Here is a 144179-nt window from a genome sequence, read left to right as displayed (position 1 = left end):
AAATTTCATTTACTTATTTGACAGAGATCACAAGTAGGCAGAGAGGCAGGCAGAGAGAGAGGAGGGGAAGCAGTCTCCCTGCTGAGGAGAGAGCATGCCTGATGCGGGGCTCTATCTCGGGACCCCGGGATCATGACCTGAGCTGAAGGCAGAGGCTTTAACCCACTGAGCCACCTGGGCGCCCCTCCACCAGTATTCTTATGGCTCTCTGCACTTCTCTGTCTGCCTTCCCCACGTTAATTTAAGCATAGCTCAGGATATCCCAGTTTCAGCACTACTGACATATTGGGCTGATTAAATTTTTGTCACAGGGTGTGGTCCTGTGCGTTGCAAGATGTTTAGAAGCAGCTCTGGCCTTTACTACTTGATACCAGTAGTTCTCTGCTTCCCACCTCCCCATTACAGTTGTGACAAGCAAAAGTGTCTTCAGATATCGCTAAAGTCCCCTGAGGGACAGAGTATTCCTGGTTGAGAACCACTGGCATGGCCATATGATGTTGGCCAATCAAATGTGAGCAGAAGCAAGACTTTAAGAGACAGTGCACGAGTTATCCTGTCTTTTCCCCAGCCATTTGAGGACATACGTAGTGATGGAGCCTTAGCCTAATTCTTGAAAGATGATAGTGAGCAGTGATCTGTTTATCTGTGACGGACTGATAGTTTAGCTTATGCAGGAAATCTTTGTTTTAAGCTACTGATATTTTTGTGTTTGGTTGTTGCTGCAGTGTAGCATAGCATAGCCTTCTTGCTAAACCATGGTAAGACCTATCTTACCTCTGGACTTCCCATCCTTTCTCATTTATAGTCCCAAATCAATTTAATGGCCACCTCTATTCTCATCTCTTTCTTAGTATAGTAGTAGGTTTGGATCTTCTAGATTGGTGGTTCTCAATGGAGTAAGTACTTTACTGTAAGAGATGTTGTGGAAATTAGAGAAGCATTGGTAGATGGGGGACAAGGGATGCCATCCTATGATGTGAGGGACTGTGAAGAATTACCATGCATCCCATAACACTTTCACATGCCCCAGAAATTCATGTAGAAGGTTAATATGTGATTAATTATCCAACTCCATCCTTTTTTTAAAAAAAAAAAGATTTTATCTATTTATTTGAGAGAGACCACAAGCAGGGGCAAGGGCAGAGGGAGAGGGAGAAGCAGACTCCCCGCTAAGCAGGGAGCCTCATGTGGGGCTCTGTCTCAAGACCCAAGGATTATGACCTGAGCTGAAGGCAAACACCCAACCAACTGAGCCACACAGGTGCCCCTAACTCCCATCTTAATATATACTCATTTTTTCAGGAATTTTCTCTTAATTCTTTTTCTTAAATTGAAGTTTTTTGGAATTTTGTTAAGAATTCAGTGTTTGGGGAAATCCACATGTCACCATCTGCAGTGCCATTGTGCTATTTGAGTTGCCAGAACAACATACCTGTCTTGGAAGGTCTGAATTTGTCATAATTAAGCTGTCATAATTACGATGATTCTACAGTAAGTGCAGATATCATGCCTGAACAATTTTTTTTTAAGTATGCTCCAATGTAGGGCTTGAACTCATGACCCTGAGATTAAGACACGAGCTGAGATCAAGAGTTGGACACTTAACTTACTGAGCCACCCAGGTGCCCCATGCCTGGGCATTTTTATTGAAATGTACACTTTATTATATATTAATCTTTTTCTCCTTTATGTTACAATTAAGGCATTGTTAAATTTAAAAAATGTATGTACGTATGTTAGAACTTTGTTTCTGGATGGCTAAGGGGGTAGTATAAATTATTTTTTACAAAAATGGGATATTTATCTGATAGAGTTGAGAACCACTTTCTGATTATGTGCTACTTGTTTTTTGTCTCTGGAGTGCTTTGCACATACTAGTAGATTCAGTATTTGTTGAATTGGTCAATTATGGTTCCCAGATTACTTTTCGTACAGTGTTGCAATTTGTTTACCAGAGAGAATCTGTAAAGTTGGCTAGGCAAGAGTTTGTTTCCATTTTACAGAGAGAATTGAAAGACTTACTAACTTGCCCTATCATACTGCTAGAGTTTTAATCAGACCTCACAAATTTATTTATACCATTCTAGTACTTTTGTGTATCATTGCATACCACTCTTTTTTTTTTTTTAGATTTTATTTGAGAGAGAGAGAGAGCACAATTGGGGAATGGGAAGGGCAGAGGAGAGGGAGAAGCAGACTCTCCACTGAGTGGGGATCCTTAAGAGCCTGATTCTGAGTTGGATCCCAGGACCCCGAGATCATGACCTGAGCTGAAGTCTGAGCCACCGAGGCAACTCTGTCATTGCATACCACTCTTAAAAAATTATTATCTAGAGCTGTTTAGTGTAGGAAAACATCTTTATGCTCCTGTTGGCATTATTTTTTATGCGGGGAACTTTATGTTTTAGGCACTTGTCATGGGAGTAGAACAGGCATAAAATCAAGAAAGAATGTGGTGTTTGAGGAAGTGAGGTTTTTTTTTTTTTTTTAAAGATTTTATTTATTTATTTGACACAGAAAGAGTGAGCACAAGAGGGGGCAGTGGCAGACAGAGAGAGACGGAGAAGCAGGTTCCCTGCAGAGCAGGGGATATGGGACCTGATTCCAGGACCCTGGGATCATGACCTGAGCTGTAGGCAGTCGCTCAACCAACTGAGCCATTCAGGTGCCAAGTGAAGACAGTTTTATCAGTTTTCAAAGAAATGTGCAATTAAAGCTTTAGGCCCCCATATAGCTTAAGTTTTAGGGATGGTAACATCTGAGTGTGGTGAAATAGTTACACTCAAACACTGTAATTACATTTTAAATTAACATAAATCTTTTGGAAAGTAGTATAAGAAATGAATTCAACAACAAAAGTATTTATAGTCTTTAAAATTTGTTGCAAGGAAATGCCACAGAATAAAAAAGCTAGTCAGTCTGTGTTTGCCTCGTATATATCAGGATCTGTGCATGGTGCTGGGAATTTCTAAGGTGAAAAAGTTTTGCTGTTTTCTTGAACTTCTAGATTTGTGGCAACAGAGTATGAGACAAATACCTAATCAAATAACTATAATGTGTTGAGTTGTAATTGGGTGTGTTTTAAATTTGAGGGAGGGCATAATTAACATACCAGGGAATACAAAGTAAACACACCAGGAAAGTCATTCTCCAGGATTAGGGGAGAGACATTTAAGCTGCATTTTGAAGGGTAACTAGGACTTACTCAGATAAAATGAGACTGGATGTTTTAGGCAAAAGGAATAGCATGGACATACATCTGAAAGCACATACAGAAACATATGCATTTGACAATAAGAAGCACTTACATGTCCTAGGAGTTGGGCATATATGATGAATAAGACAAGTATAATCTCTGTACGATAGATCTTTCAGTCTAGATATTAAAATTGTTATGAGGATGGCACTCAGAGATTTCAAACTGGTGGTTCTCTTGGGCCAGATTTAAGTTGAAGGTGTGTTTTGTTTGGCATGCCCAGTGGCTTTTCTCTCTCTTTATTCCGTCCTCCCCTTTGTCCACAAATAAGTTGCTGATACTTAAAAATGAGATTTCATGCACGAATGAGCATTGAAGATCTGGCAGCAGTGGGCTAGTATTTTCATATGCCACTTCCACTGGAAGTAAATAGTGGCTTCCTACTTTAGATGGGTGTGCACTTGTGGTCCTCAGTACTTTTCTTTAAATCTGACACATTTTATTCATTTATATAATTTGCCAGGCTCCTGTATGCCTTTGGGTTGTGAGCCTTGGATGAGTCATTTACTTCTGTCCTTGCCCTTCTAAATTTTCTTTGACATATTTTAGTAGGAGAAATACAGAAAAATGCACATTGTGTTTTAGAAAAACAACTGTTCAACTGAAAGAGGAATCAACATAAAGAATATGGAATTCAAATAGTCAACAGATTTAGACTCTATTTTTTATCTATCTAATTCCTGTTTCCTTAATCATGTGCTTTGAGTTTGGTAATAATACGTGTGACATTACACTAAGAAAACTTCTAGGCTTTCAGAGTGCTTTGTTTTATCTGTAAGAACTATATAAAAGAATCTGGAATAAACACTGAAAGAATGTGTAAAAAAAGCTCCTTTTAAGGTAATCATTTTGGTATTCAAACTATAAACACTAAACATTTTAGTACTCAGACTATAGCTTCCTTTTTGTTTTCTTTTCTTTTATTTTTTTTAAAGAATTTATTTATTTATTTGACAGAGCGAGCACAGGTAGGCAGAGTGGCAGGCAGAGGGAGAGGGAGAAGCAGGCTCTCCACCGAGTAGGGAGCCCAATTTGGGGCTTGATCCCAGGACTGTGGGATCATGACCTGAGCCAAAGGCAGATGCTTAATGGACTGAGCCACCCAGGTGCCCCTCCTTTTTATTTTTTAAAGTAGGCTCCATGCCCAGCCTGGGGCTTGAACTCATGACCCTGAGATCAAAGAGTTATATGTTCTGTCAGCTGAGCCAGCCAGGTGCCCTTTTAGTTGCTTTTTACTGAACCTTATGTGCTAGGCACTTCATGTAGATTGTCTTCTTTGAGCTCTGTATATACTTTTTAATCCAGATTCAGAGAGTTTAACTTAATTTGTCCAACTACTTAGTGTGAGAGCTAGGATTCTAATCCAGATCTCTGACTCCCAACTCCCCCCTCCCCCCCAGGCAGGTGATCTTGGGTAATTCCTTCAACATGGATTTACTGAATGTGGGCAAATGCTTACCATTCAAAGGTATAAGAAAACCTCTTCTTTGCATTGGGCTTATAATTAGTTGAAGAGAGACATTTATGTAAAATAGGTAACAGTAGAGGGGAGCATGAATTACATACCAAGTGATTGATAGAAATGCCAGGGTGGCTCAAAAGTACAACAGCATCAGGGAGAATAGGAAGGAGGAGACTGCTCGAAATGACTAAGGTAGAAAATCATGTAACTTTGTGAGAGAATGTGAGGATAATGAATGAGAGAGGTAGGTCAGAGATGATTTACCAAGCTGTCCAGTGCTGGGTAATTCAGTAGAATTAGTGCTTCATGAGCAGAGGTTATCAGAAGAGGAACAGGCTTTGGTAGAGACTGTTGAGTTAGTTTTTGTTTGGTTGGTTGGTTTTGTGTTTTTGTAAGCTCAGCGGCCATTGTGGGACTTGAACTCACAACCCTGAAATCAAGAGTGGCTTGCTGTAGCAAATGAGCCAGCCAGGCCTTGGTGGAGGATAGATTTTTAATGATTCAAGTAAATAGCAAAAGAAAATAAAAGAATAAGCATGGAATACAATATCATCACCAAACTAATAAAAAACAGTTCAGCATAAGGTATAGTCTCCACTCCAGGTTAATCGCATTTATTCTTAGGCTGATGGCCTTTTCTTATTCCATGTGAGATCCTAAGGTTAGAAAAGTTACTTTAGTTTTGTGCATATTGAATGGATTCTTCATTAATACAATTTTCTGTATTTTGATTTCTTTTGAAAATAATTTACCTCACTGCTTTTACAAGTAAAATCTTTTGAGGAATTCAGTGGTCTCTTATTTTAATGATAACTTTATTAAGATATAATTCATGTACTCTAAAATTCACTCTTTTAAAATGTATAATTCAGTGGTTTTCACTATAGTGGCAGAGTTGTGCAGCCATCACCACTATCTATTTTAGAACATTTCATTATCCCGAAAAGAACCTCCATACCCATTAGCAGTCATTTCTTGTTTCCCTTTCCCCTAGCCTCTGGCAGCCACTGATCTATTTTTTTCTGTATGCATTTGCCTATAGTGATAATTCATATAAATAGGATTATACAACATGTGGCCTTTTGTGACTGGCTTTCCCCCCCCCCCCATAAGATTTTATTTATTTATTAGAGAGAGACAAAGATGGAGCATGGTCATGGGGGAGGAGGCAGAGGGAGAGGGAGAAGCAGACTTCCCCCTGAGCAGGGAGTCTGACACAGGGCTCAATCCCAGGACCCTGAGATCATGACCTGAGCCATAGGCAGATGCTGAACTGATTGAGCCACCCAGGCACCCCATTGTGATGTATTGGCTTTATTCACTTAGCATGTTTTCCAGGTTCATTCATGTTATACCATGTATCAGTATTTCATTCTTTTTTATGACTGAATAATACTACATTGTATGGATATACTCATTTATGTAGTCATCAGTAAATGGACATTTGTATTGTACTTTTGGGCTATTATGAATGATACTGCCATGTACATTTACATATACTTTTTTGTGTGGACATAGGATTTCGGTAATCCTGGGTAGAATTGCCAAGAGTGGAATTCCTGGGTTATATAGTAACTCTGTTTAACATTTTGAGGAATTTTCAGACTACTTTTCAAAGTGACAATATTATTTTGGAGTCCCACGAGCAGTGGATGTCTCCACTTCCTCACCAGTGCTTATTATTGTCTACTCTTTTGATTTATTTAATGTAGTGAATGTAAAGTAGTGTCTCCTTGTGGTTTTGATTTCCCTAATGAGTAATGATGTTTAAGTGTCTTTCATAGCTTATTGGCTATTCTTTGGAGAAATGGGTATTAAGTCCTTGTCCATTTAAAAATTTGTATTTATCTTTTTATTGTTGTCAGTGGTCTTTAAAAAGATGGGTGTTTTTTAACTTAAAAAGAGCATTTGTAACAGGTGATGGTAAATTTTTCATGTGAATTAGTGGTAGACTTTTAGGTTTAAGTAGTTGTTAAGTGCTGGTCTTCATTAGCAGTCATTTTAAAAAGTCTTGTTAAGATTTAACTTTAGGATGACTGGTTCAGTCCACAAGACCTGATTGAGCATGCTTATATAATAAGAAGAAGATTTAGATTTAATATTTTTTGGAATGTCAAAAACATCACCATTTTAATTTATTTAAAACTGTAAGCACCAAATTTAAATTATGTGCATTGAATCTTTGACTTAACTGGAGCATTTCCATCTTTTCCCAAGTAATTGAATCTACTTTGTGAAATGTGTTTTAATGTCTATGTCTCATTTTTTTTAGGTTTTCCCGAATACCACATGCCTAATAATTTTCCTTGCGACATTAGCCATTGTTTTTCACTGCCTCCAAAAGATCAAAATTTCTCCGGAAATTGGAGACCTATTTGATTTAAAAGAAATAACTTTAACAAATGGACAATATGTCTATTACAAATACACCGACAAGTAACGATGCCTGTCTGAGCATTGTCCATAGTTTGATGTGCCATAGACAAGGCGGAGAGAGTGAAACATTTGCAAAAAGAGCAATTGAAAGTTTGGTAAAGAAGCTGAAAGAGAAAAAAGATGAATTGGATTCTTTAATAACAGCTATAACAACAAATGGAGCTCATCCTAGCAAATGTGTTACCATACAGAGAACATTGGATGGGAGGCTTCAGGTTAGTCTCGTATGAGAGTTTTTCTGTGTCTTTGGTAGTGGCAGATTAAAAAATTCTTGCTTCCTCTTAAGTTGCTATTAGATAATTTAATGTTTGCACCATCTCTTCAGATACTATACATCCTGCAGCAGTATGTGTTATGGGAATCTATGAAGAATATATTCTTCATATAACAAAGATACATCATAAAAGTTTTTTTAATGTTCTAAGAAAAAAATTCAGTGTAGAAAATTTGGAAAATAAAAATAAAAAGCAGAAGAAACCCCATACCTTTAGCACTTTGGTATTCATCTTTGTAGCTTTTTTCCTTCTTTTTTTGAAATTTTATGTACATTTAAAAAACTGAGTTATAATTGGCCCTTTTATAATTTGGAAGTCTGATATTGTATGCTTGGTACTTGTGTATGAAAAAGACTCAATTCAAGCACATCTTGAAAACTCAAGGAGTTAAAAGCTTGTATTTTATAAATTTTTTAATCTTTCATTTTTATGGATTACATTTTTTCTTATAGAATTACATCATGTGTGTCCTGTGCTGAATATTTTTTAAGAAACATATAGAAATATTATGTCATTAGATTTAAAAATTTTATTTTTAGATTTTAGGAATGATTATTCAACAAACTCATACTTTTTTTGCATTTTAAAAGCCTGAGCATGGGTCTTAAAAAAATACCTTAGTTCATTAATGTTTCTCACTTATGAAATGGAGATTATAATACTGAGTTTGTAGGGTTGTAAGAATTAAATTGAGAACATATATAAAGTGCCTTATTTAATGTGTAATGTGTAACTGATGATCAATAAGTTGTCGTCTATCTTTCCTAGGTGGCAGGTCGGAAGGGATTTCCTCATGTGATCTATGCCCGTCTCTGGAGGTGGCCTGATCTTCACAAAAATGAACTCAAACATGTTAAATATTGTCAATATGCATTTGACTTAAAATGTGATAGTGTCTGTGTGAATCCATATCACTACGAACGAGTTGTATCACCTGGAATTGGTGAGTAGGCTTTGCTTTTATCCTCAGATGCACAAAAGGAAAAGATCTCAGTAGTGTTTTAATTTTTCTGCATTAAATTATAAATTTGGGTATAGCTCAGGACTTCAACTAAGGTTAAAGAATCAGATATTTTTAATGACATATAAATATTTAAATTTGAACTTTAAAATAGTCTTGTATTTTTCTTTATTACTACATATACATTATAGTTCATATTCTTCCCATTTAGAACCATGTTTTTGAAAAATAAGATGGAAGACTTTATTGAATTGTTTATATACTATCAGATAGCATTTATACTAATCTTCTTGAATTGAAATGGCTCATGAAGTTTTGAATCTCTGAATTAAATTTACATTTTATAATTTTAAATACAATGGAAATATTTTCATGGTAATGATTAATATTTCATTTTCTTTTCCCCTTTAAAAAAATTAAGATCTCTCAGGATTAACACTGCAGAGTAATGGTAGGTAATCCGTTTCTTGTAACTTTCTGTTTTCTTTTATTCTGTCCCCTCTGTTTTTTATTGACCTAAAATTAGTTTGTGTGGGTGCTGGTAACATAAAATTTATAAGAAAAATACTTATTTGTTTGGAAATGTAAATTTTGGGGGAGCATGCATCAGTACTTAAAACTGGATTTCAATAGGCTGGTGGTTCTTTGGATTTGAACTACCGTTTATGCACTCAAGTGTTCTAAAAAATATGATACGGGAATATAAAACTATAAAGGAAAAGTTTTTTTTGAATTGGTAAAAACTGGCTGTTTTGGAAGAAAATCTCAGAGAGCCAATTTAAATGGGTATAAATACCTGTAATGTTTGGTAATTTGGGGTCATGTATAGCATGTCCTTTAGAAATATTAATATCCTAATTTTTCTTTGTTTCTCCCAAATTTATTTTTGTAAATGATAATTTTAAGTATGATTTAAAACTACATACATTAATTTTTTTTCAGTCTTGTTACATTTTGAGTAAATAAAACAAGGCTACTTTCACTTTCATCGATGATCCAATTCTGTTTTAAAAAGGAGTGTGTTTTGAGTTAGGGAAATGAACTCAGTAGCGGGAGGGGTTTGTTTTTTAGTGTAATATTTGAGAACAGAGATCTCTTAAAACTTTAGTTTTGTTACTTAGAACATGTTAATGAACTAAAAGGTTTATAAGAAGTAATTAATTTGCAGAACAACTCTGATAAAGAACCACCATTACCTTAGAAAGGTGTGCACTTGTTCTGGAGGGAAATTAGTGTATTGGCACTTCTTGTTGCAGAATCTTAGAGGTGAGTCAGAAATACCATCTGGCCTTAAACAAAATTTAGGAAGAGCATGAAAGTCTACTTGTTTTTATTGTCCACTTTTCTTCCATGTCACTGTATAAGAGAAAGACTATGTCTTTTGGTACTTGCTAAGGGTTAGATTTCTGAGAATAGTGGGTTGGTAATGTGGTAGTGGTCTGGGAAGGGTAGCTCTAAGATTGGTTAAATTCCTGCCTCTTTGCTACACAGATATTGATATTATGTCATTTATTTTCTTTGAAAGTAAATACCTTTTAGATCTTCACCATTCTCCATCCATGATTTTGGAAAATTATTCCTCAGTAGGAAGTAAGGATTGGGGGCCGGTAGTGATATCTGTATCAGAATCTCCTTAGTGGGAGTGGTTGTGAGGAGCCAATTTTGAAGACTCATTACACCCCCCCCCCCCATCCTAACATGCTGCTGTTATGAGTAGGTGTCTTTGGTTGGATCGTGATAGGCTCTTTTTATTGACTCTAAGGTTGCTTTAGCCTTGCAGATCCCCCTAGTGGTGGTTTTTTTAAAGACCGGCTTCAGTGGCTTATTTCCTCAGAAAACAATAGGTGTTTTTCACAGCCCCTTCTAGATTTGGACAGAGAAATAATACAAAGCCAGGTTAAAAAAAAAAAAAAGTTAAGAAAATGGGATAATTCCTTCGCTTTTGAGTTGGAATCTTACGGTAATCATTTCCAGCCTATCACATATCTTTTGTGAAACTTTCCATGACCCCATCAGTCTGCATATTCATTTTAAGAAATATTTAATGAGCATATATTGTTTGGTAGTGTGTTAGGATCTAGGGACAATAGGGTAAAAGTAAGATGTGTTTTCTCCACTCAAGGTAGCTCATAGTTTAGTGGAGGAAAGATAGTAAATAAGACAGCAGTGGTAGCATCAGATAGTGCAGTGCTCTGTCTGCTGGTGGTGATGAAGAGCACTGACTTAGGGTGGGTCCAGTGGCTTCAGCTTTTGTGTCCCGTATACATTCCTTTACCCTTCATAGAACATTTTACAATTACATGTATGATTGCTCTAAAAGTATGGTTAAAGCATAACAGCTAACACTTGCTAAGTATACACTTTGTGTCTCATACTGAGCTGTATGAGTTACAAGTATGTTTCATCATTCTCATTATACCCCCACATGAAAGGTGGAATTTTACACACTTGATTAGATGAAGATCAAGATAGACAGCTAGGAGGAGCTGGATTAATATGTGCTCAATATTTGATATTTAAACAATAGAAAAATATTGTAGAAAAGTCTAAGTTCCATGAAGGCAGAGATTTTTCTTTTGCTTATTAATGTATTCTGGGTGCTAGAACAGTACCTGGAACATAGATGCTCAATAAATATTTATTCAGTGAATGAATTTGTTGAATGCTAGTCCATAAAGAAAAATACTTAATAGTTTGGTATCTGTTATTCTGGACTTAAAAAATATATACTATATGTTTTTTAATTTTATTTTTTTGAATAGGCAATACATGGTCCATAAATCAAAATACTATAAAAAGGTATACAGTGAAAAGAAGTGCTCCCACCCCTGCCCCCATTCCCCCCTACCTCAGGTAATCACTTTTATTAGTTTCTGGTGTTTCCTTCCAGGGTTTCTTTATGCAAAAATACATGTGTTATTTCCCTCCTTTCTTACATAAAAAGCATATTGTGCCCTTGTTCTGGACCTTGCTTTTTTAATTAGAGTTTGTGATTTTTTTTTTAAACATGCATGTGATCATAGTGTACAATAGTGTTTTGTAACCTACTTTTTTTCCCTTGGCAAAAGTATACTGCAGACATCTATCCTTGATCCTACAGTTTTACCTAAGGGACATGTTTTAAGTTATTTGACTGACGAGACTTATAGTCAGGTAGAAGTCTCACACTTACCTTTGGGGAAGGTTTAGTCAATATATTAGGCAAGAAAATATTATGAGGCATAGCTCTTTAAAAGTAGAGTTTAGTCATTACGATTGCACATTAAGCTGAGAAGAGTCACCTGAAAAGCAAAAGTGATGAGTATCAAGTTGACCCACTATTTCCTCTTATCAATAGCTTTCTCCTTATGTACTAGCAATACCAATATCTTGGTAAAAAGATCCTTGTCACAGTAATAACAGAAAACCCTAAAATGTCCAGGAATTACATAGGGATGTCAGTATCTATATGAAGAAAATTATAGAACTTTGTTGACGAGTGTAATTAAAAAAAAAAAAAGATTGGATAAATACAGTAATATCCACTTTGTGTCCCAAACAATTTTTTCTTTTATTTTTATAATTTGGCTAAGATTAGTGATAAGTGTTTGGGTCCAATTTTCTTACTGATGTATAGTGATATGTTAAGCATCCTTTTAGTTATCTTTTTGTTTCCCTAGGATTTTTTAAAGAAAAACTTTTTGCAAAATCTTCATGACTTTTTTTTTAAAATTTATTTATTTGAGGGAGAGAGAGTGCATGTGCATGCATGCGTGGGTGGAGGATGGGGAGAAGGAGAGAGAATCTTAAGCAGATTCCGTGCTGAGTGTGGAGCTGCACACAGGGTTCTTATCTCACAACCCTAAGATCTCAACCTGAGCTGAAACCAAGAGTCGGACGCTCAACCAACTGTACCATCCAGGTGCCCCTTCATGACTTTTGATGTATGAAGAAGCCCCTAAGAGATTGTACATAGAAATTTGAACAGTGGGTTATTCTTAGTGCTTTGAAATAGTCTCATTAAAAAAAAAAAAAAAAAAAAGGCCATGTTGGGCACTTGGTTGGCTTAGTCGGTAGATCATGTGACTTTTAATCTCAGGGTTGCAAGTTCAAGCCCCACGTTGGGCATGGCGCCTACTTTTAAAAAAGGGGGCCATGTAACAAATTGGTATTTATGTGTAATCAGTTTTTTCAAAAATTGACATAGGGAAAGACAAAGGGCTCCATATGTTGATTCTTTTTTTTTTTTTTTAAGATTTTATTTATTTATTTGACAGACAGACATCACAAGTAGGCAGAGAGGCAGGCAGAGAGAGAGAGGGGAGGAAGCAGGCTCTCTGCGAAGCAGACAGCCTAATGCGGGGCTCGATCCCAGGACCCTGGGATCATGACCTGAGCCAAAGGCAGAGGCTTTAACCCACTGAGCCACCCAGGCGCCCCATATGTTGATTCTTAATAGAAAAGAGAATGTCTTATTGTGGACTGTTTATTGACTGTTATAAGAAGAGAATGTAGTATTGGAATTCAGTGGTTTATAAAATTCTGGGAGAGTCTGTTTAGAAGCAATGAAGAGTTGTTTGCTAAAGATAAAAAGCATACCCCAAAGCAGTAGCCTAAAGCAAATAGGGAGGTTCTGGGCAGAGAATAGTTGACATCAATGCAGTTTGTTTTCTTTTCTTTCTTAAAACAAAGGCAACCATTCCCCGGTTTATTAAAGGAAAAGTGTTATGTTTTATCAGAGTTTAGGTTTGCTTATTAAGGTATAACCACATAGGTGAAAGATTTTGATTGAACTTTTTCACAACATGTATTTGTCAAAGATCATTATTTGATTTGGGTTTTCAGAAGGAAATTTCAGTTTGACTTACCATTTAGAATTTTTCTTTATGGTTCTAACCCTATAGGGGACATTCAGTATTTTTCACTTTCAAAGCATGTCGCTTAACAGTATGTCTAAATCCTGGAACTGGATAGCTATCAGATCCCATTCATATTTCTACACTGTGAAATTAGCAAAAAGATATAGCCAAGTACCTGATCTCAGTTTTGTCTTCTCACGGGTAAACATTTTCCCCAGCTGTTTACTTTTTACCTAACTCATGTATTTAAGATGGTTATTACTTCTAGGTTAGTCCAGAAACTAAGGAATACCTTTTGAGGACCATTGCTGGAAGTTGTTGAAATATAGTCTGTAGTCTATAGTTTCAAATTTCAGGGGGTCAGTCAGGTTGATTGATAGAATATATCTGAGATACCTACTTCTAAATAAATATTTTTGCATATAAAGTATTCTTTTCAAATATGAAAGAAATTTGAGTTAGAGTTATTTACACTATAGTTGATTTTAGGTGTTGTCATATTATAAGTTTTTTTTTTTTCTGGTAACTGAAGCTTATAAGGTTTTAAAATGTGTTTAATTTTTTATATAGCTCCACCAAGTATGTTGGTGAAGGACGAATATGTTCATGACTTTGAGGGGCAGCCATCATTATCAACTGAAGGGCATTCAATTCAAACCATCCAGCATCCACCAAGTAATCGTGCCTCAACGGAGACGTACAGCACCCCAGCTCTGTTAGCTCCATCTGAGTCTAATGCTACCAGCACCACCAACTTTCCCAACATTCCTGTGGCTTCCACAAGTGAGTAGTAGAATCAGATGTAGTCCACAAGTTGATCTTACCCTATTTAATATTTATATGTCATCATTATATCTACTTGGAGGAAAACTCCAAGTAAGTAAAAATTAAAAGCACTGTGGTATCTTTTATAGGGAAAAAGTATTAAATTGGTTTTTCAGTTGGTCCTGGAAAAAATGGTATTTATAATTTACTTAAATTTTTTTATGTTGATGTACAGTCACTTGGAATATAAGTAATGACTTTGATTATAATACTGATTTAAGTTAGTGGTCTAATTTGTAATTTCTCTACTATTACATGCAGAAGTAAGAATTGTCTTGCACTTTCAGATGTATTTTAGAGAAGCATTTAAGTAGTTAACAAGTAGTTTTGGACCAAGATGTTATAAAAATAATCTCTGTCAATTGAACTGTACACTTTGCTTTAATCCGGGTTTCTGTTGTGCTGTATCTGGCAGAATATTACTTTGTAATAGTCATTTTCAGTTTTCCTTTGTACAAACTTAGAAAAACGGATCTTGATCATGTTTGTAATATATAATATACAATAATATGTATATTATAATATGTATAATATATAATATATATATCCTTCAAAATAGACATTAAGTATTTTAGTCTGTTTTGAAATAAAGCTAAATTCTAGGTATCTATGTATTATTATTTTTAACCAAGAAATCTTTTTCAAAAAGATTCTTCCCATGACAGAGATGCCATTGTCTTTGCCACATTGTAGAGGCAGAGGGCTATTAGGTTTATCTTTTCTTGGGGCCCGATCACGCAATAATGACTCTGTTCTGTTAATATTGCTATAATTTTCACAGTACCGAAGTTTGCACAGTTTGCTCTTTGGCAATGGAGTTTTTTGTTTTGTTTTGTTTTTTTTTAAACTAATTACAGAGCAGGGTCTTGGCCTATATATGGTGTTATTTGTACCTGGTTACTAAGGAGATTGTATCTAAGCCCACATCAGCAGTGGATTGTTGCTAGATCTGGACTAGGACTTTATTAGCAGCTACCAAAGGGAGCGGTATTCTATTTACTTTAATATCTGATCAGATTCAAAATAGAAATTTGATCTTTGGAATAAATAGAGGACTGATTTCTCTAATTAAGTTTATAAGTATGGTGTACCAAATATCCCCCCTCTAATTCATTTTACCTCTTCAAAGCAATATATTTTGGATTTGCTTTGTAAGATGACAGTCTCACCATAGACAACATATTCTAAGTGGAGTTTAGAGGTTAAGCACCTACTTTAGAACCTGGACCCTCTTAACTACTTAGCGCTTCTGTTATCTGTCTACTCTTTATTAACCAATTTGGAAGTATAGTTGACAGAGCAGTCAGCGATGGAGAGTAAGAGAAAGCAAGCACATTCTAGCCACCCAAGCATGGATTAGTGAGAGTGCAGCCACTTACTTACTTACTTCTGTTGAGATTATCTGGAGATTGAATTTGCATGCCTTTTTTGATGCTTGCTAAAATGGTTTTAATTGTTCTATGCCCTGGAATCAGGTCCTATTAAATACTAGAAAAAGTGGTATTTGTGAAATTCTGATGATTTTTCTTGGTTATTTTTTGGATATATTTTTCTAATTGAATAGATGATTATTTTTAGAATCTGTCACAAAATGTTCTTCTAGATCTCAAAACGTGTATTGATAGAATTAAAAGGAAAAAAACTGGACTAAAACAGGAATTGGAAGACTATTTCAAATGAGCTAGTATAATTTAGTTCTACTATTTAATTTCATCTTATATACTTGGAATTGTATAATGGAAATATTCAGTAGAGATAGCCACAGTGGGCTATAGTCTGTGTTCATTTGGCACTTGAATATTTTCAGGTTTTCTTTCTAAATATCTGTAAATTATTAATCTCATTTCATCTGCATAGTGACACTTTTGGTAAGTTAGCTAAGAGTCTCTGGCGTGCATAGTTGTTAAAAGCAAGAGTAAATGTAATTAACATTTAAAGATAACTTGGAAAAAATTGGGCGGATGTGTAGGGAGGGGGTTCCTAAAAACATCTTTAAAAGTAAATAATTTGGGGTTATTGCAGTAATCTCTTTAACTTTTAATTTTATAATGTGAAGAAATGTGATTTGCAGAGAGGAGAAAAGTGTTCCTTTTCCTTGGTACTTTGAGTAATGGTGTCATTTCCTTTCTTCTATCTATATTCCCATTTGGATGAGAAAGTGATTCCAGTGATAGATAACAATTTTGAAATTTCAGTGCTTTCCAAATGCAATAAACAATTGACTTAATTAATGCTTGCTTTAAGAAATCAAACTTTTTCCACTAAAAAAAAAAAAAACAAGCCTTAAAAATGTAGGTTGTTGGGTATACCTGGCTGGTTTGGTCTGTGGTGCATGGAACTCTTCATTCATCTCAGGGTGGTGGGTTTGAGCCCCACTTTGGGGGCAGAAATTACTTTAAAAAATAAAAAATAAAATCTTAAAAAAAATAGTAGGTCAGTAAGCAATACCGTAGAATGGTTTTGAATAGAACAGAAACCAGACAAATCTTTCTCCTCTTGGTATATTACGTATAGAATAGGTAGCTAATTTCCTGTCAATCCAGGAAGATGATAGTGTTCTTGGAAGGAGGTGATTTTTGATTTTTTAAAGTACATGAAAAAATTTCAAAGTAGACTTAGAGTTTGTTGTTGTGGTTTTTGTTTTTTTGTTTTTGTTTTTCTTTTCTTTTTTCTTTTTTTTACTAGCAGTGCTCTGTTGATTGAACAGTGGAGCTTGACCTTTTCTAAACTTCACCTTACCCATCACATTCCATTTAAAATATTTGCCTGCTCTGCTTTTCTTTTATCAAACTCTGCATTTTGCCATTACCAGTACCAGTGCTGATAATAATGAATTTCCAGTTTTCAACAAACTTTCTTGAGTTTGGACTTTCGGAGTCCTAATCAGAAAGGTCCAGAGCTACATGGCATGGCCAGGGATGAGCTGATGTACTTCTGAAGTTATTATGATAGGCTAGACATATAGTGGGATTTTGCTGGCATTTGAAAAATATTTATAAAGGAAAAATGCTCTGAAATTAGCTAGACATTACTTAAGGTAGAACAGTTTTGGACATTTTCAAGTTAAGGTTTGCCTTCATAGATAACTTTAGGGTTTGTTATTTGATAGACCATGGACGAGTTCCATTTTTTGCCCATCTTTATAGTTGTGATTCTCAGATATAATTTGTCCTTCATTTACTGTATAAAAACATAGGATTGCATCGATCAATGTACCGTATTAATGTCTTCTTGTTCCTCTAGGTCAGCCTGCCAGTATACTGGCGGGCAGCCATAGTGAAGGATTGTTGCAGATAGCTTCAGGGCCTCAGCCAGGACAGCAGCAGAATGGATTTACTGGTCAGCCAGCTACTTACCATCATAGTATGTACATGCTTTTTAAAATCTTTTAAGTAGTTGAGAAAAAATAGGCAGACTTTCTAAAAGCAAATTAATCCATGTGGGCCTTAATTTTTAGACAGCACTACCACCTGGACTGGAAGTAGGAGCGCACCATACACACCTAATTTGCCTCACCACCAAAACGGCCATCTTCAGCACCACCCGCCTATGCCGCCCCATCCCGGACATTACTGTAAGCTCTCGTTTTTGTTGTAAGGGCCTTTTCTTTTTTGAGAATTGGTTTCCTTTCTATTTTTTTTTTTAATGGTTTTGCATCTTTTATTCATCTTACAATTTAGTTTCATTAAATGACTACTGCTTTTTCAGCATTTTTGGTAAACAGTATTTACTTTTTATAGTTTTGTTATCATACCTTTGTTTTAGAGGAGTGATGTTTACTTAATACATTTATTTCTCTGTTGCTGATGTTTCATTAACACCACATTGATTTCCATTCATTTGTTTGTTTGCTTTTTATATGTTCTTAGATCTCATGTATACCTGTATATCCACCCTAAGTGGATTGAAACTCCTTGAGTGTCAAGATCTCAAGGTACTCATCATCATACTATTCAGCATACTGTAGACACTTAGATGTTGAATCTGTCATTACTCTGTGCAGTCTTGTTTGGGAAGGAGACTCTACTGATAATCATAGCTTGTAGTTTCAGGCAGAAGAGGAACATTGTTCATCTGGCTTAGTGAAGTCAAGAGCATACATTTTTCTTATGTATTAAATTCCTTTTCCTCCGTTATAAGAGTAATATTACCAAAGAAAACTTGAAGTTACAGAAAAGTGTAAATAAGAAAATAAAAATTACCCAGAGTGCTCCTATCTAGAGATACCTACTTCTAAAATTTTGTCATATTTTTTTCTTCCAGTCATATAAATGGGTCTCTATACACTTGGGAGGGAAAATATCATACCGTGTATATATTGTTGTATCCTTCTTATTTTCAATTATGTTACTGTTTTTCCATATCTTAGAGAGTATACTTTTTTATGGCTGCCTGGCTCAGCATAGTGGTTAAGGTGCTGAGCTTGGACCCCTTAACTGACTGTGTGACCATTGGCAGGTTATATAATCCTCACTAACTAAGCCTTAAGGGTAACAATAGTATCCATCTCAAGGAATGTTGTAAGAAGTAAATGTAATACTTGTGAAGTGTTTAGCAGGATGTTTTAACACTTAATGATCTCTTAAATATCGTAGCTACTGTTCCATTATGTAAATATCCTTAATTTAATAAACCTTAAACACTTGTTTTCAGAATGGACCTACAATTTGAATTATTATTATATATTATGTTGTAAATTATAGTCTATCATGTTACATGAATAATTCATTTATAATTTACATTAAGTTTTCCATGTACAATTATCATAAATTGCTAATAGCACTTGGCACATAGCATTAAAGTGTTAGCTCTTAACTATCCACAAAAGTAACTCGAGTATTTGCTTATTATAAAGTAATCTAAACAAAGCTTTTAAATTTTTAGATATTGCATAAGCTTGATTTAAACAACTCCTGAGGTACAGTAGTTATATTTAAGCAAGGTTTATTAAAAGTTTTAGCATTGGAAAACTTTTAATAAATAAAAATGGGATTTTTGTCTTTTCTTTAGGGCCAGTTCACAATGAGCTTGCATTCCAGCCTCCCATTTCCAATCATCCTGGTAAGTGCATTTCAACATTGATTCCCTATATTTAGATTTTCTTTATAGTAATTAAAACACACACACACACAAACATACACACGTTTTAGTATAATTACAGAGTAATCTAACTTTTTAGATAAGTATAATACTCCTTATATCACATTAACTAATCAACAGTTCATGAGTAGCTGATATAGTCACACATAGGGTGTCCATATTTGATTCTTTTTAACTGTCTGAAAGAAAAGACAAGAACTGTTTTTTTTTTTTTCAGCTAAAATATGAAGTAACAAAATGCTGGTTTTAGCATTGAATACATAAATATGCAGCAGAAGAAAACTAGGTTTCAAAATAGAACAGCTGTAAAACTGTAGCTTAAAAAGCCAGGGAAGAATCTGAAGTAGATGCTGAAAATAAAAATAATTCACTGTGTCTGTTTCAGAAGATAGATTCAGGAATTTTTGGTTAATTGGAGTTTTTAGAAACTTTTTGATTAAATAATCTTCAAAAGAGTAAATAACTAAATTGATTTCCTCAGTTCAGAGTTTGAATATATCTTTTTAAACTATAGCAGTATAACAGAAAACTTAAATAAAATACTGGGGGCTTCTTAGCATAAATACAGGATTTTGATTTGTTTTCCTCTATCCTTTCGTACATTTTTCCCTTAGCTTAAAAAGTTGGAAATATGTAATTTCCACTCATCACTTAATTTTCCCCCCTAATTAAAAATGATTGGTTTTATTTTGAAGAATTTCAAACATACATCAAATATCAGATGCCCCCTCCCTCTAATATACTCATTCCTCAGTTTCAGCTGTTATCAGCTGTGTTTCATTCATACCCTCACCTATTATTTTGAAGGAAATCCTATAAAATTTTTTTGTGTATGAATATATGAACGTGTATTTCTAATAAAAATTTTTTAAAAGCATAGCTCCAGTAGGGATAATGATCAATTTAAAGGATAGCTTACAGTTCTTCAAATAGGTCTACATAATTTTCTTAAACAGTGTTCTGTTTGGTTTTTTTTATGTTCTAATTTTTCTTCTAGATGTTAGAAAAACCCTAAACCATTGAGGGTAAGATTTTCAAGCTTGTGACTCTTCTCATATTTCAGTTTAAGAGATTTAAAGAGTTTCTGAATCAAAAGGCTAAATTGCTTTACAGCGACCGTATCAGAATGTGAGAACCAGTTTTACCATGCTCACCAGTATAGTTGTGATAGTTTGGTATACTTTTTGTTGATTTAGGAGGCAAATAATAATTTGTTTTGATTAGAACAAAAATGCTATGGTTGGGGCAGAAATACTTTTACCATACATGATTAGTAGTTAATTCTCTTTAGTAGATTTTCTTCATGTTATTTGCATATTTATTGTAACTTTAAACATTTTGGGCGATTAAGGAGCCTTGCCTTTTTATAAACATTTTTACTGAGAAATACCATATACAGAAAAGTATATAAAACAACTGTTATGAATAGTCTCATGAATAACATTGAGCCAACACCTAGGTAACCACCATCCAGATTGAGAATTAAAATTTGCCACACCCCTAGAAAAGTTCCTATCCCATTTTCAGTCAAAAACTTTCCTGCTCCCGGGGCGCCTGGGTGGCTCAGTGGGTTAAGCCGCTGCCTTTGACTCAGGTCATGATCTCGGGGTCCTGAGATCGAGTCCCACATCGGGCTCTCTGCTCAGCAGGGAGCCTGCTTCCCTCTCTCTCTCTGCCTGCCTCTCTGCCTACTTGTGATCTCTCTGTCAAATAAACAAATAAATAAATAAATAAATAAATAAAAATTAAAAAAAAAAAAACTTTCCTGCTCCCTACCAGAGATAAGCACTATTCTGCTTTTTGTGGATACTATTTTTTTTTTTTTTTTTGCTCTTTGAAAGTGGTGAATGCATCACCCGTCTAGTTTAGTAGATCAGTTTTACTTGTTTTTGAAATCATAAAAATAAAATCGTTGTATCAAAATTTTAATTTGTTGTGAATAGACATTGTGGTAAGGGGAAAATCTAGAGTCATAAGAATAAGAATTTTTTCTGGCTTCAAGACAGCATCATTGGGTGTCGTGGTTCCTGGGACTTTGGGGGGCCTCAGTGTCCATATAGATTAGTGGAACGTGGTCCACAGGAGGGACGATAACCAGAGCTCAGGAGAAAGACCCGCCCTGAATGAGATGGTGAGGTGAGGTTGGAAATGGTGGCATTTAGCTGGTTATTTGGACTCAATTTAGATTCAGCAGTTGCTTTTGGCTTCTTGATAGATTTTTTTATTCTTCTCATGGTAGAACTGATGTTGAGATCTGACAGCTCCTAGTGGTTAGGGAATAGCATTAACTAGTTATGAGGATACACATTTGGAACACCCCACATTGGCATTAAAGCTTTTGTCTGTGAGTAGAATAGGAAGTGACTTAATGGTGGGAATGATCCTGAAGGGTCTCTGAGTGGTTTTGCGAAGGGATTAGCTCCGTGCATACATCTTTAGTGCAGTCAGCTGATTGGAACTCAGTTGCCTGTGAACTCTTTGGCTATGAATATTTACAAGTCCCAGAGGAGTTTTACCTCACAACTGTTTTCTTCATTTCTTCTCTTGTACTGTTAAGAGGATATTTAACTGGTCTCCTTATTGCGAGAGCTTCTAGTCATAGTTTAATCTCTATTCTTACTCAGTATTTCTTTCCAAATTTGAATCTAATTACTTCTCTGCTAAAGAATTTGCATCATTTCCCCTACTTATTGCTTGGCCAAAAGGTCTAAATTCCTTAACTGGGCATATATACTTACAGTCTCTGATATATAATCCTGATCCTGGTATCTGTGTGCTTTCCTAGCCTTGTCTCTTTATGCTTTAACCATCCTGAAGCACTTACTCAAGCTTGCTCAGCTTTATCATTCCTCTATGCAAAAAAAATCTGTCTGATGGTCTTTTACTCTGTATTAGTTACTTGTTCTGAAATAGAGTACTCCCCAAACTTAGCTGATTAAACCAGTAATAACAGTCCCTTATCTTAGTTCCTGTGGGTCAGGGATTTGGGAATGGCTTGGTTGGTTTGCTCTGGACTTAGAGTTGCATGAGGTTGCAGTCAAGATGTCGGCTTGGGCTGTTGTCACCTGATAGATTTTCTGGGACTAGAGGATTCACTTTTGTGGTGGTTTACCCACATAGCTGGTAATTCAGTGTTGTTGTCTGCAGGAAACTCCATTTCTCTCTGTGTGGACCTCTCTGTAGAACTTCTTGAGTGTCTTCACTCAAGATAGCTAACTTCCCCCAGAGTCAGTGATGAAGAGAAGGCAAGACAGAGCAGAGCCTTTGGGTCTTTTAAGACTTAGCCTCAAAAGTCACATCATAATTTCTGTAAGATCTTATTTTGTGGGCAGGGGATGGCACAAAGATGTGAATATCAGGAAATGAGAATCATTAAGGGGCATCTTGATGCCCACCCATGTACTCCTAAAGTCCTACATGTGGCAAACTATTTAAGATCTAGCTGGAATATACCACTGTTGGGAAACCTTTCTTAATCCCTGGGTCCCCTTCTATCTAGTACTTTTAATTCTTTTTTTTTTTTTTTTTAAGATTTTATTTATTTATTTGACAGAGAAAGTGAGAGAACACAAGCAGGGGGAGCAGCAGAGGGAGAGGGAGAAGCAGGCTCCCTGCTGAGCAGAGAACCCCATGCGGGGCTCTATCCCAGGACCCTGGGATTATGACCTGAGCGAAACCAACTGAACCAGGCACCCCTCTAGTATTTTTGATTCTATTAAATTATTGTTAGTTTAAAACTCTGCAATCGTTTAAAACTCTGCAATCCTGTTTCATAAAGGAATAGAAAACAAAGTTAATATTTGTTTAGGTGTCTGGTTAATACAGCCCCTTAAGGTCTGATTAAGAAATGCTAAAATAGTCTACCACAGACTTAAGGCCATTTAGATGGGAAATAACCATATACCCTGTATGTAACTATATTACATACAGTTGAAATATTGAAATGCCATCAATATATAGTGAATCTATTTTGAGAAATGATTTTTGAATATAGTTACATAGATGATTTCAGAAATGAGGTAATATAAATTGTAAAAAAGGAAAATAATTATTATTGGTCATTACCTTGGTGTTAAGGATTTCAGTTAGGCCATATACTTGGTGATATTTATATTTTGATAACTAAGTTGAAAAAAATTTTTGGAAAAGGTTAATCATTTTATTTCCTTTTTATGAACTAACTCTGTTTTTGCTTTTTCGTAAAGCTGAGATGTATTCATTGAATTAAATATTGATTACAAATTAAAGTGAAGAGTTTCCTCAGTGTCTTTGAGGTTGTTTTGGTAATTCACAAATGAGTTCAAATCCGCAGATTTCTACATTCAGGTTATATTCTAGTACTTAGGAACTCTCTACTACTATTCAAGAGACGTGTTAAAAGATTTTCATAGGGTATCTTACTCAGATCTAAATAATAAAAGAAATAATTCTTAATGAATCTCTTGGGTACTGTAAATCAAGTTTTTAACTTCTTGAATGATTTTATTTCAGAAATTGAAGACAATGCCTTGGAGACTGTATTTTTCAGTGTAATTGTGTTTATAATACATTTCCCCATTATAAAAAATTTTTAAGCTAAGTTCTTATATTGCCAAAAAAAAAAAAAGAAAATCATGTTGTTAACTCAGGTTTTTAAAAACCTTTTCTCTGGCCAGTGATGAGCAAGCAGTGCATAGGCTTCATGAGACCAGCTCAACTTCACTAATTCAGCAACAAGAAGCTAAAAATATCAGCAAGCACATTAACAGTCCCATTCTCTTTCATATGACTTCGGACATTAAGAAAGCCCTCTCTGAACTGAGTAATTTCATCCTGCTATTAATACTGGTTTTGAGAAGCTGCAGGCTTGTCACTTAATATGGCATTTGGTCCTTGGAGCAAAAGAACAAAGATCTAGAAAGTCTTAATGAGTGTTTCCTATTACCTTCTCCTGTTTAAAAAAAAGTTTCTTCCTGACTGTTTAGCAAATTGAGAGTGGAGTAGAGGTTTTTCACATGGTATATTGTATCACAGCACTGTCAAGTTTTCTGGAACCCACTTAGAGAGTACTTCTAGTTCTCTGTCTTCTCAGACAGTAACTCCCTTCCTCTTGCCTTTTTAGGGCTTAATCTCTTAAAAGATGGTTGTTTTTTCATCCCTGGTCTAGGGTGTGCAATTCTGATGCCACTTTCTGTTAACTTCAAGTTTCTTAAAACTCTTCATCTCAGTACTAACAGGTCAGCTCATTCAGAGATGCAACTTTATGTAACCGTTTAGGCAAGCACACAGAAACCCCTTTGGTGACTGGAAAATAATAAAATAAGGTTTAAGTGGAGTTGCAGATGTTACAATTCATGATGATTAAAGTATATTTCTTCATATTTAAACAGAGAGATAGTCTAACTCTGTTTTTCTCTCTTGAGACTCTCATGGAAAAAGATTGTTCACCATGGCACTTTACTTCTGGATAATGTTCTTGAGTATGAACTAGGAAATGCATGTACCTTGGACCTTATTTTTTATCCAGCATTATGAACATTCATGACTTCAGGGCATTGTTTTTAACAGAATTTACTGTTTGGATTGTCTAAAGACCCCTTTAAATGCTCTTACTGTTTTTTGCTTCTAGAATATTGGGTAATTGTTATCTTGTCTTAGACAATCTCTTTAGTTTTGGCTTAAACTAATATAAATATATCTGCCAGTCACGTTTGCTGAAGCTTTTTGTTCATAGCATAATGGATGTCTTTAATTCACAATAACTTCATAAAAATTTCAGAGCTAGTTTTTTTTAAGAAGGGACTTCAGTATATCACAACTTTTTCATGTTTTAATGATAACCAAACATATTTAAAATAAATGTTAAGTATTTGTGATTAGTTGATTTCATCTCTGTAGCAGAACATTTGAATTGCTGTTTTTGAATCACCATTTTCATGTGGTTGGTTTTATTAATTCTTCATTGAAAACCCTTTCTTACTTGACAGCATTTTGAAAAGCAGTTAAATACATAGCTTTTACAAGATTTTTAAAAAAGATTTTATTTATTTATCAGAGAGAGAACACAAGTGGGAGGAGGGGCAGAAGGAGAGGGACAACAGACTCCTTACTGAGCAAGGAGCCAGAAGGACTTGGCAGGACTCCATGCCGGGACCCTAAGGTCATGACTGGAGAGTCAGACACTTAACTGACTGAACCATGTAGGCACCCCAGATTTTACAAGATTTTTTTTTTTTTAAGTTCTTATTTATTTATTTTTGTCACAGAGAGAACACAAACAGGGGGAGTGGTAGGCAGAGGGAGAAGCAGGTCCCTGCTGAGCAAGGAGCCTGCTATGGGACTTGATTCCAGGACCCTCGGATCATGACCTGAGCTGAAGGCAGATGCTCAACTGACAGAGCCACACAGGCGCCCCTACAGGATTTTTAAAATATATTTTAAGTATCAGTCATACTTAATTTTAAGATATTTTAGAAGTTTGAAAGATCTACTTGTCATTTTAAGTATCTACAGATTGTTGAAAGTTTTATTGCTGCAAATTCTAGTTTAGTCAAAGTTCATAAAGGGCACATTGAGATGCAGATAAATAATTGGTTTGTCAGTAGAAAACTTTATTCTCTAACAAGTGGCACTGGCCTTTTCTCCCCTTAAATATGTCAAATTCATTTTTACTCCAGGGCCTTTGCATTTATTTTCTTTTTGAAGTGTTCTGTTCACAGTCTTTATATAAATACAAGGTCTTTCAAATTTCACCTTTTCAGATAGGATGTACCTCTGCCATCTAGTCTAAAGGATTCTTTCCAATCCTTTTCTATCCCATACCCCATTTTATTTTCTTCACAGTGTTTATCATTATTGGAGTCATCTTATTCATTTATTTCCTTATTTGTCTGCCTTTGTGTCATCATGAGAATAGGGACAGTAGCTGTCTTATTTACTGCTGTGTATGTTGTGCCTAGAATAATTCCTATGTACTTCTGTGTATCTGTTAAATTAGTTAAAAAAGGAAAACCAAATAATTTCCATGTATGTTATCTCTATGTAATAATATTTGTATTCAAATGAGAATTAGAAATACTTGGTTGACTCTATTTGCAAACCATACCAGATAGTAGTGCCTTTCCCCGTCCAGTCATTCCAAGTTATTTGTCATTTATTGTTGTTCAAATGAATACACTAAATACATCTGCAAAGTTAAAATTGTAGTAGTTAACATGAATTGACTTCACTGAAAATACAGATAGGAAAAATGACCTTTCACCCAAGAGACAGTTGAGAATCCTGCTCACAGCAACTGTATAGTGGAGTGTAATTAATCTTGACTCTAGTCTGGGATGGTTGACTTGCTTATGCCCTTTCTCTGAATTAGGGATCTATAAAAGTATGTCATCAATTGATGTTGCTCAAAAACACTTACCTGGAATATGTATTAGAGTCAGTTTGTTTAAAAAAAAAAAAGTTCAGACTATATAGAGAAAACATGTACAGTCAAATGAAACATGGTGATAAAATATTTTAGAATCTGATTACTTCTGTTCTTTAAGTTCCTAGTTGGCTGAGTCCTTTGAGGTAAGAACCATTAAAAAATGACTAGAGTTTCAAGAATGCTCAGGTACTGAGCTGAAAAATGGAAGACATGGAAGTGTCTACTTTTTAATGGATTATCATTTTGATCAAATTCTTTTGGATGCTTTTCATGTGCCTTTCCCCTTCCTTCATGCTTTCTTTTAGGAAAAGCTTTGTCTTAGGGAATGAACATGAATGCCTTATATCTATCTTACATGGGTAGGTGTTCTCTCCTGTTTACCTCTTGTAGCTCCTGAGTATTGGTGTTCCATCGCTTACTTTGAAATGGATGTTCAAGTAGGAGAGACATTTAAGGTTCCTTCAAGCTGCCCTATTGTTACTGTTGATGGATATGTGGACCCTTCTGGAGGAGATCGCTTTTGCTTGGGTCAACTCTCCAATGTTCACAGGACAGAAGCCATTGAGAGAGCAAGGTATTGTTGAGTGTTTAGTTAGTTATTTTAAAACTTGAACATGGTACCTTGTTATTTATTCAAAGTTACATTTTTCTGTGTACATTTATAAGATTTTTGAATGTAGATAAAGTCATCTTGAAAATTCAGAATTCATAAGCATTGCATTGTAATTACAGATGTTATTTAAAATATGATTAAAATGGCCTTTTAAGTTAGTGATGTTTTTATATTTTGAATAGTAATAGACCTTTTGGTATCCAGTTTGAAACCAATTTGTTTATTTTCTCTTATCATATTATTTCTAAGTCTTTTGAGAGGAAATGTAAAATGAGGACATGTTTCTGCAAGTATTGTCTATAATGTTGGAAAAATAAAAATAGGGAAATGGTTAAGTAAATTTTGATGAACTTTCATTTTTTTATGTATTAAAGTGTTAATTGAAAGTTTATATAGCAAATGTAAAGGCTTAAGATGAAATATTACAGGAAAATATGCATAGTTTTCAGTATTATAAGATCTCAGATCTTTAAGGACGTTTGTGTGTGCTTAAGTACATAATCACAGCTCTATCACTAGCTATGTGACTTTGGCAAATTACTTACTCTCTAAGCCAGTACTGTCTGATAGAATTTTCTGTGATGAAGGAAACAGTTTATAGCTGTGCTGTTCACTGCAGTAGCCACTCCCAACATAAAATATGGCTGTTGAGCACTTAAAATATGACCCATGTGATTAACTGAATTCTGTAATTTAAATGAGCACTTGTAGCTAGTAGCTGTTGATTTGGGCAGTGTAGCTATAAGCTTTTATATGTCTTAGTTTCATCATTTATAAAATGGGAATAATAGTATTTACCTTACTAAATTGTGAAGGTTAAGTGAGAATTTATATTAAATATTTGGTACATAGTAAGCATTATATATATGTTCATCATTATTTTTTATGAGTGAGATATTAAAAAAGGAAGTACACAAAAATGTTAACAATGGGTATCTTCAGTAATGGTGTTATATAATATCTTTTATTTAAAAAAATATATTTGGTATGCTGTATAATCTGAACTAAAACTTACCTTTAAATACTTCCAAAACAAAATGTAATTTCCTTTTTCTTTCTAAGGTTGCACATAGGCAAAGGTGTGCAGCTGGAATGTAAAGGTGAAGGTGATGTTTGGGTCAGGTGCCTTAGCGACCATGCAGTCTTTGTGCAGAGTTACTACTTAGACAGAGAAGCTGGGCGTGCACCTGGAGATGCTGTTCATAAGATCTACCCAAGTGCATACATAAAGGTTAGTTGCAGTTTTACTCAAACATTTTAGACTTAGAAAGCTATTTGTTGTTTAAAAAATTGAGATGGAGGTGGGAGGAGAAGAAAAATATCTTTTTAATGTGTTAAATAATCAGAAATTATGTTTGTGTATAAAACATTTCCTGGGGCATATATTGACGTGATTGGCTATATCTAGTTTTATGGTTCTATTCATGCCCTAATGTTTTATTAATAAATTTGTTAAATGTTTTAGAGTAATACACAGGCTCTTGAAAATTTTGAGTGAAATCTTCAAGTTTGTATTCCTTTGATACATAATAGGTAAAAATCAGACTCTAGAAATTTATCTTAGCCAGTCTTCAGGATTGTACGGAGGAGAATTCTAAAATTAATAACTTTTCAGAGTAAGAACGCGAGAAATGAAAAATTCTTCAATACCAATTTTTAAATGTTATTTTGTACACTAAGTGAGTTTTATTTGTTATCATTTTGTATATTAAATCTCATGTGTTTATCATTCAGCTCATTTCAATTTTAATTTATAACATACACTGCTTTTGAAAGAAAGGTAGTTGGATTTAGAAAGCCTAAATGTATTTTTAATTTCAGATTTTTTACAGTTATTCTAAGCATCTTCATTTTGGCCCTTGTAAAATAGTGAAATTAACTGCAACTCATCACTTATTCCCAGGAAATTACTTAGTGTACAAATAATATAGTCGCTTGATGGCCTCACAACAACAAACTCTCATTTTTAGTTACTGCCATTCAGTTAAAGAATACAGGGATCTCTTTTTAACAACTTTGAAATATATCAAGTATGAAAAAAATAACAAACCCTCATGTACTCACCATCCAGCTTCAGTAGTCATCAGCATTGTATCAGTCTGTTTTATGTTTATCACTGTACCTTTTTCTTCCAGTGATTTAAAGCCAATTCCAAATATTATATTAGTTCATTCATAAAATATTCTCGTGTGAGTGACTAATTGGTAAATATTTCTAAAAGACATAATCACAATGCTGTTTATCACACTTAACAAAATTAATAGTAATTCCCTGTTGAAAGTCTTGACAATAGAGAATCTTTATAGTATTGATCTGTTAGAACAGTGGAATAGACTAGAACAATAAAATATTAAAATACATTTATTGATAGGATATTTATGATGTGGAAATGTTGATTATTAATATATAGAATGTGATTTTATTTTTATGAAAGAAATAATATCAAGGATATTTGTATTCATTTATATATATACCTGCAAGTCTTGAATCATGTACATGATGTCTTACCAGGAATTGTCTCTGGGAGGTGGAATTATCTTCATTTGCATTTTCCAGTTTTTCCACAAGGAATTTTAGTTATTTGTGCTTTATTGTTATTTTTAAGTGGTGTTAGATTTCCTTGTACGCTTTGCAGTCTATTTTATGTTGGTTGGCAAATTTGCCTTGAGAGAATTCATTTTATTTTTAATTTTTTCCTCCCTGTTATTGCTTCTCCCTATAGGGCAGTTTTGTCTTAGTCTGGCACCCTGGGATCCACATCTCAGAACCAGTTCTCATATTTAGGAGGTAGAGGAATTTTGTCCCATGAGGAAATTGAGTTCCAATCTCCAGGTATACACAGGGCCTAATTCCTATTACATAGGTTTCTGATGCTTAGCTCTGCCATGGGCAAGAATTTTATTCTTAGGTACATTTTCCAAATTAGCTGTCAAAGTGTTTTACTAGCACTTAATTCATGGGCAGGTACGCAGTTGTAGCCCTCAAAGAGCCTGGTTCTTGTCGTTTTCCAGATTACTATAAGAAGTTGAATTACTAACCTCTACATCATTTTTTGGTCTTGGTACCCCAAGTACCTCCTATCTTTAGTTCCTGCTCTCCACTGTAGATTTTGTTTATCCATCATCAGTAGGTGGACACATGGATTATTTCCACTTTTTGTCTCTTACGAATAATGCTGCTCTGAACATTCATATATAGGATTTTAGGTAGATGTTTGTTTTCCTTTTCTTGGATATATATGTAGGAGTGGATTTGCTGGATCATAGGGTTGATTCTGTGTTGAACATTCTGATGGGCTGGTAGACTGTTTTCCCAAGTGGCTATATGCCATCTTACATTTCCACCTGCAATGTATATATGATAGTTTCAGTTTCTCTGTACTCTCATCAACACTTGTTATCTTTTTTATTTTAGCTGACTTAGTGGATGTGAAGCAGCATCTCATTGTGGTTTTAATGTGCCCTAATGGCTAATAATATTGAACATCTTTTCATGTGTTTATTGACCGTTTGTATATCTTTTCTGGAGAAATATCTGTTCAGATCTTTTGCCCATTTTTAAATTGGGTTGTCATTTTATTATTGAGTTGTGTGAGTTCTTTATATATTTTGGATATTAGTCTCTTATCAGATTCATGATTTGTGCATATTTTCTGCCATTCTTTGGCTTATCCTTCATTTCACTTTCTTGATGGTATGGTTTGCAGCATGAAAATTTTTAATTTTGGTGTAGTCCAACTTAGCTATTTTTTGGTCACTTTTGCTTTTGGTATCTTTTCTAAGAAACCATTGCCTAATCTAAGGTCATGAAGATTTACTCTTATGTTTTCTTCTAAGCATTTTATAGCTGTAGCTCTTTAATTTAGATCTGTGCTCCATTTTGAGTTAATTTGTGTGTTCGGTGTAAGGAAGGGATCCAGCTTTATTCATTTGAATGAGAATAGCCAGTTGTTCTGGCAACCATTTGTTGAAAACTATTCTTTCCCTTGTGAGTTATCTTGGCACCGTTGTTGAAATTCAGTTGACCTTGAATGACCTTGTGCTATCAATTCTGTTTCATTGCTCATATATATATATATATTTATATCTATATCTGTCTATCTATTTGTATGTGTATCTTCTTATGACAGTACTGCTCTACTGTAGCTTTGTGGTAAGCTTAGAAATTGGGAAGTGTGAGTTTTCCAACTTTGTCCTTCCTCAGGATTCTTTTGGCTATTGACTACTCTTTCCATGTGAAAATTCCATGTGAATTTTACTATTGGCTTGAAGAATATATACTTGTAATAGTTTTTCTATCCTTTGTCCTCTTAGCAGAGAAAGAAGCTGTTCGTGCATACCTACTCATCCATCTTGACTTGGAAATCTCTGGATTCTCTAATTTACAGTGAATGTATAAAGAACTAGAGTGTTGATTATATACTATGTGTCAGATGGTAGTTAAAAATTTATTTGATGTAGGGTCATATTTATAACATTTGGTTTAAAAATGTGGAATTTTGTGTAAGTAAAGTGATTTCAAGGATTTTCAAATAAATGTAACCTCTCTATTTTGGTACAGATGGCTCTTGAAAAGCTCCTGAGGTATGAGACATAAAATCATGTGATAAAACACTGTCATGGGTAGATTTTTATAGTAGTCTCAGGCTTTTGCCATGAACAATAATGTCTTGTGGGACACTTTAGTGGAGTAAAAAACAGCATACCATTTTTGTTATAATAACTCTTTAAGGTTTAAAAAGACTTATATGTTTACCAAGCATGTTATTATTGTTCAGAAGAATCTTACTAGCCAGAAAGAAAGAGATGCAGATATATGCTAAGTCTTAACCATTGACATTTTCTTCATTTGTGAATTTTTTAGGCAGTAGTAACTAAAGGATCTGTATAGTGCTGTTTAAATTGTCATATTACCACCAGAGATGATAATACTGAGATGAATTACATTCAGATAACATGAACTTCTGGAAGGAGTAGTACCCACACGTTGGGAATATACCTCCCCCTAACCCCCTAAATATGCACATACAAACATATTTTTCTCTTTTTAGTTAAAATGAAGAAAATAAAGCTTTGAAGAACCATTCTTTTATTTTATGAACCAAGAAGCTAGAACTAAATTGGGGGGGGGGTGCATTCTACTAAGATGTTAATTTTTTTCCCTTCATCTTTCATGATATCATAGTCCCCTTACATTCATGAAAATCTGATGTAATGAAATGGCATTTTACAAGCTTTACGTGAAGCAGATGTTTGAATTCTGAGTGGCCTTGCTGTTTTGCTTTCAAAAGTAAGATCTGTTTTGTTTTATGGTGTTTACTACTGGGTAGTCAGGTTTTTTAATAGCTTTATTGAGATATTGAGATACAATTCACATACCATGTAATTCATCCATTTAAATTTTACAATTCAGTGATTTTTAAAAATATATTCAGAGTTATGCAACCCTCATCACAATCAGTTTTCAAACATTTTACCACTCTGGAAAGGAACTGCGTACCCTTTAGCTGTCATTCCTCAACCGCTCCCCGCCCCCTTTCCCTCAGCGCTAGGCAACCACTCATCTACATTTCTCTCTACAGATTTGCCTATTCAGAACCTTTTTTATAAATGAATTCCTACAGTGTGGTCCTACGTGACTTCTTTCACTAGGCATAATGTTTTCAGGCTTCATCCACATAGCATGTATCTGTACTTCATTTTCTAAATGGCTGAATAATATTCCATATACCACATCTTGTTATCCATTCATCACTTGATAAAGAGTTTCCACTTTTTGGCTATATTATGAATAATACTACTATGAACTTTAGTGTGTACAAGTTTTTATGTGAATGTATGTTTTCATTTCTCTTGGATATGTACCTAGGAGTGGAATTGCTAGATTATGAGGTAACTTGAGCATTTTGAGGGACTGCCAAACTGTTCTCCAAAGTGGTTTAACCATTTTACATTCTGATCAGTGTGGGAAGGTTTCAGTTTGCAGTCTCATCAACACTTGTTATTATCTGTCTTTTTGATGTTAGTCATCCTAGTGGGTGTGAGTCATTGTGCTGGCTTTTGATTTACATTTCTCTGATGCTGAGTCAGGTTTATTTTTGAACACATACATGTTAGGGGATGCTTCTAAACCACGGGTAGGCTAGGTTGAAGGTTATTATAATCCTAATAACCTTCGGATTGATTAAATTGATTCTCAATTGCCATATATTGTGATTCTTACCTCTAGGTCCAGTAACTTCATAAATTCTTAATGAAGTCTTATGTTCAAATGCCCAATATAACAACACCAGTTACCCATTTCTCTTTCTGGGTTTCTAGTTTTTGGTGTTGATTTAAACTGAGAGTATTATAATTAAGCCTTATATATGTAAAATGCTAAAATTTTGAGTGGTTGAAAGACAGTATCCTGAAGGTGTTCACATTGAGCTTTATAAGACACTAACGTGGGTTAAGTAATAGGTTTGTAATAAACTTACATGAGAGTAACCATAGGAAACACGCTTAAATAAATTAAAGTGATTAAGTCAGGAATGGCGATCAGAAATATCTTATGGAAGTGCCTGCGTGGCTTAGTTAAGTTGTCTGCCTTCAGCTCAGGTCATGTGTTCCACGGGTTTGACTTTGTGCTCAGTGAGGGATCTACTTGTCACTCTCCCTCTGCTCCTCCCTCCCACTCATGTTCTCTCTCTCTCTCAAATAAATAAAATCTTCAACAACAACAAGAAAAACCAAACAAGAAAGAAAGAAAGGAAGAAATATCTTTTGAATCTGAGTGCAAAAGAATATTTAAACCTTTGGTTCCTTTGAATTGTCTTTACCAACAACTAAGTCAGATTCTGAAAGGAAGATGATTGCATTTCAGTGATAGCCTTCATTTTGCCATCCGGTATAACAGAGAAAACCTGTTATGGTTTAATGGATCAGATATATATAGAGAGGCGACCCAGGTTTCTCTTAGCAGTATAGCCAGTAATTATAAATTTTCTGGTTCGAGTGCTTTAATTACATAAATAATCCACTGTGGAAGGATTTGCGGAGGTGCTTAACAAATAATTTCTACGTCTGCAGATAAAAGTGATAATATTTTAAAATTTCATTTTTGTGGCTACTATAATTGTAGCTGGCGTTAGCCTGGATTTAGGCTAAGACATTCATAATTGTGATTGTTTACAACATATGGTAAGGAATTGATGTGTGAAGATCTGTTGGTTATTCATGGTGGAGAGTGGGGGAATTTGTAAGTTAGTTATATTCCCTGTTCCCAGAGAGTAAGATTATATAGGTACCATACTTGGTTAGTGATGATTAAAACAATTTCTTTTTAAGATTTTATTTATTTATTTGACAGAGACCCAGCAAAAGAGGTAACACAAGCAAGGGGAGTGGGAGAGGGAGAAGCAGGCCTCCTGCCGAGCAGGGAGCCAAATGTGGGGCCTGACCCCAGGATCCTGGGATCATGACCCGAGCCAAAGGCAGACACACTTGATGACTGAGCCATGCAGGCGCCCCGGTTAAAACAATTTTTTAAAAGTGGTTATAAAGACCTAAATGTAAAACACAACTATATGATATCTTGGAAAAGCAAAACTATGAAGACAGTAAGATCAGTAGTTTCATAGGGATAAGAAAGGAGGGATGGATAAATAGGCAGAGCACAGAGGATTTTTTAGGGCATTGACACTACTCTTTATGGTACTACAATATTGAAGATATATATATATATATATATATATATATGTATACACACACACACACACACACACACACATATGTAAAATCAAGAGTGAAACTTAATGTAAACTATGACCTTGGGTGATGATGTGTTTGTGTGGGTTCATCAATTAGGACAAATGAACAAATGTATCACTGTGCCAGGGGACATTGTTCTTGAGTGGGGACAGAACTTTCTTTACTTTCTGCTCAGTTTTAGCATGAACCTAAAACTGCTCTAAAATAGAAAGTTTATTAATTTCCTTCTTTAATAAAAAAGTAGTTGTAGAACTGTTTGGCTTTTCAAATATTTGAGTTCCTGCTTTGTACTGTCTGGGTGTAATGCCTTCTGAGAGGTCAGAGCCCAGTGGAAACGTTCAGAGTCTGATGGACTCTTGGGAAATCTTGAAAAAATAATGCTTCCTGTTCTGGGCATTGTGAGATTTCTCATTTTTGGACCCGATTCTCATGCTTTCTGTCCTGCAGTCCTTTTGAACTACAGTTTGGCAGGGTAATACCTATATATTTGACAAATTCATACCTCTTCAGAGAATGAGATAGTATAAGTTTTGTCCTTCATTGATGCTAGAAGATCAATGTTGAATAGAGAAATAAGTAAAGAAGAATATGAATTGCAATTTAGAGAGGATAGTTCTGTGTTCTTCTTAATACCAAATACCATGATTAAAGACAATCAGAATTTATTTTTAAGGCATCTGAAAATTAGTGGTTTGGGTTCCAAACTTGTTGATCTGATAAAGCTGCATGTTATGCATTCTTTGATGGTGGTGATGATGATGATGATGATTCTTGTTTTTTGGTTAAAGATAATTGTGCTTGCTCATACTGGGTTTTGTGCATACTAAAAGGATTTTTGTTTGTTTTTTCCTTCACTTTTTAAAAAATTTTCTTTAATTTTTTAAATAAACATATAATGTATTATTAGCCCTAGGGGTACAGGTCTGTGAATCACCAGGTTTACACACTTCACAGCACTCACCATAGCACATACCCTCCCCAATGTCTGTAACCCAGTCACCCTCTCCCTGCCCCCCTCCCCCTGGCAACCCTCAGTTTGTTTTGTGAGATTAAGAGTCTCTTAGGGTTTGTCTCCCTCCTGATCTCATCTTACTTCATTTATTCTTTTCTTACCTCCCCAACCCCCCCACGTTGCATCTCTACTTCCTCATATCAGGGAGATCATATGATAGTTGTCTTTCTCTGATTGACTTATTTTGCGCAGCATAATACCCTCTAGTTCCATCCACGTCATTGCAAATGGCAAGATTTCATTTACTAAGAGGATTTTTAAAATAATTTAATGTACTCTCTGAATAAGGAATATAGTCACATGGTTCAGAAATTAAAATAATATAAAAAGTTTGGTTGAGCAGCCTGTTCCACTCTGTCTTGTTTCCTGTGGCTTCTGTAGATGACCACTCTGCTTGTTAATATTTCAGTGCTTTTTTTAAAAGAAGTGTTTTTTTTTTTTTTTTTTTAGAGCTAGATCATGAGTGGGAAAGGCAGAGGGAGAGGGAGAGAGAGAATCTCAAGGAGACTCCCCACTGAGCTCAGAGCCTGACCCAGGGCTCACGACCCCAAGATAGCAATCTGAGCCCAAAGCAAGAGTTGGACACTTAACCGACTGTGCCACCCAGTGGTGCTTTTCAGTGCTTTTTGAAAAAGCAAATATAAGCAAATACATTATTTTGGGAAGTTGTTTTTTTCCTAGAAAAAAGATGATAGGATTTGTCATTCATAACTTATTGCTTACTTAAAGAGCATGTCAGTACTTTCATGAGGATAAGGATAAAAGTTTCAGTCCCTTCCTCAGTATACCAGCCCTTGGTGCTCTTGGTGTGGCTGGTAAATAACCCTGAAATTACTTACGAACTCCTTCTGTTGTCCTGAAAGGTAAATAATTCAGGGGAGGCTGAAACCAAAATACTAGGTAGCATTTATTGACAGCTTACTGTATATTATGCTAAGTTTACCACAACTCTGTGAAAAAGCATGTACACTTAGCACTCCCATTTTATACATAAGAAAATTGAGGCTCCAGAGAGATTAAGAATCTTAGCCCATGTAATTAGCAGATAATAGTGATATGATTCAAAGCTAAACTTTTTTTTAATTATGAGCACTTTTCAACACACAGAAAAGTGGAGAAACTAGTTTAGTGACATCCTGTATATCCATCACTGAGATTCAGTAGTTGTTACAATTTTACATTTGTTTAATCCATCCTTTTTTTCGTTATTTCTTAAGTATTAAAAAAAATTTTTATTAATGAGTGGGAGAGAAGAAAGAGTTGGGGTAGGGATGCGGGGAGGAGCCAAGGAAGAGGGCCGGGCAGTCTCCACACTGAGCACAGAACCCAATGCGGGGCTTGATCTTAGAACCCTGAGATACAACCTGAGCAGAAACCAAGAGTTGGATGTTTAACCGACTGAGCCACCTAGGTGCCCTTATTTCTTAAGTATTTCAAAACAAGTCCTAGATATCTTGTTACCTTGCTCCTGCGTACTAAAGTATACATCTCTAAAAAGTCTAGTTGCTTTCTTAAATAGTGACAGTGCCATTTATTACACTTTTCCAAATAGCTAGAATGATAAAGAAGTTGGCACATGACCAAGACCATCAATTCAGCCTAAAGAGCACTCTCAACAATTTGGTTATGAATAAAGAATAAAGGGTGGGGTTTTTTCATAGGGACAATGACTGACCCACATTGAATTAGATGAAGGCCAGAGAGGCCTGCGGCAGCCAGAACTCTCCTGATAGTGAACTGTGCCTCGTGCTGAGCTCCAGTCCCCTTTTCTAACCACTAGTTAGACTTACATGAAAACTTAGATTTTTTAATTAATTTTTTCCTTAGGGCTGCGTGGAGCTATGAATTTTAAATAAATCGTGCATTGGTTTTTGATGTGTGGTGGCAGCATTTCTGATGGACTCCTAGCATTGAACTTAATGCTCTTTGTTTCAAGGTCTTTGACTTGCGTCAGTGTCACCGTCAGATGCAGCAGCAGGCGGCCACCGCACAGGCTGCAGCCGCCGCCCAGGCAGCAGCTGTGGCGGGAAACATCCCTGGCCCCGGATCAGTAGGTGGAATAGCGCCAGCTATCAGTAAGTATGCTTTCAGTTTTTTGTCTTAAAGTGTAATAGCTGGTATTTTATCTTGATTCACTCAGTTGCTTAGTTACTTTAGGCAATAATAGAAAACTAAACTACTTTTTTTATTGGGATAATAACATTTTTGAACTAAAAAACTGTTCTGTAATAGTTGCCCTTTGTCTAGGACCCTACTTTCATTTTTTCTGTATCAAAAAGGGAATATGGGATAAAGGACAAAGGGGGTTATTGTTAGATTATATTGCTCAATCTCCTGTTATTTTGTTGTTGTTGTTGTTGATGCTTTTAATTCTTACCTCACCAGCAAGGGTGGGTTGTAATCACTGACGTGCTTGGCTTTATTCTAGAAGGAAAGCATATATTCAATTTCAGAATTAGGTACTTCTCCAAGTTTTTTTTTAAGTATGCTAAGCATGGAGAGAAAACTAAGTGAGGGTGGTATTTTGATAACTTGTAGACTTTTTTTTAATTTTAGGGTAAAATTGAACTGTGTGCCAGGTTTCACACTGATGGGGAATTTTTTACTGCAGAGTTAAACTCCTGACTATAGACTTTTATGATGGAAACACGTGGCACCCATCTTCCACGTCTGAAGGCATAACTAGTGATTCATTCAACCCCTGTTCTTAACCTCTTCAGTGTGGTAAGCAAATCACACTGGCTAAGAAAACTGCAGTGGCCCTGCAGGTTTCTCTACAGCACATGCAGACGCCTCCCATTAGATTCACTGTGATACTGATGAGTGGAGATTGACTATATGACTGTATGTTCTGACTGGAAAATTAGCTGCAGAATCTCCTTTGTGACTTATGTTCAGGAGTTTACAGTGTAGAGGTAGATAAGACATATCCAGTTAGAGAATTGGCTTTTTAAATAATTGGAGCATCCAAACCATTAATTTGCTAGTTTTGATGTTATAAACATGCTTTTACTAAAGAGTCCAGAGCTATTATTAAATTTCTCATTCTTAACTACTGCCCCCATTGAGTAATGGCATGGGATCTCTGGGACACTGTGAACTTAAGAGACAGACATCCTCTGGGTCACCCAAGAAATCCTTAGCGGAACCAGGACTGTTAACTGTCTCACGGTTAGTCAGGTCTTACTTTGAATGAGGCTGTTCAAACAGACAGTAAGGTTCTTAGAACCAATCTGTGGACATGTGCTGCCTCTTAAAAACAAGTTGTTTTTTTTTTTTTTTTTTTTTTAACCCTTCACCTCTCCTTCTAAAGAGAAAAATAGATGGGGTGTTGGTGGATTGTGGTAACTTATTTTATAATTGCTGGTAGCTAGAAGACTCGTGTGGAATGTGCATTGTCTTAACCGAAAGCTTTCAGTCCCTGTTGATAAAGTGTAGATCTACACGTACTTCTTGGCACTTTGACAGAGAAGTTATATGCTGGGGAGCATGAAGTAAAGCTGGTTGGTCACTTTATTAATAAGGTGTAGGGAGGATGGAAGATACCAGCCTGTCCCTCTGACGTCTTCCAAATCTTCTCCGTTAGGTTTGTCAGCGGCTGCCGGCATTGGCGTTGATGACCTTCGTCGCTTGTGCATACTCAGGATGAGTTTTGTGAAAGGCTGGGGACCGGATTACCCAAGACAAAGCATCAAAGAAACGCCTTGCTGGATTGAGATTCACTTACACCGGGCCCTCCAGCTCTTAGATGAAGTGCTTCACACCATGCCTATTGCCGACCCACAGCCTTTAGACTGAGGTCTTTCACTGTCAGGGCCCTTAACGTTGTCAGGATGATGGACTATAAGATACAATCCTGTTTATAATCCGAAGATATATTTCACTTTTGTTCTGCTTTATCTTTTCATAAAGGGTTGAAAAGTGTGTTTGCTGCCTTGCTCCTAGCAGACAGAAACTGGATTAAAACAATTTTTTTTTCTATTTAGAACTTTTCAGGCATGGCTCAGAGCTTGAAGATCAGGAAAAACACATTCTTATTAAATCCTCACCAGTTATGTATGAAGGAATCATTCCAGTGCTGGAAAATTTAGCCCTTTAAAATGTCTTAGAGTCTTTTATATGCAGAACATTGATACATGTGTTATTCTACAGAATAAATTCAATATTGCTGATTTTAAAGGAGAGAAGTTCTCAAAGTTAATTCACCTATGTTATTTTGTGTGCGAGTTGTTGTTGTTGAACATACTTTACTCCAAATATTGTGCCATGTGGGTGAGTTAATTTTACCAAGAGCAACTTCACTCTGTGTTTAAAAAATAAGATAGTAATGTATTATAACCTTTTATCCAGAATATTTTTTTGCAAGTTAAACTAGTGAAGATGATTTCAATTCAGATGGTCTTGCAACTTCAGTTTTATTTTTGCCAAGGCAAAACACTAATCTGTGTGTATATTGAGAATTCCTTCAATTACCCCACAAAGAAATACCATTTAAAATTAACACTTGTTATCCCTGTTGGATAACTATTTATCAAGAAATACTCTTGCCCTGTTATACAGTAGATGTATTCTTCTCTATTTCTAGGCATAAGGTTGGTCACTAAGTAGCCTAGAAGAGGAATTTCTTTCCTTCATGAATTCATAAGGAAAGGTTTTGTATTTTTAAAAACACTAAAAGCAGTGTCACTCCACCTAATATCTCACTGTTCTGCAAAGGTGGCAATGCTTAAACTAAAAGTGAGTATTTTGGAAACTGCTAAATTCTATGTTAAATACTGTGCAGAATAATGGAAACATTGCAGTTCATAATAGGTAGTTTGGATATTTTTGTACTTGATTTGATGTGTGACTTTTTTTTCGTATACTGTTTAAATCATGTATGTTATGACATTGTTTAAAATTCAGTTTTTGTATCTTGGGGCAAGACTGCAAACTTTTTATACCTTTTGGTTATTCTAAGCCCTTTGCCATCAATGATCATATCAGTTGGCAGTGACTTTGTATAGAGAATTTACGTAGAAAAGTTGCAAATGTATTGACTGTACCACAGACACAATATGTATGCTTTTTACTTAGCTAGTAGCATAAATAAAACCGAATCTCAACATACAAAGTTGAATTCTAGGTTTGATTTTTAAAGTTTTGTTTTCTTTTGCACTTTTGAGTTCAACCTCAGAAGCAGAACACCTTCTAAATGACAGGCAGCAGCCAGTGCTGGCCAGCGGCTTTGGTCTCCCTCACACTCTGCCAGGACTTCCCCATGGACATTATGTATCAAGTGTAGGTTGGTTGGGTTTTTTTTTTTTTAAAGCTTTTATTTTACTGTAGCAAAATAAGCCTGATTGTCTACAAGATAAATAGGTTGTCTACAGGATAAACAGTGTGAAATAAAACCAAGGGTTATCTTTGAGATCCTTTTACTTATTGCTTGGTGGGCCTTCTTAAATGTAATGATTCTTAAGGTGTGTGACAAGTTTGAGATTTGATAAGCACTATGCATAATAGTCATCCATCTGTCGACTTGAGTGGGTAAGTCGTCTATGTCCTTGCTCAGAAAGTCTTCTTTGTAAGACCATTCTGGAAACCACTGAGTTTGCTTATTACTGTGATGTAAACATAGATCTTGTTCCGAGCTACGTGTCTTTTGTTTTAAAATAATTTCTCTGCTGGCTTATTTGAGCTCTTCAGTACTTACAGAAAACTTTTGTTAAAGACCTAATTTTAATCTATAAATGTTTGGTGATTCAAGTTTTATTGGCAGATTTTTAAAAAAAAGATATCTTCATTCTCTAGAAATTGCTGACTTTAGGTCTGTTTTACTGTGAATGAAGAATAGGAGTGAAGGGAGAGATTTTTAAAATTCAGATTATTTGATTAGGATCATTAGCGTGCTGTGATATCATCCATCACCTCCTTTTCTCCTTTAGGGAAGGTTTTCATGTTTAGTCATCTGGGGAAAGTATGTGGAAAATATTCTCTTAGAAGTCTATCTTTGAAGCCAAGCCACCTGTCTTGGTTTCTTTCTGCTAAGAGCCATAATGTTACTGCCAGTATGTAGGAGTACTTCTAGTTATTAATTGCTTTATATTTGTACCTAGATTCAGTCACCTGCTTTTGAGAACACAACTAGTATGTTAATGATCAGTTATTTCTGAGAACTTAGTTGTCAGACAGTATTTCCATTTCTTAGAGGTAGTCATCTTTGATGAGTTAGACTCAAGATTCACTAAGTTTAAAATTTTACAGCTACTTTAGGGTAGGATAGTTTCCTCAGTTTTCAGAATCTGATTATTATAAGGATATGGTTCTGGGTAGGTTTTCTCTAGCTGTTTCGTATCTCAATATGTTGAATTTCATTGAAAGCTGAGTGAGAGTTGAATCAAGTACCTTTATAATCCAGTATGAGGCCATTTCATTTTGGTCCAGTGCCTTTCAGTACATTATCAAAGGGAATCCTTAATGGTGTTGCCTTTTTTTTCCAGGGAGTAGATTGTTTTATGGGATATAAGCTGTCTCATTTTTTATAGTATGCTACCCCTGGTATACAAAGATAATGATAGTAAATCACTGCCATATAACCTTGTTTTTCTAGAAGCACGGCTCATTTGTGTCGACCTACTCACGAAATAATAGGTCTCTTATCACAATTCTTCCTGTAATCATCATAGATCTACAGGCTGGGTGGTTAGCTTAAGGATTACCGTACTCTAATTATCCAGGTAAACTGAAGACATATTAGCTGTGTTGTATTTCAAAGTTAAAAATGCATTTTTGTGGGGAAGGGCATGGTGTTAAGGGGGATATTTGTAATGGAAATTTTGAAGGCAAAATAAAATGCTCTTCCAGATGATAGACATTTTACTTTAAAAGTTTATTGCAGTTATCTTTTTGACTCTGCCCATCTGGAGAGGGAAATTTTACATTTTCCCTTGGTGCTCCTTATGCATCTGTGGAGGTGAAATATTTGTATTTCTGGTTTGATGGTAACTGGTTAATAGTTATTAGCTGTTATGCAAAATAAGATTAATTCAGATCTTTTTTAGAGTTGTTTGGAAGAAGCAGTTTTATTCTGAGTAGGGCAGAATCCTTTTTGTTGATAGTTTTCTATGGTTGGCTCCTTTCATTATTAACTCATTTTACTGGCATTTTATTTAACGATAACACATTGGGCTGATGAATTTTAGTTACTGAGGTAACTGAGTACATGAAAGCAATTACCTGTAAAATCACCTACCAACTTTTTAGTAGATGGAGCTAAGACTAGCAGATAATAACAACATGAGGAAATGCTTTCTTTTTTATTTTTATTTTTTTTTTCAGTTTTCAAAACTTTTTCTTATACTATTTCCCTTGATCTTTACAGTAACTCTGAGAAGGAGTTAGAGGGAAGGAAATGCCTTTTTTTTTTCTTTCTAAAGGCAGACCTCATCTTGTCGCAGATAGCTATCTGTAAATAGTAGCCTAAATTCTTCTTTGGAAAGTTTATAGAAGATAGGCTCTGAGAATCTTTTGTGTAAACCTTTCCTTTTCTTTTTTTTCTGACAACTAGGTAATTTCTCCTAAGAGCTTTCAGGAAGGATGTATAAGGTTAGTGGGCACATTCATAGAAGCAACCTCAGCTTGGTCTTGTCCCTAGCGTCTGTCCCAATGCTACTGGGTTGTTTATCTTGTTTATCTGCTGTTACTATGGAATGGCATTTTCTGCATTATCCAAACTTGCCTTATTTAAGCAGTAAACCTTTTTTATTTTAGCCATTTTGAGGGGGGGTGGAGTTATTTAATATGTATATCAAAGAACATACTAGGCATGTTTCTTTTGTGCCTACCTGTCTTTGTAGATGTCCAAGGCTGCTGAGGTTTTGCCTTGATAAACTAAATGGTCATAGACTGCTCTGGTTTTTGAATGTTTACTTTTTTTTTTATACACATACCCTCCAACATTCTCTTCCGACCACTTCATGTGTTAAGAGTTTCTTCTTTCCTTTCGGATTCGTTTTACCAGCTGCTTGGGCAAGAAAAGGAAATAACTAGACCTACTAGAACCACCTTTAAAACACTAGGAAAACTGGGATGGGTCCTAAGAAACTTTCCTGTAAAGTACTGAAAAGGCCTTTTTCAGTGCTTCGGTGTCTCATTGGTTTGACTGCTTAGAATGTTTCCTTATTCTTTGCTGAGTTCCAGGTAGCTGCGGTAGGGAGAAATGGGTCATATTCATATTTCCCCCCTTTGAAAGATTTTGAAAGGTTTTGTTGCTTCCACTTCAATCCTGCTCATACAAAAACTGGAGTCACAAGACTCACTACATTAGCATTCAGTAGTCAGAGCAGTACCATTGCCTAGAGAATACCAGCAAAAAAAACAGACAACAAAAAATAAACTTGGGAAATGAGAGGGTTGTTTCTGTTTGTTTGGGTGTCCCCTTTTGAGCCCTATCTTCTGGCTTTCCTCCTCTCCAGATATTTTTGACCTATAGGTGCCTTTATGAAAATTGAGGGTCTGATATCCTGTCCTAAGGAATAGCTAAAAGTAATCGCTGATGTTTTCAGGGATTTTAACATCAGACTTGAATGAATGAATGAACCATACTCCTTCCTTCCTTGTTTCTTTCCTTCCTTTCTTCCTCTCTCCTTCTTCCCTCCCCCGACCCCCTTGTAGGAAGAACTGAGGTGAAGACAATCATTTCTCTCTATTGATGTGGATAGTTTTCACAGTAGATCTCAGAGCCCGCGTTCTTGTTCAAGCTAAAACTAGTGGCTCTGGGCTGGCACCAGGTACACTCTGGCTTGCACTCTGCCACTAATCTGATGTGTGACCTTGGGCAGGTCATTTACCTTCTCTGGGCCTCAGTTGCCTCATCTGTAAAATGAGGGAGTTGGATTAGATGTGTTCTTCCAGCTCTGAAATTTAAGTGACCTTGCCTACCTTGCAGCAGGCTTTGATTTCTTCCTTCCTTTTGCTCTGCTGTTTGAGGGGGCTTTTTCCTTATTTCCACATTATTCAAATGAGATTAGGCTTACTATTTTATTATTATTCTCCAGTGGACAAGAAGTTACATAATATGTTCTTGAGACTTAAATTTAACCAAAGGCCTAGCACCACCTTGGGGGGCTGCAATAAAAACTTAAAAAAAAAAAAAAAAAAAAGCTGAGAGAAGGGGAAAAACCTTCATTTTATTTTCCCGTCATCTCTATTAAAGGTTTCTTAAGGCTTTTTTTTTTTGAGTCATGGCATTCCACTTTTTGGGTTGGTATGTGTGTGACACCATCCTTTTAAGTGCTATGTGCTGGTAACTTTTTTTTTTTTCCGACTAAAATGAATTGAAAACTTATTATAAATGCCTGATGATACTAGAGGTCATTGGTTTCTTATCTCTGGTCTTTGATTCCTTATCTCTTTTAAGTTCAAAACAGGGAAATTCCTCTGGATAGCATCAGTTAAGATGGTTCATATGATAGAAGAAAATAATACCAGTGGATGATCATTTACTTTATTCTTGGCTCTTTTTAGGTGCATTTTGTTTAGAAGACTTTTGGATGGAGTGTTCCTTTCAGAGTACTTTTTCACCTTATTCTTCGATAAGTATAATTAATGAACTTGGCTTTTCAAGGACCTTGAGAGCCTTCCTTGGGAGTGGGTCAAGGGTGGGGGGTTGGGGAGTCCTGGTAGAGGCCAGCTCTGTGCTAGCTGGAGAGGAAGGAATGAAACCAACTGCTATTGCCATGGCTGCTTGTCATTCATAGAAGGACTCATGGGCTTGGATTGGTTAAAAGGCTAAACAGGTAGCTGAGAAACTTCTCCAAGTATGGGGTTCTTCTGGCCAATGCCTTGGACATGTGACTTAAGGGAACAGCATGAATGCTTGTAGATGATGCAAACTGGTGGGCTGCAGAACCATTTGGATGAAGTGACTGGAGGTTGGGGACTGATTTGGTGGTGGTATTTCCCAACTCTGTCTCCTCTCCTGAAATCAGAGTAATGCAGCTATGCCAAAACCCAGAGAAGAGCCACACTTAGCTTCTGCTTTTGGGAAAACTGGTCAGCTAAAGCTCCGGTAGTTCCTTTGTGGCTTTCTGTATACTTTTGTCTGGTTGAAGTCTGTGGCTAAAAAATAGTTGAACCTTACTTGAGAACTCTGTAACAAAGTATGTTTTTGATTAAAAAAGAAAGCCAATTAAATCATTATGGGCTCATTCTTTTTCTTAAGCTTGTGGATGTCTTAAATATGGAAAGAGTTTCTAATCACTTAGAGAATTCTCAAACTTGAGGACAACAGTTTCCTTCACTGCTTTGTGACCACTGAAATGGAAAATGGAAAATACATCATGTCAGATATGACCATGGAAGAACAGTACCCTTTCTTTACTCATTTCTAAAAGGACAGGGTGGAGAAATAGTAGTTGGAGAAGAGGTAGATGCTAAGGGATTATGAGGCCCAAGATGCTTAAGGAGAGACAGACATCGAAAATTAGAGACCCTGCCTTGCCCATCTAAGAATTAAGGAAAGCTATTAGCTTACTAGCTCCCTGTTCTCTGAATTGGGAGTCAAGATAGGTGGGGATGAGTTCAAGTAAGGTGACTCTATGGCAATGGCCTATCAATTGCATGATGAAATCAGTATTTTCTTTCTGATCTTGCTGACATGAGTTCTAGAGATGTTTGTTAGTTTATTATTATGTTCCCACCTGACAAGAAGTTTTACAGTATTTTATTTTAGGTTAGAACTTGAAAGCGGTGGTAGCTTGGCATTCTTTGGGGAAATAAAAACATTTCTTTATGAAGCACTTAAGAATAAAGGGCAGTTGTATGTATTCATCTCTGCCCTTTGCTCTTGACCCCTAATTCTTTATGCTTTATTCCATGTCCTGCCTCATCAAAGCCCCTTCAGTCCTTCCTACCCCCATCATCTCACTGTGATAAATTGCAGTGCTCTTTCCCCTCACCCTTTTCTATTCTAAAAGAGTAATTATTTTCGGTTCTGGCCATACTTTGGGATGGCACCCACTTCTGTATTTTGATGTAGTTCTGTTGAGCCACCACTTTGGTCTCAGACAGATGGACAGAATGGGTTTAGAAGACCAGAGAATTTATCTCCAGTAGAGGTACCCTAAAAGAATGGCTAAAGGAAGTTTTCTAAACAGAAAGAAAATGACAAAAGAAGAGAACATTGAAGAGAGAAAAAACATGGTAAGCATAAATACAAATATAGTAGTAGGCTTTCCTTTTCATCATGAGTTTTCTAAATTCATGTTTGATTGCTAAAGCCAAAATTATAACACTGCCAAGGGTAATTCTAAATGTATATAGAGGGAATATTTGAAACTACTGAAAAGCAATATAAAGAGAGACACTCAAATACTATAGATAAAAATGTAAATATAAAAAAAAAAAACCTCAAAGGGCGCCTGGGTGGCTCAGTGGGTTAATCCTCTGCCTTCGGCTCAGGTTATGATCTCAGGATCCTGGGATCGAGCCCTGCATTGGGCTCTCTGTTCAGCAGGGAGCCTGGTTCCTCCCTCGCCCTCGCCTCTCTGCCTACTTGTGATCTCTCTCTGTGTGTTAAATAAATAAAGTCTTAAAAAAAAAAAAGCTCAAGTAACTTACAATGAGGCAGGAAAGAAAACAAGCAGAAAATAAAATGGCAGGCATAAGCGTTAACATATCAATTACATTAAATACAAATGGTCTAAATATAGCAATTAAAAGACACTTACTGGCAAGTTGAATTAAGAAACATCCAACTGTAACTGTCCGCAGGGAACACACCTCAATAATCTAGTAATATAGGCAAGCTGAAAGGAAAAGTAGGGAAGATACATATCAGGTAAAAATTAAAAGCAGTAGTGGCTATGTTCATACTAGATTTCAGAGCAAAAACAATAACAAAAAATAGAGAGGGACATTATTTAATGATAAAAAGGACAATCCATTAAGAAGATAGAGTGATCCTTACTGTGTGTACACCAAATCATAGAGCTGTAAAATGTGTGACGCAAAAAGTGATAGAACTAGAGAAATGAACATCCTCAGTTGTAGTTGGCAACTTCAACATCTTAAATGATTAATAGAACAATTAGATGTAAAATCATCAAAGATACAGAAACCATCCAACAGCAACACCAAAATGCATATGCTTTTCAAGTGTAAACATACTATATTCCAAGATAAATTATATCCTGGATAGACCCAAAGCTCAACAAATTTTAAAAATTGAAGTCCTAACAGATATTCTCTGACCACAATGCAATCAAACTGGGCATGAATAATAGAGAACAAGAAAATCCCCAAACACATAGAAACAACAAACAACATCTAAAAAAAATAATAATAATAAAAATCCATGGGTCAAAAAGCATCAAGGGAAATTAAAAGAACAAAAACAACAACAAAAAAACCCACAAAACACGGAACTGAAAGAAAAGTGAAAATAAAACATACTGATAATTGTGAGATACAGCTAATGAAAGAGTGAAAGGGAAATTTATGACACTAACTGCAAATACTAGAGAAGAGGAAAAATCTCAAATCCAAGCTTCAACCTCAGACACCTAGAAAAAACCCAAATAAGCAAGTAAGCAGAAGGAAGGAAAGAAAGAGCAGAAACCCATATAATTGAAACAAAAACAATAAAGAATATCAATGAAACAAAGAGCTGGTTCTTTGGAAAGTTAAGTAAAATCAACAAACCACCAGCAAGACTGACCTAAGAGAAGATACAGATTACCAGTGTGAGGTACAGGATATCACTTCCAGACTCTTGAGACATTAAAAGGATAATAAGGAAATGATGAAACAACGTTATGCACATTTGTCAACTTCCATGATTTTAACATCTAATTTTCAACAATTTGTTGAAAAACAAACTTTAGCAGTTCACCCATTATGAAATAAATCATTTGAATAGCTCTATAGCTTTTAAGGAAATTGAATTCATAATTATAAAATTCCCAAAAAGAGGGGCACCTGGCTGGCTCAGTTGGAAGAGCATGACTCTTGATCTCAGGATTTTAAGTTCAAACCCAATGGTGGGTGTAGCTATTACTTAAAAAAATAATAAATTTAAAAAAATCCCAAAAATGAAATTTCCAGTCTCAGATGGTTTCTCTGGAGATTCTGACAAACAAAGAATTATAATAATATACAATTATAATAATTACACTAACTACACATTCTTTTCCAGAAAAGAGAAGTGAAGGGAACACTTCCTAATTCACTGTATGAAGCTAGCATTCTCCTGATAAAAAGCCAAAGACAATGCAAAAAATATCTCACTTGAATATACCTGCAAAGAAGTCCTTGACAAAATTTTAGCAAATAGAATTCAGCAACATATAAAACATACAGTGTTTGCCAGGGGCTGAGGAGGGGATAGGCTGGGAGGTCAGTGGGTGTGAAGGTAAGAGGGTAACAGAGGGATCTTGGTAGTGATGGAGATGTGTATCCTGACCGTCAATGTGAATGTCCCGGTGTGGTACTGGGCTACATGGCTTAGCAAGGTATTCGTGTGGGGGATTTCTCTGTATCTCTCTGCGAATGACTATAATTGTTTCAAAATTAAAAGTTTAACTTAAGAAAGTCATTACTGACTGTCCAACTCCAGGGTTTGGGGCTTTGAGCCCTCAAGAGCTCTGTGGTGAGTGTGCCCCCAGCAGCCGCTGCCTGCGGTTACTCCTGAGCAAAGTCAAGAGTGGTCCTGCGTGGTGAGTCATTTTCTGGAATCTGCAAAGCTCCCACAAGCAGCACACGGTCTGCAGAACCCACTGCTCCATCTCCCTTTCCACTTCCTAGATACCCTTTTAACTGCCCCTCATCTGATGCTTAATACTATGTTGTCCACTTAAAACGTTTGTTCAGAAGGTAGATCTCAATGTCCAGTGTTCTTATGACGGTAAAATTAAAAAAAAAAGACAAACGACAAAAAACTTTGGTGTCTCTTGGGTGGCTCAGGTCGTGATCTCAGGCTCGAGCCCCATGTGGGTCCCAGTGTGGAGTCTGATGGAAAAACTCTCCGTCTCTCTCTGCCCCTCCCCCTGCTCATGCTATAAACAAACAAACAAATACAATTTTAAGTCCTTACTGTAACAAAAAAATGGAAAAAATGTCATTACTGTAGCATTTTTAATGAAACCATCAGTTATCTTTTCAGAAATTTAAAAAGCGAAAAGAAAATCCTTCATTTTAATCTACGCTTACAATTTCTGGTGACTTTCGTTCTTTTGTGTAGATCTGCGTTTCCAGTTGGCATATTTTTTTTATGCTTCAAGAATTTCCTTAACATTTCTTACAGTGCTGGTCTGCTGGCAGTACATGTTCTCAGTTTTTGTTTGAGAAAGTTTTGGCATCATTTTTGAAAATTCCACTGGATAAAGAATTCTAGACCTACAGGTTTTTTATTTTATTTTTTTTTTTTAGCACTTTAAAAATTTTATTACATTGTGGGTGAAGATGAATGTGTGTGAACTGAAAGGACATGTCAGGAAGAGAAGTAACAAGTGGAGTTTAGGTCTGTGAGCAGCGATCTCCTCGACAAAAACAACCAAAAAATCTAGGGCTGGGCAAGATTTCCATTTCAACTCCTGTACTCCTGGCTGGAGCAGGAAACTCAGTCTTCATTGCTAAACTCAGAACATCCCTTCCCAAAACAGCTTTTTACCCAAGCAGGGCTGCCTCCCTCCAGATCACAGGACCCAGCCCAAGAAGCCAAATCCCATGCTCTGGGCTAGGAACCCAGGAGTCCTGGGGGCTTCATAGGAGGACAGAGGCCAAAAGGGGGAGAGGACGGGAATCTCGGCCTGACTAGCACCTCCTGGCTTTGTCATACTCTGCGAGTCTTACTGCAGCAGGACCTTGGCACCTAAGCCAATAAGTGGGGTCACACTTCCATGTTCCCACCTACTTGGAACTATTTCTGGGTTTTCTAGTCAGTTTCATTGGTTTGCCTATTCCTGTATTATTACTATACTATTTAAATTCCTATAGATTTGTAATTTAATACATGTGATTTAATATATAGTCATATTAGTATATTAATACACAATGACATGTTTTCAATCTCTGAATACGTAATCATATATTTTATTTTATTGTTTAAAGATTTTAGTTCTTTAATTGATGGACAGAGACACAGCGAGAGAGGGACCATAAGCAGGGGGAGTGGGAGAGGGAGAGGCAGCCTTCCCACCAACCAGGCAGCCTCATATGGGGCTTGATCCCAGGACCTTGGGATCATGGCCTGAGCCAAAGGCAGATGCTTAATGACTGAGCCACCCAGGTGCCCCATAATAATATATTTACTTCTTGTAGGGCTAGTGCTCTATTTTATTGTAAAAATTCCCAACACACATAGAGCATAGTAACAGAAATTTCTTTACTGTTCACCTCCTACTTCATTTCTCCCCCTAAAGCTAACAAACCCTTTACCAATGTTTTATAGCCTTCTATCTTCTAATGTTTTCCCACTGTATATTTATACACACATATAGTTTATTTTCTGCTCACACCAGCAGATCTATATTACAGCATTTTATTAGCTCCAAGATGCCATCAGTAATAACTTACACACATACTACCAAGAAGAGACTATAATGCCAGGTAAACTATGACATATGCTTTCTTTTCACTTATAATTTTTATTTGACATTTATTGGAAGAGTTTAGACTGACTTACACAAAGTGGTTCTTTTTTGTATTATTTCTCAAGTCCGTACATTAAACAGAAACACAAGTTGGTTCAGGTGTTTGCTACAATTTCTGAATGTTCAGAATCTGGCTTTTTTGCATCTCTTCGGACCCCTTTTCACACGCTGTGTCCAGAGCCTTGTGGCAGCCTTTCTTAAAAGATGACTTTGCTACTGTCTCAGGGAGTTTCTCCCGGGTTGCAGTTGTCGATTCTAACACTTTCTTGATTTCCCAGGAATTAACAGAAAGCTGTTAGGTGGTAGGACTCACGTTCCTTCATCAGATGGTCCTTAAATGGTTTTGTTAACTAAAATCTTCGGGGTTGGGGCATCTGGGTGGCTCAGTGGGTTAGGGCTCTGCCTTCAGCTCAGGTCATGATCTCAGGGTCCTGGGATCGAGCCCCACATTTGGCTCTCTGCTCACCAGGGAGTCTACTTCCTCCCCGCCCCCGCCTGCCTCTCTGCCTGCTTGTGATCTCTCTCTGTCAAATAAATAAATAAAATCTTAAAAAAAAAACAGAATCTTTAGGGTTCACCCATGCTCAGGCAACATAGCTATATCCTGACTGGCACCAAGCCAATGGCATTTAAAAGAAGCCATTCATTGTAATGTACTTCTGATTTTCAGAGGTGTTGAAATGTGTTAAGATGTGTGTCTTGGAGTCAATTGATAAAACATGTCAGTATTTTTTCTGTAACTTCCTTTTCTCACCTAATGATATGTGCAGGAGATCTTCTCACGTTCATTCATAGAGGCTTGCCTGAGATTTTACAGGGAAAACCTGCAGCATTCCACAATGTGAATATTCCACAATTTATCTAGCCACTGTTCTATTATGGATAACTGCCTTGTTTCCAAATATTATGAAAATGCTACAATAATTACTGTTCACACTATTCACTGACAATGGACATTATTAACTTAGAAATTGTGCCAATAACATTGGATTAAGAGTGATGTCTTGCTGTGGTTTTACTTTGCATTTCCCTGATTACTGGTAAGAAAAGAAGCTTTTTTGTGTTTATGGTCCGCTTTATTTTTGGTGAATGGCTTGTTTCTAATCTAGTTGTTCGGAATTTTAAAATTTATCAGTACAGACTTTTATGTATTCCAGATCTGGATATTTATCCTTTGCCGGTTATATATGTAAATGATTTCTTCCAGGCAGATCCTTCCTTTTAGTTTTGTTTTTGGCCGCAGTGTTCAATAGAAATTTTGAATTGATGGAGCCAGATCTCTCAGGAATTTCCTTTAGAAGCTTTTGTGTTCTACGTTTTGCTTAGGAAGGCTCCCCAACTCAAAGATTATACAAATATTCTTTCTTCTGTCTTGTAACATCACAGTATTTTGCAGGTTGTGTGGTTATCTCAGTCATTTAATTCAGTCCTGATTTTATATATAATGTGAGGTTTAGAGACCAAACTTTCATTTTTTCCAAAGGGATACCTAATCAATTCAACACTGTTTATTAAACCACTTGGTCGCTGATTTATTTCTTGATATGCCTCCTTTATGATGAACAAAACTTTCATATATGCATGTTTCGTTCTGGGCCCATTATTGCATTCCATTGATCTGATCTATCTGTATCCTTGAGCCAAGACCAGGAAAGTTCTCCTGCCTTTGAAATGTGTTTGAGTGCCTCCTGAGACAAATCACCCCTCACTGCTTTTCTTTTTCCATTTGCAGGGAAAGGTGTATGCAGTCATTAGAGGGTTGACCACCTGGATTAGTTGTCTCCTGCTGTGTGACAAATCACCACATACAGAGCAGATGTTAACAATTAAGCCCCATCTGTATACTCCCAGTTTCCAGGGTTAGGGAGTCTGGCACATTTTCACTGGTTTTCATGAGGCTGACATCAGTGTGTCGTCCTCACCAGAGGCTCCGAAAGGTCTGCATCAAAGCTTCCTCAAGCTGTTTTTGCAGAATTCATTTCCCTAGGGTTGGAGGACCGAGGTCCCCGTGGTCTTGCTAGGGGTTGGTTGGGGACTGCTCCTAGGGGACCTAGGGGCGGCGCTCAGGTCTGCCAGGTGGCCACATCAGCCATGGAGGGCCTCCCCCGGGTCAAACCTCTCACACATGGCGCTCTTGGATTTCCTCTTCCATGACCAGCTGAAGAAAATCGCTTTTAAAGTGCTTATATGCTTCGGACAGGCCCACCCAGATAATCGCCCTATTTTAAGGTCAACTGTGCCGTATAATGTCACCTACTCACAGGCGTGAATGGATTATTCAATGCAGGGAAGGTGCACCTGGAGTGCAGGAAATCTTGGGGTCCATCGTACAATTCTGCTTATCACATCACCCAAAAGCAGTACAAAAGAGAGGTCTTTTCCTTTGGGTAGGAGGTTATTTCTGAGCACTGTTCTGTGCGAGGCACGGGTGGCGTGTGTGTGTGTGTGTGTGTGTGTGTGTGTGTGAGTGTGTGTGTGTAGAGGACCTCCAAAGAAGCCCAAGTGTATGTAGCTTCTACCAGGAGCTCATAGTCTGATAGGGTTATCCATTAAAGGAAGCCGGGGCACATGACTTCCCAGATGTCTTCTCTTTCCCACGTGAGTATCTCCAGCAACCTCAGTCGCTGCCATCCAGAGATGGAAATGGCCACTAGATGTCTCTCCATTACTTCTCTCCTGCTGAGTAGGAGTAGGGGGAGTGGGGCAAAGACAGAAATTTGCTTCAGGCCTCATCAGTGTAGTCCCTGCCTTAAGTGGAGGTCAGCCAGGGTCACCAGTCTCCTGTGAAGGAAGCTGGAGGATCTGGGAAAGCTTCCTGGAGGAGGTCAGCTTTGAACTTGGCCTTGAAGATTGGGAAGAATTTCAACAGGAAGAGCTGGGCACAGGAAAGGTGATCATCCAGGAATGACACGGCAGAGGCACGGATGTGGCAGCCTGTGGGCTTTTCCTGGAAGGGCGAACAGCAGGGTGCAGGGGGACCCCCCTGAGAGTGTGTGCACGGACGAGCAGGAGCAGGAACGCCGTCGGGTCTGGACTAGACAAGGCAGAGGAGGTCAAACTTCGGTGAGGTTGCCTGCTCAGCTGGACTCAGGGTGACGCTAGAATGATTTTTGCCACTGCCCAGGGGGAGAGGCTTTATTCCAAGTTAATATTCCACATTAACACCTAACATTGAAAGAGAAAGAGAAACTGGCATCGCCAAGACCACAAAGTATCCCTCATGAGCTAATAAGAGGGGACAGGACTCACAGTGGAAACAAGTACATCTTTGCAGTGTGCAAGTTAGGTTCCCCCTCACCCCCCCATAAGTGCTGCCGGCCTTTAGCGGCTGGGACAGACCACGCCTCTGGAGCTGCAGTTTTAACTCAGCCAAGTGCCACTTGTTATGGGTTATGGGTTGAATTGTGACCCTCCCGCAAACAAACAAACAAACAAAAAAACAAAAACAAAAACAACATGTTGAAGTCCTGACTCCTGGTATCTGGGATTGTGACCTTACTCTGGAAATAGGGTCTTTGCAGATGTAATCGAGTTAAGACAAGGTCACGGGGGCGGGCCCTAACCCGACAGGACTGGTATCCTTATTGATAGAACAGAGACAAACTGACATGTGGGGAGAGGGCCACAGGAGGACGGAGACCCAGCCCCGAGACTCATCTGGAGCCAAGGAATGCCATCATCAGCCACCACCAACCACACCACCACTCCTTCTGGGTTTCAGAAGGAGTGTGGCTGTGCCCATACCTTGATTCTGCAGTTCTGTGAAAGAGTAAGTTTCTGGTGCTCACTTCTGGTCTAGAACTGTGAGAAAGTAAGTTTATGTTGCTTTAAGCCGCTTGCTTGTGGTGCTTTGTTATGGCTGCTGTAGGAAATTAGTACTGCATTCATTGTTCATTCTTTAAACACATCACCTTTGCTCCCTGAGCCAGGCTCTGTGCTGGGGGCTTCAGGCCATGTATGTCTCTGCGGGGTGAGATGCTGGCAGCCCTGTCACAGGGTACCGAAGGGAACCCACTGAGAACCGGAGCCTCAGTCTGCAAAGACGTGGGGCACGTGGAGCGGGATGCTAATGGCTCTGTGAAGTCACCCAGGACAAGGTTCGAGCAGCGGGACTTGACTGATCACTTCCTGGGGTCCCAGAGGAGCCCTTCCACGGTACCCAGAGGTCCCACAGAAAGGGGTGCTCAGGAAGGACGGGGCGGGGAGTGATGTGCACAGTGTCCTGAGAGTGAAAACAGTGCAGGAATCTCTGCGTGGCTTCCATAAAACAGTAGCTGGCAGCCACCTGGAGCCCGTCTGTCCTAGCGCAGGGTCTTGGCATGGGTCAGACCTGAGGTTACTCATTATTACACCTTCAGCAGCTTCTGGAACTTTTTAAAGTTTCACTTTCTTTACCTGGACAACACTGACAGACATAGTTAACATCTGAGGCTTGACGTGAGGATAAAATGAGAAAAATGTATGTAAACATAGGTAACAATGTGCGGGTGCATAGGAAGGGGCCAGTACAATTCAGCCACCACGGCTACCAGAAGACTCTTTTTTTTTTTTTTTTAAAGATTTTATTTATTTACTTGACAGAGATCACAAGTAGGCAGAGAGGCAGGCAGAGAGAGAGGAGGAAGCAGGCTCCCCGCTGAGCAGAGAGCCCGATGCGCAGAAGGCAGAGGCCTTAACCCACTGAGCCACCCAGGCACCCCTCACCAGAAGACTCTTAATGGAAAACCAGTATGTTTGGGGGATGACCTTTTTGATGTACAGGCCTGACTAGCATATCAGTGTGTCCACTGCAGGGGGGCTGCTTTGAGCTCCCCATCTGGGCACTAGCGCCCTCCTCCCCTGCCCTCTGCAGCCCCTGCCATGTGGGGCATGTCCTGGGTCCCCCTGATGCTCCGAGATTTGGACACCGGCAGCCGGATTTCAGGCGACAGCATGAAGCAAAGGACCCCTCGGTCCCCTGGTTGGGGGGCTCTTCTTCAGCGCCGGCTCTGAATTCCCCAGATTTGCCAGGCGAAGGGGCCGGCAGGAGCGGTGTTCGCGGTGGAGACCAACAGGTAGTCCGGGGACAGGTATCCTGGCTGGGGGGAGACTGGAGTCAGAGGTGTGGCCGGTGGGACCCTGGCGCCGGCTTGTCCCCAGGAGGGGCGGAGGAACCGGGGAGAGCGGCCGGGGGCGAACTGGCAGGGGATGGAGGAGCGCGGCCAGAGCCGGCTGCGGCGGGGAGCGGAGGGAAGGAGCTCGGGGCCCACCAGGCAACAGGCAGGGGCGGCGGGAGGCGCCTCTCGAGCTTTCCGCTTCCCGCGCGGACCAGCAGGTGCCGCTCTTGCCCCGCGAAGGCCGCGGGAGCGTCGGCCCTTCGAGGCTCCGCCTTCCCTCCTTCCCCAGCACCTCCCGAGTTAGACCTGGTCCTGCGAAGATGACCCTCGGCTCATCTTGAGTCGCTCGCCGTGGCCCCAAAGCCCGATGGCGGAGGCCTGCGCAGAGTGAACGGGGCCGCCGCCTGCGGACACACGTGCCGGGCCCACCTGCTGCCCCTGCGGCCGGGGAACCCCACTGACTCCGAGGTTCCCGACGCCTAGATTTCTGCAGATCAAGGATGTTCAGTCCGATGCTGCAAGGACTCCTGGGAAACACTGTGTGACAGCGGTCGTTTGTGTCCCCAAGAGCCGGGGTCCTGCAGAAGAAGTAGGCCAGGTCCTTACTTGCCAACGACCTGGTGCTGGCGGAGTGAGCTCTGCTCAGGACAGACGCCCGCTCGCTGGGACCGTCCAGCTTGGAGGCCTGCAGGCTTCCCGGGCCCCTTCTCTTCCCGGGGCCCCGCGGGGCTCCCCAGGGCTCAGAAGCCTCCCGTCCAAGCTAGTGGCTTGGGTTCAGAGCCCCCGAAGGGCCGTCATTACCCCCACGGGCATCAGCTCTCCGAGGAGCCCCTGTGGCTGACGGGGCAGCCGCCCTGAGCATGGGGAGCTGAAGGCCGGCGAGGAAATTGCACAGCCAGGCCCGGGCGGCAGAACAACGGCTGACGTTTAGTAAGCACTTACTGCATGCCACGCACTGTTGCACGCACATTACCTGTAATGACTCAGTCCTCCTAAAGACTTTGTAAGGGAATATGATCGCCGTTGTACAGAGGAGGGGGAGCGAGGTACAGAGATCTTAAGCCTCTCTGTGACTCAGTTTCCTGAAAGTCCAACAGTTTTGAAGGAAAGTCCTCTAAAGACCCCACGGGCAGGGAGTTCACTGACCTGTGGATCCGGAGGGAAGAGCCCCATCCCCCACTGCGTTAGCCAGAAGTTATTTTACTGAACTAGAAGGCAGTTTCATGGTGAGTAAGTGGCAAGGTGTAAGGGTGAGACTAGGAAAATGCTGTGTGTTTTTTGTTTGTTTGTTTGTTTTGTATACACTGAGCTGAAAGAAGAGCTTTAGAAAAAATTGCCCTAGAGCTTGGGGGAAGCTTCTCGGAACAGCCGGAGAATTTTTCTCCTTAATCGCCCCCTGGTGGACAGGGCGCGCAGTGCCGCCGCCTTGGCAAAGTCCCAGAAGGTCCGCCCTGGACGGGATTTCTCACCCTGGTGATGGAAAGCCTCCGGGTGTGGGCAAGAGGCAGCTTGACCCGTAGACACGATGCTGGAAGGGATCCTACTCGAGTGACGGTCCGTTTGGAGGCCCCCGATAGGCGGGCATTTGTGGTGTGTGCGCCGTGGGGCGGCGGCGATGCTGGGCAGAGATGGACCAGAAGGAGCTGATGCGCGGTGGTCGGAAGCCGCAAACGGGTGAGAAATTCTATCACCAGAGAGAAGAGGGCATGGCACAAGCCCGGGTCTCAAGTCTGCCCCGCCCAGGCCAGGGCGGCCCTGCAGTCACTTCCTTCCAGGCGGGGAGGCCTGGATTCCCCCAGGACCGCCCTCAGAGGCCCCAGGAGGAATGAGCTCATCAGAAGTCTTCCAGCGCACCGAGGGTGGGGGGCGAGAAGGGAGGGGGCGGGCAGGGGTGAGGAGCGGCCCCCGGTGCCCCGGGGGGTTGCCTGTGTCCGTGCCTACTGCCTCCACGGGCGGCCCCAGGTCCCTGAGCCCTCCCACGGCCCATTCGGGTAGGCAAATAGCTTTAGGGTGCAAGCCTCCTTCAGAATGATGTACTCGGCTTCAGCCAGCGTGCAGGTACCTTCAAGGTCATTACAGAAGAGCCCACCGATTGCCCAGACCCCACCGATTGCCAGCTCCAAGGCAAAGAGGCTTGGAGGCTTCCTAGCGGGAGGACCCTCTCCCACAGTGCTGGGTGGAGTGGCTGGGGCTCCCCGTCAGCCAGGGGTCACGGGTTCAACGACCAACACACTGACCACCATCTGCACCCACAGGCCATTCTGTTCTTCACCTTCACTGCATGAGATAACCAATTCTTTATAAAATAGGCTTTGGGGGCGCCTGGGTGGCTCAGTGGGTTAAAGCCTCTGCCTTCAGCTCAGGTCATGATTCCAGGGTCCTGCGATTGAACCCCGCGTGGGCTTTCTGCTCTGCAGGGAGCCTGCTTCCTTCTCTCTCTCTGCCTGCCTCTCTGACTACTTGTGATCTCTGTTTGTCAAATAAATAAATAAAATCTTAAAAAAAAATAAATAGGCTTTGTGTGAGACCCTTTTGCCCAAGTGCAGGCTCACCTACGTGTTCTGAGCAAGTTTCCAGAAGGCTAATCTATGGTGTTCCATAGGTTTGCTACAGGAAAAACATTTTCAACTCACAGGATTTTCAATGCACAGGGGATTTATCAGGATGTGACCCCCTTGGAAGCTGAGGATCATTTGCAGGTGATTAGGTCTGGGAGAGAAACGACGGAGAAAAAGGATGCCGCAGGTTGAGGTCAGAGGGAGGAGCGTTTCCTTTGGAAGGAGCCTCAGAGAGCGAGGCCCAGGGCTCCGCGGTGGTCACCAGCAATAACTTCCAAGTCCCCTGCTCGGGGCTGATCCTAGCTCTTCCACTAACTGTCCTGGCCTTCATTCTTCTGAGCCTCGGTTCCTCATCTGTAGAATGGGGATAATCACACCCCTCACAGGGCTGTGAAAGGATTCAATGAATTCACGTATCTGACTCACTCAGCTTGGTGACTGGCTTGCAGTGAGCGCTCGGTAAGGGGCGGCTGGTACAGGTGATCCTTGAACAATCAGGGGTGGGGGTGGGGCTGATGGGGGCGTGGACCTATGCCCCCTCAACCCCTGCACCACTGAAAATCTGAGTGTGACTTCTGACTCCCCCCAAACTTAACTACTAATAGCCTGCTGTTGAGCTGAAGCCTTAACGATCACATAAACTCTCAAGGAACACGTGGTTTGTATGTTCTATGGACTATATACTGTATTCTGACGAGAAACACAGCTAGAGAAAAGAAAATGTTATTAAGAAAATCATAAGAGAGGGGCGCCTGGGTGGCTGGGTCCTTTAAGCATCTGCCTTCGGCTCAGGTCATGATCCCAGGGTCCTGGGACCCAGCCCCGAATCGGGCTCCCTGCTTCTTCGGTGACCCTGCTTCTCCCTCTTCCTCTGCCTGCTGCTCTGCCTGCTTGTGCTCTCTACCTCTCTGTCAAATAAACTAAAAAAAAAAAAATCTTTAAAAAATCATAAGAGAAAAATACATTTACACTACTGTATTTATTAAAAACACAGCAACAACAACACTACCACCCTGTGCACACGTGGGCCCGCACAGTTCAAACTTGTGTTCCTCAAGGGTCAACAGTATTATTTTTCCTTCGAAGTGAAAACTTAGAGAACTAGCGACCACGAGCAGGGAGGACCGACCCATGGGGACCTCCAGCCTAGTCGTTTCTCCTACAGGTGAGGGAACAACAGCCCAGAAAGCTGCTCTCCCCGCGAGCTCCTGGGCCTTGAGCCCAGCCCCTACCAGCTCCTTTCTCCGCCAGATCGCCGCCAAGTCAGGACCACGCTCCCGGGAATCGGGGTCTTGCCATAATGCAGCACCTGGGGGAGGGGTGGGGAAGCAGCATGGTCTGTCTGTGCCTTGGTCAGGGTGCCAGGCACAGACCACCCAACCCCGAAGTGTTGAAGCCAGCGGCCACACAAAGGCGACTTACACATGTCACTAGCAAGTCTGGGGTGCTTTTCAGGGGCAGGTGGACCTGGAACCAGAAACGACACGCTCCTTTGTGCTTCCTCAGGTGGGCTTGGTCCCCAGGTAGGCTCTCTTCGTCGGGGGTAAGGGCAGCCTCTAGCAACTACAAGCCTATGTTGTCTTCCTGTTTTAAAATGTGGGTTTATTATTCAGATAAGGTGAGGCCCACCAATCTGGAGACAATTGCCACTGAAAAGATCGTTGGCTACTCGCTTCCCTAGAGAAGGGATCTCCCTGGAGGTCGTTTCCCTAGAGATGGCTCACCATGTCAAGCAGGGCCATGCAGGTCAGGAAGCCGAGAGGGGCAGGAAGAAAACCAGGGCAGGAGACTTATGGTTTTCGTGGGAATGGATGAGTCAGGTAAGCAGGCTGAGCAGGTTTCGGGTTGGCTATTTTGAATAATTTCAGAGGGCCCTGGGGTAATTAAGGCAGAGAGCAAGCTCAGCAATGAGGGGTTTGAGGGTGTGGGCTGTGGATGGTTAGTCTGCATATGGAAGGCTTGCTCGCTGGAGAATCATTTGCTGTTTCTAGGAACCAGCTAGCCCCGTGAGGGGCAGTCTTGCCAGGGTCAGTGCGGCCCCAGATTATAAAACATCAGAAATACAGAAAAAACAAAACAGAATACACACGGTGAAGAATGAGGTTGTCCGCACTGCCAGCTAATGTCCTGGAGAGGCTCTGGCTGGCCCACTTGTGTGATACATTTAACACTAAATGCTGGAGAGGGTGCCGGGAAACTGGGCCTCTCGTGTATTGTGGACGTGAAATGGTGAAGACACTCTGAAAATGGCCCAGCGGTTTCTTAAAAAACTAAGCCGATGTATGACCTAGCAATGATACATTTATGCCAGAGAAATGGAAGCTTCTGTCCACCTGAAAATCTGTACATGAATATTCATAACAGTTTATTTTGTAGTAGCCCCCCAAAAGCCAATCTCAGATGGTCACATACTATATGATTCATTTATACATTCTTTTTAAAAAAAGATTGTATTTATTTGAGCGAGAGAGAGAGAGAGAGAAAGAGAGCAAGAGCACAGAAGCAGGGGCAGAGGGAGAAGGAGAAGCAGGCTACCCACTGAGCAGGGAGCCCGATGCGGGTCTTGATTCCAGGACCCTGGAATTGTGATCTGAACTGAAGGCAGACGCTTAACCAACAGAGCCATCCAGGCGTCCTTCATTTATACATTCTTGAAATGACAAAATCAGAGAGATTGAGAAGAGGTCCCTGGTTGCCAGGGATTAGGGACGGCTTGGGCAGAAGAGGCCGCACGAGGGAAACCTTTCTCGTTCTGGAATAGTTCCATATCTTGCCTGGGGTGCTGCTTATGGGAATCTGCAGCGATAATGGCTCAGCACAACACACATTGTATCAAAGTCATTTTCTTGTCCTTGATACTGTGCTGTACTTATCTAAGATGTAACCACTGGGGGGAGCTGGGTGAAGAGTACCGGGCTCTCTCTGTCCTATTTTTGCAACTTCCTGTGAGTCTATAATCACTTTCAAGTTTATTTTATTTTATTTTATTTATTTATTTGACACAGAGAGAGAGATCACAAGTAGACAGAGCAGCAGGCAGAGAGATGGGGGAAGCAGGCTCCTCACTGAGCAGAGTGCCTGATGCGGGGCTCGATTCCAGGACCCTGGGATCATGACCTGAGCCGAAGGCAAAGGCTTTAACCCACTGAGCCCCCCAGGCGCCCCGAGTCTATAACCATTTTAGAACGAAAAGTAAACAGATCTGAGAGTATCTTAGCTCTGAAGGGTATGAAAACCCTTGGGAACTCCGGCTGTGTAAGGTCACAATCCCAGTGGCCTGGAGGAAAGGTGTGGGTCCCTGCCGGGTTCTTCTGCTTGTGTCCTAGGAGGAGACAGACTCTCGTTTTGTTCTTCCATCCACCTGGCTACGATTCTGCTGAGTGATGAGCTTCAAAGCGAATCAACCCCGTTAGCTTCAGAAAGGAAGAAATAAAGACCAAGGGCCTTTAGAAACAAGAAGGCTGATGGAATTTTATGTATCCAGCCAAAATGAATTCTTACTGGCAACCTGCGAAACGCTTCCAATATTCAGCGAAGTGATCAGGGGACACTTTTCTGTGCGCCGTGGTTGTAGGCACACATAAAATATAAAAGCATGGGGCGCCTGGGTGGCTCAGTAGGTTAAGCAACTGCCTTCGGCTCAGGTCATGATCCTGGAGTCCTGGGATCGAGTCCCGCATGGGGCTCCCTGCTCGGCAGGGAGTCTGCTTCTCCCTCTGACCCTCCCCCTTCTCATGCTCTCTCTCCCTCTCTCATTCTCTCTCCCTCTCTCATTCTCTCTCTCTCTCACACACACACAAAAAATAAATAAAAATCTTAAAAAAAATATAAAAGCATATGGGTGAGAACAGAAAGAGAATAACCAAAATGAGTATGATTTTACAGGAGTAGGATTAAGGGTGGGAGTTCCTGCTCTGCTTTTTAAACTATTTGTGAGTTGTTTGTGGTATTTTTATTTAGTTGACATTTTATTTTATTTTTAAACGTAAACTCCAAGATATATTCCTCTCCCTTGTCCGCCAGCAACTATTTCAGCCGGCTTCTTCTGTATCCTTCCGTATGTTCTTGATGTAAATCCAAGCAAGCCTGAATGAGATTCTTCCCCTGCCTCATTCTACCATAAAAGTAGCCTTCTAAACCATGGTTTCTGCTTGTTTCCCCCCCCCCCCACCACTCAATCCTATCATGCATGGTACTTTCCCCCTAAACAAACAAAAGGGAAAAACAAAGGAGCAAATGGAAGTGTGAATGTTGTGATTAGCAGCAGGGGCAGGCGCTCCAGGATTCTGCATTGAGAGCTCACCTGGTCGGTCAAAGTTTGTGCCACCTCCTTCGACTCCAGAGCTTTGTCTCCGCTTATTTTCTAGTGACATGAAGGACATAACATCCTTTGCCATCTACCCAGCAAGCACGGCTCCCCATTCCAGGCAATTGCACAAGTGTCCGCTTCCACACTGATTCGTCAGTTTTGAGGACTGGATGGGAATAAGCAGAGGCAGAGAGCGTGACCCTGCTGGACGCATGTCACCGCGACAGTGAGGCCGCTGCGAGGGGCCCTGGCTCCGGAGGCTGCCTGGTGCCGGTCAGGCTGCTGACCTCCCATGGCAGGCCTTGTCAGGGACCCTGCTTCCTCTCTTCTGGAAGCTGCAGGTGTCTGGGTGTGGCCGGCCCCGCATCCTGGAGACAGGGCTGGGCTCCAGGGCGGTGAGGGTGGGGTGCCACCAGGGACAGAGGATGGCCAGATGGTCGGGAAAGTAGCAGAAGCGCCAAGCTGAGCATCTCACCAGTGGTGACTGCCCTCAGCCTGGCTGAATTCCTGTCCTCCTCCCTGTGCCTGGATGTGGCTCTTGGGAAAAGCCAAGAGGGGGCCGTGGAGGAGACTGACTGTATCGAATTTTGCTCCCACTCTGAGATACATTATCTGTCCCTGGGGCAGAAGAACCAACAAACGGCTGACCAATGCTGGTGACCCGGCCCTGGAGCGTTAGAGAGAAGCCCCAGATCTCAGACACCCTGGCCCTCGGGGCCCCCACTCCCCAGCCAGCTCCCAGCATCCAGTGGACGGCCACCTCAAGGGGCCTCAGTTTTCTTAGGACAAACGACTAAACGGCCACCTTCCCTTTCATCCTGGGATGCAGCAGAAAGAAGTTAGCCGGGGGTGGCACACTCGGGTGTCCACGGTGAGGAGGGAGCTAAGTGGGGGCGCAGCCAGGGAGTAAAGATCTTTTTGCTGGAACACGAAGCCCTCTTGGCTTAGATTTGATTTTTTTGCCTCGATGGCGCGAGGTATGGAACCCATTTCCCCTTCCTCCTACCCCTGCTCCAAGAAGAACCGTGGGTCAAGTTGAGTGCCTGCTGCCCGAGGCCCCGCAGGGAGAGGGTGGGCGGCGGCGGCAGGGCTGCGGGGAGAGGGGTTCTGTGGGTTCGGGGCCACATCCCCACATCCGAGGGGCAGCTGCTGGGAGCGCCGGCAGGCAGCTGCCAGGCAGGAAAGCAAGCCTCGTGTTGCCAGGGCTCATTCTTCAGAAGTGGAAGCCATATTTTTATTGATGTTTCCTAATGTTGAAACGTTGGCAAACGATTCAAAAAACTGTAAAACGTGGCGAGCCAGTCCAAACAGGTCTGAGGGCCAGATTCCGGCCTCCGGCTGCCGGTTTGCTGACCTCAGGCCCAGGCCTCCCAGGGCCCTGCGCGGTCTGCGGGGCGCACACCCAGCCGGCAACAGGTGCAAGGGGGCCCCCCTGGCCCCAGACCGGCCTCGCCCCCCAACCCGCAGTCCACTGCGGGACACTGGCAGACTTGTTCTGAGGCATTGATGCAGGAGGGGTTTCTGGAAGTTTGGCCTCTCTCTTGCCTACTGTTTCGCAGAAGCAGTTGGAAGTCGCGAGTGCGCTCCTCAGTGACACTCAGGGGCCCCCGCCAAACCAGTCCCTTCTCTCAGGGCCTCCCTTTATCATGAGTAACACGGAAGAGGGTCAACAGGGCACGCATCCAGATCAAACCTTTGTTGGCTCCAGGACCAGTTTTTATTTTATTTATTTATTTTTATTTGAAGATTTTATTTATTTATTGGACAGACAGAGATCACAAGTAGGCAGAGAGGCAGGCAGAGAGAGAGGGGGAAGCAGGCTCCCTGCTGAGCAGAGAGCCTGATGCGGGGCTCGATCCCAGGACCCTGGGAACATGACCTGAGCCAAGGCAGAGGCTTAACCCACTGAGCCACCCAGGCGCCCCTCCAGGACCCGTTTTGTGTTTTTTGGGTTTGTTGTTGTTGTTGTTATTTTTGTGGAGGAAGAGTGTTCCTAACATGATATTAAAATGCAACAATTTCCCCTCACAGTTTTTGGTGAGTCTCAAAGGCCACGCTGTCCGCAGAAGGATGATGGGAGCTTCCGATAGAACATTTTTCGATTGTACATTTAAGATTTTCTAGTAGCCACATGAAAGAAACAGGTGAGATTAGTTTCAACCATACATTTGACTTAATGCAGTGTAAAAGTATTATCAGTTTAGCACGTAATCAATTTTAAAACTAGTAGTAAGCCATGGTCTTACTGTTGGAAGCCCAGTGCGTGGCTTGCACTTACGGCACATCTCCAGGGCTCCACAGCCACACGTGGCTTGTGACCTCCACACTGCATAGCAGAACTCCAAGGCCAAGAAGTGACAGCTATTTCCACATTCCCAAGTGAGATGTCAGGTCCGCCAAGCGGGAATGAGAACTCTGCACTTGACCTGGTGCGCACAAGCAGGGCGCGTCTTCCTTTCCTCCCACCGAAATTCTCTTTCCACTGGAAACATGTCATCATAGTGAGGGCTGGCCGTGCTGTGTCCGGTTTACCTGGCATGCATTGCTCTCCAACCCGGGCAACCTGACACCTGCCTGTCTCCACCCCTTGCCCATCCGACCTGGGCACGGTCTGAGGAGACAAGACCTGCATGGGAGACAGATATGAGGAGGCCACACGGGGTTCCTAGCTGACCTGGGCCTGTATCCTTTGAGAGGCAGCGGGAACATCTCCTCTCTCCCTTACCCCACCCTGAGGGAGCCGGAGGCAGCTGTGAGCGGGAGGAGAAGGCGAACCTCGGAGACAGGCTCCCAGCCTGCAGCAGCCTCAGGTGGGAGAGGGAACTTCCACTTGACATGGGGTCTGGGAGTTTGGGATCCTAGATTATGTCACCAGACTGAGTTCAACTAAGACAATTTTGTTCGTAAACAAATAACCAGAGGATTTGTTTTAAAAGGTTCCAGCACAGGGACGCCTGGGTGACCCAGTGAGTTGAGAGTCCCAGTCTTGACTCCGGCTCAGGTCAGGATCTTGGGGTCGCGGGATCGAGCGCTGCGTCGGTGGGGGGCGGGGGGAGTATCCCTGCTCAGTGGGGAGTCTGCTTGGGATTTTTTCTCTACCTCTGCCCCTCCCACTCGTGCTCTCTCTCTAAAAAAAAATTAATAAACCTTATAAAAAAAGTATTCCATTGTGTGTTCTGGGCGAAATGCAAACCGATGAGACAAGACGGTTCATAACTAGCAAAGCAGTGTGACTCACTATATGGGGTTCATTATAGCATTTTAAAAAATTTTGGTTATATATGAAAATTTCCATAATAAATGTTGCTAAATAGTGGCCAGAGGATTTTTTTAAAAAGGAGAGCCACAGAACCTGTCAGAGATTCACGTATGGGTAAAATCAGAGCTAGCCCCACAGAGCAGGTTTCAATGGGTAAGTTATGAGCAAAAACGGTAAAGTAATAAAATTGTTTCTGGAACACATGAGACCCAGTTGCCCAATGCACCGTTTATTTTTTTCTCGGTGGGTGAATGTGTATGCCCCCATTCTCCAGCTCTTGCCTCTTTTATTCTTTGGGGTGTGCTTTGTTGCTGAGACACCCCCAGTCCTCACTTCAGCAGGGGCTGGGCTCCCTGGCTTTTTTGGGTGATTTGATGACACAATAGCTCCTTGCAACAGACACCCAGATGGATGTTCCCGGAGCATGGAATCCCTCAGAGCACGGAAGGACGACCTCTGTGAAGATATTGGGTGCAGCAGGGACCATTAGTCACCAAGGATCGTTTGACATTTTGAAATGAACTCACGGGCTCTCATAAATAAGCCCAGACCCTGAATCACGCCTGGGGCAGCGTGGCCGTGGCTGGGGGTTGGGAGGTCCCCATGTTTCTGCGTCAAGTGCCGTAGGATGCAGTGTATAATGTCTAAATGCGTGTCAAGTGAGCAGCGCGAGAGAAGGGGTCCTCGCTTGTCCCCCCGAGGCCTACTGTTCGGAGCCACAGTTCCTGCTGGGCGGGTGGATGGTTTCAGTTACTGTCCACACTGGTGACAAGCCTCTCCTCTCTGCTGTGCATGAACTTACTCTCAAGCCTTGGGCCTGGGCCACTTGGGGCCCATTTGGTTGCCCTTTCTTGACCCGGAAGGTGCGCCGGCCAGAAAAGCTTTTCCTTCATGTTGAGACCCTACTGCACAACAGAGCCTCCTCGAGCCTCTCTGCCTCTCTGAGAAATAAGCATTTCATACAGCTTTAACTCTTCCCTGTGAGTAATTAGCTAACACATTCCGGGGGGTGAGGCATCGTTCAGTACTTGTGTGAATTACTGTATCCTCACTTAACCCTGTGAAGGGGGCAGTTATGGTTTCCTTGTTGCATACACAGATGAGAAACCAGAGGGACACTCCCAAAGGTTGCTGCTGAGTGTGACCTGCCCAGGGACATACAATGAGCCAGTATGACCAGATCCAGCACGGCAACCTCTGCATGATCCCGCCTCCCAGGGAGTGCAAGGGAACCAGGCTCGTTGTGGGTACAAATCGAAAAAAGGAAAGAAATCCAAAAGTACCTGACTCCTGGAAAGCTCTGGGGTGGGTTTCCCCCGAGGGCCTGGAAAAGTCCAGCAGCAGCGCATTTCTGGGCCATGCGGCTATGGAACATTCCAGTACATCCATGGTGACCTGGGGCCTTTGCCAAGCAGGGGTTCTTGGGTGACTTAGAAGAAGAATTGTTGATGAAGAATTTATCATGAGGTCACATGTTCTTTCTGACATTCAGGAGCGTCCTCTCTGGGAGAAAGCTGCCCTGTGCCCAGCTGGCCGTGCCCAGCACGTGTTTGGTGACCCTGCAGAAGCTGTCTGAAGAAGTGAACAGACAATGCTCAACACTCAGAGTTCACACAGTGCTTTCTTTCACAATTCGTGTCTCTCTCTGTAACATGGCAGCAGTGCCATAGACCCATTATAGAGATCAGAAAGCAGCAGGCTAGGGCGGCCAGATCTACTGCTTGGTGGCTCGGCTGGGACTCAGATCACACATTCAAAATCGGATTTATCAACTAAAAAAAAATAGAAAAGGAAGAGAGACGTCAGTGGGATTTTAGGATGACCACCCCCGTGTGTCTCAAGGATTTCTCTCCAGCCCGGGTCCTGTGGACTTCCTGGTTATATACAACCCGCTCCCCTCCCTCCTCCCAGCCCTTGGTGCTGATGAATCAACAGGGTAATTTATAGTCATTCGCCTTGGACAATGAGGGCAGCGTGATGGCTGGACTCATCAGCAGGCCTAGGTGAGAGTGGGTTTCTGGGTTCCCATTTCAAGGAACGTAGATCCTTCCAGGTTGGATGATGATTTAGGATGAATTTTCTTTGCAGTACTTAGATCATGACAGGGATATAGAACTCACTGAACCTCCTTACTAAAGGTTGAGGAAAGTGGGGAGCAGGTGAGGTGGGGAGGAGAGGTGACCTGCCAGACACGGGATCATCTTGGTCCCATTCAGCCCAGGGGAGCCCAGGGCAGTGAGAAGCCTCCTTCAGAGAGGCAGCCACCCCTGCCTGCCCTTGTTAAGAATCTTAGAGTTCTTCTGTGGGTTATTTTGCCGCCCTCCCCCAACAATGGCTGTATCTCCTTGGCCTCTACCCTTTCTCTAGCACCCACTAGCCTGGACAGAAAGTTGGTCCTAACCAAGCGGCCTATAAGACATTCCTTGGACAAAGAGCTTCAGGGCAAACCTTTGAGGCTTCCTTTGCTGACTTGCCGATGAGGATGAAGAAAGGTGGAGTGGGCTTCTCCGAGGTCACACAGAGCCAAGCTGGAAACCCAGATTTTCCATTATGAGCCCAAAGTCTTTCCGCCCCAGCCCTGAGAAGTCAGTCTCCTGCCTTAACTTCTACAGCCCGTGGTGTCTTTGAGATTCATGTCCCTGAGAGCACATTCATTTGCCAGGAATTCTTACCTTTTTTCAAACTCATAAATACATGTCTCCCCAACAGAACTCTATGCCCTTTGAACCAACTCAATAGGTTATAAAGCAAGCAAGCAAGCAAACAAAAACAATGCAAGCAGGGAAAGAAAAAAGGTGCATCTTGGCCTGGGTAGGACATTATCCTTAAACCTCTGGATGCCTCCTGTCTACCCAGTTACCCCCCAACTCCAACAGGTAGTGGCAGCTCCATGGTAGGGTTTCTGTTTCCAGAAATTAAAATTTTTATTAAGAAGATCACAAGGAAGAAAAAGTATGTGGACAGGACAGCACTGTATTTATTGGACAAAATTTGTACGTAAGTGGACTGCACAGCCCAAGCCTGTGCGGTTCAGTGTCAACGAGGGTCATGCACAGAGAAGGGAAACTGTTGTGGGTGTGTTTCATGTTTCACCCAGTTCAGTAACTGTCCTCGATACTCAAATTGTCCCATATTTGGCCAAGTCTACTTGGCTCCTGTGTCTTTGATAGTTTCTTTCCCATCGCCCAGAACAAGATATTCTAGGCTCATCTTGTACAATTCGTGCAGACATTTCTCCTTGAGACACTGGTTTCTTTTGGTGGGAAGTGATACACTGCTCTCAAAATTTGGTTACAGAAAACAGCTGAAAAGGTTACTTTGTGTGTGTGTGCTCATTCCACGCCACCCCTCTCTCCTCTTCCTTTAGGAGCATTAATACATTCGATACTCTCTTTTATACCCATCATGCAGCCTTCCTTTAACGAGTGCGGCGGGCACACACACACACACACAGACCACATACTGTCATTTTGGTTGTCTAAACTTCATTCTCTAGTAGTTTCCTAAGCAAGGGCTATGGAACTCCCATTCCCTCAATTTTGCATGTTGCTGTTGTAATTTTTTTTTTTTTTTAAGATTTTATTTATTTGACAGACAGAGGTCACATGTAGGCAGAGAGGCAGGCAGAGAGAGAGAGAGAGGAGGAAGCAGGCTCCCCACTGAGCAGAGAGCCCGATGTGTGGCTCGATCCCAGGACCCTGGGATCATGACCTGAGCCCAAGGCAGAGGCTTTAACCCACTGAGCCACCCAGGCGCCCCCATTTACTCATTTCTGATGTGTATGTTACTGCGGTCACGTGGGCCTGCCCAGCAGCCTGGGAAGCTTTCCAAAGAAAGGCTCAGTCTCCACCTGCCGTCCTCTGCATATCAGCAAATGCGCCCAGGCTCTGAACGCCCACTTTGCCTACCTGAGTGTCTGCTCTGCGTGGGATCTCGGTTCACTAAGTGTTCAGTCTCGTGTTAGCTCTCAGATGCCTTTCATAACTTTTACAACTAATTCAGCTTTTCTAGTTGGCCTTGGTGAAGGAGTTGGTCTGATTTACCTGGTTTGTCACTAATGGCAGTGGAAATCGCATGCCAGTCACTACATGTTGATGAAGACCAGTGAGCGGGTCAGGTATTGCTGCTAACGGAGTTGTCGGAATCCCCAAGCTCTTGTGAACCAGCGGCGTCTGGGAAGGTGACTCATAGACCCAGCATGTGGCATGCCGAGGGCCATGTGTGTGACAGCCAGCCCTGTGAGCTGGACAGATTGCCGAGCTGTCTGAGTAAACAGAATCCAGAAGGGCACCTGAGGTGGCCTGTGCCATGCTGAGCAGATTTGGGATCAGTGCCCAGGGCCCGGGGCCATTGGGGCCTACCTAGCTTCTACAGGTCAACACAAAAATAGGCTCTTTGTCCCACTTCCACAAAGATGGACACAACAAGTACTCAGTGCTGGTTCAACAGCCTGTGGTTCAAAAACTGGAGTCTGAGCCAAAGGTCAGCGTCGGCACATCCTTGCCAGGGGCTGAGGAAAGGCGAGACAAGGCATTCCTGGAACTAGTGCGTAGTCTTCTTATGGATCTGAACCAAACTGGCGTGGGGGGGGGGGTTGGGTGGGCCCAGTGGGGCTCTGCACAACCTTCACTGGCAAGGGCACAGTGTGGGGCCAGAGTTTCCACATTGCCCAATGCCATCTTCTCGGTGTTGTGGGCTGAAATACATCCTCCTGAATTCACACGTTGGAAGTCCTAATCCCCAGTACCTCGGACTGTAACTGTATTTGGGGAGAGGGCTTTTAAAGATATCCTTATGTTAAATGAGGTTGTGCATGTGGTCCGTGATCCAGCAGGACCTGGTGACCTTACTCGAGGAGGGAGAGACAGCAGAGGCGAGCACGCACAGAGAGAAGGCCGCGTGAGGACGCAGCTAGGAGGTGGCCATGCGCACGCCCAGGAGAGAGGCCTCAGGAGAGTTGAACCGGCCAACACCTTGATCTCTGACTTGCCGCTTCTCAGACTGTAAGCAGATCTATTCCTGGGGTGTTACCCACCATCCTTGCCGTCTGTGGTGCTTTGTTTTTGGCAGCCCGGGCACATGAATACACTAGGGTGCCGTCAGACACTCTCAGGCGACAGAGGTGATGGTTCGAACCCCTGTCCTCCCAGGGCACGCCCCCAGCCCCACCTGGTCCTGCGGTGTCCAGTTTTTGAAAAATCCCTTCCCGGGGCTTCCTTCGCTCCAGCAGAGTCTGTTCTGTTGGCCAGCTTACTCCATTCTCCTTCACCGACCACCCACTTCCAAAGGAGAACATGCTGGCAGGTTTCTTCTCCGAAGGCAGGGAGTCCACATCTCTGGGGTTTCTGTCCTGAGGGTTGCTGCCACCTGAGTTTCTGGCTCTGCTGGAAGCACCAGCAGGACTTGGGATTGGATTTGCTCCCTGGTGGGGTTCCCACATCACGGGGGGCCGGGACACCTTGCCACGTCATGGGTTGCTGGTGACGTGCAGGAACTTATCATTCCTAAACCTCTTGCCCTGCTGTTTCTAGTTCTGTTCCTGGGAGCCAGGCGGGGCTCTCAGGGTCTGAAATGACCCCAACCAAGTTGTGGTTCTTGCCCTCATGGCATGACAGCTGGGGCCCTAAGCTAGATGACCTGCAACCCACAGGTGAGCGAGGCCAGGAAGGACTTGGGAAGGTGGAGTGGGCGATGAGGCACTAGTTCACTCCTGGGTGATGAACTTGCCCGCCTGCCACTGCTCCGGGGTGGGGGTGGGGGTGGGAGGACAGCCTGTGCCTGTGCCCACGTGTGTATGTTCAAATCACATTTCCTTTTGTCCTGCAGGCAATGGCACATGCATGAAATTCACTTTTTACTTATTGACCACAAAGCACTAGAAACCAAGATTTCAGGCAGAAGGAAGGGCACCGGTAACGAACAGGTTCTGCTTAAACTCAGCTCCTAGTAAACATACAAGTGATAGGATACCTCCCACGCGTTCCCTCCCTTTGCTAGTCCTAAAACCTGAAAGACTGCTCCAGCAACAACCTTCATTCTAGATAATTCTGTATATCTAATTTGAACACCAAAGTGATAATTTTAAAATCTGAGTCATGTATAAACCTCTTTTTAAAAAGAGGAAACCTGGGTGGCTGAGTCAGTTAAGCGTCCGAGTTCGGCTCAGGTCATGATCTTGGGGTCCTGGGATCCAGCCTCATGGTGGGCTCCCCACTCAGCAGGCAGTCTGCTTCCCCCTCTGCTTCTCCCCAGCGGCCCCCCCCCTTTGCTCATGCTCTCTCTCAAATAAATAAAATCTTTAAAAATAAATAAAAAAAGGAAACCAAAAGTCTAATGATCCTCTCAGGGATAACAAATTATTTCACCTATATTACTTAAATAACTATGAACACAACATTATTTAAGCTCTGTATGCTTAATAGCCCTTACCCAACGCTAACCAAGACCAGTATACAAATGAAAGGCACAAAGTCTCCACACCAGTGAAACTCACGGTAGCACGTTTTCTTGAACAGGATCCGCCATGTTATTTTCCTGAACCCAACACTGAATATCGTGTTTAGTAACACCACCTGTGTGGTGCGATGAAGCAGTTACTCCGTGTGTCTCCCCCACTGGAAAACCTGCAAACACCCCACTTGCACTTCTAGAACACTGTGATGTTGTTCATGAATAAGGTCCTCCTTTCCATTCTTTTAAACAATATTTTGTGGCTCTAAAATCTCTAGAAACTGGTATGAGATGATCTTTTCATATGCCCGTGGAACATGTTTACATTGATTTTTAAGATTTTTGTTCAAAGAAAAATTGAAATTCTCATGGAGGGGTCAGGGACCTTCGGAATATATCTGGTGCTTCTCAGGGTGTTTGTAAACCCCAAGTCAATGGATTTGAGGTTCTGGCTTTCCTGTGAGCAGCTTTCCATCTGCTTCCCTCTGGTCTGCGTTTGTACCCCGCTACTCTAAGGCCCCGTGGGGCTGGGTCTCCAGAAGGTGCATGGGCCTGGCTTGTTTTGATTTTTCTTTCCCTGGGTGGGGCCAGGTGCGCGTGATGTGTGCAGCGCAACCAAAACCAGAGCGCCGTTGAGCTGCCTGAGGGAATGCTCCCGGCTCCACTGGGGCTTCCCAGCTGTCTGGCGTGTCCCCAGGTCTCTGGGCTGGGGCTGGCCCAGGGAGGGGACTCTGCCACACAGCGGATCCTGGCTGGGGACTGGCTACTGACCGCGCCTCCACCGGAGGAAAAAATAGCAGTTCGGTCCTTGGAAAAAACTAGCGCCTCACACGACCGGAATAGCAACTGGAGACGTAGTTAAAAACAGAAACACCTGCCGCGGAATGGTGACAGGAAATGAAATTTCAGAAATGCCGCCCTGCAGCCCTCCAGGGAGGCAGCAGCCCCTCCCTCTGCTTTGGTCGCCAGCTGGGACCTGCCCCCACAGGGAAAGCCCCGCCCCCGTTCACCCGCGCCCCGCCCCCGACCCCCCCCCCCCTTTTGGACCAGCGGGGGCCAGGCGCTGAGGCAGGAGCAGGGGGCCCGTGGGGGTCCGCGGAGGGGGCCCGCCTGGTGCAGTGCAGCAGCATGTGCTGCGGGTGGCTGAGACCCCTGGCTCCCATGTCGGACCTCCTGGCTGGTAACAGAGTCAGGGAGAGCGGGTCATGGAGTGAAGGGGGCTGGGTGGCCCCCTGAGGCCCACCAGGCACAGCCTTCCTTAGGTGGACCCTACAGCTCCTGGCGGGTCCTTAAGACAGATGACGGCTCTTCAGAGGTCTCCTTGGGACTTTTCGGGTAAGAGGAGGAGTGCTGTGTTCAGTCTGGGGCAGGGTCTGCAAAGCGGGGTACACACATTCCAGAGGGTGTGGAAGATCCTCCGTGGGGTCCGAGAAAGGAACCATGAGTCTGTTTAATGTTTGCCTTCTGGGAAAGAGAAAGCTGTGCAGCGTTATCAACATCAAATGCCTATGAACTCTGGCCCCTGACCCCTGAGGGTGGTGAGGGAGGGGAGCCCCGAGGGAGAAGTGGGGCCTGCAGCTCGGGGCAACCGCCGCGGGCATGCTGGAGGGAACGAGAGATTCGATTCTCTACACTCAAGTAAGCTAACTCGGAAAATGACAGGTGGCTTTAAGTCATCCTTGTAAGGGAACCTGGGACTGGAGAGGACCGTGATTTGGAAATCAGTGTGAGCGGCCCTTGGACGGCAGAGCTGACTTTTCTCACCTCCGCGGGAGCTTCTAGTGAGCCAGGTTATGAGGTCAAACCACAGAGCTTCCCGCAGATCTGACCAGGAGATGGCCGAACCTCTGGGACTTTACATCCGTAGGCGCTGATGTCCACCGTGGCCTGACTCACCAGAGAAAAGTAAGACACGTACAAATACTGTTAATTTCATCTTGATTGCACCCTTTTCAATCTTTTTTGCGGATGTTTTTCCTTATATGGAAAATGTAATGTGTACGTAAATAGATACAACGCATAAAATAAGACAAAGAGAACCGATGTGCAGGCGTGAAGGGGGGGGGCGCGGTTTGCAGCGCCAACACTCAAGGATGGCTGATCTAGTTTTTCAAACTGGAGGTGCCTCAGAATTACCAGGAGGCTTGTTAAAACACAGGTCCCTGGGCCCACCTCCAGGGTTTCCGAGTCACTCCCTCTGGGGTGGGACTTGAGAGTCTGGGCTTCTAACAGGTCCCCAGGTGCTGTTGCTGCATCTGGGGCCTGTGGGGTCTACAGGAGTGGGCCCAGCCCAAGGGGAAGCAGGCCGACGCTAGGCCAGGTCAGCCTGTCTCATGGTGAAGACCAGGGTCACCCTGAAGACCATGGATAGCCACCTCCCAGCTGGCCACACGGCCTGGAAGTTTCCCGCAGGGACAGATCCTTTAGCCTGAAGCCTGGCTTTGCAACCATATCTGGAAAGGGGGGAGCTAGAAACAGCGCTAAGGGACCCTCAGCTGCCCAGTGCACAGGTGGGGGTTAAGGGGCTTAGAGCCCACCTACTTACCTCACCTGAGGACACAGGGCTTGGAACTCTCAGGCTGTGATGTCGCAGAGATCTGATGGCATCTCTGCAGGGACTCGCTAGCTTTTGACCTCAAATCTTCAATAAGGTAAACTTTGTGCAACGAGACAAAAATATCTTATTTTTCCACTCTCTTGCTGCCTCTGAGAAGGGTGGTACTGGAGGAGGAACTGAACTACCCCTGGGGGAAGGGGCGGGGGCAGGAGCTGGGTGGGGTGGTCTGCTGGGGGGCGGGCAGGAGGAGGAAGCTGTGGTCAGCACTGGGGGGACTTGAGAAGGAAGCTGTGAGCAGTGTGTGTGTGTGTGTGGCGGGGGTGGGGGAGTAGTTCAGGCCTCACACTGCTCCCCTGTCCCTTGGACTCATAGCAAGTGGGGCAAAGATGGGGTTGAGTCCGGCATCTCTCATCCGGTGGCAAAGGCCTGGTGCGGAGGTCTGGGCCCTGGCACAGGGTGGTGGTTTTTCCCCATCCCCCTCTGCTCTGGGCTCCCTCCCACAAATAGTCACAGCCAACTTCTTTTCTTTCTCTTTCTTTCTTTCTTTCTTTCTTTCTTTCTTTCTTTCTTTCTTTCTTTCTTTCTTTCTTTCTTTCTTTTTTCTTTTTTAAAGCATTTTTCCAGGGAGTCTCTTGAAAACCAGAAGCAGTAACACACCAAGGGATGTAGTTCTGATGGCAGGATTTCAAGCTCAGGCTAGGAGGTAAAGAGTCAGTGTCCCTTATAAACGGGGCCCCCATCACATCCATCCCTAGGCCGTGTGCTTCAGAGGGAAGGCCTGCTGTCAGGTCGTTTTTCTGCACCTGCCTACCCTGGCTGCCAGTGAAGAATATTAGAATTCCAGCCCGTGGCACGCAGCCTGCAGGGAGCAGCCGAGCCCCCAGGGTGGCCAGGTACAGGCGCTGGCCTGCTAGCCGGCTAGGGTAGGGGCTGGGGTTGGGTGAGGGGCCTGCTCTCCTTCCTTCCTCAGCACTCCTCATGGGGCCCAGGGTTTGTCCTTGGGGGTAATGATGGAGCCTCCTTTACCCACAGCATAGTTGCCTATGAGAAGCCAGTGAGAACAGTGTGGGTTCTCAAGACTGGAGTCCAAATCCTTACTGCCAGCCGCTGGCCTTGAGCCATGGGTGATGAGGGCGCCCGCTGTGGATGGAACCGGGGATGCGGCGAATGTGTGCAGAGTGCCAGGCCCTTGGGGTGCTCCCCTGCAACCTCATTATGGACTGCTTCAATAGGACTACATTTACTGCACTGAAAGCTAAACTTGGAGAACTTATCCCGGGTTCCCTGGGTACATGAAGGTGAGAGATCTTAACTCATTCATTCACGCACACGGAAATCCTGAGTGCTGAGTGCAGCTCAGACAATGAACTAATAAGTATGTAAGAACAAAGAACAGTCAAGACCCCTCTGGGAGGGGTGCCTGGGCGGCTCAGTCGGTTAAGCATCTGCCTTGGGTGGTTCAGACCATGATCTCAGGGTCCTGGGATGGAGCCCGAGTCAGGCTCCCTGCTCAGTGGGGAGGCTGCTTCTCCCTCTCCTCCCCTCCCTGCTGCCCGTCCCCCACTTGTGCTCTTTCCCTCTCTCAAATAAATGAATAAAATCTTAAAAAAAAAAAAGAAAAAAGCTTCTCTGGGAGGGGTTTTCATGCAGAAGGGCTTTGAGGCTCGGGGTGGGTCTCCCTGGAGACTGTGCTGCTGGGGGAGGCAGGGAGAGGGAGGTAAGGGCTGGGCGGGCAGCGGGCACAGCCGGTAGATGGAAGCCCATGTCCACCCCCAGGCAAAGCAGCAGAAGAATCACAAAGCGGCTGCCTTGCCTAAGGGCTCACAGTGAGACAAAGGGGAGGCTGAGGCTGGAGGGGTCTGGGTCCAGGCAAGGCTCCTGGTCCTTCTCTGCCCACCTTACCTCCTAGAGGCAACCTGCTGTGCCAAAGGCCACCGAGTCAGGGCTTTGGACTCAGACCTGGAAGCAGATCCTGCCCTCCTGCTTTGTGTTGGTAAGGTCATTTGAGTGCTCTGAGCCTCAGTTTTTCCATCTGTACAATGGTGCTAATTCTATCTCCTTATTCACTCCACTCAGGAGAACCAGGTGAGATCATAAGAAGTGCTTTGAGGACAATAGCGCCTTATACTTGATACCTACCGTGTCTACAGTGACAGCCTCCTCCCCAAAGGGGCTTTTATATTTTAAAAACAGAAAATCCATAAAGGAACCCCTCAAATGTCACCACAACATGGAGGAATCTGACCTTTCGTCCTCATTTACGGAGGCGAGCGAGGCAAGGACCCCCACAGATGGATGGCGCGAGAGGAAAAGCTGAATCCGGGTGCAGCTGTGCGCGGTGCGGGGTGGACGCGGCCGGGTCCCCCTCAGCTGGCCGACCGACACCGGCGTTAAGGCCCGAGAAGCTCCAGCCAATGTCCCGGGTTTAGTGGCTGCACAGCTGGCCAGTGGGCAGCTGCTTCCTTCGAGATGGACCCAGGGGACAGCATCGAGACAGCAAGGGCCACCTGTCTGCCCCCTTCCTCCCTGCCTGGGGCACTGGCTGGTCTCCTGGGCTCTCCCCACCTCGTGCTTTCATCTGAGCCTTCACCTGGCCACGCACAGCTACTGACCCAGGACCTCTGAGAGCAGAGGTCTGGCCCTCTGCCTGCTTTTGCATGGCCTGTGAGCTGAGAAGAGTTTTCACACACTGAAATCGTGTGAAATTCTTAAAAAAAAAAAAGGTAATATTTTGTGACATGTGACAGTCACACAATTCAAATGTCAGTGTCCATAAATAGGGCCTTGTTCCCTCGTTGTGTAGTGTTCGGCCACTTTCACGCTACAGGCAGGGCTGGAGGAGGGGCGACAGAGGACAGATGGCCCGAAAAACCTGAACTACCTATTATCTGGTGCTTTGCAGAGAAAGTGCGCCGATCCCCGACTTAGATCCCTCCTTCCAGGGGCATTTGAACTTTAATGGACTCGCCTGTCTTAAGCAGCAGAGATGAAGTCCTTCATGGCTGACTCTAGACGCCTATCCCTGGCAAGTGGCTCCCTCCGGCTGACTGGGCCAGGAGAAGGTGTGGGGAAAATTAGAGCCGAGGAACAAAGGGCCCCCAGGTTGTGAAAGAGCAGACTGGAGTTTCTAATTCTGGCTTCCACTAACTAATAATTATGTGATCTGAGCGAAACGGCTCCTCCCGTCCTGGTGCTTTTCTCACCCATTCAGAATCTGCCCTCTTGGCCTCAAACGGGGAGATAATAGCTGTGAAATGCTTTGTGATTTAAAGCATCACTCAAATGCAAAGATCAGCCAGGCTCCGGAATCCTGATAAGGTACAGGGCTTCCTCTCCAGGCGCAGAGAGCAGAAGGGACCGAGTGTCTGTCGCGTGTCGCGGTGCCCTTCTCCTCCATCCCGAGTCAAGATGCTTGGCTTGGCAACAAGACTGTGGTAGATCCGTGGCATCTGAGCTGTTGATGTTCAGTCATTCCCAAGCCACCCGGAAGGTCCCCGGCTGTCCACTTGTCATTTTGCTGAGACCCAGAACCAAGTTACTGGGTTGCTGCTTACTGAGTGAAGAATCTAGCAGACGGGACAAGCAGCCTCATCTCAGGACGGCTCCCTCTTCTCTTGTTAGAACAGATGTAATAACTAATAAAGTGATTTAAAACTTCCTTTATAAATAACAGCTCTGTACTCCTGACACAGGCCCTCTCAAAAGTCTGGGGGAGGAGCTCCCTAGGAGTGCGGTGGGTCCACGGTAAAGCATTTCCATGCAATCAGGAGACTCTGGCCTGAGGCGGCCCTGTCCAGAGTCTGTCCAACGTGCCTTTAAGAAAAACTCCAGGAAGTGGCTTCCTTTTATGGCAGTCCCAGTTTCCGGTTCCTAGAAATAGCTGATTCCAACAGCACCTGATGATCACAAGTCCCAGGTCACCTGAGGGGGCCTGAGGCCAGGAATGGATGACAGCCACATTTTATTTGGACACCGGGCCATGCCCCGCAGCGGCCCTGGCGCGCACAACAGAACGTGCAGCTAGTGTGTTCGTTTCCATTTGGCTAACGGACACGTGTGCTCTTAAAAATGCAGACCCACACGGGAGCCTGGGCCGAAGACAGTGGTGACAAATTGAATCACCTGGGTTTTCTTGTTTGTAATAACTAGCCCAGGCCGGCGGTGCGAGTTGGCCAGTTGTGTGCTATTTTAAACCCTTCCTGCTCTTTTTCTCATTTGTGCCAAGGGCGCACAAAGCTGCCTAGAAGGAAGGAATTCAATCAGCATTAGAAGAATGCACTGAAGTTCTGTTTCCTAAGCCCCAGGGGAGATGTGAGTGGGAGAGGAGGACCCGGCTAGCCGAGGACAGAGTCCTTCCTGTGTGTCTGTTTCTCCAGGCCAGGCACTGGACCCAGCTGATGAAGGCTGGTGGGAGGTTGTCTGGTAGCAAGGAGAGGCCTGGGAAAGAGTGGGGACCAGGAGGGGGTGGAAACATTTCCTGAGGCTTCATCCTGGCCCAGAGTTTCCATCTGCCACCCCCAGAGTCCCATTCTTCTGCCTGGCCAGGTCCAACTGGTTCTGGTGGAAAGGGCTGCAGGCAGGACTAGTCGTCACCCTGTCCTTACCCTGGTCCTTACCCCCACCCAAGGCCAGAAGCCTTATGGAGCCATATTGTCTTTCTTGCGCCCTCTAGTCAAGTGCCTGGCTGCTGGACTGAAGGTCACCTTTTTCTCTGATCTCCCTCTCTGGTCAGTCTCAGAATTAACACATTTTTGTCCTCTCCCCAGTCTCCTTGCCTTTTCTGAAATGACATGCAAATCCCCCTTTACACTTGGGAGTGTTGGGGACGGTTCCGTGGGGTGCGACACCTCCATGTGGCCATCCTACCGCTTGGGTTCACTGTGGAAGCTGGAGACACCACTGGCCCGCCTCCCAGTCCCAACAGTGTGGTTCCTTTGCTCCGTACTGATGTGCGAGTGAGTGGGGCTAGCAGTCCTTCCCTGGCCCAGCTCCTCCTGAGGCCTCAGGGGGTCAAACTATATCATTGTGGGAATGATGGGAGGGGAGGCAGCAATGTAGGATTAATTCCATCTTAAAAGAGGCACCACACAGCTTTGTATCTGCTAAGGGGGTCAGGCTGGCCTTGCGGATAATAGGCGAGAGTGTGTGAACCCCTGGTGTGGTGCCCACAGGCGCTGGAAGAAGATACACGGATGCCAGCAGCATCTGATTATTATGAACACCATGGAATAGACAGGTACTTTCTATGGATGAAGTACTTTACACCCAAGGGAATTTTGGGACCATAGCTAATATAAGCTATGATTTCAGAGACCTTTAAATGCTGAAAAGTTTTGAGAAAAGGTAGGTCCCAGGTTGGCCGCCCCGGGAGGTTGAGCCGACCCAACGGCCAGCATGGGCTCAGCTTCCCCAGTCTGTTCTGGGATCAGCTTCTCCTGGGGTTCAGTTCTGCAACCTCACTGAGACTCGTTGCCCCCCTCATCTGCAAAATGGCGGAACTGCCCTACTTCACAGGATTGGCAGAGGCGTCAAACGCAATGACAGAAGGAACTCCTCCTGGAATGAAGTCATAAAGAGAAGGTGAGGCACTGGGGAGACCAGAAGCCCCGAAGTCTGGAGACCTGAGTTGGAGAGAGAGTCTTTCCTTGCCTCGGGCTTCCTGTCCCCTCCTGTACTCTGTTGGCATCTCCCCCATTTGTGCCATCTTTCCTGATCAAAATAGACTGTTACTCAAGTCCAGAGCTTTTCGTTCCTCTTTTGTGTTCAGAAGCAACGGCGGCCCGGCCGCCTATGAAGCCCCTGCAGAGCCTGACTACGGGGAAATCCATTTGCTGATGCCCGAGAGAAGGGGCTCCCAGAAACCCAAGGAAAATCATCTGTTGTGAAGCTGGAGGATTTCTTCTCATGACACCATTTTATAGACAGGGAGCACATGAAGGGTTCCTAAAGATCTCGAGTCCACCTGCCTCGAACAAACGCACCAACCCCAGGGGTATGTGGTATGTGAGAAACGCGCACTAAGGCGCATCGATTTCACTCACATATGATCTCCCTGATATGAGGAAGTGGAGATGCAACATGGGGGGTTAAGGGGGTAGGAGAAGAATCAATGAAACAAGATGGGATTGGGAGGGAGACAAACCATGTGACTCTTAATCTCACAAAACAAACTGAGGATTGCTGGGGGGAGGGGGGTTGGGAGAAGGGGGTGGGGTTATGGACATTGGGGAGGGTATGTGCTATGGTGAGTGCTGTGAAGTGTGTAAACCTGGCGATTCACAGACCTGTACCCCTGGGGATAAAAATATATGTTTATTAAAACAAAAATTAAAAAAAAGTAGTACATGTGGGGAGTTAAGTCATTTTAATATCAAATATGGATGTTTCAGAAAATGCAAATTGCTCACTGATCAAGATTAAATGCAAGGCTTCAAAGAAGTTTTGGGCTTGCAGCTTAAAGCAGACATCCACTTTTGAGTCTACTTTGCCTCGGTGACCCTAGACATCATTCTGGCAAAAGGGACCAAGGAGTCACACTTAGGGATCTTTTTCCATCTTTTGATGGAAGACAGTGAACGAAGAACATCTTACAAAGTAAGAGAGCGGCCCCCGACCCCTCCCAGGGCCTAGAAGTGATGGTCCTGAAGACCTCTGCTTCCTTCATGGAACCAGGGTCAAAGGGATAAGCCACAGAAAAATGAGACTTCTCAGAAAAGTGCAGATGTCCTAACTTCTCAAATAAAATGTTAGCACCCAGAATGTGGGTTTTTTTCAGGCCGCTTAGTCCTTCCTTGTTTGCTCCGCAAACAGCATAGTATCTTTGACCAAATAGATTTCAAGGGGACTTGATGCAGCTGCCAGCCTCGTGGACACCGATCCGAGGCGGCAGATGAAACCGAGGGAGGATCTGGTGAGCAGCAAAGCCAGCCGCTGGGGCACAGTGGTCTGCTGTCTGTCAGCGGAGAGATCTCGGAGTCCCCAGAAAGGCCGAGAGAAGGCTTCATAAAGAAGGGAGCCTGAGGTTTATCCCATTGGAAGGCAAACCGCTCAAGGGGAAGGAAGCAGTGATCAGCAGGGGTGAAGGGGGACCTCGGAATCCCGCCGGTGCTGCCCCTCAGCGTGTGGCCTCACAGGTGCATTCACTGGAGATGGGCTTCTCCCCTGAAAAAGAGGGGGTTCTTCCCTTGCAGAGTTTAAGGATTAAAGGCAACTATCTAAATACTTGAGAGCATGCTTCACTCAAATACCCATAAATGGTGGCTGTTTTAACCATTTAAAAAGTTTTGTCACTTGCCCATAGAATGTCTAATACCTAGGACTTGCTCAGGTTGACTAAATGGCTAAATGAGGGCTTGGTCAGATGTTTATCTAAAGCAGTGGTTCTCCAGTGGAGCAGTTTTGCCCATGTCTGAAGGCATTTTGGATTGCTGCTGCCGGGGGTGTGTGTGCGGACGTGTGTGTGTGTGTGTGTGTGTGTGTGTGTGTGTGTGTGTGTGTGTGTTTGTATGATTAACAAGTAGCTGGAGAGCAGAGATGTTTCTAAACATCCTGCAACACACAGGACAGCCCCCCCCCTCCCGTGTTATTGCCCCAAATGTCAGTAGTGCTGAGGTGGAAAACAAGGGAGAAGCTGGGGTTCACCCACCCAGAGGAGGGGAGGGATGGAAGCCAATAGATTTACAATTCTGGGATCTGGCGGCAAATGAGAATTCCTGCAAATATCCGTGGGAGAGGGATCCTCTTCTCAATGAGGACAGCTTTAGCAGTCATAACATACAAGGTTAAGTTAGAGAAACTGGATTCTCACTTGATACTCAGAGATCAGTGGACTGACTTCAGCTCTTTGGTCAGACGTGAAATAGCTATAGACATGAGAGGGGCAGCGTGGGAAAGCAGTTGGAGGTCGCAGTGGGGTCCAGCACACACACACACAAAAGGGGGGGCATCACATACCAGTAATAGATGAGGCCCATCTCTCATTTTTAAAAAAAGATTTTCTTTTTAAGTAATCGCTCCACACAGTGTGGGGCTGGAACTCAAAACCCTGAGGTCAAAAGTCGCACACTCTACTGACGGAGCTAGCCAGGCACCCCCCACTCCATGTTTTCCCCCTAGGATAAGGCAAACTACATTTAAGAGACTATAAAGCACTAAACAAAGGGAAGTTCCCATGATTAGGGAAAGACTAATCCCTCAGAAAGTCAACAAAGGTATCGGGCAGAGCGAATATCTGTTCATCCTAGGGCCTTCGAGATGAAAATTAACAATCTAAGTAAAAATCGTGACCCGAACACAGTTCTGGCCAATTTTTGACTTTTCAGTTGCTGGCAGAGCACTTTGGTGCCCAATAGGAGTCCACACATCAATTCTGAAAATAAGAATTAGTGCCTCAGCCCAGCCCAGGTCCTTCCTGGTCACAACAGGAATACAAAGTAACCCTGTTGTATTAAGAAGTGCTAGTGAAATCTTTGGTTGGCAAGCCCAGGAATTCTGGAACCAGAGTTCAATGGAAAATGCTCACATCTCAGTTGTATAATCTTTCTGAAGATGCTTTTGGATTTGGGGATTCTAGTTTTTACCTTAAGCTAGTTAAACTTTTAAGCCTCAGCTTTCCCCCCGCAAAATGGAAAGAAGGGTCTGTGCTTGCACCCCTAGGGCTGCGGTAAAATGAAATAAGATTAACCACCTGAGTTCACTTTGTACTGACTGGGTCACCCAACTGAAGGTATTGTTTTAAAACCCGTGGGCTTTTTACTTTTGGTTTACATTGCTCTTTACCAGTTCTTCCCGTTTTCCCAGAGCTGGGCTGGGTTTTAAGCAGCAGAATATGAGGGATACGACCCAGAAACGCCTATTAGTCCACCTCCCAGCACCTCTCGAGTTTTGTTTCTGGAGTTTCATGTCCTCCTCACAGGGAATCATTCCCACTTTACAGATAAAGAAAATGAGACTCAAAGTATACAGTCTGCAAAATATAGGATGAGATGCCCTCGGTAAAAGCCAGAAAAGAAGGGAGCTTGAACTGAAATGGAATCCAAAGCTGAAAAATAAGCTTTGTGGGCCCAGTCCAGAAGCAGCTTCCAGGATAATATGACCAGGCACAGGACATGACTAAAAAATGAGGTGTTGTCTACAAGGTAGTATGGTCAGTTCCTGTCAGTGTTCTCCTTGGATTTCAAGGCCTCAGAGAGCCAGACTTGGAGTCCATTTGATTCTGTCTTTTACCTGGGAAGATATAAAAAAAAAAAAAAAGATATACCTAAGGGTGTCCAAGTAGTGGTGATGGAAGGGAAGGCAGAAGAATGTTATTCCTGGCAAAGTTAAAAGAAGTAGGGTCAAGGGCTGAAGGAGGTCACCGAAAGGGTTGAGGAAATGGAATAACAAAAGCAAGGTTGATCTATTAGTAAAGAAAGTAAAAGTGAAAGGACCATTTCTGTAATCCTTGACTGTGATCTTTTGACCTGAAGCTGTATTTTCCAGAAAGCTGTAGGAATCACCTGCTCGGGAAGAGAAAACATAAAATATGATCCTGACTCCAGAGTCCTCACCGAAAGCTTCTAGGCCTGAGAATAAGATTAGTTTGGTTTTCGTGTGGATCAGGAAAAGCCACTGGGGTAGACCAGGAAAAGGAGATGCTGAGAGTGTGCTTCCTCAACTTCAGAATGAGACTGTGGTTCTCAGAACTGGAACCTCTGCCATGTACGGAAAAGACAATCTCAGAAGGTATGTCTAGCTCCTAGACAACTGGGACTTCCAGAATTAGAAAGAAACATCCTAAGCTGTACCACTGGTGACTTCACACGTGTGGAAAGAAGAATGTACTTTCCAAGAAGTACAAATTCGGTAACATATGGAATTTGAGCGGAGGAAAGCTCCACTGAATCCAAACCCCACCAAGAACCCATTCATAATCTGTTCTGACAGTAGTCAGATACAGAAAAGAAGTCCTCAGCTGAGGTAGTAGTACAGACTGTTTTAAGCAAGTAGCTTTAAGAGCGGCTTTCAGACACCCACACAATTATTTTCACACATACGCAATTCTTAAAATTATTTCCAGCAAGTTCTTGCAGACTCTACCAACATGGAAGAAATGAATTAGTCCATCTTTCCTGTTTTTCTCTGTGGTTTTAAAGTCTTACTTTCAGAAGACTTTTCTTCACAAGTGTTATTAACCATGTCTTAATAATTAATAGGCATGGCTATTTCTTATTAACTCTATTAATCATATGCTTCTGTCACCCAACAGTGAACCTCGAAGACTTTAAATAAAGGTTATTTACACAAACATCATCAGCATTAGCAAAATCCACAAGCTACCAATCTTTTTTGAAATCTTATTTGTCTAGTTGTAAATCCGTCTTTAAAGTACAATGCCTGGTTTCCCTATTTCAGCACGTTACATCTATGACTCAGGTAGTCCTGAAATCACTACCCCATTCAGGTCACTTGTTATGATGTCTTGGTAATTCCCCTAAAATTGCAGCAACAGAAAATGTCAAAAGTTCCACTGTTTGCTTTTGATCTTGGGAAATGTCATGGAAGATACGAGCCTTGGTGCTTTGAAAGGGAAATACCAACATTTATTTCCTGGTTTTAAATACTAATTATTGCATTCTTACAGTGCCAGAATCACATTTTAAAAGCCTTCTCATGTTTCAATTAGTAGAGGCTAACTACTGTTGACTTATCCAAGAGCATTCTGATTTAACAGCCCCTCCATCTGTCGCTGGGGCATAGGTCGGTCATACCTATATTTTGAGATTTTGTGCAGCCTTTAAGATGGTGAGACTGACCTTCCCCATCTTGATGTTCAATATTAATGTATGCAATAAATTATGCATAACACTGCTAGAGACTTTGGGTAAACACTGAAATGTGCTGGTAGGCACTGAACAAAAATTTATATAATCTTTGGCCTTCCTTTCCCATTTCAAACTAGCAAGGTTCTTAGTACCAAGCCAGTTCTTTTCAGTTTTTTGTTGTATATTCAGCTGAATATCATAGGTCCTTCTTTTTTTTTTTTTTAAAGGATTTTATTTATTTGATAGACAGAGATCACAAATAGGCAGAGAGGCAGGCAGAGGGAGAAGGGGAAGCAGGCTCCCTGCTGAGCAAAGAGCCCGATGTGATTAACCCACTGAGCCACCCAGGGGCCCCTCATAGGTCCTTCTCAAGACTTTCATGTTTAATAAGTTATTTATGTAACTTAGAGAGATTTAAGATTTATAATTTTAAAACACAAAGGCATCAGGTTTCAACACCTCTGTCTTCCATGAGACCTTTCCAGAACACCCAGAAGGGCTAGAGATCTATGGTTTCTCTTCAGCTGTTTTCCTCTTTGGCCTACCAATTCCCACTTCTCATTGGTGAACTCTACCTACTATTTAAAGTATCTAAATGTTTTTCTCTAAGGAAGGTCTCCTGCATTGGTTACCTTTAAAATGTAAAAGGAGATAAACATTAATACAAAAGGAGCATGGAAAATCCCAAGTGGGCAAGAATATTTAATTCTTTCATGCTTTCAATTATTTCTCATGGTCAGCTTGAAGAGCCTTTAAAGGGAATAATTACTCTAAGATATCCAAGAAGGAAAGTATGGCAGTTGAAAGAAAACAGCTAGTCTTCTTTGGTGGGGGAGGGGCAGAGAGAACATCTTAAGCAGGCTCTCCATCTCCTGACCGAGATCATGACCTGAGCCAAAATCAAGAGTCAGACCCTTAACTGACTGAACCACCCAGGCGCCCCAAGAAAACAGCTATTCTTAATCTTTATTAAATGCAGTCTCAGTAGGTTTTTCAATGTCCCTTCCGAATTCATCAGTGCCCCACCGCCCAGTTACTCAATCACTAACAGGAAACGGGAAGGTATGGAATAGCCATCAAACAAGTTTACTGCAGCTGACTTATGTTGTGGAAGTATACAGTCATGAAAAAGATGTTCACTATATAGTATAAACACCCCTAGTCTCGCTTATTTACAAAAAGTTTTGGAATGATAGAAGTAGAAATTTAAGCGGGACCGGAAATGGGGGGGTGGAGTTGGTAGTATGTTGAGAACCACCGTCTGGTTTTCATGCTAAGGGAGCCACTGATAAGAATAACTGGGGAGGGTATGTGTTATGGTGAGCGCTGGGTGTTAAGACTGATGAATCACAGACCTGTACCCGTGAAACAAATATTACATATTAAGAAATAAATTTAAAAATTTTGAAGTGTAGGAACATGCCTGTACCTATTTTCAAAACCTGATTATTCTAGCCTTCTTTTTCCTTTTTAAAGACTTTATTTATTTGACAGATCACAAGTAGGCAGAGAGGCAGGCAGAGAGAGGAGGAAGCAGGCTCCCCGCAGAACAGAGAGCCCGATGTGGGGCTCGATCCCAGGGCCCTGGGATCATGACCTGAGCAGAAGGCAGAGGCTTAACCCACTGAGCCACTCAGGCGCCCCTAGCCCTCTTTATTCTTGATAAAAACCTGCTTTGCAATAGAATTCTTTCGTTAAGATCCAGTATAGAGAGATCAACGTGCCATCATACCTGAGCTACCAGCCAAACCAAGTGCTCTCAGCCCGGCACCAGCCCTCCGAGGCCGGGAAAATGGAAGATGATTACCTCTGCTATCCAACAGCTTGCTTTGCTCCACTTTGCTTTTAGGATAGCCCCACTTTACTACCCGTTTTGTTAAGCAAAATACATCAGAGGAGGATTTACACTTTTTAACTGCTTCCTTATGTCTTTCCAGCTTACAAAGGGTTTTACAGAACATTTAACTTCAGATAGTGGGGAAAACATGTAATGTTTCCCTCCTTAACCATTCACACTGCAGACCCACCACTGGTAGCAATTCCCTGGTAAAGGCAGGTGCACAGGTTTCCTAGAGCCTCTCTCCCTGTCCTTCCCTACGCAAGAAAATGAATGCAAACACCGAGGAAAGGCAGTTCTAGACTTAGAACTTGGGTAAGTGCTTCTCAGTTTTGCTAACATTTTCAGACAGCTTTGGCTTCCTCTGGCAAGGAAAGTCTCCAAAGTAGATTATTTGCAAGGTCCTCTGAAAGATCTTGACCTTATATGAGGTACTAGAAATTCATATTCGTTGGTTGTTTAGTCTATGCTGGGAGTTGTAGAAGTATAGCATTCTGTTCCTTTGTCTGAGGAGGATGTTCCAAGACCCCCAGTGGATCCCTGAAACCATGATTAGTACCGAACCCCCAGTGGATCCCTGAAACCACGATTAGTACCGAACCCTAAACGTACTGTTTTCCCTATACCTGCATACCTATGATAAAGTTGATTTATAAATTAGACACAGTAGATTAACAAGAATGATAAAACACTGACAACAATATGCTGTAAAACAAAAGTTATGTAAATGTGGTCTCTCTCGCTCAAAATATCACCCTTCTTCTTGTGATAGAGAAATGCCTACAGGAGACGAAGTGAGGGTTAGGACACAGGTGTTGTGAGGCTGTGGTAGGCTACAGAGGTCATCTGCCTCCCGGCTGGAAAGTAACTAATTGTGGGTCACCGAAATGGCGGAAAGAAAAACGGAATCAGAGGGGCCAGACGACAGTCCTGTACCACACCCAAACGTTTCTCCTTCATGCTTGTGGAGGTTAATCCTAAAGCTCACATAACGATCCTAGGGCACTGATCTTACCCATCATCAAATCTCTGTTCTCCAGTTTTCTAGTGCGGCTGAAGAATTTCTGTCCAACACCTACCATGAAAAGACTCACTGTGACTGTGTAATATCTCTAAGAATGAACAGAATTTTGGTTTCTTTAGAACATCTTAGAAAGGTCTTTATTCTTGCTTTGTAACAAATGGCAGGAATTTACTCCAAGTATCAAATCATTTCATTAATGGAGTAATATTTTCATCAACCACAAACCTTTCAGAAGGTACTTCCTGACTGAAAGTTTAAAAATGTGTACCTTCGTATTAGAAAGAAATTCATCTTCTAGATTTAGTGATTAAAAAGACAAAAACCTGTAACAAAGGATAGAAACTGAGTAGAGTCTGGATGGATTCAGGATTTTAACATCAATATGTAAAAAGTTATTATTTACAGTTAGGATAATAGTAATTGTGGTCGACTACACAAGCAAGCAGCGGAACAACCCAAAACTAGCTAAATCTCTAATTTCCCTATAATGAAAAATACTCAAAGAAAAAGCTAAATTTGGATGGAGCGTAAGCGACACAGTTAACACTCTAAGAACACACTGAAAAAAAAAATCACTCTAAGAATGGACACAGGGAACTGGCTTGGGAGAGGGGAAACGTTGTAAAAGAAAATGTTCAATTCTGGCAAATGGCTATCTTCCAGCCTAAACTCATGATTGCATGAAAAACACCAAGGAGAATACATTCAAGTTAATGGAAACAAGTCTTTATTAAGTAACTTTTAATATCAGAAAAATAAAACTCTTATAATTCTCTTTACAGCAAATATATAATATCAGTGCTTTGGCCATCTTAAGTTAAAGGCCCTTTATCATAAAATATATGGTTTTAAACTTTACTCAAATTGAATTTATAATCCCTATGACTTCCCTACATATACATAACAAAAGAGTGTAGTAAAATTAGCAAATACTAAACTATATTGATAATTTATCATTCTTAGTTTGTGGTTTTTAGAAACAGTACACGCACCTAATATATGTCGTTTCCTTGGCTTATTAGTTGCAGTGTACAATGCAACAAAATACAAAATACATGCTTGGTGAACATTCGTTCGTATCTACAAGACGGCAGCTAAAGATTAGGTTTCAATACTGACATTTAACTATCCTACAAGCAATTAGCATTACATCATAATATGCCATCAAGGCAATTTTTATACTGAAAAAATCAAAATAAAAACCGTTATTTGTAAACTTTTATACGAAATGTAACTCTTCAAGTGGAAATAAAAAATAAAATTTGTCTATTTACTATTCAATACACATAGGATTTTCAATTTTTTGTTATATTGAGAAAAAAAGCTCTTTTGTTTTGGGAAAATAACGCTTCAAAAAATAATTAGTAGAAAAACCCACCAGTATATTGTTTTGTCCTTTCAATGCCAGCATAGATTTGGGAACATACTGAGGATGAAGTTATAGACATCCACAGGTGAAATGTAAAAGTGTATCTTAAAGAAATCTTTCCTTGTGATTGGAAATAGTTTTGAAATGAAGTAAACTGATTGAAGGTCATCACAGCTGCTTTTGTAAATTATGCTAAGGGCATTATTATCCCTCTTTCCCTCCCCCTCCCCTAAATTACTAAAAAATAAAAATATATTTATAATGTGCAAGACAAATATGGATTGAACATAAAATGTTTCACATTTTGATCTATAGTCTAAAAATTAATCAACAGCTTGATCAGACTAATGAATGGAATGTTCGCATCCTCAATTATTAGCCAATATAGGTGCATCCCAAAGCCCTTCCTGAAATGGGAAAACCCAGGTGGCCATTTCCACATTCACCGAGGCAGGCAATGGGTAGGAATTCACAATCGACACAATTGCATTCCTGATCCACTGATCATACCAGCCGTGAGCGTTCTGGGCGAGATGAAGGTCAATGTAGCAGTTTTTGTCCCAAATTATAACCAGTGATCGAGTAAACTGCCATCAGCCCTATTATTACCAATAAGTAATCACAATGCATTAAAAAGTTACTTGCAATCCTGCAGAATTAGGCATAAGTTGTTGTAAAATAAAAAACGAACCTGTTTTGTCAAAACTGGCAGTGTAAAGAAGGCAGCACTGGAAGTGTCTGAATCATCTGTAATGCCAAGTACCCTCCATAAACTCTTAATGTGGCTAGGCTTTGGGACCCATTGTTGTGAAATCTAGATGTATAAACTTTGCTCATAGGCTCACACAACCTATGATTATCTTCACTCAGCCAAGCTGAACTTCAGTTTTAACGATTCTTATACAAGCTATGTCTCTGGGTCTACAGGATAGTATTAATAATTCAAACCAAACTAATAGACAAGAGACCACTTAGGTTTAGTGTTACCATAGCAGCCTTTTATAAGTTTACTAACAACTTTAGCCTAATCCCAATAAAGCCTGATAACAGTCATAAGAATTCATTAGGAAGTTTACTGGGGGTACCATTATACCCATGCCTTTACGAGTCCATATAGAGATATAGTATTTATGTATATATATATAGTTAAGAGTGAATTTGGATTGCCTGAGTAACAGCTGTCTGGCAAACTGGACATGATGGCGTTCTCTTTTCACAGATCTTGTTGGCACATTCCATGCAGAAGAGGTTGTGGCCACATGGAACTAGGGCAGCAATAACTTCATTCTCAAAGCAAATCACACAATCGTGCTTTCGTCTTGATTCTGGAGGTGAGCTAGAGGTGGAACCACCATTGGAAGAGGAGTAACTATTGGTACCATTAGAAAAAGCAGGGATGTATATTGGAAGGCCAACATGGTTGCCTGTACTAGGTGGGTCGCTCCTAACCCTCCGAGCAAGTGGGTGTTCAATGCTCTCAGGAAATGTAGGAGACAGACGAGGAGTAGATGGCTGACTTCCTCTACGCTGAGTCTTCATGTTACCAGAGGGATCACTCCCAAAGCCAGAGAGTGGGTTAACTGGTTCAAACGGGGTCCAGATAGTTTGAGCAGATGTTGGTAAAGAGTCAAAGGCAGGAGAGTCAACTGCAAGATCTTCTGAGCCTACAGATGGTAGTGTATCTCCAAACCAAAAGTTTCCTGTGCTAAACGGGCTTGTTGGACTGAAGTCAGCCAGCCTATTGCTTCCAAAGTAGGAATCTGTGGAACCACTTCCCAGAGAACTGGAACTATCATTTCGATAATTGGATATCATTCTTGCGCGGCTGGGAGGAACAGGATTGGAGGAGAGCCACGCAGAGCCAAGAGTGCCACCTTCAAAGCTTACGTCGGTACCGTTGTAATGGAAATCATTTTCTTCATTGAGTTCAATATAGTTTCCTGTACGCATGGCGATATGCATTTCTATTTCTTCTCGTGCTCGGTCAACATTTTCGGGCATCCCTGTCACTTCGAAGACAGGCTCTTTATCTCTGCTTGGAGTTACTATGTATGTGTGGGTCTGCTGCTGAATTCTCTTAATAGTTGCTCCTTTGGGCCCAACGACCAATCCTACCACACGATAGGGGACCCTCACTTGAACGGTGGTTTGACCTGGCAGATTTGGACTACATGACAACCCTCCCAGGGCAGGGCCATTTTTGTTTCGAGACGCACGGATCATGGAGAAGTGCTCTGCAGCTGAGAGAATTTCTCTTTTGGCCATGGCAACATCTTCTTTCCGTCCAGTGACGACAAAAATGGGCTCTTCACCACGAACAGGTGTCTTGATATACGTGTTTGTCTTGGCTCTCAGTGCTTTAATTTTACAACCTGTTAGAAAGAAAATATTTCGTAAGAATCAACATCTATGTCAGTAATACTGATAAAGACAGATCACAGAAAGCTCCTTTCAAGCTAAATGTCTGCTTCTGGGCAGTTTTTTTCTTTATCATGAAAACCTGTCACTAGATCACGAGAAAGCTTTCCCAACTCCACAAATGCTCCCCCATCCTCAGGTATACCTGTCTGCTGGCCTTTCACTTAGAAGCGGTGGCACCTCAAGTGGGAGATCTTAAAAGTCACGCCTGTTGTCTCCTTGTTATAAGTCGCTGCAAACAATGCGCGGAATACTCTGTACAGGCAAGTCATACCATATGCGGGTCTGACTTTCAGAACAGTAATAACATAACTTCCTTGCAGGATGTTGGTGGCAAAGAAAAACCACTAGTGCACATGTAAGACACTGAATAGCTATTGTCTCATTCAAGCTATACAATAACCCTAAGAACTAGGTTACTGCACTCCTTTTATTGCTAAGGAAAGCGAAGCTTACAAGAACAGTTAAACCTACTCTAACTTCAAAACCTATGGTCTTTCTGTCAGTCTGAGAACCTCAGAAATTTCGCACAACTCTAAGACAGAAGTTGTTTAACCGACTTCACCTAGTTGTCGTATTTTCACATTACTCTCCACTCTATAAAACCCATGATGAGCACAATCCTCATGGCTCAAAGGCCATCTCACATCTGCTCCATCAACTGAATTTGAGGCTAAGCTATCCTCATATCTGGTTATACTAGTCCTACTCATGCATTAACTAAATTAACTTTGACATAAATCAGTGCAATATGAATGCATAAAGACACTATGCTTGTATGAAAATGAAGCTGATTATTTTTTGAAAATTTCAATAAAGGGCTGCCTGGGTGGCTCAGTCAGTTAAGCATCTGACTTCAGCTTAGGTCATGATTGCAGGGTCCTGGGGGATCAGCCCTGGGTCCGGGCTCCCTGCTTGGCAGGGAGTCTGCTTGTCCCTCTGCCACTCCCCCTGTTAATGCTCTCTCTCTGTCTCAAATAAATAAATAAAATCTTAAAAAGAAAAGAAAACTCTCAGTAAAAGATGTGTACCTTAAAGAAAAAAAAAGGGTGTTGCTGAATTATGTATGGGTGAGACAACTGTAAAGGCCTGGGGTAAGAAACTAACACAGAATGACTCTGCATTCACTGTAAAATTCCTGCTAAACTCAAAAAGAAACATATTGAACATTGTATGGAACATGGGCACTGCATGTCATTTTATTAAAAGACTACTCAGATTGGCAGACCCATTCTCAAATAAAAGCCTTTGGCCCAAATCCCAAGTGCATTTAAGTTAAAATAAAATATCTGAGATGCATATTCATAACCATCCATAATTCTTTCAACTTTTAGAGTAATCACCTATTACCAGTGCCAATGATGTGAGATTAGAGGGCTTCAAAGTGTAACTTAAAATGTCAAATACACAACTAAGGCATAGGACTCTGGGATTATACTTTTCAAAGATCTTAATGTGAAGCTTGCTAGAACAGATCTGTCCTCATGAATATGTCCTATGTTATTCCTAGGTTCCTTAAAATGAAGGTGCTCTTAAAGACACATGTCACATTTTGGGTGATCTTTTTCTTAAAAATTTCCTCCCTCCCTCTTCTGCCCCCAATAAACTTACAGTGTATAAAAACTAAGTCTTAAAAACAAAACAAAACAAAAAACCTAGGTCTTCATATATATCGTTTCTAACCTGCATAACTGCACCCTTCCCCAAGTCCCCTTGCTTCCAGGCCCACCTTACTCCCACCCATTCTCTACAGTCATTTAAGTCAAATGATGGTTTCTAAATAAAACACAGATCACATCATCACTTCTTTGCATAAAGCGCATTAGCGGCTCCCTTTAACCATAAGGATAAAGTCCAAACAAGGCGGCACACAAAGCCCCCTTTACCTGGGACTGGGCTACCTCTCTTCTAGATGCTAGACTCTCTCTAGATGCTTGTCTTTACTGGTCTCCTTTTCCCCTCCTTCCTCACTTCTTCTTCTTCTTTTTTAAAGACTTATTTGAGAGAGAGAGAGAAAGAGAGAGAGAGAGAGAGAGAACTGGCACATGGGGTAAGGGAGGGGCAGAGGACCAAGCACATTCCTTGCTAAGCAGGGAGATCCATGCAGGCCAGGGCTCCTTCCCAGGACCCTAGGATCATGACCTGAGCCAAAGGCAGATGCTTAAGCCAGTGAGCCACTCGGGCGCTCCTCCCCTTCCTCACTTCTTAAACTCTGCCATGAGTTTCTACCATATTAAACTTCTATCCATGTTTCCTTGCTTCCATGGCTACAATGCTCCTTTGTCCTTGGCTTTTTACTCCCACTTCTACTTGCTTAATTCCTGCTGGCCATACAGATTTTAGTTTAGATGTCTCATCCTCTGTGAAGGTTCCTATCCCTCAAGACTGCTTTGTGCTCCCTTCCTAAACATTCCCCAAACCACTGGGCAGTTGCTGAGAAGTATAGGCCTTTGGGGTGCCCAAAAGGCATGTGCTGATTTCTGCATAAGAACAGTGGGTCTTTCTTATACATATTGCTTTGCAGCTAAGCTTTTTTTGCTGAGCTCTTCAAGACTCTCTTATAATAGCCCCATACTGCTAATGCAACTTTGTTGAAAGAAGTTGATTATGCTAACTTCAATTATAACACATTCAACACAACTTTATTCAACCTACCACTAGACTTATGTATCTTAACCCAGACCTATTCCACCTTCCAACAAAATGTAAAACTTACAAAGAAATAAATGGCTTTTTTCCTCACTGCTGGATCCTAGGTAACTATCATGAAAACACTTCTGGCGTCAAGTTTACTTGAATGTGAGGTTATATTCACTGAGAAGACTTGGTGCAAAACTGCAAGGAAAGCACTTAGTACACAACTGGATGAGGTAAGAAGGGCCGAGGGGAGAGTGGTGGCTTGTGGGCTATCAGGAAATTATTACAATGAGTTGAATTTATGCTACTATAAAACTCAGAAGTTTTAACTACTAAGAGTGCTGCTGTAAGTTTACATCTATAATGAACTACAGGATTAAGTTGATGGTGTAACTTTTAACTATACGACAGTGCTATTGCTTTTGCTCCAAAACAGAAAGTGAGTTAGAAGATGAGAGCAATAAAACTTTTATATCTTTTTTTTTAAAAAGATTTTATTTATTTATGTGACAGAGATCACAAGTAGGCAAAGAGGCCGGTAGAGAGAGGAAGAGAAGCAGGCTCCATGCTGAGCAAAGAGCCAGACACGGGGCACGATCCCAGGACCCCGGGATCATGACCTGAGCTGAAGGCAGAGGCTTTAACCTACTGCGCCAGCCAGGTGCCCCAAAACTTTTATATCTACTTATTTATACAGAATCTGAATCTTCAGGAGACTCTCTCAATTCAACACGGAAGGTGTCGCTTGGGGCTGTGAACTGAGAGTACTTCCCATAGGCCAATCCACACGTGATTGATAGAGAGCTGCCTAAGAAATTCTGAAAGGCTAATGTCAACCAGTAACTAACTGTTTACCCTATACATCCAGGGCAGTTATTGTTATTATTCAGATACTCTGGGCTACAACTTAACAAGAAGGTGTGCTAACATCACATTTCTAACGAAGAAGGTCCTGTTCATCCTGCAGAAAAGCACTGGGCAATTTCTATTAAGCACAAGGGAGAAATAACAAAAGGGTCTGGGGTTATCTCCTCTCAACCCATACTAATACTGACCACTAGAAAGTTGAACCGCGTAAAGTTCTCCAAATAATTACTTGTGACTATAAGCAACTGTCAGCTGACCTTAGTAGAATACTTTTTGTTTAATACCGAATAGGTGTATTATTAACTAAGAAAATATGCCTAAAGGTACACAAAACACTCTCTGGCCTATGGCTGGTACTCACAAAGAGGTGTTTAATAATTGGCTTAATAGGAAGAACAGAAGACAAACATTCTGAGCAGAAACCACTTCTTTTTTTTTTTTTTTTAAAGATTTGATTTATTTATTTGACAGACAGAGATCACAAGTAGGCAGAGAGGCAGGCAGAGAGAGAGGAGGAAGCAGGCTCTCTGCTTGTCAGGGGCTCGATGTGAGGCTGGATCCCAGGACCCTGAGATCATGATCTGAGCCGAAGGCAGAGGCTTAACCCACTGAGCCATGCAGGTGCCCCAGAAACCACTTCTGAGATAGGAGAGGAAGAGGCCAATTCTGCCCCAAAGACAGTGTCTCTAAGTTTTGCAGATAAGGGTGAAGGTAATTGGGAAGATGGCTGAGTCAACCCCTTTAAGCCACTAACAATAAAAACAGAAGAATATATCTGTTCTCTCTCCTAAATTTTGTAAGAAAGATTTTTTCCCATTTTATTTTATTTCTTTTCAGTGTTCCAGCATTCATTGTTTATGCACCACACCAGTGCTCCATGCAACACCTGCCCTCCATAATACCGACCACACACTACCCTCAAATCAGATTAGGACTATAGGAAACCTCATCAACCATAATACTGTTTCTATAGGAACATACATATTATGAATTTCAAACAACTAACACATGATTTCTAGACTATATGTATTCTAAAGTTGGGGACAATTTGAATAGGGAGAGTTCTAAATAGGCAATACAAACTGAAGAGAAAACAAACTTGTTTTATTATTTTACAGGTGAGGAAGGTTAAAAAGCTTTTTGAAGTATTTTAGATTGACTTTCAATCGAAAAGTCTAAGATATTTAAAAAAAATCATGGAAGAATTTATAATCTCAGAGGGGCAAAAAACTCATAAGCCTTAAGAGTACAGATAAATCAGACTGCACATCAAAAGAAACAGCTCAAGGCATGGAGGTGGCTCAGTGGGTTAAGGCTCTGCCTTCAGCTCAGGTCGTGATCCCAGGATCCTGGGATCGAGCCCTGCATCGGGCTCTCTGCTCAGCAGGAAGCTTGCTTCCCCCTCTCCCTCTGCCTGCCTCTCTGCCTACTTGTGATCTCTCTGTCAAATAAATAAAATCTTAAAAAAAAAAAGAAAAGAAACAGACAGTTCATAGAAAAGGAAATATATAAATGGCTATGGACCATGAAATTCCCATTTTCACATGAACTGAGGTACCTTTTTCCACCTCTAAGACTATCCAGTATCAAAGCCAGAGCTAGTAAGAACAGGGAAAAGGACCTTCATATTTAGCTGCTGAGAGTATGAATGGCCTGACGGCACTTTGCATTATTTATCAAAATTACAACTGCATGAATCCTTCTGCCCCTACAATCCCACTCATAGAATTGATTCTGTAGAAATACTTGCACAGGTGCAAAATGACCTTGTATTATATTACTTAATTGTATTAGCATGTGGTCAGTATAGCTATATAATGGAATACAATGCAGTCATAAAACTGGTTGATTTAGGGGGACAGGGTAGGAGGGAGACTTAATTTCCCTTTACATTCTAATTTTTTATAATTTTGAACCACACAAATGCATTAGCTTTTTCCAAGAAATATAATTAAATCAGAAAAAATTTTAAAAATACAAAGAAATGACACATTTTACTAGACTTAGAATATTAATCAATCTTTGGCTAGAACTGATATTATTTTAGACTGTATGAACAGCAGGGCAAATGATATCATAACTTCAAATGTGAACAAGGCTTTTTAATTCTAAGAGGTAAGGACTAGAATTTTTTTTTTTTTTTTTTTAAAGATTTTACTTATTTGGCAGAGATAGAGAGCACCAGGTACAAGCAGGAGAACGGCAGGCAGCGGGAGAAGCAGACTCCCAGCTGAGCAGGTAGCCTGACTAAGAACTGATCCCAGGATCCTGGGATCACAACCTGAGCAGAAAGCAGAGGTTCAAATGACTGAGCCATCCAGATGCTCTAATAACTGTTTTCTTATAGCTACTGACAAAAACAAACCTATGGCAAGCTGTATACCAGAATATGCAGAGGTTAAGAACTAGGATAGCACCAACTTTAATAGTTATAATTTTATTTTGATTTGGAAGTAAATTCCCCAAATAAAAAAGTCTCCAACTTATCCCTGGTATAAGAACCCGTTTCCTCTTTCTATGGTCCCTGCACTCCCTGGCAACGGCAAAGGTTCTGTCTTGCTTTTTCAGGGTAAAGAGAACCTCTCCCACCAAATGTGTCCGTGATTAAGAGGGAGAGATTCCCCTGCTAGGAGAGGAGTTAAAAGAAAAAGAACTGAAATGATGGGATCTTCAGTGTTTCTCAGAGCATGGTTTACTATATTAATTTAGTAGGTTGCAATCAACATTTAAAAAGGGGGAAAAAAAACAACCCAACAATGCAAAGCTCAACATGTTCCAAATAGGTGTACACAGAGCTGCAATGCCAAGTGTTCTTTTGCGGGGGGTGGGGTGGTGGTATCATGGAATAGGTTAAAAGTAGTAGTCAGTAGCTCCAAATGTTATGGGAAGTGTTGCTGATTTTTTAAAAGATTTTATTTATTTATTTGACAGAGAGTACAAGTAGGCAGAGCAGCAGGCAGAGGGAGAGGGAGAAGCAAACTCCCCACTAGGCAGGGAGCCTGATGCGGGGCTCGATCCAAGGACTCTGGGATCATGACCCAAGCCGAAGGCAGCTGCTTCACCGACTGAGCCACCCAGGCACCAAAAATCAGTGTTGCTGATTTTTGACAGAGTATTTTGTTTCCCAGAAATTCACTGTATTTTCCAGTCACTCCATAAATTACATGCATCTTACATATAAGGTGACTGGAAGAAGTTAAAACCCTTACGAACACCAAAACTGCCTTATGTGTTTATTTTAACTTTGGGTCATCCTTGGCATGTAACTTTCTTCAAAAATTTCCCCCAACTATTTTGTTTTGAGGAAAAAGGATCCTACTAGGGTATCAGTGAATGTACACACAACATACACACTTTGTCTAAATAAGGAGGGGGAGTGAAAACTCCCTGAGTAGCTCTTTACCTCTGAGAAAATTACAACTCCCTGGCTTGACGTTAAAATCTTCCCCTCACCAACTCTCTCCCATCAAGCAGCCAGAACCTACCTTTTCTTAGACTTTATTATCTCCTAAACAAGTCTTGTTTCTCTTCTATCTCTACTCAGATATTTCCCTAAATAACGTGGAAAACTTCCTCCTGGTACTTCCCCTCCAAACCTTATAGCTTTGAGTAACAAACATGGCCATTTAGAAGATGAGGCTATGTGAAGGGCTCTATGAACTCAATAATAGTACAATGGTACTGGCTCTTATTATTATGGCTATGGCATATGAATCTTCTAAGGCAAGCAAGGAAACAATGTAGGAAGGAGAAAACTGATTGTCTGTAGGCCTTGGTTCTAATCTATCACCAACTACTCCTGGTTTCAATGCTAGGACATTCAACCTCTAGGTCCCTTCCAGTGCTTAAATTTTTGACCAAGTCCCCCTTCTCCCAGGAAATATTGTCACTGCTTCTCTTTTGGTCTTAAAAGCACTTGGGACAATCAGATACTATGTTATTTTACACACACACACACACACACACACACACACACACCCCTATTCTTCCTCTCCTCAAGGAAAGGTAGGTTGAGTAATGGTTGGGAACATTAGACTTTGGATCATTATTAACCTGCTTTGTGAACTTTAGCAGGTCACTAAACCTTTATCTCCTTCATGGGTGAGACTGATTAAAGTTATTTCTTTCACTTGGTTTTTGCGAGGATTAAATGAAATCATGTATTAAAAATGCTTATGCCCATTATTCAAGTAGGTATTTCAGCAAAGGGTACTCTTTCAGAATACCCAATCACCCCCAAAACACTTCTTCAATTATTTCCTGAGTAAAATGATCTAATACCCTTAGCTTTGAAATACTAAAAATTGGGGGCACCTGGCTGGCTTAGTAGGTTAAAGCCTCTGCCTCTGGCTCAGGTCATGATCCCTGGGTCCTGGGATTGAGCCCCGCGTGGGCTCTCTGCTTGGCAGGGAACCGCTTCCCTTCCTTTCTCTTTGCCTGCCTCTGCCTATTTGTGATCTCTGTCTGTCAAATAAATAAATAAGATCTTTAAAAAAAATAATAAAAATTTGTAGCACCCTTTCCAGTTTTCCAAATTCTTCCAGATATATTCTCATTTAATCTTCATAACAGTGATTTAAGCAGGGCAGGAAAGACTTTAACTGAATTGCTCAAGATCTCCCAGCTGAAAAGTCAGATCTCAAACCCATATTGTCTTAATAACCCCAAACTCCTCTTACTACTCCATAAAATTTTTCTCTAAAAGCACCACAGAAACACATTATTTCATGTTCCATGATATATTAGAACGAGGGTGGTCCTCCTCTTCATGAGTTAGCCTAGACACACTATTCAAAAGCTCCTTTAATTTTACAGGAACTCAATTTCAGTAATGTATCTTCAAAGACCGATGAATATCAGCTAAATCCCAATAACAGTGTTTCTTATGTACACAAACTGAACTCAAAATTTAAATAAACTGTTTAGATTAGCAATGCAAACTATGCCTAAATGCACAATATACAAGTAATAGCTTTCCTTTCTAAGGTTCAAGTGTTCTTGTAGCTCTTCTAGTCAAAATCCTCTGAAATTATTTGTGAAGAATACAGTCTCATTGTAAATATCACTGACAGGACTTCAAATAGCTTTATTTATAGGATTTTAGTTCTGTTGTTATCAGTATTCATATTGATATCTAATGCCTTAAGTCAAGTACATGTCTACTGCCCTTAAAGCAAAGTTGATCTTAGGTTGACTGGCTCCTTACATAAAGGGTTGGGGACTAAGGTAAGAGAAGAAAATCCCAATTTCTGTAATATGGAAACTGAAACAGTAATAGTACAATGGCAAATCTAATCCGATAATCCAGTTCAATAAAATAAGCAGCAAGTATTTACTTTGCTTCAGGTACTTTAACTGACACCAAGGATGCAAAGATGACTAAAATTCAGTGCTTGCCCTCACTAACTTGTATCGCTCCAAGCAACAGAAGGATTTGATGTCTACACATGTTCATGTACAGATATCAATCTCTTATTCTCTTTTCTTATATTGTTGGTGGTGTTCAAACCTTCTATATTCTTACTGAGCCTTTGCCTGCTTGCTCTACCACTTAATGAGATATGAGTGTTTAAGTCTTTAATTCTATTAGCTTGAGGCCCTGGGTATGTTACTTATATCCCCATAGATCTGTTTCCTTATGTGTACGGTGGAACAGGGAATGCATCAGATGAGATAAACTGTCTCACACGCTTGAAGGTTTACCATTAAAAAACAAACCAATTTTCTATAGGAAGCTGAAAACACTTAAGGAATTTACCTCCTAAAGATAAAACTTGTATTTAAATTGTACAAAACTTGGAGGAGATATGTTTAAGTCAACCTAAATGGGAATTTAAAATCTGGTGTAGTTTTGCATGATTTAGGGATTCTTTTTGGGCAAAAATCAGAATGTAAGCGTTATAAGAAATAATCTAGCTCAATCTCATTTTATACACGAAGAAACTGAAGCCCAGAATTATAAACTGATGACTCCTAAATATACCATTCTCTCAACCTGCCTCATTTTTCTACTTGATTCTTAAACTAAATTTAAAATGCCCCCTCTGTTTTCACTTAGAAAAGAGGACTGAAATAGTTAATAATTAAAAAAAAGGGCTCACATTTGGCCTTTCACTAAAGCTGAAACACCTAGAAGAGGGTGTAAATTAGAGATGAACGGTCAAATAAATTTCCTTATTGGGGATTTTAAAATTAGGTTTATCCCTTTTGGAGGACGTTAATAGAAACCTTAGAATTACTTCTGTTTGGGTACCATATAATAGAATCAGATTCATTTGTAAACTTTAAAAAATACACTGTGCATCCTTTAGTTAGTGGTACACCCTGGGAAAACTTTACAATGTGATAATTTTTGTTTTCAACTAGCATTTTCTCAGAGTACAAACCTTGCAGTAAAAAAAAAATGTATAAACTTTATCCTACTCCATATATAGTTTATTCTCTCTACACTTTCAATTGTGCCATGCGTTTGTACTAATGACATCATTTCAAACTTGATCCCCACAACAAATGGGGTATGGGAAAGGACCAGGAAGAACAAGTTGATGGAACAGGTTTTTCCCACAAGAATAGAGACTCTGCAAGGTTAACTGATTTGTCCAAGGTCACAGGCAACAAATGGTGAAACCAAGACTCTAACAAGTTTTCTAACCCCAGGCTCCATTGTCCGTTCCTACAGTATACTAAAATGATATTGATTGAAAGGTAGAAGTCAAAGGGAAGAATGGTACAGAAGAAGGAACAGTAATATAAAGGTCAGTTTTAGTATTTTAAGTCCTAGTCTTATTATTCCATGATACAACTTTAACTGTAGTCAAATCAGGCTTCCCTGCATACACTGAATTGCAGTTTTTGCTTACTGGACAAAGGAAACAAACCATGCCCAAATGATTTGTTCCTAAATCCCAAACAGTGGCATCAAAGAGGTTCTAATGTTATGCAGTGCAACTTAAAATTTTCAGAATCAGTCATGGAATAAAGATTTGATCTAATAGCATTAGGCTGTGCATACATTCAATTTAGTATATACTTGGGCTTGGCAACACTAATACTGGAAATTTATTTTAAAAGTTTAAGTGCCAGATTTAATCTTTACAAATGTCCATATGATACCTCCATACGGTGGAATGGGAAAAAAAATTAAAGCCACAAATTATGGTATATAAGCCATCTGGGAGGCATTAAGATGCAGTTTAATAATAATAAAAAAACCTATCACTTTAGAATCTACCTGAAAATCAGTTGGGTTTCAAAATAAATTTTCCATAATTTATTTGGAGTTTTCTAAAGGAGTCTTTAAACTGAAAATACACTTTTCTCTTTTTTTCAATTGGGAATTCAACTTTAAATTACAAATTCTACATAGCGTAAATAACATTAAAAATTCTGTAATAATTCTTTTGATCATAAAATAATACTGCGGTAGTCATCATGGCCATTCACTAATATTCTAGCTCTCTTCTGTGGGCACACAGTTGTAATGGACTTTCTCACCTACTTGAAGGTAGGTGTGGTCAGATGACTTGCTCTGATTAATGAAATATGAGCAGATGTAATTACTACTTCCGGTTTAACATTTAAAGACCAGCATGTCCTGGGGCTCCTGGGTGGCTCAGTGGGTTAAGCCTTTGCCTTCGGCTCAGGTCATGATCTCGGGGTCCTGGGATCAAGCCCTGCACTGGGCTCTCTATTCAGCGGGGAGCTGCTTCCCCCTTCTCTGTCTACTTGTGATCTCTATCAAATAAATAAATAAAATCTTAAAAAAAAAAAAAAAAAAGACCAGCAATGTCTTATACAGTGGAATAAGACATGCTGTTTTTTTTTTTTTTAAAGATTTTATTTATTTATTTGACAGAAAGAGATCACAAGTAGACAGAGAGGCAGGCAGAGAGAAGGGAAGACCAGCGAACACTTGAGAAGGTGGTCGCTGTGTTGGCCTAAGTTCCTGAATGACTGAAATAAGCAGCGTCCCTGAGAATAATAAACCTTTATTGTTTTAATATTGAGATGCTGGGCTTTGTTATCACAACATAATTTAAACCCATCTGCACAGAAATGCCATGTAGCCAACAGACATTCAGATACCAGTTGGGTCTAGTTCTTTTGCATTATAAGAATATAATGTGTGAAACTGCTAAAGCCAAGAAAGTACATGAAAGAGTGGTTCAACTTAGTTTCAGATTTAACTTAACAAAAATATGTACTTATCACTTAAAGTTTCAGGTGTTTCAATTTATTTGTATATCATTCAGTGTCCAGAGGTATTACAGGTAAGATTACATCCATCTGAGGAGGTTATCTAAAGTCTAGGGAGTTTAAGTGACTTGCCCAAGATCACAAAGTGAATTATTGGTACAGAGTAATCAAATTTAGGAATTTTAATTTCTGATTGCTGATTCTTTCTAATATACCACAGTTGAGCAGACACTGTTTAGGGAATCTGGGGCAGTTTTTAGATTAAAACATGCATTACATTTTTGTATTCAGTTTAAGGCAAAAGTATTAAATCCTTCAATATGTTTTAAATCGACAAATTAAGCACTATCTTAAAAAAATTTTTTTTTAAGATTTTATTTGTTTGACACAAAGAGATCACAAGTAGGCAAAAGGCAGGGATAGAGAGAGGGGGAAGCAGGCTTTAAGCACTATCTTATAACTAAATGCTACCTCTTCCCTTGAAAACTTTGAGATGTAAGAAGAGCTACCCAGAATTTCAACCCATAAACTTTGTTGAAAAATTTCTAAAGAGAAATCTCTAACATAGTAACACTTTCCAAATACTTTACACCCTGGATCATTTTTAGACTGTTGGTAACCAGGGGGTAGAAAATACACCCTTATATTACTACTTTATTTTCCATTTCCTCCTAGTGTATCAAAATAAGTCATTAGCTGAATAAGGCAGGAAGAACAGGCAGTAGATTCCCCACCCATTTGCAAAACAATATCATTGAACCTTTCCCAATGGTCCCAGAGCTAATACAACTGTTATCAACTAAATTTAAATTTTAAAGCCTAGAACTTACAATATCTGCTTTTTAAAGCCACCATGTATATAACACAAATTCACTTTCCAAACTATAAATGACAGAATTTTTAGTTAGGCATAGGAGAATAAGAATATTAGGATGATAACTGTGCTTTCTGGATAACAGAGATAGCAAATTTTATTAAGTAAATTAATTTGGATAGTGAAGATACTAAGTTATCCAAACTAGAAATAGAGTATCCCAAAGTTCATGATTAGGGCAGAAATTAACCCAAATATCATTAACCTTCCTGAGCAAGATGCTTGAATACAGAAGCAGCAACTTAAATCTTTGATGTCAAACTGGTCTAAATCCAAGTTCCAGTTTTTGAAGAGGCTACAAAACATGTAAAACATGTCTTCAGACATCCAGTTTCTACATCTGTAAAATGGGGATCATGGCCTAGCAGGATTGTAGTACCTGGCAAAGAGAAGGCCAACAATCCCTCCTTCTCCATAAAAGAAAAAAGACATCGTATTTTAGCATTGTTCTGAAACATTCTGTCCTCATGAAAAGTGTTTCTTCTTGAACAGGGAATTTATGTATGGCAAGACCCAAGTTTCTCTTTTTCTGTCAGACAGACATACACAAATAAGCGTACACTTTATTTTAGTTGTGTTAAATCTTGAAGAGTGGTTCTACCCTAATGAAACGGGAAAAATGTCACAAGGATGCATTTATGACAACTTGAAACACTGTAACATCTTCATTATTTAAAAAGTGACCATGTACAAAAACCACTGGGAATCAGTGGAGACAGAGTAGCTCAATATAAATAAAAAAACAATTTCCAAAGGGGTCTAGTTCAGCCACAGACAAAGTAAGGTACAAGAAACTCAACTGGAGTGCAGGAAAAAAAAATTAGAACTCCAATTTCCATTTTTACCCCATTCTTTAAATTCTTTACATGTTTTGTAGCACATATGTATCATTCATACATTAATATTCAGACACTGGGAGTACAAGCTTAATTTGTTTGACAAGGTGTACAATAAAAAAAAGAAAAAGCTGAAGATGACTTTTCCAGACTAGAGACTAGAAAACACATATATAAAGTCACTAACGAAAACAGCTAAAGACCCACATTAAGTTTAAACAGTAACATAAAACCCTGAGGTACAAGTTTTTAAAACAATTGAATTTATGACATTCAGTATTTCCTTATAATGTAGTTAAGAATGGGTATAGAGTTCTACTTTAGTCCAACTGGGTATCAATGACTGTACAAATCAGAACCAAATCCACTTCCTTAAATTAAACCTCTAGTTAACCACTGTGAACGTGTCCTGCAGGTAGTACATTTAACATAAGTTAAGTCTGTTGTCAGGTTCACCCTCAATGTCCATATTCTAAAACATCTATGATTATACAAAAAGCCTCTCCTAGTTCCTAGCTTTATTTTACAGTATGGTTGGTTTCAATATGAGATGCAAAGCTTAAAAGAAGGGGCCAATTTAACATTTGCAAATGACCATATGCTACTGGGGAGTACATATAGGAGGTCAACATTGCCAACTTTCATCACTATCAAAAGCAGCAGTTTGTGTTTTTTTTCTTTGAAAGATACTGGATCCCAGAGGCCATTTACATGAGTTCTAGTCTATATGACTCAGAATTCCATTTGTCCTACCCTTTGCTTCAGAGCTGAAGTCAAAATGTCTCCATCTGTGTCATAATTATTTCCAAAACCAATTAAGAGATGGCAAACAGAAAATTATAACTTCAGGTAATGAATAAAATGGCAAGAACGATTAATTCTTTAGAATGAAAATTTAGTTCATCCAAAGCAAACAAGTAAATTAAGTGATTTGCCCTCTTTATTCACCTAGAGAAAAGACAAATTATCACACTTTTAAAGTGCAGGGGTGCCTGGGTGGCTCACTCAGTGCGTTAAGGGTCTGACTCAGGTCTTGGTCTTGGCTCAGGTGACAGACAGTCTTTCGGTCATAGGACCCAGCCCCGCACTGGGATCCATTCTCTGTGTGGAGTGTCCATCAGATTCTTCCTCCCTCTCCTTCCGCCCCTCCCCACTCATGTGCTCCCTCCCTCTCAAATAAACAAAATCTTTAAAAACAAAAATACGCAAACATTGTAAGGTGCCTTGTCCTCCATGAGTGGCAGAACACTTCACCTGTTTTATTATGGTGGAGGGGTGGAGGTAGCAAAGGCGTCAAGGATCCACTAGAGGCAGGAAAGGGGGGGCAAGACTTTCGGCTCTTAAGAGAATATAGAGGATGATGACATACTTGTAACAGTACTGTTAACTCTGGGAACTATAAAGTGTTAGGAGGAATAGTCAGCAATTTGTCTCCATGTCCTAAGACATAAACAGAACCACATTTCCTTATTAACCAATAAATACAGCCCAATAAGCACAGAAAAACTAAAGACTTTATCTCATTTGCTATTAAATAAATTATAAAATGTTAAATTATTTTAATAGATGATACAAAATAAAAGCTGGGAATGAATTCAGTTTACTTTTAAATAATGCATTTGTATAAAGACAACATTTTGTACAATTAGGGACCATTTTCTGGTATTTTAAAGGGTACAATACAGATGAAGACAAAAGTTTGTATTATTTGTATTAAACTAAATATACAAAAGATTTCATTATCTTGTCCCTCAAACTGGCAAGTAAATGTTCTTTTCTCACCGTCAAACGGCACCATAAGCACATTGAAGCAACTTGTGCTGAGGAAGCGCCATCCTAGTACAGCATTTTAAGGGTTTTTCATACTCTGGCCAGAAGGCACCCCTTCTCAGCCCCTTTGTAACCACACACACCCCTTTTAAGACCCCAAGTATCCCCCCACCAAAATCACAACTTTCTAATTATACCCAGATTATTATCCCTCCGCACTTTTCCTCACATTGTTCTTCAGTCATTCTTCATCTCTATTTGTTGAAGTCCTATCCATTCTCCAAGTCCCTCCCGGGTTGATATTTCCCCATGTATGACTGTTTGTCACACACTGTGGAGAATGCCATTAACTACACATTCGTTTAGTACCATTCCACAGTTGATTAGACAGTTTTTTAAGAGCAGCAAGTTTGTCTGGATCAATCTCACATTTCCAACTGCCATAAACTCAACACCTGGCAAAACAGAGGCTTGAAACACAGCAATTCCTTGATGTTCTTAACTGAATGGCCAACTCATTCTGGACTTTTCAACCGAGATATTACAATTTTATGCTATGTAAGGTGAAGCAGTGCTCTCCTGGATTAGTATCAATAAGTATTGCAAAAACAACTCCCCTCTCAAAACCCACCCAAATAAAGCAAACAAAAAACAAGGCGTCTGAATCTTATTTACTAACTATAGGCATAAACTCTCAATTGAATGGTACCAGCTTTGAACTGTGCCTTTAAAGTACCAGTCATCAGGCAGTCTGAATAAGCTATCTCCTTTACCCAGATTTCAGATGGGTTTTTCTTATTAAAATCTGAGAGGTAAGAAATGAGCCAACTCTGATATTTGAAACCACCATTTCCACAGACCTCTTATTTATGTGTACTTTAGACCACTTGGGAAAGATGAGATCATTTAAGCAGCAGCGCCATTATTTCTCTTTATTTGACCCCAACAATGCTCTCAACCTAACAGTAAAGAGACATGCATCAACCAGGCTAAGCTACATTGTAACAAGGCGGCTGGGGGTAATATTTACTCCCTTAGTACAGGAGAAAAAGCTATGCTAAAGTGCAGAGGACCTTCCCTAAAAATGTCGGATACTGAGGTACTCTGGGCATCCCCTTCCCCCACCTTCACAAATCTACTCCTGGAATCTGAGACATAGGTCCTTTGTCTGAACAATGTGGGAGGAGTCTGTCTGCAGTGCTGGTGTGCTGGCAAGTGAAGAGAATTTACTGAAAACTGTATAAACGCATAAAGTTCCTTAACTCAATTACCTTACTGTCCATTTTTTCTTCATCGTGTACAATGCAAGTGTTCTAAAAGATAGCCAATGTGCCTTTTCCAAGGTTCAAATGTATCAAAAGAGAATACAAAAAGATCAACAGAGTTAGGCTGCTCTTCAAAAGCTAAGTTTCTGAATAGCGGAGGGGTAGAGGGGGGTAATGGTTTTACCCACCACTTGAACATTCCCTTCCCTCTCGAACGAGCTCTTTATACAAAGCCTCCATTTCTGTCCATTTCTTCACCGAAACGAGCTGCCGTAAGGTAAAGCTGAGTGCCTTTGAGAAGACAGTCAGTCGGCTGCGCAAACTTGCAATCTCGCCGCTTTCCGTGCACAACGCCGAATCCACCGAATCCCGACCTTTTACCACCTCACTGAGGTTTTTGGTGCCACGCCAGCCTACTGTTCCACGAATACAGCCCGAGTAAAGTGAACACCACCGGACTGGGTGGCTCCAGAAACTTAACACCTTCCACCACGCAAAAACCAGCGGAATACCGTGGGTTTTCGCAAGGTGACCCAGCTTCTCATCTCACTGACCACGGTTCCTCGCAGACCCCTTCGCGATGGACTCGGGGGACTCGCCGGGTTCAGTGTTGCTGCCCGGAGCTCCTTTCTTTCGTCTCCCCACCCACGCCCGGGGGCCAAGCCCAGGGGGACTCCCCTCCTCCCTGCCGCACTCACCCTGGCGACCGACAATCTCGGCGACATGCTCGGAGCTGGGCACCGGGACGCACTCAGTGGTGTTGACGCTCTTCCTCCGGAGCAGGGCCGCCTGCTCCCCGTTTAGGGCGGCCGCCGCCGCCGCCCCGCAGCCGCCGGGGCCGTAGGCGTGGGACAGCATCGCCGCCATCATGCCCTGGGCATCGTCCCCTCCGTAGAGCACCCCCGCCGCCGCGGCCGCCGCGGCCGCCTCCCGGGCATCGAAGCTGGCGGCGGGCAGCAGCACCGACCCCAGGGACCCGCCCGGGATCGGTTGGGTCTGGGAGGCGGCGGCCGCGGGCGGCGACAGCAGCAGCAGCGACGGTCGGTCCTCCTCCTCTGCCTCCTCCAGCTCCTCCTCCTCCAGCAGGTCTCCGTCCAGCTCCGCTTCCTCCCCCTCCTCCTCCTCGTCCTCCTCCAGCTCCAGCTCGGCCGCCTCCGGGGGCCCGGGCCGGCCGGGCGGAGCCCGCTCCTCCGGAGACAGCCCCGCCGCCCGCCGGGCCTGGCCCTGCGCCGCCGCCGCCGCGGCCCGAAGCGCCGGGGTACCGGGCTCCGCCGGGCTGGGGTCGTCGAGGCCTAGCGCGGCCAGGCGCTCCCTCAGCAGGAGCCCGTCCCCCTCCAGCTCCGGGCCGCCCGCGGGCGGCGGCAGCGGCGGCGGCGGCGGCGGCTGCGGCAGGGGGGCCGGGGCCGCCGCCAGGGCCAGGGCCGCGGAGCTGCCGCTCGGCATCGCGGCGGCGCGCTGTCAATGGCGGCGGCGGCGGCGGCGGCCGGGTCAGGCGCGGCGGGCGGCGAGCCCCATGGCGGACAGGGCTCGGGCCCTGCTCAGCGCGCAAACACCTTTCCTCTGGGGAGGCGGCGGGGCTGGCGACCCGGGCGGAGGAGCGCCAGGGCCGCCCGGAGACTGGAGAGGGCGGGGTGGAGGGGCAGAGGAAGGAGGCAGAGGTAGGTAACTAGGTGGGTGGGTGGGGACGGCAGCGGGGCGGGCTGCTGGAGGTGGCAGCGGCTCCCCTCTCAGGGTTTCTTTTGTTTCATGGCCTTAACCAGCCCCCGGCGCGCGCGGCGGCGGCGACGCCCCACGCCGTGCTCCGAATGAAGCCGGCGCGCTCTGATTGGCTGCTTTTAATCTCTGGGAGCCCGCCCTCTCCTCCCCGCAGCCTTCTAATTCCTTTCCCTAGCCCCACCCCCCACCCTCTTCTCGGGCCCCGCCCCGCTCCTCCCCAGAGCTCTCTGATTGGGCGACCGGGACAAGCCCGTCCCCGAAGCCTTCTCCTTCCGTCCTTTCCCCTCCCCCCCTCCCCTCCCTCCCCTCTCCCTACTGGCTCATGAGGGGACGGACTGTGATTGTTCGCTTTATACGTCACTCTTTGTGACGTCTCCAGGTGGGGGCGGGGAAAAGTAGGAGGGAGGAAGGCCATGTAACAGGCTGAAACTGAGGCGGACTAGGGGTTTTCGCGCAGGCGCGAGCAGTTGCAGCACACACCTGCATTTCTCCCTTTCTCCTTATCCCTCTAGCCCACCGAGGTCGGGTCTTTTAGGGCACTGTGTGAGCGGCCTTGGAGTGGAGCGTAGGCATGGGCTCGAGGACGCTGTTTCGCCAGGTTGAGGACAAGATTTCCTCCTTTCGGGGCAGGGGCCTAGGGAGAGTCCGCGGAGGAGGGGCCAGTGAGGTGTCCTCCTATCCGGCCGCGGGGGTGGTTTCCTGAGCCGCGTGGCTCCGGGGCCTTCCCCGGCACGACCCGCGAGCGCTCCTCCCTCCCGGCAGGGCCCGCCCACGCCCGGCTGGCAGGGTTTCCAGTGCCCGGGGGCCGCTGGCTCACAGCGGGAGCCTTGATGTGCTGAACTTCAGTCGTTTGGGGGCTTTTCAAGGCAATTAAGTCATTGTTTCCTCCTCCAAGGCGCTCTTTCCACAGTGTGGCCCAGGTGAACACACAGTGCGGCCCAGGTGAACACACAGTGCTATCTTTTCTGGAGGCTTATTTTTAAATGGCTTAGGCTATGACATAACCCCCCCCCCCCCCCCGTTTAGTACCAGTTAGTATCCCCAGGTTAGTCTTAACCCACATCGTCCTACAGACATGTGTAAGGCGGGCAACATAGCATAATTATAAGGTTTTTAGTGGCCCCATTAGAAAAAATAAAAAGTAGACTTGATTCATTGTATTTAAAACATCACTTCAACATGCAATCAATATAAAGTTAATAGTGAGATTTTATAGTTTTTTCAGTCTTTGAAAATGCTGTGTATTTTACACTTACAGACGCTCAGCATAATTCAGTTCGCTTCACACCAGCCATATTTCAAGTACTCAAGTACATATTTCAAGTACTCAAGTACATATTTCAAGCAGCTGTAGACCTCTTGATTTTTGAATGACAACTTGGGACCTTTTTATATTGGATTTATTTTTTATATCTTACTGCCTCAAACTCATATGAGTGAATTTTAATTGAGCTCCTACTCTTCTAAATTGTTTAGAATGTTACAAAGAACAGTAGTTCAAGAGGAAGCTAAACTATGTCCTCTCTCTAGTTTGTCCCTTTACAGTCATGTGCAGAATCCTTACTTCAATTTACTCCACCCCCTCAATCAAAGGCCTGGAGAATTTTAGCTAACACTACAGCTTTCCTGTTATTCCAAGGTTTCCCTGGACCTTATATAACCCTGTGTGTTGCTTCTCTAACAGCTTATTTGTTAGAAATCCCTGGAGCAGGGATTTCAAGACGATGTACAGCAAAGTCAAGAAGGGCTTTTAAAAAAAAAGCTAAAATCAGAGCAGGGAGATGCAAACTCTGGATATCTGGATTTAGTGGGAAATTTGGAGTGGGAATCCGGACATGTTTTTAAGAAGCCACACAGATTATTCTGAAGCTCAGCTAGGTTTGAGAACACTGATCTGGGGTGTGGTTTTGGCTTTACAGAAGGAATTTACCATTAGCTCTACTGAAAAATGATCTTTCTCCCCTACCTTCCTAATTAGGTACAATTTTCACTGATTTACTACATCTACACCCTTTCTGTGTTATGCCCCAAGGACATATTTTGTAACATCTTAACAAAGGTACTGAAACTTTCAGTGTATCAGTGAATAGCTTGTATAACAACATTTTCTTATAGAATATACATATACTATATGTTTGCTATCTGATATTTCAGTTTAAACAATAACCATTATTTGAAGGGTAGATCTTCTAGCAAAGCAAATCTCATCAAGGGAGAAAATCAAAACATTCAGTGGCCACTCCCAGGATATATAGTCATTGGGACGAAATATGTAGTAGAATTACAAATGAAATTCTCAAAAGTTCCTTTTGCCACCTATTTTTGTGAGTTGTCATTTAATGCTCACACCTTGCTCTTAACTTCTCTTCCCAAGGACCCAAAGAAAGAGTGGGATTGATAGTTTACAAAACATTTTTCTTTTGAGAGGGAGAAAGGTAAAGAATAGATTCGTATAGATACGAACCCTTCAGGAAGGGTTTTTTTTTTTTTTTTTTTTTTTTTTTTTTTTTTTTTTTAATGCTAAATGGTTTAACCTAGGTGTTCCTAATATAAAATTTGCTTTCTGCTTCATTCCCACATAATAAATGAGGTTTCATAAGTTCCTATACACAAATGTATATATTCATGCATTAATTTATACTTGATCAATATTGTGATTTATGAACAAGGCAGGAGATATTGAAGCTCAGGGACCTTCCCATTTGGGTCTAAATTTGTCTTGTATTAAATTTTGTTTATGAAGCAAATTTAAGATTTGCTTTTGCTCTTACATATATGCCTGGGATTCCTTCATTTAAATTCATTTAACAACACTATCTTTTCTCCCCCAGTCACACTATACCCTAATTTGTACCTGGGTAGGGTATCTCTTTCATTCCTCTGCTGCTGTTTATGACGTAAGTAGATACACTGGGGCAGAAGAGTTGCTTTAAGGATCTCAGAACAGAAAACTATAGACTTGGCTACATGTTATCAACTCCCAGGCTGACTGCTGAACTAGCCCTTTAAACCTGTCAAACTGTGGGGTCCCTGGGTGGCTCAGTGGGTTAAGCCTCTGCCTTCACTCAGGTCATGATCTCAGGGTCCTGGGATCAAGCCCCACGTCGGGCTCTCTGCTCAGCAGAAAGCCTGCTTCCCCCTTCTCTCTATGCCTGTCTCTCTGCCTATCTATGATCTCTGTCTGTCAAATAAATAAATAAAATATTTAAAAAAAAAACCTGTCAAATTGTAATGATTTTAAGGCTGGAACAACTGCAAACTAAACAAAGCTTAACAAAGATGTTGGTCCGAGCAAGTAAACAGACTAGGGGCACCCAGGTGGCTCAGTCGGTTAAGTGTCTGTCTTCAGCTCAGGTCATGATTGGGATCGAGCCTGGCTCAGGCTCTTTGCTCAGTGGGGAGCCTGCTTCTCCTTCTCCCTGCTGCTCCCTCTGCATGCGCATGCTCTCTCTCTCTCTCTCTGTACATATATCTGACAAATAAATAAAATTATAAAACTCTCTCCTACATTAGCAAATAGGAACTCTTCCTTGATGGCACAGCACTTACTGTCACCACTCTTTCTTCTCCGAATCCACTATCTGTTCCCCTTCTTTAGGGCACACTGCAGTGGACCCATGGGCTCTTGCTATGTCCTTGAAATTATTCTCATCTTGTCACTGAATCCAATGAGCACTGCTTATCCTTACTCAGCTTACCCTTTCCCTGGCAGGATTTGACACCACCGACTGCTCCTTAAATCACTCTCTTCCGGGAACCTGGGGTGGCTGAGTCAGTTAAGCATCAACTCTTGATTTCTGCTCAGGTCACCATCTTAGGGTCCTGAGATTGCACCTTGAATCAGGCTGGGTGTGGAGCCTGCTTAGGATTCTCTCCCTCCCTCTCCCTGTCCCCTTCCCCCTTGCTCTCCCTAAAATAACCTTTAAAAAATAAATGTAAGGGTTTTCATTTTTTTTTAAAAAAGATAGTTTATAGCTTAGTATTCAATATCACCACTATCTACTCAGTTCCTCTGACCAAAATCCTGGAAAACATTTTTGATTTCTCCTTTAACCTGCACACCCAGTAAAGACCAAGTCCTGGGGGGTGGGGGGAGTCATACCTCTCAACTCTCAAATCTGTCTATCATTCTGCATTTTTACCACCATTCCCATAGTCAAGGCCACCATTAATTATATCATGAACTATCCTAATAGTCTCCAAACCATACTCTTATGTCCAGTCTGGCTGTCCTCTAATTCATTTCCTATGCTGTGGCTGAGATGACTGTAATTCAGGTTTACTCCTTCCATTGGCCTGCTTACAAATCCTTGTTGTCCTTAGAATAGCATCCAAATTTGTTAACATAATTTATAAGGTCTTCTCTGAGTCCCACCTTCTGCTTTAGCCTGATTTCACGCCATTCTTCCCCTTGCATTCTTGGCCTCTGCCACAGAAGCCTTCCAGCAGCCATTCTGGTGTATATTGTACATTCTTTATTATGCCTTCAGGCCCCGAATACAACTCTCCTCTGCCCACTGTTAGTGAACACCCACTTGTCCTTTAGGGCTCAGCTCGTCTACCATTTCTGTTAATCTTCTAGGAGTAAGGCGCGTGTCCTTGCAGCAGGGTCTCATTGCATCCTCCCTGTCTGTAGCAGGATGACCCACCTCTAGTTGTCCAAGTTCCCTCTTCCTCTGTTTGCACCCATATAGTGCCAGTGTCTACTATAGGTCCTGGCACATAGACTTGCCAGTATCAACCTGCTGACTCAATCCTTCAGCTAGTCTGAGCTTTTGGCCATTTTTCAAACACACATTGTAATCTCCATCTATGTGCCTCTGCTTGTGATGTTTTTGTGCCCAGATTCATCTGACCTTCTATCCCAGCCCTCCTCTCTGTCTATTGCTAAGCATCAGTTTAAATTCACCTTCTCCCAGCATGCTCTCCTAATTGATATGCTAAGGGCTAGTCCTTCCCTTTTCCTAGGAAAATGCAATCAAAGGCCACACTTTGCATATATCTTCTGAACTCTTAAAAAAAAACCCTGAAGTCTATCCATAGACCCCTTTAGGTGACACAGACTGAAGAGATGGTCACTAAGCTGGTTTTCTCTTCTTCCTGAGCACACAGTGAACCTACATTCCCTGGCCTCCACTGCAGTTAGAAGTAGCCGTAAGACTGAGTTTTACACCATTTCCAGACCAAACCCTTAAAAATCCCTCACATATTATCCTCCATGTTCCTTTCCCATCTACAATGTCAATGAGTATGATACCCATGAAGCCACATGTTAAAGATGTCGGAGCCACAAGATGAAAGGAGTCTGGATCACCATGTGGAGGGGAGATGCCCTCAAATCAGATGTAAGTGTGTGAGAGGTAAGATACAAGGCTTATGTAAGAGGAAAAATATTTTTGTTGAGTTTGAAGTATTGTATATTTTTGTGTACATGTGTTAAAGCAGCTAACCTATTTTAACTACTATAAAAGGTCAGGTTAAAAGGCTCTGGTGTGTAAAGAGATAGTAGAATGATCAGTGGTACAGGGGGTTAAGGGAAAGGGAGAGATAAATAGGAGAAGCACTGAGGATTTTTAGGGCAGTGAAACTATTCTGTATGTAACTATAATAGCAGATCTCTGTCATCATACATATGTCAAGACCTATTAAATACACAGTGCCAAGAGTGAACTCTAATGTGAGCTATATAGGCTCTGGGTGATAAGAATGTGTCAACACAGGTTCATAGGTTGTAACAAAGTACTAGTCTGGTGCAGGATGAGAGAGGGGGAGGCGGTGTGTGTGTAGAATTAGGGTGTATACTGGAACTCTCTGTACTTTCTGCTTAGTTTTGTGGTAACCTAAAACTGATTTAAAAAATAAAGTGTATTAAAATGTTTTTAAACCTGTCTTGTACATCAACAATATTTAGGTTGACTACTGATATGCTTCAGTCACAGACTGCCTGGAATGTTCCCACTTGTAGCATGGAACCTAAAAATAAATAAATAAATGTATGAATGAATGAATGAATAAATAAATAAATAAATAAATACGTGTGTGTGTGTGTGTCTAAAAGATTTTATTTATTTATTTTAGAGAGAGAAAGAATGAGCATGAGCTGGGGAGGGGCATAGAGAGAGAACGCCAAGCAGGTTCCATGAAAAGCATGGAGCCCGATGTGGGGCTGCATTCTGTGACCCCAAGATCATGACCTGATTCAAAACTAAGTCTCAGATGCTTAACCAACTGAGCTACCCACATGCCCCTGGAACCTGGTAATATTTATTTACACAAGGAGCAATCCACTAAGTGACATAGCAATCCTCAAAGTGCATGCACCAAACAACAGAGCTTCAAAATAGATGCAAAGCAAAAAAAAAAAACCAAAACAAAAAACCAAAACAAAACAAAAAACCAAAAAATCCCCAAGAAAACTGAAAGAAGAATTAGACAAATCCACAATAATATCTGGGGCCTTCAACACCCATTTCTCAGCAATTGATAAAACTGCTAGACCAAAAAAAAAAAAAAAAAAAAAAAAAATCAGAAAAAATGTAGAACTGAATAATATTATCGGCCAAGAGGGATCTAATTGATATTTATAGCATATTCTACCAACAGCAGAATATACATTTTTGTCAACTCCCCATGCATCTTTCATATACATAGACCATATCCTGTGCTGTGAAACCAATCTCAACAAATTTAGAAGAGTTGAAATCATATAGTGTATGCTCTCTGACCAGAATAGAATCAGACTAGAAATCAATAACAGAAAGAGAACAAAAAATTTTTTGAAATACATGGACATTATATGATATACTTCTTTTTTCTTTCAAGGATTCTATTTATTTGACAGAGAGAGTCACAGTGAGAGAGGGAACACAAGCAAGGGGAGTGGGAGAGAGAGAAGCAGGCTTCCTGCCAAGCAGGGGGCCTGATGTGGGCTTGATCCCAGAACTCTGGGATCATGACCTGAGCCGAAGGCAGATGCTTAATGACCAAGCCACCTAGGCGCCCCTATATGACACACTTCTGATTAACTCATGAATCAGTGAGGAAGTCTCAATGGGAAGTTAAAAAAAATACATTGAATGGAATGAAAATGTAAACACAATATTTCAAAATTTGTGGGACACAACTAAAGCAGAGGTGAGTGTAATTTATGGCATGAAATGCTTTTATTAGAAAAGAGGAAAGGTCTCAAATCAGTAACCTAAGTGCCTACCGAAGGAAAAAAAAAAAAAAAAAAAAAGAAGAGTGAAATAAACCCAAGTAAAATTGATACACCGTTATTAGCAAGACTGACAAAGATAAGAGAGAAGACACAGATCACCAATATTAGTGATGAAACAGTGGCTATCCCTACATATCCTGCAGTTATTAAGAGAATAAAAGGAGAATACTACAAACATTGTTATGTTCTAAATTTGACAACTTAAAAGAAATGAACCATCTCCTCAAAAATCACAAACTACCAACCAACATGAAATAGGCAATTAGAATATCCTATAATGATTAAGAAAATAGAACTTTTTTTTTAGTTTTTATTTAAATTCCAGTTAGTTAACATTTAGTGTAATATTAGTTTCAGTGTATAATTTGGTGATGCAACACTTCCATAGAATACACGGTACTCATCATGACATTGTGCACTCTTTAATCCCTGTCACCTCTTTAACTCATTCCTCCCCCCACCTCCCCGCTAGTAACCACCAGTTTGTTCTCTATAGCTAAGAGTCTGTGTCTTGGTAAGAAAATGAATTCATAATTGAAAAGCTCCTGAAAAAGATATCTCCAGGACCAGATGGTTTCACTGGAGAATTCTACTAAATATTTAAAGAGGAATTAAGACCAATTTTATACAGTTTCTTCCAAAAAAATAGGAGAGGAAGGAATACTTTGTAGTCATTTTATGATGGCAGCACAGGTACTAAAACCAGACAAAGACAATGTAAGGAAAACAAAATAAAACTAGAGACCAAAATCTCTCATGAATGTAGATAGACACAAAAACCTCAATAAAATTTTATCAGATAAAACCTAGCAGCATATAAAAAGAAGCAAATGTACATCACCACCAAGTGGAATTTACTTCAGTTATTTAAAGCTGGTTCAATATTTAAAAGTTCATCAATGGAAAACATATGTTCATAGAAAAACCTGCCAGGAATGTTCATTGCAGCATTATTCATAATGACCAAAAAGTGGAAACAACCCAAATATTATGAACCAGTGAGTGGATAAACAAAATATGCTATATCCATCCGATAGAATATTATTCAGTCATAAAAATGAATAAACTAGTGATATATGCTACAACATAGATGAGCCTTGAAAACATTATGGGAAAGAAGTCAGTTACAAAAGACCACGTACTGGATGATTCCATTTATTTGAATATTCAGAATAGGTAAATGCATAAAATCAGAATGAGATTAGCTGCTGCCAAGGACTAGGGAGTGGGGAGAAAGGCGGTGATTGCTGAAGGGTATGGAGTTTCTTTTTGGGGTGATGAAATGTTTTGGAATTAGTGGTGATGGTTTAAAATCTTGGGAATATATTGAAAGCCATGGAATTTTATGCTTTATTTTATTTTTTTAAAGATTTTATTTATTTATTTGACAGAGAAAGACACAGTGAGAGAGGGATCACAAGCAGGAGGAGTGGGAGAGGGAGAAGCAGGCTTCCTGCTGAGTAGGGAGCCCAATGGGGGGCTTGATCCCAGGACCCAACCCAAGGCAGACGCTTAACAACTGAGTCACCAGAATTATATGCTTTAAATGTGTGCATTATGTTGTATGTTAATTATTTCTCAATTAAAAAACCAATAAATATAACCTACCATATCAACAGTCTAAAGAAATATCTTATTATCCTCTCAATTGATGCAGAACACAAATTCAATACCCATTTGTGATAAAGACTCTCAGAAAACTAGGCATAGTAGGGCATTTCCTCAACTTGCTAAAGAAAATCTACCAAAAAACCAATAACTAACATTATACTTCATGGTGAAAGATTGATGTTTTTCTCTTAAGACTGAGAACAAGACAAAGATACCTACTCTTCATGTTCTTGTTCAGTGTAGTACTGGGAGTTTTAACCAGACCAATAAAGCAAGAGAAAGAAACAAAAGACATGCAGATTGGAAAGGAAGACTATTCAGATGGAATTATCAAATATAAAGAGAAGGTTGAAAACCCAAAAGGAAAGGCCATCTCGATAAGAAATTTCTGGTTTCAAAATCAAAGAGAAATCAGCAGCATTGATTACCAAATTTATATCAAACTGGGTTAAAAGTCTCACTATAAAGGAGTAGTTATCACAAAAAAGTACAGTCAGAAAAAGTGACATACAAGTATCAAAATGTTGAAAAGGTAGGAAGAGTTTAATTAGCTAATAAGTTAAGTTAACTAAGAGTTAATGCAAAGATAAGCTGTGGCAGATATCACATAAAATATATAAAATAATAAAGACTGATAAATGGTAGAATGAGAAAAACTAAAGGAGGAAGTGAAATACAAGTTGTAGACAAGAAAGAAAAAATGTTGGAATGAATCTGGAGTAAGTAAGTAAATATTAGTTGATAAGAGATGCTAAAGAAAATGTCTTTATAAAACTGTAAAGGAAATCAGATTATACACTCATATTGCAAATAAAAAACATGACTTTAATAGATTATAAATTCATGTTTAAGAAATAGTCAAACTATGTAAATAATTTTGATGGGTGAACATGTAAATAATTACATTCTTTTTTAATTTTTGCCCTTATTTTGGGTGATATCAGCATCCAGGAGGATTCTTCACTCTCTAGTATACTACTCCACTTCCAATTATACTCCCGCCTTTAAAATCTATTGTGTGCTGTTGGTTTTCCTAACTTTGGAGGTTCATCCATTCAAAACTCCGCTTCTCTACCAAGTTCTAACCCATGGAGTATGTCTTCTGAAGATAGTGGGAAACATGAGTCAAACAAAGGGAAGTTTGCTACTTTACATCTTGGCAAATTGCTTATCCTGTCTTGCCTCAGGTTCTTGATAGATAAAATATGGAGCCATTTATTAATTCATTCAAACGATAGTTAATTAACTTCTACTATGTCCCGGATGCTCCAAGGTATCTGGAATGGATTAGTGAACAAAAGAAAGATCTCTGTTCCTGAGGACTTACCGATTTTATAAGGGAAGGGGCATAAAGACATAAACAACAAATGTAATACATAAATTACATAGTATGTTAGAAGGTGATCATACCATAAAAAAGAAACAAATGGAACACAGTGAAGATGGTATGGACTGCGGGGTCCCAGGCCATGGTGCTGTTTTAAACTGGGCGGTCAAGGTAGGCCTAACTGAGGAGGAGATGTCTGAGCAAAGACTTGTAGGTTAAGAAGTTAGCCAAGTGGAAATGTGGGGGAAGAACAAGCCAGATAGAGCAACACATCTACAGTAAAGGTCTAAGTTGGGAGCAGATGATACCAAAGATTTGGGGGCCATTTTAAGGACGTTAGCCTCACTTTGTGTGGAATGGAAACCATTGCTGGGTGTTAAGCAAAGAAGCAACGTTTTCAAAGGTGCTGATAATTTTCTGTAGGAGAGACAGACAGAAGCAGGGTAATGAGATGCAGTAGGATTCAGTTCATATTTCTGAAAACATTGCCAGCTGGCTTTGTGGTTTTGACCTGAGCAATCAGAGTTATAGTGATGCCATCAGTGGGGAAAGCCAAAGTCAGGGTAAGACTGGGAATGTATTTTTAGATTTCATGATCGATGGTAGCCTCTTTGGTGGCTCTTCTCAGATTTGGTGTTTCTCACCATCCCTGCTTCTCATCCGCCCCCTCAGCTTTGCAACCCTTCAAATCTTAGCTTTAGGGTGGTAGATCAGTCTAATTTTCCAGGCAGCCTATTGGCTGGTTCTTCTCATATTGCGTACTTAATTGTAAATCTCTCTGCTAAACCTTCTCCCATAGGACATTGGTCCTTGAGGGAATATGAATGCTTCTTAGTTGGAAAACACAGAAACAGAAACAAACAACCAAAACTTCTCAATAGTTCACTCTTTTTCTTACCATTTTTTCACAAGATTCATTTTTTTTCTTAAAATTTTTTTTTATAAAATTGTATTTTATAATAGTTCAATTTTTGGAAGCAAATTTGATACTCATTTTGCAATACTAGACGGTTAATTTTTCTGGAATAAGGAGGATTTATAATTCCAGTTTTTAGTAGAATGTTTGGACCTTGATCAGGAGAAACTCCTTTTAAGGGTGAGCATGATAAACATTTTCCATATCAGTCTAATCTCTGACTTCTTTATTTTGGGTCATGTGTAGGAATTGTTGAGTTTGTAGTGGATAGGATGAGTTTTAAAATATGCTAACTGTCCACTAGCACTTGGGGTTAAACGATAAACTGGTTTTATTCTGGTCCCTACAAAATTGTGATAGAGGCATTGGTGCCTGTGGTCAGGTTTGCACTAAAGTCATTGTTCCCCAAGGCTATGTTTTTATGCTTCATTTACAGACTGTTGGTGCCATAGGTGCAATTAAAATTTGTGAATAATGTCTGTCTCCCTCTTGGTAAATGTGGATGGCCCACAGTCTGTTCATATTCATGGCAAGGGATTTAACAGGCTACTGTGTTAGTAACAATGTGGATACAAATTGTAAACATTTATAATTTCCAAAGTTTCTTGCAATTTCCAAAGCAATGCAATTTAAATGGATGCTCTGAACCTCCATCAAATAAATCAATCTTTCTCTACATTTTTCAAAAATTGTGATTTCTCTACATTTTTTGAAAATATTGTCTTCCCAAAATGGCTAATTTATTATATCAGAGAATATTATAAAATCTACTAGAATGTGAATAGTAATGGATGAAAGTTTAATGCACTGTCCTTTAAAATTAATTTCCTCTCTATTTAGATGTTATGAACTATTATTAATGTATATTAATAACTTGGGGTGCCTGAATGACTCAGTTGTTAAGCATCTGCCTTTGGCTCAGGTCATCATCCTGGGGTACTGAGATCAAGCCCCACATAGGGCTCCTTGCTCAGCGGGAAGCCTGCTTCTCCCTCTCCCACTCACCCTGCTTGTGTTCCCTACCTCTCTTGCTGTCTCTCTGTCAAATAAATAAAAAAAGTCTTTAAAAAAAAATAAAGTCTTAAAAAAAGATATATCAGTAACTTGTGGTAGCAAGTTTCCCTTTGCGTGTTTATGAGGAGGTAAACTACATATATGCTAGTGAAAATTTCCTGATATATTTCTCTACAATCTCAGAATTTTATAACTGATGCTCTTCACTCATGAAAATCACTAATCCTAATGGGAAAAGCCAAAGATGTGAAAGGCTTAACACTGAACTAAGAGGAGAGAAAGAAGAGGAAAATCCTTCAGAATTATTATGTCACCTCATACAGTAGGTTGGGAGACAGACATGGATCAACAAGTCTTGACTCATTTCTTCTTATAAGGCCTTGGATTAAGCATGTGGGAATACAAAGCCATATGAGGCATGGACTTAATCCCGAGAGGCTCACAAGCTAGCTGGCAAGATGGTCAAGAGTTAAAAAATAAATGGGCAAAAAGAGAAATTAATGGGTATCAGAGAAACATAGTTTAGGCATTTTGAGAAAGAACTATTTTTGTGAGATAATCAGGAAAGGTTTTTATGGAAGGAGTGAAATTAAACAGAGACTCAGGGGAGGTGAACCCTCAGTAGGTGAAAACGGGGTCAGGGGTCTGGGGTGGGTAGGCAGAGCATTGGTGAGAAAGTACTTCTTTACCTCAAGTATAGAGAGGAAGGCAAAAGAGAAGCCAGAAGGCCTGGGAGTAGAGGTGGTGGGCCTGGGAGGCAAATAGATTTGATGATAGTGAGAGATAGAGGTGTGGCAACAAAAGGAAGCAAAGCCTGGAAATTTGAAAAGGCTTAAGGTGTTTAGACTCGACCTGGAAGCCTGTCCACTGTGCTTGGTTTCTGGAGTAAGGATTCAGGCAGCATAGATTACGTCCCAGCTCCACCACATCCAAACAACATGTTATTTAGTCATTTTGCTTCTCTGAGCCTCAGTTTCCCCTCTAGCCCATGGAGATTTTATCTGCCAAGCAGAGTTGTGAAGGCTGCATGAGACATTTTATTGTCACGTTAGTTGTCCCCTCCTCTCTAGTGAATGGGTGGGGCACAGGGGGGCTTGGAAGAGGAAGATGATGACATCATTAAAGGGATGGATGTGGTATTCTGGGACCATCGATTTTATGCCGGCATGCAGCATCAATTAAGGAAGGGGAGTCCGTGTGTGTGGGAGAGGTTGGGGGGAATCAGGAAAATGAGCTCAGTGGATCGTACGCAAATACACAGGACCCTGAACTAGGCCATGGCCAAGCCAGTGGAAATGATGAAGACACTATCAGGAGGAGGGATGAGGGATTTGGTGAAGATAGAGCCAAATGTAAAAAATGAAATCCAGGAGAAAAATTTCTCGATTTTAGGATGAAGAAAGAAGCATCGTTCTAGGAGAAGAAAGAACTAAGGAAAAATCTCTAATGGACAAGTGGTTTTTTGCTTCTGTTTTATTTTACTTTGTCTGCCTAGTGCTTCAATCCACTCTTTCCTTCAGGTTAACTGCTCTGTTCTCTCTTGATAAACCCTTTATCTGGCAAACCAGGGTTTTTATTTTCTTGGCATAGTGACTGGTCTGGAGGTCAGTTTGGCACATGGCTAAGCCAGCCAGAATCCTTCTCTAGGATTTCTCTACCTGAAGATAAGTCCTCTTGCCCTCTCTGGGTATAGAAGCTAAAAGGATATCAATCTGCAGAAAATTGATGGTAGGAATATATAAAGCCAAATGGAGACCGGAGGAAATGAGAGAAGCAGAAGGACAGATTTATAGGTTTGATCATGAGATTAGTTTCATTTCCTAAAATCCACAGAGTTGCCCTGATTTCTGCAGAATTTCTTTTAAAATTTCTGTGAGCTAACTACTCCCCTTCTAATAAATCCCTTTCCATTTAAGCTAGGTTATACAAAAAAGACACCAACAGATTTGACTGAACAGAAGTTAAATGTTTCTGCAAGAGAAAATATTATAAACAAAATCAAAACAAACAAATTGGGAAACATTTGCAACAAATACAATATGACAAAAATTGAAAGGGTAGCTATTCTTATTACATGGAGAGAGTTTACTTATCAGTAAGAAAATACTAGCATTGCAAGAAAAAAAATGAGGCCATGAACCACTTGTGGAAGAAAAAAATACAAAGAATCAATAAGAAAGAATCTGCCTCAATAACAATCCAAAAGAATATAAATAAAAACCGTTAGATATTCTATTTCACTAATCGAATTGCAAAGGTGAAAAATATGGTAAAAGTGTTCGGGTACAATGTGTGTGAGTGGTATTCCATTTCTCTTGAAGGCTTTTCTCTGCTTTCTGTGTCAAGGGCCTTAAAAAAGTCTCCATATTAAAATGTAGGTAATTCCTGCAAGCTAATAAATAAATAAATAAAAATTAAAAAAAAAAAAGTCTCCATAACCTTTGATTGAAATATTCTCCTTCCAGGAATTATCCTAAAGGTATAATCAAAGATGTGAACAAGGTTATGTGCAGTGATGTTTATCGCAGTAATAATTATATTAGCCTAATTATAAATGTCTAATTGGGTGATGGATGAATAATTAATGAGAAATGGACAGTCATCTAATGAAAGCTTATGAGCTAGTAAAAATCACATTTTCGGGAAATACTTCTTTGACATGGGAAATGCTCACCACACGATACTAATGGAACGCAAGTAGGATGCAAAATGATGTATGTGGTTCCAATTGTATTATTGTGTGTATGTGTGTGTGTATAGGTACTAGGATGTGAAATGGAATTTTCTCTTTTGTCTATTATTGAATAGATAGAAGCTGTGGATAAGACTATCCTCATCTTCTCAAGAAAGGGGTTAAGACATAGACCCACAGTATTTAGTATCAATTTTAAAAATAAAAAAATTTAAAAAAATTAAAAATTAAATTAAAAAAATTAATTAAAAATTTAAAAAAGGGGGTGCCTGGGTGGCTCAGTGGGTTAAAGTCTCTGCCTTCGGCTCAGGTCATGATCCCAGGGTCCTGGGATCGAGCCCCACATTGGGTTCTCTGCTCTGCAGGGAGCCTGCTTCCCTTCCTCTCTCTGCCTACCTCTCTGCCTACTTGTGATCTATCTGTCTAATAAATTAAAAAAAAAATAAAATCTTAAAAAAAATAAAAAAAATTAAAGAAGCCTAGTACTCACCACCCCCACCAGGAACAATCTATGTAAGAGAGTCTTCAGAAGAAATTATTTGAAGTGCATGTATAGGGTTAGATTCTAGTGTGCTACCTGCTGCCCTTGGAGGTATCTGAAGCTGGGCAGCTGGCTGAGCAGGTGCTCGTGGTGGGGGTGCGGGCAGGAGGGGCACCCAGGCCTTGCTTTTACCTTTGGGGTAGGTGCATGTGGATTTTCCCATGGGATCCGTGCGGGTGGGACCAGAAGCAGGAAAGACCAGGCCATTGCCTGCTTCTCAGCTCCAGGAAGAGAAAAGCCTTGCCTTGATGTAGATCACCCTGGACTTATTTATTTCTGGGCATGCAAGGGTTCCAGTATCGGAGAGTGAGGGGGCAGGTGTAGCTCGGCCTACCTCAAGGCGAAGGGCCGAGCAGGGAGAACTGAGGAAGCAAACTTGAAAGCAGTGGTGAGGGGAAAAACATCAAGCTGCTTTATCTTTGTACTCCACCTCGCTCAAGGCTCGGGGAAAATATACACCAAAATGGTTCTCTGAGATCATCTCTGGGTGGTGAGGGGACAGGTGCATCTCAATGCCTTCATGATATTTTCTATTTTTCAAATTTTCCAAAATAAAACACCTGCACTTTTGTTTTTTTTAAACATGTGCACTTTTATAATAATTTAAACAGATATAAAAAAGAAAGGTGGAGAGGAAATGGCTCAAGAGAAAAAAACCCAAGATTAGAACTTTTAAAGGGAAATGAACGGACTCCTTCTTGGTCTAGTGAGCTGTGAGTTAGTTAGATCCACGTACACGTCTTTTGCGTGTCTCCCTCTCTTCATTTTTATGCCTTGACACCAGTGCTGACCCTCCCAGCTCCCTGTAGAGACTGCAGTGAGCTCATAATTAGTGACTTGACTCCTACTCACCTCCCCACCACTGGCAGGACCATCTTTCCAACAACATCCCCTCTCTCGCACTGTTTCCCCATCCCTCTCCAACGACCAACACTCTCCTGCTTCAAAAGCAGGCCAGTTTCTCTACAGTCTGGGGGCGAGGCTTAACCTATGTGTGTTTTCCCAAGTGGCCGTTCAGTCCATTCAAATAATAACCATTTCCTAGAGCTCACCTGAGTTCCTGCCCCTTCTCTCCTTTCAGAGGGCAAGAGGCACTTGGTGTGGGAGTTGGTTGCATGTGAAACAGAGCTCTTCACTTTTTCATGCATGTAAATTGAATAAAGGTATATAAATTCCACAGGTGATGGGGCCGTGCTGTGTGTTTCTGTGTATAGCTCCATGTCACACACTACATTGTTTAGCACATAATCGTCTCAGAAATTACTGTGGGATTAATTGAATCCGAGAAGTTATGGAACTATTACCAAAGAAGTTATGGAACTCATTACCAAAGCTACTAGGATTCTGGTGCATAAAATAGCCCATCGGACCCAACCTTTCCTGAATCTGATAAATTTTCTAAATCATCTTTCTCTTTTTCACTTCTGGTATGTGGTCAGATGAAAGAAGTTTGACATCAGAATATCTAACATGTAGAAAAGAAAAGAGTGGACTCAGGTAAGAGAAAACAATTCTTATTTACATCCACTCAGTGGGTGGGGGGATGGGTGAAATTCATGATGGGAGTTGAAGAGTACACTTGATGATGATGAGTGCTGAGCCATGTATGGAGTTGTTGAATCACAATACTGTACCCTGGAACTAATATAACACTGTGTGTTAACTATACTGGAATTAAAAAAAAATCTATTTGTACTTGCAATAAAAAAAACACATATTACTGTTGTCATTTAAAATGTACTTTTGGGGTGCCTGGGTGGCTCAGTCATTAAGCATCTGCCTTCGGCTCAGGTCATGGTCCCAGGGTCTTGGGATGGAGCCCTGCATCGGGCTCCCTGCTGGGTGGGAAGCCTGCTTCTCCCTCTCCCACTTCCACTGCTTGTGCTCTCTCTCTTGCTATGTCTCTTATCAAATAAATAAAGTCTTTTTTAAAAAGTACCTTTTTGAGTCTCCGGGAACAGGAATTATTAACCATACAGCAGTCCCCCTTTAGTTGTGGTTTTGCTCTCCACGGTTTTGTATCCTTTGATTTCAGGCCCATCAATAGCCAACTGGAGGCAGGTGGTGCTCCTGCTGATGCGGGGTGGGAAGGTTCCTAGTCGCTTATCCTTACGTCACAGCGCCTGCGGCTGTGTCACTCACACCACTTCCTCTCATCACGTAGGCAACTTCTCTTCTCACATCATCCCAACAAGGGTGAGTACAGTCAGATATTTTGAGAGACAGAGATCACGGTCTCCTAACTGTTATTACATTACATTAATTTATAATGGTTCTTTTTATTAGTAGTTATTCTTAATTTGTTACCGTGCACGTTATAAAAAAGACTTTACCATAGGTACATAGGTATCGAAAAAACCTATATCGGATTCAGTGCTGTCTATGGTTTCAGGCATTCACCCAGGGTCTTGGAACCTATTTCTAGTGGATAAGGGGGGACTATTGTATGGAAAACATCTATGTACTCCACAACCCAGGGAATCATTTTTTTCTTGACCTTTCAGACAGATCCAGGGAAGTAAAATAGAGGTTCATACTTGTTTTCTCCACACTTAATTTTTTTTTTATTTGTAAGTAAATTTACCCTGACTCCACACAAGTCAAGTATTAATTAAAGGGCAAATGAGAGAGAGATGGGACGTAGAAGTCAAATGTTCTCTCATGTCTGCAAATGGGTCACATCCAAGGGGATTTACCAACACTAAATGTTTCTGTGAGCTGTGTGTTTCAGAAGGCTACGATAAAGTGTATTAAATTTGATCTGACCTCCTTAACAAACATAGTGCTGATCATAGTACCAATCTAGCTTTAGTTTTTAAAAGTTATTTTTTTTAATTCCTTATTTGACCTCACACAGAAACCCACAGACACATCTTCCTTAGTTCCCACCCCTCTTCCACTGGAAGCCCCCCCCCCCACCAAGCCCTGCCCCCCAACCCTTGTTTTCTGTGGCAGCAATGCTGAAGTGCAGGCCAGACGTGTTTTCTGGGTTAAAGCTCAGGGAAGAAGCCTGCGTCTCTGGAAGACCCTAAAACCCAGAGGCATCTGGGATCTCCCACCCTGAACCTGACTCCCCATTCCCCACAGCCTGGTTCAACCTCCCAGAGTTTCCCTCACCCCAACTCCTTTCTTAAAAATAAAACACTCTAGGCTGCTGGCGTTTCCCTACCATTGGGTTGGCAGGCTGTGGAGGGTGAATGCTGGGCTGCTCCTGCTGATGGCTGAGGCAGAGCTATGTTCACGGCTGGAATTCAGAACTCATTTTTCCACAGAAACCATAGGAACCATGGTGTACTGTTAGGTAGGTTCTAGAGTACAGTTAGAACTCCAGATGAGGTATGGGAGTCGAGTGGACTTTTCTGAGTTCTTCTGGGCCCCTACTTACTCCTTTTTGGTTCTTTCCTTAGGAAAATGGCTCTGAATTCCAAACAGCTGACCATAACTTGTGTTTGAGTAGAGGGAATCCCAGGGGCAGAGGCCTAATTTTTGTTTGCTCTGAATCCAGACTGGTGTGGGCCCCTTTGAGGGGAATAGCTCACTCTGCCCTCACTCAGGCCCCAGACTTCTGAGCTGTTAGAGAAACCACAAGCCCCCTTAGAGTGAGTACCTAAAAGGCAAATAATAAGCCTGAATGGGGAGAGGGAGTGTTAAGGCAGGAAAGAAGGAACACAGGAAATCAGGAGGCTCAGGGATCATCGGAGTGAAGGTTTCCAGAAGGTCTTCTGCCTCAGCCCCTAGAGATTTTTAAAACAGTTTTTGTTTCCTTGTTTGTTTCTCTGTTTTAGAGAGGGAGTAGGTGAGGGGCCGAGGGAGGGAGAGAGAGTCTTAAGCAGGCTCCATGCTCAGCATGGAGCCCAAGTTGGGACTCCATCTCTTAAACCTGAGATCATGACTTGAGCCGAAATCAAGAGTTAGACCCTTAATGGACTGAGGTCACCCAGGTGCCCCAACAGTGTTATCTTGATAAGGTAGTGTCTGTAGACAAGTGCCAGCTTTGTTGGCAGAAGGGTTGTAATAAAAAACAAGTGGAATGAAGAACTAGATCTTTAGGCTTTTCTATGAAAGGACGGCTGGGAGTAGAGTTATTTTGTGGCCTCATAATAGAGTACAGTGTGTGTGTGTGTGTGTGTGTGTGTGTGTGTGTGTGATGCCACTGTTCAGCTAGAACAAAATAAATGTGTGGCTCTAGCCAAGGCCACGACAACCTGATGATGACAGGAGGTGTGGCAGTAGCAGCAGAGAAAGCAGATACACTTTCAAAATGATGAGTGAACTGAAAGCCACCGTAAAGTAGGAGAAAAAAAACAATTGTGGCCACTTACGAATCTGTGCGGTGTCCCATAGGATCAGAAGGAAGAGGTTCAGGGGCACCAGAATCTAAACACTGAGATGGAGGGGTCTGATCTAGATCTAGCAAAAAATTACCATTCTCGTCACTCTTTCGATTGTGCCCTGGGGAAGCCTGGCTGCTTTTCTATGTCTTTTGGTGTTTAGTACGGTATCATGCATAACAGAGTAGCGCTCAGTAAGTGCTACTGACAGCCTAAGCAAATACAACTAACTAAAAGAAAATGTTGAGGTTCAGACAATAGGCAAGCAGTGTACCATAATACTAAGACTGTAGGTCTGGAAGCTGGTTTCCCTTTATAACTGTTGAGTGTGTCCACCCCGTCTTTGCCGTCAAAGGAACTCAGTTATGAAGAGAAACCAGCTTTTATTGTGATAGTTTCAAGTTTGTTTTATGGTGTTTAAAAGCAGTCTGCTAGGGCTCTGAACCTTTTCTCCTAATTGGTGGGTAATAATGTGGAGGGCAAGTTGGGAAAATCTCAGTGGTGGTGTAGACATGGTGGTGCTGGTGGTGGGTAGGAAAGAATTTTTGATGAGAAGCATGACATGTCTTCTGACTCCTGCAGCAAAAAGGAGCTCTCCCAGGCATTGTGAGGGGAATATGACCGCAGACAGAAAGTGGCCCTGAAGATTTCACTTGTGAGGGCGTGCGTGGATGGCTCAGAAGGTTAAGTGGCTGCCTTCGGCTCAGGTCATGATCCCAGGGTCCTGGAATTGAGGCCCACATTGGACTCCCTGCTCAGCTGGGAGCCTGCTTCTCCCTTTCCCTTTGCCTGCGGTTCCCCCTTCTTGTGCTCTCTCTCTCTTTCAAATGAATAAATAAAATCTTGAAAAAAGAGAAAATCCTATCATATGTGTTATATTTTAACTCATGAGTTAGGTGTGGGGACAGAGGACTGCCTTGCTTTAATCTACGTACTAGACAAAGTGTATGCAACCAAACTTTCATAAATGCCAAATGATCTTACTCATGAAAACTGCCATTAGTCCTCTTTTGATTTAACAAGCATAAGATTGAGCTCCTAATATGCACCAGGTTTCAGCCTCCTGGAGGTACCAGAGATGGCCTCAAGTTTCTATGCTTTTTTTTTTTTTTAAGTTTCTATTTTTTTTTAAAGATTTTTATTTATTTGTTTAACAGACAGAGATCACAATTAGGCTGAGAGGCGGGCAGAGAGAGGGGTGGGAGATGCATGTTCCCTGCTGGGCAAGGATCCCGATGCGGGGATGGATCCCAGGACCCTGAGATCATGACCTGAGCTGAAGGCAGAGGTTTAACCCACTGAGCCACCCAGGTGCCCCAGACACTTAGATTATTACATTCATTCTTTTATTCCTTGAGATATCTTTCCTGGGATTTTTTTTTTTTTTTTTTAATGTAGCAGTGAAAACTGTAGTTCTCTTCTTAGATTCCAGAACTGCTGGCAGACATGTCCCTTGCCACTTGGAGGGCCTTGAGAGAATGAGCCCTAAGTTATAGGTAGAAGTCAAGTGGAGAGAGAGAGAGAATGCAGGACAGAGAACAAGTCTTGACGGTTTTAGATTTAGTCGTGAAGTCTTTGCTATCTCTACCTTTCCATCATCCAGTTTTATGAACCGTGAAATTGCCTAAGGTAGTTTGTCATGGGTTTCCATGGCTTGCAGCCAGTAAGTCCTGGTTTACACACTATGCAACAATGAACCCATCATCTTTCTCTCCCAAAGGTACATCACATCTGGTATCCTGGTTAATGGTTCCATTTCCCACCTTGTCTGCTCAATTCAGAAACCTGAGAGTCATTCTGCAATCCTCCTTTCCCAACATCCCTGACAGTCAGTGATGGTCATCAAGTCCTAATGATGTTGCTTTTAACTGTCCCTTGAACTCATCTCCTTCTCCCCAGTCCTATGGTCACCACGAACTCTTGCCTAGGCTTTGCAATGGCCTTCTGCCTGGGCTCCTTTTGGTCTCACCCTTGTGAAATCCATCCTTCACGTAGCAGCTAACAGCAAGAGGCAAATCTGGCTTTGTCAGAAGAATGCCCCAATTTCCCATGACCCAGTCCTATCTTCCAATATCTCACTTTTCATTTTACACTGTGTTGATCAACAAAAAGTTTATTTTACACACAAACCAAGTCCAGGCTCTCATGTTCATAGCTACGATGGCTTTGATACTGAGGAAGAGAGATGGTCTGTTTCCATGGACTTAGTCTTCAGTAGTCTTTAATACTTCATTTCTTATAAGATAGAACCTAAATTTTATAGGTTATCATTTAATGACTTTCCAATCTTTTCACACAGTACCTCCAGAAGGCTGAAACCTGGCACATATTAGGAGCTCAGTACTACGCTCATTAAATCAAAAGATGATTAATGGTACTTTTCATGAGTAAGATCATTTGGCATTTATGAAATAGTTTGGTTTCATACATTTTGTCTATTATGTAGACTAGAGCAAGGCAGTCCCCCTCCCTCCAACTAAAACTCTGTAAGGATCATTGCTTCAGTAGATTGTTCTATAATACAGTTGCCTACCAACATCTTTCCCTCTGCTGCTTTGTTAATACAGAGCTTTCTGCCAGTGGAGCTCTTTACTTCTGCCCATTCACTTGTGCCTACCCTCAAGGCATTCTACCTCATGCTGATTTCTTGTTCTTCTATCACCTTACTTCTTATTGTTTGCATAATTCTTTTAAATCACTTACATGCTGCTTTATATTGATATTTGACTCTTGATGAGTATGTCCTGCATTTGTCACAAGTCTTCAAGCTCTGTGAGAACAAGGACAATGACTCAAGCCTCTGAGTGTGCCTAGCATATTGTCTTGTATATGGTGGGTACTTAGTAGATGTTCATAGATTTTCTCTTACCGGATTCATTCTCTTGAGTTGTGGCAGGCCCACGTTTTGTTGTATTTTTAATAAATGGGTTCAGAGAAGATTAGGGTTAGTATCCAAAATATATAAAGAACTTATACAACTGGGGCGCCTGGGTGGCTCAGTGGGTTAAGCCTCTGCCTTCAGCTCAGGTCATGATCTCAGGGTCCTGGGATCGAGCCCCGTATCGGGCTCTCTGCTCAGCAGTGAGCCTGCTTCCTTCTTTCTCTGCCTGCCTCTCTGCCTACTTGTGATCTCTCTCTCTCTCTCTTTCTCTGTCAAATAAATAAATAAAATTAAAAAAAAAAAAGAACGTATACAACTCAACATCCCCTCAAAATAATTCAGTTAAAAAACGGGCAGAAAATATCGACAGACATTTCTCCAAAGAAGACATACAGATGGACAACAGACACATGAAAAGATGCTCAACATTACTCATATCAGTGAAATGCAAATCAATACTACAATGAGATATCACCTCACATTTGTCAGAAAATAAAAAACACAAGAAACAATAGGTTTTGACAAGGATATGGAGAAAAAGGAGCCTTCTTGCTCTGTTGGTGGGAATGCAAACAGGTGCAGCCACTGCGGAAAGCAGTATGGAGGTTCCTCAAAAAGTTAAAAATAGAACTAGAACTACCCCTTGATCCAGTATAGGGATTTATCCAAAGAATACAAAAACACTAATTCAGAGGGATGCTTAAACCCCAGTGTTTATAATAGCAGCATTATTTACAATAGTCAAATTATGGAAGCAGCCCTTCAGCCCATCAACAGATGAATGGGTAAAGAAGATGTGGTATCTATATATACAATGGAATATTATTCAGCCATAAAAAGAATGAAATCTTGCCATTTATAATGACATGGATGGAGCTGAAAAGTATAATGCTAAGTGAAATAAGTCAGAGAAAGACAAATACCATATAATTTCACTCATGTGGAATTTAAGACATAAAACAAAGGAGAAAAAAGAGACAAACCAAGAAACAGCCTCAACCATAGAGAACAAACTGGTGGTTAGTTACTAAGAGGAGAGGTGGTGGGGCTGGGGGATGGCTGAAATAGGTGATGGGGATTAAGGAGTGCGCTTGTGATGATGGAGCACTGGGTGATGGATGGAAGTGGTGAATCACTATATTCCATGCCTAGAGCTAATATAACACGGTATGTTAACTATACTGGAATTAAAATAAAAAAAAAATAAATGGGTTCAGAGAGGTCAAGGCCAGTACATTTTAACTTCTCAATGTAAAAGTTATTCAAGGTCAAAATCCTCAATTCCCATAAAGGGGATAATCACTTTTGTGAGGTGCCTAGCAACAGTCTTAAGTTCTACTGAGCAAGTCCCAGGAGTCTGTAACTTTTGTGTCAATGAAAATTATAATTACTGAGTACAATTACAATGCCATGGAAATCATGAATATTATAATTCATGCATCTGTAAAATTGCCATTTCAGGGCTCATGAAAGATATAAGCTCAAGACAAAAGAGAACAAGAAAACCTTGGAACCAGATTTCTGGTCACAATAAAGAAATTACTTTAAGACACTCTGGGGCTATAATTTTTAACTCTAATTTAATATATTCCTATTTATTTCTGAGTACATCACAAATTGGAGCTCATGAACATAGAAACTCTTCTGGTATTTCTATCTATTTTATTTTCTTGCTCTCAAATTCTCTTATCTGCTTTCAGAATCTCTTATGATTATGATGAGAATTTTAGTCAACATCTGATCATCTTAATATATAAGGCAGTTTCTCTAAAGGTCTTAAACATAGGTTACATTTCACTTATCCTGTCGTAGAATTTAGCATCCTCCTTTTGTAAGTGACATTTTGTATTTACTTGGCTGATTCAAAAAAATAATTTATTGGCTCATCTAGGTGGAAAGTGTAGGGCTAGATCAAGCTTTAAGTATAGCTGGAATTTTAGAACCAGAAAGGTGTCATAAATATTTGGTTTTCCACCATCTTTCTTTTTTGCCAAATGTTGCTTCTAGTCCTACAGTAGTATCAAAATGGTAGAAACAACTTCAAGCTCTTTATCTCCTCAAGTTTCAGGACAGTGGGAAAGAATGATACTTTCTTTCCTTGAAGTACCAAGAAATGGATCTCATTAGGTCTCTGTGTTTATGTGCCCACCTCTAAACCAGTTACCATGGTCATGATTTACTTAAAACTGGTGGGAAGGCATGGTAGGTACTCCTGTCCTCACTGATGTAAACTGTTCCACTAGAAGTTTATGGGCTAATAGTGTAGGTGAATTGGTATTGGATTTGCAGAAATTCACTTACCGAATTCTCAGGAGCAATCCACCTTATTGACCACATCTCTTTTAATAATATTTTCTTGGCTTTTGTGAAGTTTAGGCTCTAGGTCCTTTTTTAATCTGGTCCTTGAATGTTCAACTCTCTCAAGACTATGTCGTAGGCACTCTTCTAACTGTCTTCTATTATAGGTGATTTCATTTGTACCCAAGGCTTTATTAACCATCTAAAAACCAAAACTTCGCAATTCCTCTGCAAACGAGAGGAAACTCTGCACTTCTATCTCCAACTGCCCACTGACTTTTCTATTTTGTTCTTTTAAAGTCACTTCAAACTCTACATGTTCAAAACCACATCCCTTGTCCCCCAAAACAAACCTGGTCTGAGCAGTGTTTTTTGTTGTGGTGAACTGAACCATTATCTATCTATTTCAGCAAGTTGGATACCGACCATACTATCTTTAACATGGCCTTGACCCTTACTCCCCATTGCTTAGCTTATCTATTGCCAAGTCCTACAAGATTTACTTCCTCAATATTTCTCAAATATTTCCGTTTCTCTTCGCCTTTACAGCCACCTCCTTAGTCCAAGCCATTACCATCTGTCATCTAATTACAACACAAAGTCTCAACGGATTCTCAATGCTTTTTGCCTTCTTTCAGTCTATTTTTAATTTTTTAGTTAGAATACACTTTTTCAAAGTGCAAATTCAATGACTTTCCATTGATCTTAAGATACAGAACAAAATCCCTGCCATGGTCTACGAAACTTTGCTGATATGGCTCCTTCCTTGCTTGCCATTACTATAACTGTCCCTGTTGCCTTCTTGCCCTTTCCATCCACCATACAGCCTTCTTTCACTTTCTTGACCTACTGTGGGAGACAGAATAATGGCCACCCAAAGATGTCTACAACCTAGTCACCAAAACCTCTGATGTGGTTTGTATGGCAAGATGGACTTTGTAGATGTGGTTAAGTTAAGGATCTTGAGATGGGGAGATTTTCCTGGGTTACCCAGGAAAGTCATATATATATATATATATATATATCCTTATAATTGCAAAGCAGGATAATCAGAGAAAATCAGGTGGAGAAGGAGGTGTGATGATGGGGGCAGAGGTCAGAATGATACAAGGAGCCGAAGGCCAGTCAAGGAATGTAGGTATCCTGTAGTAGCTGGAAAATGAAAGGCAACAGGTCCTTCCCTAGAGCTCTCCAAAGGAATGCACCCCTATCAACACCTCAGTTTTAGGACTTCAGAACAGTCACAAAACAAATTCATATTGTTTTAATTCACCAAATTTGCAATAATTTCTTATAATACCCACAGCAAACTAATATACGCACCATTGAGCTGAATTCTAATTAATCCTAACAAATTAAGTTCAAGAACTAGTAAAGTTAGCAGAAAACCTTTAAGTATGTTTGAAAAAACTTGCGTGTGTGAATTGATTCATCAACTCTAAGTTTATGGAACTTAAATACAAACGAAAAATACTTCTGATGAAAATTTAGTGCCTGAATAGAGATTGGCTTTAAGTATAAAACACTGGATTTCAAAAACTCCACACAATAAAGGTAAAATATGTCATCAGTAATTTAAAAATAGTGATTACATGTCAAAATGAAGTGTTAGATCTTTTGAGTTAAGTAACTATATTATTAGAATCAGTTTTACCTGTTTCTTTTTACCTTTTGTGAATATGGCCATTAGAACATCCTGAATTATATTTGCGGCTCACATTGTTATTTCTCTCTGTAAATTCTTCTCCAGACTAGAGAATAGAGTTCAAGGGGGCAGTTTGGCATTTTTTTCTTTCTTGTGTCCTTTCCCACACGGTCTGATGCTTCTTAGTAGGTGCTCCACAGATATTTAATACACGAGTGAATTTAATACACGAGTGAACTGATGGAAGTAGGCACTCCAACAGTGTAGACTAGCTTTAAGGAACACTTCATCCACAGATTTCTAGTCTATATCACTATATATCTCTCTTTTTAAAAGATTTTATTTATTTATTCGTTAGAGAGCATAAACAAGGGGAGCGGCAGGCAGCAAGAGAAGCAGGCTCCCCACTGCCTAGGGAGCTGGATGTAGGACTCGATCCCAGGACCCTGGGATCATGACCTGAGGCTAAGGCAGTTGCTAAACTGACTGAGCCACCCAGGCATCCTTGTGTCACTATATATCTTCAGGGTCAAAGTCTTAGGGGCAACAATGATACAACCAATAGTTTTAGTGAGGTTCCAGCATGTTCCTTGGTCATGGAAGTGAAGATGCCTGCAACCTGGTGGTGTAGAGGGCAGGTCTGAACAATGGCAAACCAGACCTCATTGGGCGATGGGGTAGGGTGTGGGTTGGTAGTGGTGGAGCAGACATTGCTGCACTTGGCAGGAAGCAGGCTTCTAGGTGGTCTCAGAAGAAGAGGGTGAGAGCCAGCTGTGACAGAAAGGGCCCTGGCATTCATTTCTAGAGAATAGACCCACTCCCCTCCTACAATGCCCCCCTCTCTACAATGCTGATGTTCCCTTTCTGTGACTTTCCCCTCCTTTCTCCCCAACAAGGTCATCCTTGTCATTCTACTCTGATTTCACCCAGCCTAATCCCACAGAGTGTCCTACCCCACACCCTGCATCCAGCTGGGGTGGACAGGAGTCCTCAGGACTCTTCAGAGGAAATGGGACAGCTTGGGAGAGATGACAGATAGATCCTGGCCTCCCCCACACCCACTGATTTTTGTTGGAAGGAAGCCAGCTGTATTGATACGACCTCTGTGTTTCAGGTCACACATCTTCCTCTTTTTGGCCCCAAACACCTCTTTTCAGTTTACGAAAGGGCATCTCCCAGATTACTTATCTCTTGTACCAACTTGAGAACTTGAGAAATGCATGTAGACCCAGGCAGGACAGTGACTCACGTCTTCATGATTAAATTCCTTCAGTGTTTCCTCTGCCGGTCTGACTAGTAAGGCTGTAAGCTCACAGGGGGGACTTCCTTTCCTCGCCCAGCCCTGACACTCTGCCTATCCCCTTGTGTTTTTTTCTTTTTCTTCCCCACCAACCTCATACAAGCCAAATCCAGCAGCTTATTTTCATTCATTCCATCTTTACACTTCCTTTGGAGCAATGACCTAGTTAAGTTACAGGGAAATACAAACCCCCAAGGAAATTTGCTGACAGCTGGTTCCTGGGTAGGAGTAGGTTGGGCATGTGTCTGAGAGAAGCTTGTAAGTTCTAAGAATCATTTTGGCTGGGGATGGCAGTAGAAAAGAAGGGCCTGAAGGTTTTAAAAAAAGCATCTGATGAGAAGTACCCCTGAGGAAGTGATTAGAGATGGATGACGGGGGCGGGGTGGAGGGAGGGTTGGTAGGAGACAGTTTCTCAAGGGCACGTCGAAACTGGAATTTCTATGTTCCCTTTAGCCTTCCTCCCACAGTGCCCGCTCCGAAGCTCTGCTCCTTAGGTCTTGGGTGTAAAGAATATCAGGGTCCAGATACAGCAGATGATGCCAAACGTTACTGGAAATAAAACACGCTTTTGGCAGGTGGTACCTGTGAGTGCAGTTTGGAAGATAAATTAAGGATGAAAGATGACAGGTGGAAACAGCTTTTGACCAAGAGCCTGGATATTGGAATTTTTATCTAGAATTTGCCAGGAACTGGCTGTGCTTTATGCTACAAAATCTGACCCTTCTCAGCTTCACTTTCTCATCTGTAAAATGTGTGGTTAGACTAGCTGATAGCTAAGATGCCTTTCTGCTATTCAATTCCTTGAGACCCATAAAATAATTAGCCTATTGGCAAAGCTAGCTAGTCACTAGTCTTTAGTGTAGTTGTTAGGAAGTAATCTGATTGATTTATGATTGAATCTGACTGATTTATGTTTTATCTTTTTCCTTTTTAAAATCTTATTTTAAAAATTTAATTAAAAATTTTTCCTTTTCCCTTTTTTGATGGAGGTTATTTTGTAAGATGGCCAAGAGGTGGGGCTCAGAAAAGATCAGAGATTCAAATAAACCCCAAAACAGACAATCAGCCTCCGAACTGGCAGTGGACTGTAGAATCCTTTTGGTGCCCTCTGGTATGAGTCACAGATCTCAGGATCCCAGGCATCCAATCCCGTGAAGTGATCCTTATCATTTGTCTGGTATGTGGCACGGCCAACTATCTCCATGACTAATAGGCCAGAAGCTCCAGGCCTATCCCTCTTGTGCACTCTGCACACTGTCTTTATTCAACAGTGATGGCGTGAATGCAGTGGGCACTGATAACAGTTTGATGCCAACTTCCACAGTAGGTCATCTGCTTTTTATTAGAGAAACTGTCAAAACTAGGGATAGCAGATAAAAGTACTCTTGGGTCAGTTTTTAAGCTTAAGCTTATAGTGCTAATAGAATTTTAGAATTCAAAGAGCTTGGAGTCCATCTGATCGACCACTTTAGAGAGGAAGTGCAGATAAAATCACTTGCCCAAGGTTACAATGTAATTAGTGCAAAATCAGGACTTGAAAACACCACCAGATTCTCAGGTCTGTGGTCTTTCTACTATACTATATTGCTTATGTAAGAGCTATGTTTTCAAACAATTAATTTTAAATATGCAATGCATGCACTACAAATTGTAAGATGCAAAGGGTTACAGTGAAAATTTAGCCTCCTCTCCACCGCTGTCTCTAAGAACTTTCTCTCTTCCCTCTTTAATCAATCTGGACTTCATTGCAGTATAACGTGTAATGGAGACATCCAACTTCATTTTCTTTTAGATGGCTATTCAGTAGTTGATAACGTGCATTTCCTTTATTTGTGCTTCTCTTCTGGAAGTTTTGTATTTCATTTTTTTTTTTTCTCCTAGTTGAACTTGACAATCAGCTCGCCCTTTAAAAAAAAATTGTGTTCGTTTTTTAAGATGGGATTGTGTTAAATTGATAGATTAATTTAGGGAGATTTGATGGTGTTATGAAGTCTTTTCTAAGGTTTCTGGATGTATACTTTTCACTGATGAAAAGAAATGTGGTAGGAGATACTATCCTTTCTGTCTTTTGATGTGGTTCTATGAGGGTGTGGTTGTCCCATCTTCAAAAACACACCTGACCTCACACGATCTACTACAAAATGCGCCAGCTACATTGTCCTTCTTGCTGCTTTTTGAACTCAACTGGCAGGCTCTCTTTCCCCTTTCCCAGATAGCTGCAGGTGCTGGCTCACCCCCAAAAGTATTTTTGACAATGTCATCTTTAACACTTTACTTAAAGTCACCATTGCTGGGTGCCTGGATTGCTCAGTTGGTTAAGGGTCTCACTCTTGATTTCAGCTCTGGGGGTGATGTCTGGGTTGTGGGACTGAGCCCCTTGTCCGGCTCCCAGCTGGGCATGGACCCTACTAGGGATTTTCGCTCTCCTCTCCCTCTGCCTCTCTCCCCCACCTCCTCCCTCTTCCTCTCTAAACAACAAATCAAAAAAAAAAAAAAATCACGATTGCCTCTATTTCTAGCTCTCCTGATTTTCCTCATCCTGTTCTGCTTTATTTTCCATACCACGTACCGCCTTCTAACATACTAGGTAATTAATCATTATGCTTATTTTTATTGTCTGTCTCCATCATTAAAATGTAAACCTCAAAAGGGCAGAGGTGTTTGCCTCCTTTATTCACTGCCAAGTACCTAGAACCATGCCTAGCATACAGTAAGCATTCAATAATTGTTTAGTTGTATTAAAAGAAAGATAGTCAGTATCTAGTAAGAGATTTTATTAAGAGTAGATATTACATTTTCATCAAATATCCAATGTACTCTCAGAATCCATAGAAATAATCATGACTGCTTTTTCTTTTTATTCCCCAGACATGGTAAATGATATGTTAAATTTCCTAATAGTGAAATATCCTTGCATTTCTAGAATAAATCTCACTTAGCCATGGTATGTTAAATATTTTCTGAGTTGCTATTTTACTTATTATATTTAGTACTATAATATATATATGCCATTATATATATATATATTTAAAGATTTTATTTATTTATCTGACAGAAATCACAAGTAGGCAGAGAGGCAGGCAGAAGGGGGTGGGGGAAGCAGGCTCCCTGCTGAGCAGAGAGCCAGACTTGGGGCTCGATCCCAGGACTCTGGGATCATGACCTGAGCCGAAGGTAGAGGCTTTAACCCACTGAGCCACCCAAGCGCCCCAATATATATTATTTTTGATACTAAAAGTGAGATGGGTGAGAAGTTTGCTCTGATATCTTTGGGTTAGTTATCACATTATGCTTAGTTTCAGTAAATAACTCAGCCTCCCCCACCCACTTTTTTTAATGCTTTAGAAGTGTCTAGGTAGAATTGACTTTACTCTTTCTTTGAAGTGTAGTTACTTGTGCATTCCCATGTTTGTAACCTCTGGGTCCTTACATTTTCTATTTTGTTATGCTTAGTATTTTATAAGTGTAGCTATATATTCTTTTAATTTGCACATTCAAAACTAAGCTAATTAGCTGAGGACAAATCATCTTATCCCATACATTCTTTTAACCAAGTTTCAGTTAACTTGAGAGTTCAGGTAACATTGCGACAACTTTCCTCCCTTCCTCCCTCCCCCCCACCCTCCCTCCTTTATTGCATTGAAATAGTCAAGTCTTTGCTCCATTTTAGACTTATGTTTTGTGTTTTTAAAAAAAAATGACTTCTAACTGTGTATTTTCCTTGAATGTTCATATAATCCTAAAGCTATAAATTCCTTGTCCTCCTGATGATAAAACAGAAGCCCTGTAAGTTGAAGCGCCCTGCTCACTTTCATCCTCTCAGAGTGGGTCAGAAATAGGTCCCATGTTCCTGCGGGTGAGTGTGTGTGTGTGTGTGTGTGTGCGTGCGTGCGTGTGCGCGCGTGTGTGTGCATGCGTGCTCCATTCTACTTTTCTTTCCAAGCCTTTCTTCTTCCACAGACGAATGTTTAATACCAACTAGGTCCCAGTCATTGTTCACAGTGTTAGGAGATAGGACGATGAACAAGGCAGGCTTTGATTTCTAGAAATTTGCTCTTTAGTGAGAGACTCACACAAGAAGACAAATAACTACAATACAGCATGATGATGGTGCATACAAAATGGAAACGAATGGAAAACACAGTGGAGGGGAGTGTCGCTAAATGTGACTAGAGGCTCAGGAAAATGACAGTCTTGGACTTGACCTGACAAGGAGGATTCTGTTCCTGTTTATCATTTCTTGAACTCAGCTATTCTATCAAGAACCACACATATCTAAAAAATATTGTCATTCCAGGGAAGCTCCTTTTGCTTAGAGAGCCCCGCGGTTAGAGGCCCTATCTTCTCTGTACTCTAATCTCCATAACACTTTCTTTCCGTTGGTTAACACTGGGTCCTAAACCACCTTAGAATTTCCTGCTTCATCCTATATGGCTTCTACCCTCAGATCCTCTAGACAGAACCATATCCTTGGCAATGTTCAAAGTCTTCAGTGGTTCTTGGGAGTTGGGAATGTATTCTTGAGACGGCAGAAGATGAAGATGTTTATTTTTATGATTAAAACAAGGGTCCCCTGGAAAATGGCCACATTGTGTTCTCTTAGTGCACCGAGGGTAACGCTATTGAATTAACTATCCCAAAGAATTTCTGAGTTTATTTTTATCATTGTTCCTAAACTAGTTATTTTATTTAACACATTGTGAGTGCCTGGTGTGTGATCATCTCTGAATAAGGCATTGTGGAATAAAAGGAATTAAGAATTACAAAATATGCTCCCTGCCTGAAGGAGTTTTTAGTTTAATTGATAAGACAAGACAGTTAAAAAACAAAGATAAACAATATCTCAAGTCACTGTATGATATGTCTCAAATGGATGCTATAGATAATTTTAAGTATTAGGTGCAGAAGAGGGAGTGGTTGTTATAGAATATACTAGTTCTTATTTGCACCAGGGTTGCCCACCTTCAAGCCTGTGAGGGTAAATTTTACATGTCAAGT

At 41.4% G+C, this 144179-nt stretch overlaps 2 protein-coding genes and 2 long non-coding RNA genes across 6 annotated transcripts in view; 1 reads left to right on the top strand and 3 right to left on the bottom strand.

Moving 5' to 3' along the window:
- SMAD4 (SMAD family member 4) overlaps nt 1-46113 on the top strand; it is a 57096-nt gene extending 10983 nt beyond the window's left edge. Inside the window, exons 2-13 of one of the 3 annotated variants that reach the window (XR_004277857.1) lie at nt 6991-7369; nt 8198-8372; nt 8812-8841; nt 13799-14011; nt 17297-17416; nt 17511-17627; nt 19064-19114; nt 26949-27132; nt 28234-28402; nt 37871-38009; nt 38546-38658; nt 39521-39631. Coding sequence is in view for 2 of the 3 variants with exons in the window: in XM_032309192.1 (XP_032165083.1) it covers nt 7121-7369; nt 8198-8372; nt 8812-8841; nt 13799-14011; nt 17297-17416; nt 17511-17627; nt 19064-19114; nt 26949-27132; nt 28234-28402; nt 37871-38009; nt 39521-39732 (1659 nt within the window). In the remaining variant the exon portion in view is untranslated. Of the gene's footprint in view, nt 1-6990; nt 7370-8197; nt 8373-8811; nt 8842-13798; nt 14012-17296; nt 17417-17510; nt 17628-19063; nt 19115-26948; nt 27133-28233; nt 28403-37870; nt 38010-38545; nt 38659-39520 lie in introns of all 3 variants that reach the window. The other 2 variants (XM_032309192.1, XM_032309193.1) reach the window with 2 other exon arrangements.
- A 20883-nt stretch (nt 46114-66996) lies between these two features.
- LOC116571807 lies at nt 66997-129954 on the bottom strand. Its single transcript, XR_004278001.1, has 3 exons — nt 129896-129954; nt 68072-68360; nt 66997-67244 (listed from the first exon to the last, which is right to left on the bottom strand). It is a non-coding gene; the product is annotated as an uncharacterized LOC116571807 (long non-coding RNA).
- On the bottom strand, nt 68372-75953 carry LOC116571806. Its single transcript, XR_004278000.1, has 3 exons — nt 75784-75953; nt 75003-75125; nt 68372-68560 (listed from the first exon to the last, which is right to left on the bottom strand). It is a non-coding gene; the product is annotated as an uncharacterized LOC116571806 (long non-coding RNA).
- MEX3C (mex-3 RNA binding family member C) lies at nt 90163-111202 on the bottom strand. The gene is made up of 2 exons (XM_032310200.1): nt 110389-111202; nt 90163-93199 (listed from the first exon to the last, which is right to left on the bottom strand). The coding sequence occupies exons 1-2, from the start codon at nt 111131-111133 to the stop codon at nt 91974-91976; spliced, it is 1971 nt and encodes a 656-aa protein (XP_032166091.1). The 5' UTR covers nt 111134-111202; the 3' UTR covers nt 90163-91973.
- Nucleotides 129955-144179: the final 14225 nt, after the last annotated feature.

This window comes from Mustela erminea, chromosome 13 (genome assembly GCF_009829155.1).
Source record: "Mustela erminea isolate mMusErm1 chromosome 13, mMusErm1.Pri, whole genome shotgun sequence".
Classification (NCBI taxonomy): Eukaryota; Metazoa; Chordata; class Mammalia; order Carnivora; family Mustelidae; genus Mustela; species Mustela erminea.
This window is presented reverse-complemented; position numbering and strand designations above follow the sequence as displayed.

Excerpts from the sequence above, each read along its gene's own strand:
- MEX3C (XM_032310200.1), bottom strand. The coding sequence starts at position 111,133 with ATGCCGAGCGGCAGCTCCGCGGCCCTGGCCCTGGCGGCGGCCCCGGCC. Across the intron at positions 93,200-110,388 it reads CGAGATTGTCGGTCGCCAGG|GTTGTAAAATTAAAGCACTG; the intron begins GTGAGTGCGGCA and ends TCTTTCTAACAG.